This window comes from Marmota flaviventris, chromosome 11 (genome assembly GCF_047511675.1).
Source record: "Marmota flaviventris isolate mMarFla1 chromosome 11, mMarFla1.hap1, whole genome shotgun sequence".
Taxonomy (NCBI): domain Eukaryota; kingdom Metazoa; phylum Chordata; class Mammalia; order Rodentia; family Sciuridae; genus Marmota; species Marmota flaviventris.
The window spans coordinates 73,355,991-73,492,167 of record NC_092508.1 but is presented as its reverse complement, the minus strand read 5'-3'; the positions used below and the strand labels follow the sequence as shown (position 1 = coordinate 73,492,167).

The window sequence follows — 136,177 nt, the reverse complement described above, 5'->3', positions numbered from 1 at the left end:
ACCATGCACATGACTGGGGCTGATTGATAAGGACCCTGACCTGACACACTTAAGTTCTTTGGGCTTGATTCAACCATCAAAGGGTATTACCAATATTTTATTTTTAAGCAGAGGCATAAATTAACTAATTTTAGGAAAATTGACTTGGCAGTGGGTTTATAAAATAATTGAGGGGGAGAGAGTTGAAACCAGTTCATCTTGTGCCATAATCTATCTTAGAAATAGATAACAAAGGCTTGAACTAGCACAGTGTCTGAAGGGAAGGAAAAGGAAAAACCAGAAGGAAGGAGCATAGCAGAGAGATAAGGCAAGAGGACCTTGTGGGGCAACAGGCTTGAGGGGCAATGGGAGGGGACTCAAGGACTCTGCACCATTCCTAGGGACAGGGAGGATGATGCCATTGTGAACAGTGGTGGTAATAACCCTAAGTGTTTTGCTCAGTTATCTGACCCTAATTTCATTTTCAGCACTGCAGTTAAGCTCCAGCACATAGTAGCAAAACTTTGAAGTCCAAAAATCAAGTCCCTTGTTATAAAGCCTCGCTACATTGGAAAATCTAGTTTTCTCTTTTTCCTACTCTACGAAAGTCACAGACAATGGAAAAATCAACAAGTACCAAGGTTCTACGGCTTTTCAAAAGCAGTAATTCCCAAGGATTTGCCATTTTGCTATATCTGCTCTCTTGAACCCTAGCCCAGCTCTATCCCCCTTCCTCTTCACAATCAAAATGGAACTCCTCAGAAGCCTACTGGAGAGACGTTCACCATTTACCCAAAAGAATCATTTCCTAAGCATCTTCTCTAGCAATTCCTTATAATCATCCCTGGTGGGATTTTATACCCCAAATCCCAATTTTGTGTGAGCTATCTCCTCTCTCCCATGTTAGTTTGGCTCAATACAGAAAGCTGCTTCTCCTAAATTTGATTCAACAATTCCATGTTCTGGACATTAATTGAGCACCCACTGTGTACAAAACTGTGAAACAGGTCTGGAAAGTGGATGAACAAGTCTGAAACTAAAATATATATGTGGCATATTGTATCTTTCAAAGATGGGCTCAGGTTATATCCACTGCACATGCTCTCTTTATGATGTGGGTTTTAAGAGAAAAGATGGACATTCTCTTCCCTGGAATCTGGGTAAACCTGTAGGCACTGCAGAAATGATGCTAGAAACTGTATTGCCTGGGTAATACAGTTTTTACCCAGTTCTCTAAGAATCCTGGGAACCTAATACCATGCTCTGAGGAAACCAGGGTGCACCTCCTTAGGAATTCCACATGTGTGTGCTCCAGCCATGGGTTCTCCCCTAGGTCCCGACAGCTGAGAGCCAGCATCAAACACTGCACATGTGAGCCATGGAGCCTTCATAGAATTCCAGCCCAACCTCCAAGCTGCTTCAGCTAATCCCCAGCGGGAGCAAAGACAGGTATTCTCACTGAACCCTGCCGGAATTCAGATCTTTGGGCAAAATAAACGTTGGTGTAAGCCATTAAGCCTTGGGATTATTTGTTTCTTCACAGTAGAGAACCAGAACAGATACAGAGCATGACTTCAAAAAGCTTACAGTCAATTCATGGAGACAAGCTTGTTCACAAATGACAACAGTAGTAGCAAAATTATGTTAAGTGAGCCACAAGCAAAAATGAATGTGTATGCAAAAGTGGGCATATACTGGTTTACGCATAGAAAACATTTAAATGCATAAAAATTTAGTAATAATTACATCTGTGGAGCCACCCTGGGATGTAAGAGAAGGAAGTCTTCTTTGGCCTATCTCTTGGTATGCATTACTCCTTACCTTACACATGGACTTACTTCTCTGACTTGACTTCTACAGTGGTACAATAGTGGGAGGGAGGGGAAGGGCCAAACACGTGCTGTAGGTTCCCTATAAAGACAATTTGCAGCCAGTCTCTTGGAACAGCTGCATCTTATCTCTGTGTGCTTCAGTTTCACATCTATACAAAAATAGTACTAATCTCATAGAGGCTTTTGTGAAAATCAAAGTTATGTAAACGTAGAGAACACAATAGCAAGTACTGAATAAACATTAGTAAAATGTCTCAGAATACCTGAGCTACAGAGCACTGGCATGGCATGTGGACAGAGAGTCCAAGTGGCCGAATAGGACTTGCTTTAGGAAGAAAGATATTCTTACTCCGCTTTAGATCAAAGGATAAAAGGGAAGCAGCATTCTTAGGTGTGATTGCATGGGAAGGTATATGATGGCTTTGATAACAAGCAATAACTTCTGCAAATGCCACACTGACTTACATTTTCCAAAATGCTAAAAGACCACTGAATTTATACCTCCCATCCCACTTCCCCATTTTGTTTCCCCTTCTTCATGGTTTTCATTGGGTGTGACAAGTTGACTGAGTATTACAGATGACTAGTCCACCAAAAGAGGCCAAAGAGATCTGTGCTTACAATATTTTTGCACCTAATGTTTGGCCTTTCCCTGTATTTAGAGAAACTGAACATTGTCTCAGTTATGTCAAAGGAGAACTGATCTTTCCATCTGTTCTTTTTTTTTTTCTTAAATATTTTTAGTTGTAGTTGGACATAACAACTTTATTTTATTTATTTATTTTTCTATGTGGTGCTGAGAATCAAACTCAGTGCCTTACACATGCTAGGCAAGCACTCTACCACAGAGCCACAGCCACAGCCTTCCATTTGTTCTTGTATGTACTTTTTCCATTCAAATTATATAGGGTGGTGTAAGTTATTCACAAGAGTAAGTAGAGTAATTTATCTTCTTCTTGCTCAAAGTACCTTATGTCATACACAGTTTGCAAAAAAACATGCTCTATCTATAAGTATGAAGCATTTTAGTAGCATAGGAAAATAGACAAGGCAGAATCATCCATAAAATTACATGATAATGAGCATATAACCATAGTACTTTCATAACTGACAATATATTGTCTCAAGGTTTATAGATTTCAGGGTAATGGCCTCATCATTCTGCTTGTAAACTCTAATGAGTAATTAGTAGTTCCTCTCTGACTCAGGATTTCGATTGTTGTTTCCTGTTTAGTTGAACTTACCCAAGTATCTTAGAAACAGATGAAATATTTTATCAGTTCCTCAAGGGTAGCTGGGGTTGTCTTTTTTCCTTATGAACTAGATGTTTCACCTCATGAAAATTTCTGGCATTTCAGGAAAAATTGTATATCTGTTTTTTCTTTAACATAGAGATGATACCAGCTACTCAAAGTATGAGAGGATGTTCTATATCCACAATGATTTAAAGAAAGAAAAAGAAGAAAAAGCTCTCTGAAGAATAGAGAAATTGAAATTAAAAAGTAGAGAAATTATGCTAAGTATGGTCAAGAGACAATTTAACTGAATTTCATTAATTTAGCCATTTTAAATCCCTTTGGTATTAAACTAGGGTGAGATTAAATAAATCAAGAGATTGATTAAGGAACAAAATCTCACTGATTCCATCTCTGCTTTGTGAATGTGAATCAAAGTGTGTGTGAATTGTAATGACTATGAAGAGCAGGCTGTACAGACTGCATACTCAAAATTCTCAATGATACACTGTGTTGAGTCACATAGGGGCATGAAGAGTTCCTAATGAGCTCTCCACAAAGTTCTTGAAGGGGGAAAAATCATCTGCAAGTATTTTGTGACAACACTTACTCAGTGCTTCCGAAAGCTGGTTCAAATCACCAGCCAACAAATTGTACACAGGTTCTATGCAATACAATACAATCAGCCTCAGGTTCTCCAGACTATTTACCCCTTATTTTGGAAAAGGAAGCTATCATAGGATACAAGTCTATGACTCTCTGATATCTTGGAATTACTATTCCATCATAGGTCATCAGCACAAGGGCTGCTTCAATAGGAAGATCACTGAAGTCAAAACAGCAGGAAATACAGCCCCACTAGCCCATAGCCAGGGGCTAACTACTTTCTCTCTGAGACAAAGGCCATGCATACTTCCAGCACTGAAAGTGCCTTCTCTATGCTCTGATCAGAAACAATAGGGCACCTGCTCTAACTTCATCCCCTCTAGGCAAGGAATGTCTACACTTTCCTACTCACCTGCCAAAGCACGCACACTTACACACATGGCCCCTTACCTCATGTAAAGAGTAAGTTTAAACCTGTTTCTTATATGTTCATTCTTACTCCTCTGTATGGGCAACATATGTTTTCCAGTTTGATGTTGCATCTAGAGCTTGAGGTGTAACTAGAGAACTTGAAAAGTCTCTAACTTGCTTTTGATAATCTGCCTGTACAATAGAAGCTTATTAGTACTTGAAAATACTGCTTATGTACAATCTAAACAATTGGGGCCTGATAATAAGCACTTCAAATTTTGTGACAAAAAAAAAGTAAGTAGAAAAACTTTTGTTATCATAAGAAATGATTCATTCTTCTAAAAACAACACTTCTAGAGCATGTTAAAAGGTCAATATATTTGCAGGGCTATGTAGGGATTGCTGATGTTAGTGGTATTTATTCTGATCCAAGTTCCTTTTTCCCTTTCTCTGAGTGGGATGGTTTCAATTACAGTATTTCAAGATCATATTTTTACTAAGCATTAACAGTACTAAGTCCATAACAATCAACATCCAGCAGAGTCTATCAACCAACAAACAAAAAATCAAGATAAACAGAAAACCAGAACCTACTGACTATTCTGCTCTCAGGCAGAAAGACAAGTGTCTGGGCTTCTGGCTGACTCTGGAGTCCCATGTACTTTCTTCTCCAGGTCATGCTTGCCCCCCAGAAGACTCTTTGCTAGCCTTGAAACCTGCAGGAGCCATCAACAACACCATACACACCTGACTGTTCTAGTCATGTGGCTGCCCATGGTCCCTGTACCAGGAAACACTGCCAGCACCTGTAGGCTCTATGACTCAATGGAATTGTAAAAAGTGCTGAATGTCAGTTTGGTGTCAAAGATGGTCCATAAACCTGTAAACGTGCTCTATATCCTGAGGACAATATTTGATGAATCGAAATTTCTTAAATTTTTTTAGCCTTGGTAACCATGACTATGAAATAAAAGCATTTACTTTTTCAGAGTTGTTCGGAAGATATGAAAATATGCCTAGCACAGTGCCTAGCATGTAGTCACTAAAAATTTTTTAAAAGACTTTATTAGTAGTACTAATAGTCATAAAAATAACAGTAGCATTCATAAAGATATTTGGAATGCTATTTGAATAATAATGAGAAGGGGTAAACAAGCTGAGACCCAGGACATTACAGATGGATCGAGCTACAGAACAACTGTGGCAAGCATGAGGATGATAAAGTTTAAGAAATCCAAGTCAGTGAAGTCAGTATTCAAGCAGAGCAGAGATAAACCTACAGAAGGTATCCTGAAGAAGGGGCAGCTTCACTTCTACCTTGTCTGCACAGATCTTTCTAATTAGACCATTCAAAAGGGTAGTCCATCCTAGGAGGTCACTCTGCTAGCTCAAACCAATATCCTGAGAAGGCAGACCAGTATCAGACCCCAGGAAGAGTACTTGGATCCAGAGAGGCACCTTCAAAATTTTGGTGGAGTGCTTGCCTACTATGCACAAGGCACTGGGAATGGAACCCAGCGAATCAACCAAAAGAAAACCAAGTTTTTAATTGAAAAGAAATCACTGTTTATATATTTTTGTTTTTCAGATGTATTAAAAAGCATTGAGAAATCACTCCCCAAAATTCAGTGATGAAGGACAAACAAACAAAAAAAATGATCTTTCCTATCACTTTCCAGAGCCTGGTCAAGCTTGGCTTTGGCTGATTTCTGCTTTGTCCTCCTGAAGCTTCTGGAATTGCAGTGCATCCATGGATCTTCTCCTTCAAGTTCTAGATTACGTCTCCAAAAGTCAATATGAGCGTCTCTCTTTTTACTATGTTTTAACTACAGCATAGGAGATTTTTTTTGTTTTTTACCATGCCATATTAACTCTCTCTTATCTCTATTTCCACTATATTCTAAGATTTTTAAGGCAAAGTCTCTTTCCTCTTTTAGGCTTAACATCTCCAGCATCTCACAGACTGGCAGTTGTTACTTCTCCCCCCATCCCCAGCCCAGTCTCTCTTAGGTGAATGGGAGATTGTTTAGAGCTAGAGAAAACACTGGCAGGACATACATCAGAGGTTAATGTCAACTGAAATGCCAAGAAGGAACAGAAGGGCTTATGTGACATGAAAACAAACAAACAAACAAATACCTCTCAGACTGATAGAGTTCCATGCCTCTAAACAGACTTAATGACTCCAGAGGCATCTGAGCCTACCTAACCATATCCTAGTTTTAAATTAGCATTTTTACAATTCTAGTTGTAACTTGGATGCATAGCTGCAACAAAATCACAGTTACAATACCAGTAGGCATATACCCACTGAGAGGGGACTGGCCCAAATGATGAGATGTTCCTATGAATACACACAACACCATTTGCATTTTAAAAAATTGACACTTTGGGTGCAGTATTTGGTGGCAGCCAAAACTGCCTTCAGAGAGCAAATGGAGATAGAAGAGGAAAGAAGGTGACAGTGGAGGAGTGTGAATTCATATGCATCATCTCCCTGGCTCAGCAGAGCAAAGCAGTGAAATAATACATATGCCATGATGATTAATGCCCTGAGACTCAATGACATCATGCTTTGGAGATCTAACAACCTGCTTCTCATATCCTGAGCTGATGAAGAGCCCCATGTGATCTTACTGAGTAGAAAGAAAATAGTTTAGCGGTGAGTCAGTTGAAGATTTCAATCTTAAATACACTTTGTTTCTGTAAAAATTTATTTGACATAATTATGTTCATGTTTTAACCATATACATTTATCTATTGATATAAACATATATATATATGTGTGTATATATATATATATAATATGTATATCAGTACAAAAAATATACATATTCTTTTTACCATGCCTATATAAGTCGTCACTCAAAATTGAGACATGGGACTAGGTGGTTGTACTCAAGCTGGTAGTGAAAAGGACGACAAGACTGAGACCCCAAAGTAATTTGAAGACAAGTAGAAACAAAAAGCACAGGTGTGAGTATGTGGACCAAGCAGGGATCCATTATTCTGAGAACAAAAGTGAGAGGGCTTGCTTAGAACCAAGAAATCTGGGTAAGAACTAGAAACAAGGAACGTAAATTCATAACCACGGAGTAGAGGCTCTAAGCAAAAATGAGGTAAATATACCCATCCTGGGGGACAAAGGTGTTTAAAGGAAATAACTAGAGCTTCACATTATTCTAATTCATTGAGGGCAAGGAATGTTGAAAACTTCCAAATATTTAGACTATAGAAAAGACAAACAACATTGACTAAACCAAGTACATTTACTTCCTGCTGTCCACACCCCCTCCCCAACTTGTAATGTAGCATGCATTGGAGAGTGTGTGGACACAAGAAAAATAAAATGTTAAAATGTAGAGACTGAAAACATCTTAACCTGAACGTTTTAGAGATAAAGTTGAAAAGCTGTGTGACATTGATAAATATGTAAAGTTGGGCAGAGAATCGGTTTGTTTTAGAAAAACACTGGCTTTTATCAGCATTCTCAAAAAGAGAAGCACAGGGCTTTCCTTGCAGTTGTCCTCTATGCTCCAGTGCTCTGAAAGAGGTAGCCAACAACATTACGTGTTCTGATATTTTTGTTTTTTCTAAGCTCCGTTTCTACATTGCCACCGACATTTCAGATTTGAAATCACATTCATCACTGTTTCCAGTGATCTGCCCTTTTTTCTTCATCTCCCTCTTTCCCACTGTGTTTCTCTTTTCCCTACTCTAAGGAAGTTTCCCCTGTTATTATCTCTGTGTTTGTTGCAGACAACTTTAAAATAGAGAGGATCCTGTCACCACCACGTGTACCTTGCCAGCTTCGTTTTTGTCTTTTTTTCTGGTTAGCACAGCCTTTCTCGAAAACCAACTAAAGTTGTGAACACAGAAAAGAGGCTTCTAAGAAAACAGAATCCCAATTTCTAGGGACTATTGTCTTTCCAGGTAATAAAGAGTCACTATAGAGTTGCATCATTCAGAACAATAGCTGTGATGTGTGTTCCCTGCAGCATCAGAAGTACAGTAGACTCACTGTCCAGCACAGTTTCCAGGAAGAGGTGGTGCTCCCTAGTCATCTCGGGATCAGTTTCTATGAATATAAAACACAGAGAGAAGACAGAAGTCTGAACTGTGCTTCTGATTAGCTAGACATTCTCTGTTCAAGATGGAGTCATATAACAAAACATTGCTCTGGACCATATGAAAGTAAAGAAATCTATGATCTATTTGGAAAGCAGATCTTTCAGTGTAGGTTATCTGATACTCTTTGTGACAACATGGTTACTAGCGGCTGATTTTGAATATATTTTAATTTTTAAAGCAAAAATTAAAAATAATAAATTCATAGCAAAATTAACTGGAAAGTGCGTTGACGTCTCATACGCCCTCTACCCATGATTGGAATCCTGCACCACAGTGGTAAATATGATAAAATTGTGAACCCACACTCATATGTCCTAATCACTCAAAGACCATAGCTTACATTAGTGTTCACTCTTAGAGTTTGAAATTCTATAGATTTTGACAAAAGTATAATTATATATTTTAAACATTATGGCATCATACAGAATAGCTTTATTGCCCTATGAATCTTCTGTGCTCCATGAATCAGTCTCCTCTCTCCCATCCCCCATTCATTATCTTTTATTGTCTCAACAGTTTTGCCTCTAACACAATGTCATATAGCTGGAATCATATAGTACATGGCCTTTTCAGGTTAGCTTCTTTCACTTAGTAATATGCATATAATGTTCCTCCAAGTCTTGATATAGCTTGATAGCTCCTTTCTTTTTAGCTCTTAATAATATTCCATTGCATGAATGTACCACAGTTTGTTTATCCTTTCACCTACTGAAGGACATCTTGGCCAATTCAACATTTTGGCGATTATGAATAAAGCAGGCATACACACATGTGTGTAGAGTTTTGTGTGGACGTAAGTTTACAACTTATTTGGGAAAATTCCAAACAATGCAACTGCTAGATTCTATGGCAAGAGTTTCTAGCTTCTGTAAAAAAAAAACTGCCTGTCTTCCAAAGCAACTGTGCCATTTTGTTTTTTCACCAACAATTGATGACAGTCTCTGTTGTTCCACATTCTTACCAACATTTGAGTACATTTTAGATCCGTGGGTTGGATTTTTATCATTCTGATAGGTGCATAGTGGTATGTCCCTATTTTAATTTGCAATTCCTAATGACATGAGGTTGATATTTTTTCATGTGCTTATATGCCACCTTTTAATCTTCTTTAGTGAGATGTCTGTTCAGATCTATTGCACATTAATCAAGTTGTTTGTGTTCTTATCATTGAGATTCATGAGTTCTTTGTATATTTTGGATTACAGCCCTTTATCAGATATACTTGTAAGTATTTTCATATTGTTCCTTGACAGTATCTCTTGCAGATGAGAAATTTTCAATTTTTGTCAATTAATCTTTGCTCCACAAAGCACACAAACATTATAGCCTATTTAGGGCATACTTCCCAGTTATCCAAGATATGGCAATTAGGGCCCCAATATCCAAGAGGGAGAGGTGTAGGGGAAATCATCAAAGTGCAAGGCAGGCTTTGTAGGAAAGGGAAGGGAGAGATGCTAAAATTTTCCCAACCTTTCCATCACAGAGCCAAGTATAAGGGCAGACAAGAGAAACATTCTTAAAGCTTGGGAGCGTTGCGTATAGGAAGGGAAAATGAACATTTTATTTCTAACTTTGACATGTGCACCTGCAGTGGCCTTGTCAATCCACCTCCTGAACTAATTTGAACTGAAGGACAAGGAGACATAGAAAAGACAGAGGTCCCAGCCTTAACACAACCCACGTGCATGTGTACTTAGGCAAGTGAACTTGGGAGAAGTAGCTAGGTTTATGTTATCATGACATATTCTGTTCACCCAGGCTGGCCACTGAACTAGCAGACCCCCACAGCAGGATGCTGGGTGGGTGTTTGTGAGATCTAACTGATGCTGGAGCTGCCATGTGTACAGTTGCATAGACCCCCAAAGGCCAGAGAACTCCCACCCATACAATTGCCACATGAAGGGCCTCAGCCTGTCAGGCCACATTATCCAGAGACACAGTAAAAACATTCACAGAGGACAGCCTACACTATAATATGTGACAGAAAGGTCCTTCAGTTTGGATCATCCCAAACTGAAGAAACCTAGAAAAGGGACAGGGGAAGAGAGACCATATCCCAAAGGCAGACCACACTGCTGTCTTCCATCTGGAAATTTTGTACTTCTCTGATGATGTTGGAAGAGATAATTTTAAATTGGTGGAATAGAAACTTTCAAAAGACTGAATTGTTAGGGTTTTGTTTTTAATAGAAAAAAAAATGACCAAAATATCATGATATTTGCCCAAGGAAAAGATAAATTTGACAAAGCTTAAGTAATTACAGAAAAAAAAATCACTTTCATATATATGCTCCAGGCAAGTTTACATTAATCAAAGTAAACAAAATAATACAATATTGCTGTTAGAAAGAAAAGTGTCAATTAAAGTGGTCACAAGTGAAAAATGAAAACATAGGACATTAAAAATAAACTCCATGCTTAAAAAATAATTATTAGGAGAATATGAATCAAATAACAAACTATACAGGATTAATAATGGTATTACAGAGAATAATAGAATTCAGTATATCACAGGAGTAGAAGCATGGTTATAGAACAGATTCAAACCCTCATACTGTATACTGGTGAAATATTTTGCTGATTCATCAAAATATAGTTTTATGTAAAGTTTTTTTTCATAATTAAATTTATTTGTAAATTATTGGGAAGCCCATCACAAAGATATAGCTTATTATAGTTATACATTCTACTGTCACGTATAACTAAAAATAACAAGTAAAATAATTTTTAAAATGTTATGTCATACATTTCTATCCGTATCAGTAGCAATTTTCATGGTTATTATTTTCTTATCTGAAATAATTAGAGGGAGATAATAAGTAGATTATATGTCTCTCTCTCTCTCACACACACACACACACACACACACACACACACTCACACACATAAACTAATACCACAATGTGATGGCATGGTTTGGATAATAGAAGATGCCATCACAAATCATGATGATATCTAATATCATCAAGAAAGACTAATTTGGTAAGCAATATTTGACATAGGCTTTGCAAGGTAGAGAAAATATTGCTAACCAGGGATGTCAAAACTTTATCTATGAAGCAAAGGGCCTGCAGCAGAAATATAGTGGGAATAAGCATATATAGGATGGCGTGAAGGTGCTACAGAGACATCACCCTACAGATTTTTAAATCCTTTTACAAATATCTATATTCTAAAATCATAATTATGAAATACTTGTGGTAATCTTATTTTCACTAATAAAACTAATTGAGGTATAAATAAATCAAATGGTTTTTACTAGACCACTCACTGTAAGAAAAGAAAGTAAATTCCAGATTATTTGGATTTCTAATTTTATTGTCTTTCTATTTTATTTTTAGGGTTCTCTATCAATAACTTGGAATAAATTGATGATATGATAAAAATATTATTTCATCTAAAAAAAATCCTGACTAGCTGCTGTATCCATGGTATATCAGAATCCACATGGAAAATGTTTAGATGATACCTTCTAACACTGTTACCATAAAGATTAATGATAAAATGTTTTTAAAAAGTGGCTATTATTATCAGCATTTTTCTCTTCATCGTTTCATTCATCATTACTCTCTGTTATTGTGATTATGAACTGAGATGATACCAGTAACATCCGCAGATAAAACAGTGCTGATAAAAATAGATTTAATTTGAAATTTTGGTTTATGAAAAAAAAACTAAAAAATATATAGTTCAGGGTAAACAAAATTCCTCAAAATAGCTAGATTTGGTGATAAGTTAGTTGTGCCAGTTTAGGAACTACTCTGCAAGTGAAAAAAATATATAAAGTAAATGTCGGGCTTTGGTCCACTGTGTATGCCTTATTACCACTTAAAAGGGAACTTAGGAGATGAAGGTCCCAAAAGGCTAAATGACCAGAGGCTAAATGACAGTCTGCTCACACATCACCCCACTCATCCTTCATATTTCCCATCTATTTACTTATTGATTGTTACTATCATAGCATACTTTATTTGGGTCTATCTTGCAAAAAGCATTCAAAAGCAACATGCCCCCCAAATTCACCTTCATCTTTTAAGAAAGGCAGCTGGGGTGCCAGGAGTTTCCTCTACTCTTGGTGCTTCATTTGAGGAAAGCTCTTGACATCAGCCACATGTGCCCCAGTCAGCTGTTCAGTACCCCCAGACATTGCACTGAATTATCAGATAAGTATTTGATTTACCTGCAGTCTATTTGATCTGTGATCCCTGTATCTTTTCTCTCTTTGATCATTTTTCTCTTCACTCACTATTCCTTCCATGCAGGATGGGTGGTGGGTATGAACAATTCCAAAAGTTAATGCATTTTGCTTTGTTCTCCTAATGTGTTGTTGTTGGTGGTGGTGGTGGTAGTGGTGCGTGTGTATGTGTGCTGCTGGGGATTGAACCCAGGGCTTTGTGCTTATGAGGAAAGCATTCTACCAACTGAGCTATATCCCCAGCCCCTCTCTTAATGGTTTTACTGAGGAAAATCAATTAAACTGTTGACTTAAATACCATTGTGGGATCAATTATAATTCCAATTAACTGGGCCATCTGGGTTGCTCACCACTAGCCTTGGAAAAAAACTCATGATGGTGAGATAAAAATGTTTCCTATTCTTTTTATTCATCACTCACTCTAGGATTTTCCTGTAGGCACTGGTGCTGGACTCTTGAGATCCCAGAACTGTTCTCTGGGTTGGTAAGATCTTACCTCTGTCTGTGACCACAAAGGACATCAATGACATTCCCTTCTCTCCCCACCAAAAGAGCTAACATAAACTAATTGCTTTACTATGCACCAATATCTCTGCCAATGAACATTGCATGCCTTATTTATTCAATTCCTTTGAGGTAGACAATATTGTTCTCTTCTTTTAAAAAGCAGGAAACTGAATCTTAGAAAAAGCATTGTGCCTAAAGCCACAAGGGATTCAAACTTAGGTACATTAACACAGGTGCTACTTCTCCATCTAGGCTGCCCTGCATCTCCCTCAGAGCCAGGCTCCTGCTGTGTGCCACACGGACAAGCCTCTACTGACATAAACAAGCCAGAGAAAACCCATATTTTTTTCTTAAGGTTGAGGTCCTCTAACACCTGCATCCTTTATAAAATAAGTATTCCCAGAGACACATATCCCCTACCTCCAATTTGTTGAATCAGAATCACCAAAGGTGAAACCCAGGACTAGTGTTTGAACATTCTCCAGAGGGATACATACATCAAAGTTTGAGCTCCACTGTGTTGTCTTTCTTCTTAGACTCTAAAAGTATACTTAACAAAGGTTTCCTGGAGACAGTGCCCTGACCCCTGGTGGTGTAGCCCCAAACTGTAACTCCAACACAATGGAGATTTGATAAAATACTTTTGATCCCACCCAAAACTCACCTTTTAACTGGCAACTTGTTTAAGTTTTGGTTGGCTCTAAGTGAGCTCTGATCACTTTATTTAGGTCTATCTTGCAGAAAGCATTCAAAAGCAACTAGTTTTGCTAAACTTCCTGTAGCAGTCACAAAAAGAGACACCTCGTTCAATCAAAATGTTTATTGATTATCTATTCCTTGCAGATGATGCAGAGCTTAAAGTGCATATGCAGTAGTGATGGTTGGTATGGATCATACCCCATGGAGGACAAGTGGCCATCTGAACATTTAATGTCAGGGTCCACTGTAAATGGCAGACTCTACCCCAAACATCCCCACCTGTATAGGCCTTCATATGTGTGTGTTATCGAACAAAAGTCTTTCACAGGTTGTGTTTTGTTTGGGGAGAGCTTAAATCTGGCAGATACCCTGTGTAATAAGCATCTGCAACTCTTGTCCCCTACCTGTGAGGATCTTATGCCTGGTAGATAAGTTATAAAATCTTTGTTTTCTATGTGCTTTTATTTGTTTGTGTACATGTGTATCGTATGTTGTGGCAACATGGTACTAAATTGGCTTATAGATGACTGAGTGCTCATAAATTTGAAAAGACAAGTCAAATGTCTTTAAGCTCACATGAATTAAATAAATATGTGACAAAGAAGTTAATCGAAATTTGTTGGGAAGAACAAGAGCTCCTGTCCTTAGAAAAGCTAGAGTAGATGCAGTTAAAAAAAATAATGAATTCCTTCTCATGTGCATTCTCTCTCTCTCTCTCTCTCTCTCTCTCTCTCTCTCACACACACACACACACACACACACACATACACACACAGTAAATTCCCATGAGCAGCCTTACCCTGTCTTCATCACTGGACTATTGTTTGAGTTCTTAGTAAGTTTAAACTTGGTTTCTACTGGCTCCCTCCTTTCTTTTCTTTTAATAAGAACTTTTAACTTTCTAGATGAGTTTCTTTTCTTTGCTATTCTCCCTGCCATGATGTCATGTTCCTGTGTTTATTAAAACTTTCTATTATCAAATATTATCTACATGTCACAAACTCAGCATCTGGCTTGACAGAAGATATCCACCCCCAGCAAGTCCCCTCACCATATGTTATGAGAAAAAAACAGAAGCAACCTGGTTCAACAAGTAGAAGTCAAAAATATTTGATAAAACTCCTAAACATCAGCCCACTTATTCATTAAACACTTGAATAAAGAACCTCCCCAAAAAAGAATTACCAGCAATAATCCCCTTTATTTTAATATTGATACTTCATTAGTATTTGTTTACTTTCTCCCCTTCTCGAGAACAAAGAAAAAAAAATGTATAATTCAGAGTCGTCCCATACATTTCAAACTCAAACTCACCATAGGACTGTAACTCGAAAACCTCCGAGTGATTCTCCTGGTCTCCAAGCCAGATTTTGTCTCCTCTGTTCTACATGAATTCACAACCCCTGCAACACAACAGGACAATCAAATACTGAGACTGAAACACAGTCTTGCCCTGGCATCTTTCCTATCTAGTTATTTTAGGACATGGACAGTTACAAATAGAAAGAAAAATAAAAAAATACACAACAGCAAAACTTGAATGATGTTTCTGTGATTCCAAGCCCTGTATGGATGGAAAATGTATTCTATAATGAATCAAGTGGAGAATGCAACCATTTCTAATCTGGAGTCACCCCTAAGTGTTTTACATGTAGCTTCCATGTGAACTGTGAGATTTCAGAGTCTCAAATGCTGGTTCCTATAATCTAACTACAAATTTTACTTCATTTGCCTTTGTTTTCAGGTAATTAATGAGTGCATCTTAGTCAGAAGGAAGTTTTCTTCTACAATTTTGGTTTTTAAGCAAAACCTAAAGCCCTACTTTTGGTCAATTCTATGCTGTTCTATTAAAACCAGACTTACCTGAGCTTTTTCTTTGAAGCAGAACAGACATCATTTTGTGATCTATTTTTTAAATAGAATACCATGTTGGTTTCTGCTCACATGACATTCATTTCCAGTCCCAAGAAACAATTTATAGAGAGAGCAAATGTGCCACATGGACAGCAACTATCATATAAATATGTATTGTGGAAAATTTTCCACCCACATGGAAAACCTCATGGTCTGGTTTGGAAAACAAGCACTTCAAAGTTGTGGAAAATAGGAGCTGTCCCTGCCTTTAAGGCAGATCTGGCACTGAGAGTCATTCTATTTATTTTGAGCTTGTAACTGGCTCTCCCTTAATTTGAGATATTTATTGTGCATGATCAGCTGAAAGTTAATATGATGTTACCTAAAAAAAAAAAAAGAAAGAAAGAAAAAAAAAAAAAAACCTCTTTTGCTTGTATTTTCAAATCAAGTAAATCCATCCTCCATTGAAAACACAGCTTTTGTTCTCCAAATCAAATTTGAACTGCTTGAGTTTCTAAAAATAAAGGCAATATTTAATATAGCAACAAATACATTGGAAACCATTGCAGCCTTGACCAACCATATGTGAAATAGTGCCCCTCTCTTTATTTGTCTCCATAATATAGAGAAATTATGGAGAAGGAAACCAAAATAGTTGGCTTTTTTATGGATTCCTTTTAATGAACTATAATATTTTGCTGCCAGCTACTAGTAGAGATTTAGAATTGTTTGTATAATACACATGAAATTGAGAAACCAGCAGCTCTGGCTCATGCTCCTGATGGCCTGACACCTCTATCTCCCCTTCGGGATCTAGCTGGATGTTTCCTCATAGAGCAATCTGTCCCGGGGCTTCTTCTGTGATTGAACAAGCAGCTGCACCTGTCTATACACTAATCCATCCCTTTAAGAGTCATTAGTAAAGACCCAAGTTTCATTGCCCCAGAATCTCCTTAGAGACTTCAAAAACTGTTTCTGAGGTTTGCTGCGTCCCTACCTGTGCTGTAGTGCTGGAGCTGGCCGGAGGAAAGCAGGAAAAGCTGCCCTGTTGGAGATCCCAGCTCAGCATGAAGTGGGGGGAGGGCACAATGTGGGCAGCTGGAGGAAGAGAAGGCGGAGGGAGGAATTCATGTGCCACTGCAAACATGATACAGTGCCAACGAAAACACCATTCTTTTTTCCAAGAAGTTCAAGGCACTTTGTAAACATTAACTCATGAGGCCAAGTAGTCATGGAGCAATTATTACTTTAATATATCCTTAAGATAACTATTGCCGTCAAAATCATTAGAAAAGGGATTCTCTTCATCATTTCATTATTTCTCAAGTATTTATTGAGCACCTACTGTGTACAGAGCACTGGCACCTGAGGGATCCTATGGGGCTCTTATAGTACTCTTCACTGTCATACTGGGCTACACTCCTGATTACACTTATTTACGTTTTAGTTTCGCCAAACTGTTTAATGGAATATGCTCCGTTCTTCAGAATGCCCATAATGTGCTAAGTGCAGAGCAAACACACCAAAAGAAAAAATTTAAACTACCTATAAATCTCTTTATAATTATAGGAATTGAGGAATATAAATTCAAAGTGCTTTATTTTAAGATGCCATAAACAAAGCTTCAGTGTAAGCAATTCTTGTCTCTGTTAATATCTGTGGAATTGCTAGATGAGATAAGGAGAGTTAAGATCAGCAATATCATGCCAAGCAGTTTATATAAATAATATATATTTATGATTAATCAAATGATCAAGCATGTTTGGTGAAGCAGAGAGCCTTTATCCACGGGCCTTTTTCTGGCCTTTTTATTTTATGTGACAAAAATGGCAAGTCAGATATAAAAAATGATGGTAGCCATTTCTAAATCCTTATCCTTAGGCAATGAACTCCAGAATATATGGTTAGTCTAAGACTAACTGGACTGAAGAGGCTGGTGGTGGCTTTTTTAAAATGCATGACATTCTGATGGACTCAAAAGGAATTCAGTCTGTTGTCTTTTAAAGAAACAGGATAAAGATTCTAGTCTGGCTAGGGAGTCACTAATCCAGCCCAGTTTGGATCAAACCTAGGGACTGTTACAAATCTCACTTAGAAACTTACACATATTTTAAAAGTCATAGGGAATTATACCAGTTACAACCCAACTTCCTTCCCTAAGAAATATTTCCTTGACTGAATAAAGTACAACAGAGGTATAAAATTGACCTGCCACTCAAAACACACATAGCCAAAAATTCAAGCTCCACATCTCAGCAGTTGGCCTCAAATTACCCTTCCAGCCTTAACATCACCTTCCTTATCGCTGTAACCACAGCATGCATTCCCATGATACCATATCTTGCTTTTCTGGGGTCGTCTGCCTTGAAGTCTGCCCTTCCCCAAGCTACACACCACACGCCCATGCGCATACACACTCTCACACTTTGTCCACATGGAAAACTTCATTCTTCAAGATCAGATGACATAGCAAAAAGATTTTTAAAATAAATGCTGGTAAGGGTGAGGAGAAAGGGGAACTTTCATATGTTGACGGTGGGAATGTAAATTAGTATAGTCATTATGGAAAACAGCATGGAGGTTTCTCAAAAAACTAGAAATAGAACTACCATATGATTCAGCAATTCCACAACTAGGTATATATCCAAAGGAAGTGAAATCAGTATGTTGAGGAGACATCTGCACTTGCATGTTTATTGCAGCACTATTTGCAAAAGACAAAATAAGAAATCAACTTAGGTATCCATCATGAACGATTGAATAAAGCAAATGTGGTATATATACATAATAGAATATTATTCAGCCATAAAAAGAATAAAATTCGGTCATTTGCAGCCAGAGGGTGGAAGTGTAGAACACTATGTTACATTATATAAGTCAGGGACAGAGGACAAATACCATATGTTATCACTTATGTGATAGGTAAAAGTGATCTCAAAAAAGTGGAGAATATAATAATGATTGTCAGAGCCTGGGAAGGGGACAGGGAGATGGACAGAGAGTAGCTAACCAGTGTTGGGTACAGTTGTCTAGGAAGAATAACATCTGATTTTCTATAGCACTGTAGAATAACTGTGGTTGATAGTGATTAAATAGTTCTGGTATTGTCTGATACTCCCCCTACTCCTTTGAAAGGTTCTTATGTCTTCTTTCCCTGCCACAAACTTTTCTTTAAATAGTTCAAAATAGATGATGAAGAGCATTTTGTATGATCCCAACATAAGGAAATGATATATATTGTATATGATAGATATGGCAATTACCTTAATCTGATCATTACACATTGTGTACATTTATTGAAATGTCACATTGTACCTCATGAATGTGTACAATTACAATGTGTCAATTAAAGTAAATATTAGCAAAAAGAAGAGTTCAGAAAAAAATCAAATGACATTTCTGGTTATTTCTTCCCCAATTTCCTAGTAGCCAGCTTATAATTTATTTATATATTTATATAGGTATCTAACTGAAGCCTGAGTATCTCATGTATACAGGCCATGTCTTATTTCTTTATGTCTTCAGCAACTAGTCTTAAAATTTTGTTGAACATGAATTTTCCAGAATAGATCAATATAATACTTGCTGAGGGTAGCAAAGTAATCAGTTACACTTGGATTTACTCTTCAACTGGATGCTCAATTGGGATTTAAAAAAACCAAACTTTTTATTAAGCAGAGCTGCTAATGAAGAGAATAAAATTGATTAAATAAACAAGTTAAAAATAGAACTATTATTTTTGATAAAAGAACTAGTACTTTAACACAGGCATGGTAGTGCATGTCTATAATCCCAGCAACTCAGGAGGCTGAGACAGGAGGATCACAAGTTCAAGGCCAGCCTGGCTAGCACATTAACATCAACACTATTGTCATTCAGCTTGTCATCCCTTAGATGGCCAATAATCTGAGAGCTGGGCTATGTTCTATCTACTCCAATTATAATAAGAGCACTGAAGAGAACAATATACCTGTGGAATTGCTGTGTAAGGGCAAGAAATAGCTAAGCCCAACAGCAGTGACAATACTAGCTGGAAACTGCTTCTTTCTAGCTTCAAATTAAACAGGAGGTAAACAGAGAGGAGGGATAGAGAAGGACCCAGAGCAAAGAGCAAAGAAAGAGTGGAAAGGGAGATATTTGCTGCTGTGAAATATTATTCTGATAATTAATTTTTGCTATTTTTCTCTTAATGAAAGCAAAAATATAGACATTTATACAGGCAGTGTAGAACAAAATGAAGGGCAATTAAAGATAAACACTACCAAGTAAAGAAGTTGTTCTGTCTCCAGAACCTCTTGGAAAAAATTATTTTTAGGACATCCTGCTTTCTTTCAACATGTTTAGAAAGATGTGTTTCATTTTCTTTTTGCCAGTTTTAAACGAGCTGAATTTCCGGAAATCAATAATTTAACAATGTTGCTAATGTAGATCACTTTGTACTACAGTGTAAGCTGTACATGGTATGTATATTTAAAACCCCACACTTGCAGGGGGTACAGTAACGTACTCTCACCTGCATTATTAATTTACTTGATCCTCACACGAACATTTTGATGTAAGTCATGCATCTTACTGATAGACTGAGCTTCAAACTGTTTTAGTATCCTGCTGAATTAATATACAAACCAAACCAGTCTACTGATACTCCCAGTGTTCTTCCTATCACATCACACTATATTAATACTTCAAAAAAATTATAAATGCAACTTTGATTCTTTACATTTCTTTAAAAATTCTGGCACTGTATATTTTGCATGCCAATTTACTCAGCAAGAGGTTTGCTTACGATGATAAACAATGAATATTTTTCCTGGGCACTCAGAAATCCCCTGAGAATTCAGATATTATGCAAGGAATGCACTCTCTGCTAAGTAAATCTCTGCAACATGCAAGCAAATATTAATTTTCAGCTTTCAACTTTACTTCTTTAGCCAGTAATGTAGATTCAGTTTTTCTAGCCAAATCCAGCAGAGGGCAGGATACTCCCATCAACGCCAGCTGGCTGCAGCCTCCTACCAAAGCAATGAGACTTCAACTCCCAGAGAGTTTTCTGCCATTACAGCAATCATTATTTACTCACCTGGATCTGGAAAAGGGTGAAGTTTAAACTAAAAATAGGAGTTACAGGACATGGCCTTGGAAATGTCACAGAAAGTTTTGCTTCCCAGGCTGCCCACTTTTTCTTTGGGAATTGGTCTTTAAGGAACCTGGAAACTAGCCATTTCCTATTATATTTGTGGAATATCTTGTAGAAGAGACTGCATAGTGAACTAATTTAACATAAACCATAATGATTTCTGTTCGTGGCATTAGATGGCATGAGTCTCAAGGAGGCCACTGCTTTCACACATCCTGCACCTTCCCCTGAGCCGACCGTCCCTCCCTGTCCTTGGAAGCTCTTAAGAGCTGCCCATTATGTGGTCTCTGTTATAATTACTTCACAGCTCCCACTAACTTAAATTCTTTCTCTCTCCCTGAGCTTGACTCAGGGGTAACTCCATTGGGAAGTTTCTGGAAGTCAATAGTCATTATCTACAAAATGTTTGCAAAGTGAACTACAAGATGGGAGTTTTATACCAAGCCTTGTATCTAAAAAAAAATTTCCCATTCTTTCTAGTCCAGATAGCAGTATAATAAGTGCAGAATGGAAGAAGACGAGGACAAATGCCACATTTCATAGGACAGATTAATGCTGAAGAAAAATTGCAGCCATCATCTATGCTAGAGTGTCAAATGACTAGCTAGAAGCTTGTCATCAGTACCTGAAAGTCTTCCCAGGTGGGGTGGTAGCTGAAGGAGGCTGGGTGCTTGGGCAGGCTTTGTGTCACTCTCCAACCCCCACCCCACTTCCTTACTACCTCCCAGCCCAGTGAGACAAAATCAGTTTTACCTGTTTTGTTAGTGTACACCTGTGGGTACTAAAACCTCCTTTAAAGAAAGGGTAACTGCAATAATAAGCAAATAGTCAATCCACTGATAATCAAAACAACAGGGCTGAGGGTGTAGCTCAGTGGTAGAGTGATTGCCTAGCATGTGTGAGTTCCTGGTTTTGATTCCCTACACCATAAAAACAAACAAATAAATGTAGTCAGAGCAACAACAAAAGAATTTTAAAACACAGAAATAATTGCTCTAGAATGTAAAGGTTTGACTTTACTATTGAGGAAACCAAACCCAGAAAGGTAGAAAGATCAGTCCAGGGTAAAGGCTGGCACGTAGGGAAACTGGACTTGAAATCCCGTCTAGCCTCTAAAATTCAAGGCTTTTGAGCCTTGCACTCAAAGACTGACTTACATTGAGCCTGAAGGAGACTGAGGCATAGAATAAAGGGACTGAGCTCTCAGTCACCTGTGGATGGCTGTCAACCAGAAAAGGGTAGGTACAAAGTTGCTTAAGCTTCACCAGCAAAAGATTAAGGTCATATTTCTCAACCACATTTACAAAATGCTACCCTGTGTAAGGCAATGTGCAGGACACTTGGACAGAGTGGTAAATGACATAGACATGGCACTGATCTTCCAGACAAAGAACCAGACATTATAACTTGATGAATGCTACACCAGGTAAGTACAGAGTACTAGAAGAGATTAAACTCTGTGGTCTGCAGGACCTCCTAGATTATTCACTTGTCAGTGTCTGATTGCTAACTCAAATAATCAGTTGTTCCAACAGCATAAAGTCCAGCCAGGTTCTCTTCACTCTAGGTGCAGGATCTAATCCAGGACTTGGCATTGCATTCAGTGAGCATGACTTCTCACTCTTTCCATCTGGGAGAGCAAAATAAATAATGATAATATTAGATTATCATCTATAGATTATAATTGATATGACTGGCAATTTTGAACAGTACAGTCAGTTGTTTTGTAGAGTAGTCAGTTTGGGTTTGTCATGATTAGAGGAAAGCTATGGGCTTGGGCAAGAATTCTACAGAAATGATGCCAGACCCTTCTCAGTGCATCATTATCGGGAAGCACAAGGTGTCAATACGTCACATATTTGATGATATTACCTTTGATCACTTAGTTAAATGTGTGTTTGTCAAGTTTCTCCACAATCGATACTACTTTCTCTATTGGAATTAGTGAGATAAGATAATTTGAAAAATATGCAAATATCTTATTTCTAGTTACATTTTTGCTCACTAGTTTTTCCATACATTGAGTCATCCCTAAAGCAATTATCACTGTGGTGTTCCCCGAATGGTGACCTTGACTTTCTATTTCTGCCATTCCTTCTCCACTTACTCTTTGGAATTCTACTGTAAGGATGACATGTCCTTTCTCCTTCATTTACCTATTCAATTATCTGTTTTTGTAAATATGAACTCATGCATATTTAGTTTATTCTGTGGACTATAATCCAACATTATCAGTATTTATTTTGTTGCCGGTCATCTCTGGCCATCAGGGGCTACTTCAGGTTGGTTTCCAGTCCTTTTAGTATGTCACCATTTTTTGCTAAAAAAAAAAAAATGGTATTTAGAAACCATGCTTTGGGCATGCTCATTGTTGCTGGGACATCATTCTAGGTGAAGAGAGCTAGGAAATATATGCACACACACACACACAAATGCACATCCATCTGAATCTATTTCTGTTTCTCTCTCTCTCTCTCTCACACACACACACACACACACACACACACATACACACACTCACACTCACACACATACACCCAGAACCAGTATATATAGAACCAGTAGTTCACACTGATACTTCGTATTCTAATTCATGGGGTTCCTTCCAGTCTTCCACCTCTCCTCCTTAGTAACTCCTTTCTCTGACAGTGAGAAACTGGCTCTCATTATCCACAATTTATTTACTCATTTGCTCAACTTAGAATACATATAAATTATCTTCACATTCACTAACATAGCCCCATAAAAAACAAATTTACAAAAGACATTATAATATGTGTGTGCTGTGCAATTCTTTATTCTTTGGTCTTGTAAAATACACGAAAAATACTATTATTCACTATTATTTATGTTTATTTTTTCTTTTTTATTCCAGTTGTTATAGTTGTAATATTCATTTACTGTGCAGTTAGATTTCTTGGTTACAGTTCACATGTCATTTGAGTTCTCCACTAATCACAGTTATATTAATTTTTGTGATATTGGAGATTCAATCCAAAGTCACTCTAACACTGAGCTACATGCCCAACTATTTTTTTGAGATAATTTTTATTTTATTTTATTTTTGTTTTTGGTCTCTAACTTGCAATCCTTCTGTTTCTGTTTCTCTAGTTGCTGGGATTACAGCATCGCTATGCTGGCTTTATTATTAATTTTTTTTAAATATGTGAGACGACATTACTTGATTCTAGAAGTCAGAAATATACACAAAAGTATTCTTAGAGAAAACTCCCCATTTATCCCTTCTACATATTCTCTACTCTTTGCATTCATTGCCACTCATCCCTGAAAATAACCAATCATATTGGTTGTTTATCCTTCTTATATTTCTTTTTGCACAAATGAGCAAACATATGTATATTTTTTATATCCTTCTTTCTAAGCCAAGGATATCATGCTATAGATGTATTGCACACTTTGCTTTTTTGACTTAAAGTATATCCCACATATCTCTATATCAGCCCAGAGTGGTATTTCTCATTCTTTCTATAGTAGCATAATGCCATCAGTTATAGAGATGCTTTACCACTTATTCAACCATTCTTTCATGTATGACCATTTAGGTGGTTTCTCATATTTTATATTTATAAACAATGCTCCAATCAATCACATCATGCCCATATGTTTGCTTTTAGAATAACTTCCTAGAAATAGGATTATTTTGAAAGATGTGCTGGTTATTCTTGTTTATCAACTTGACTGGACTGAGAAATACTAGAAAATTGGTAAAGCACACTTCTGGGTGTGTCTCTAAGACTATTGTATGGGTAAGCAAACTGAGTGGGGAAATCTCATCCCGAATATGGGTGGCACAGTCCCATACACTGGGAACGCAGATGGAACAAAAAATACAAAGGGGACTCTTACATGTGCTTGCAGCTGGACTTCTTAAGCAGATGGAGGTTTTTTGCTGCTGCCCTTAACCATGAACATCAGACTCCAAATTTCTCTAAGGGCAGACCTGCACCAACAACTCTCCAGCAGTTTCCAGGCCTTCAACTTTGGACGGGAGCTCCATCATTAGTCACTCTTATCCTGAAACTTCCTGTTTCTTGAACTGAGCAGTTACTTATTTCCCTTGAGCTCCAGCCTGCATATAGCTCATTGTGGGACCATTTAATCTCTGATCATTTAAGCTAACCTAATAGATGCTCTCATAACTAGGTAGGTAGGTATGTAGGTAGATTATTTTATATATATAATCAATTATATATATATATATATAATCAATTGATTCAGTACCTCTGACAGATCCTAATGCAAAAGGTAAATGCACATGTACCATTTTTAAATATTGCTAAATTTTCCTGGGAGGACTGTAATACCTATCAACATTTAAATCCCACTCCCAGAGGTTTTAATGTAATTGGCCAAGAGTGGGGATCAAGCACTGCTATCATTTAAAAATTTTGACCTCTTTACTGAGATTCAATTTAGATACTATAAATTCATGTACCCTAAGTGTACAACTTAATAATTTTAATGTAAATGTATACACATGACAATATAATTTACCTTAACATAATTATAAAAGCATGAAATATAATTTGTTTTAATTATAATTATTGTTATCTTCAAAATTCCCTAAATGATTTTAATGACAAAAGTTTAAGATCACTAAACTGGTACATAACTTTCAGTGGTTTTTACTACTACATGGTGTCGCTATTAAAGACACATTTAGATACTTGGGCTTTTCTTACACTGTAGTATCCTTGTTGGTTTAAGTCCAGTGGAACCGGTTGTACATTAAACAAAAGCCTGCAGCTCAATCAGTTCTCATTCTTCAAAGTCACATCATAATCCATGGGCTATAAATGCTAGATCTAAGGAGTTTTCAGCACAAGTTTTACACTTGTCCACCAGAGCCTTGGACTGGAATCATGTCTTTAAACCAGGTTTTGTTTGTGACTTAAGGAGATTCTTTTATTCATGCCCATTGGTTCTTTCAGTCCCAGTGATCAGTTGAACATAACTCTAGAAAAGAAGTCAACAGAAAAAGGCCCAGTGGCCCGCGGCGGGACAGAGCTTCCAATCACTCCTGCAAGGTAGGCGGGCCTGCGACCCACCGGCAGAAGAGGAGCAGCCGCCTGCTGAGAGGCTGAGCCGCCCCCTCCCCCCCGCGCCTGCAAGGTAGTCGGAACTGTGACCACTATCAGAACAGGTCAGACCTGCAACCGAGAGACAGAACAGGCCCAGTGGCCTGAGGAAGGGTAGAGCCGCCCCCCCCCCACGCCTGCAAAGTAGGCGGACCTGCGACCCACTGGCAGTACAGCCCCAGAGGCCTGCAGAGGGGCAGTGCCGCTGCCTGCGCCTGCAAAGTAGGCAGAACTGCGACCACCGACAGAACAAGCCTAGCGGCCCGCAGAGGGACAGAGCCGCCGCCCGCGCCTGCAAGGTTGGCGGACCTGCTACCGACTGGCAGAGCAGGCCCAGCGGCCTGCCGGCGTGGTAGGCACATTGCCCCAATTGGAGGAGGGGCAGAGCCGCCGCCCGCGCCTGCGAGGGAGACTTTGCAACTATACAAGACCAATATAAATATATAGGGGGAAAATTCAATAGCACAACAGTTTCACCAAGTAGAAAGGAACGCGAACAGTATGAAGAGACAAGGAAAGAAAGGACCACAAGCATTGCAGGTCAACTCAACGTTAGAAGAGGTAATAGCTGCAGCTGATGGAATGTCAGATAAAGAATTCAGGATATAAATGCTTCAGATGATCTGGAGTCTCAAGGAAGACATCAGACAGCAAAATCAGACAATGAAAGATCACTTCAACAATGAATTACATAAACAAATCCAAGAAGCAAAAGATCAACTATACAGGGAAATAGAGGTTATAAAAAACAAACAAACAGAAATCCTAGAAATGCAGGAAGCAATAAGCCAACTTAAAAACTCAATTGAGAATACTACCAGCAGAGTAGAACACTTAGAAGACAGAACATCAGACAATGAAGATAAAGTATTTCAACTTGAAAAGAACATAGACAGCTCAGCAAGACTGTTAAGAAACCATGAGCAGAACATCCAAGAAATATGGGATAACATCAAGAGACCAAATTTAAGAGTCATTGGGATACAGGAAGGAACAGAGTTTCAAACCAAAGGAATGAGCAATCTATTCAATGAAATAATACGAGAAAACTTCCCAGACTTGAAGAATGAGACAGAACCCCAAATCCTAGAAGCCTACAGGACGCCGAATGTGCAAAATCATAAGAGACCCACACCTAGACACATTATAATGAAGATGCCCAACATACAGAATAAGGAGAGAATTTTAAAAGCTACAAGAGAAAGGAAGCAGATCACATTTAGGGGTAAGCCAATCAGGATAACAGCTGATCTTTCAACACAGACTCTGAAAGCTAGAAGATCCTGGAATAACATATTTCAAACACTGAAAGAAAATGGGTTCCAACCAAGAATTGTGTTTCCAGCGAAATTAAGCTTCAGGATGGAAGATGAAATTAAAACCTTCCACGATAAACAAAAGTTAAAAGAATTTGCAGCTAGAAAACCATCTCTTCAAAACATCCTTGGCAAAACATTACAGGAAGAGGAAATGGAAAATAACAATGAAAACCAACAGTGGGAGGTAGGACACTAAAGGGGGGAAAATAATCAAAGTGGAAAACAAACCATGTTTAGTAACATAAATAAACAAATATGGCTGGAAGAACAACCCATATCTCAATAATAACCCTAAATGTTAATGGCTTAAACTCACCAATCAAGAGACACAGGCTAGTAGAATGGATCACAAAACAAGACCCAACAATATGCTGCCTACAGGAGACGCATTTGATAGGAAAAGACATACATAGGCTGAAGGTGAAAGGTTGGGAAAAATCATATCACTCATATGGACTTCGGAAACAAGCAGGAGTATCCATACTCATATCAAATAAAATAGATTTTAAGCCAAAGTTAATCAAAAGGGATAAAGAGGGACACTACATACTGCTTAAGGGAACCATACACCAACAAGACATAACAATCATAAATATATATGCCTCAAACAATGGTGCAGCTATGTTCATCAAACAAACTCTTCTCAAGTTCAAGAGTCTAATAGACCACCATACAATAATCATGGGAGACTTCAACACACCTCTATCCCCACTGGACAGATCTTCCAAACAAAAGTTGAATAAGGAAACTATAGAACTCAATAACACAATTAATAACCTAGACTTAATTGACATATATAGAATATACCACCCAACATCAAGCAGTTACACTTTTTTCTCAGCAGCACATGGATCCTTCTCAAAAATAGATCATATATTATGTCACAGGGAAACTCTTAGACAATACAAAGGAGTAGAGATAATACCATGCATCCTATCTGATCATAATGGAATGGAACTGAAAATCAACGATAAAAGAAGGAAGGAAAAAGAATACATCACTTGGAGAATGAACAATAGGTTACTGAATGATCAATGGGTTATAGAAGACATCAAGGAGGAAATTAAAAAATTCTTAGAGATTAATGAAAACACAGACACAACATATCGGAATCTATGGGACACATTGAAAGCAGTTCTAAGAGGAAAATTCATTGCTTGGAGTTCATTCCTTAAAAAAAGAAAAAACCAACAAATAAATGATCTCATACTTCATCTCAAAATCCTAGAAAAAGAAGAGCAAAACAACAGCAAAAAAGTAGAAGGCAAGAAATAATTAAAATCAGAGCTGAAATTAATGAAATCGAAACAAAAGAAACAATTGAAAAAATTGACAAAACTAAAAGTTGGTTCTTTGAAAAAATAAACAAAATCGACAGACCCTTAGCCATGCTAGCGAAGAGAAGAAGAGAGAGAACTCAAATCACTAACATACGGGATGAAAGAGGCAATATCACAACAGACACTTCAGAAATACAGAAGATAATCAAAAATTATTTTGAATCCTTATACTCCAATAAATTAGAAGATAGTGAAGGCATAGATAAATTTCTTAAGTCATATGATCTGCCCAGATTGAGTCAGGAGGATATAGACAACCTAAACAGACCAATATCAATTGAGGAAATAGAAGAAACCATCAAAAGACTACCAACTAAGAAAAGCCCAGGACCGGATGGGTATACAGCAGAGTTTTACAAAACCTTTAAAGAGGAACTAATACCAATACTTTTCAAGCTACTTCGGGAAATAGAAAAAGAGGGAGAACTTCCAAATTCATTCTACGAGGCCAACATCACCCTGATACCTAAACCAGACAAAGACACTTCAAAGAAAGAAAACTACAGACCAATATCTGTAATGAACCTAGATGCAAAAATCCTCAATAAAATTCTGGCGAATCGGATACAAAAACATATCAAAAAAATTGTGCACCATGATCAAGTAGGATTCATCCCTGGGATGCAAGGCTGGTTCAATATACGGAAACCAATAAATGTTATTCACCACATCAATAGACTTAAAAATAAGAACCATATGATCATCTCGATAGATGCGGAAAAAGCATTCGACAAAGTACAGCATCCCTTTATGTTCAAAACTCTAGAAAAACTAGGGATAACAGGAACATACCTCAATATTGTAAAAGCAATCTATGCTAAGCCTCAGGCTAGCATCATTCTGAATGGAGAAAAATTGAAGGCATTCCCTCTAAAATCTGGAACAAGACAGGGATGCCCTCTCTCACCACTTCTGTTCAACATAGTTCTCGAAACACTGGCCAGAGCAATTAGACAGACGAAAGAAATTAAAGGCATAAAAATAAGAAAAGAAGAACTTAAATTATCACTATTTGCAGATGACATGATTCTATACCTAGCAGACCCAAAAGGGTCTACAAAGAAACTATTAGAGCTAATAAATGAATTCAGCAAAGTGGCAGGATATAAAATCAACACGCATAAATCAAAGGCATTCCTGTATATCAGCGACAAATCCTCTGAAATGGAAATGAGGACAACTACTCCATTCACAATATCTTCAAAAAAAATAAAATACTTGGGAATCAACCTAACAAAAGAGGTGAAAGACTTATACAATGAAAACTACAGAACCCTAAAGAGAGAAATAGAAGAAGATCTTAGAAGATGGAAAAATATACCCTGTTCATGGATAGGCAGAACTAACATCATCAAAATGGCGATATTACCAAAAGTTCTCTATAGGTTTAATGCAATGCCAATCAAAATCCCAACGGCATTTCTTGTAGAAATAGAGAAAGCAATCATGAAATTCATATGGAAAAATAAAAGACCCAGAATAGCAAAAACAATGCTAAGCAGGAAGTGTGAATCAGGCGGTATAGCGATACCAGACTTCAAACTATATTACAGAGCAATAGTAACAAAAACAGCATGGTACTGGTACCAAAACAGGCGGGTGGACCAATGGTACAGAATAGAGGACACAGAAACCAATCCACAAAACTACAACTATCTTATATTTGATAAAGGGTCTAAAAGCATGCAATGGAGGAAGGATAGCATCTTCAACAAATGGTGCTGGGAAAACTGGAAATCCATATGCAACAAAATGAAACTGAATCCCTTTCTCTCGCCATGCACAAAAGTTAATTCAAAATGGATCAAGGAGCTTGATATCAAATCAGAGACACGGCGTCTGATAGAAGAAAAAGTTGGCTATGATCTACATACTGTGGGGTCGGGCTCCAAATTCCTCAATAGGACACCCATAGCACAAAAGTTAATAACTAGAATCAACAAATGGGACTTACTCAAACTAAAAAGTTTTTTCTCAGCAAAAGATACAATAAGAGAGGTAAATAGAGAGCCTACATCCTGGGAACAAATCTTTACTCCTCACACTTCAGATAGAGCCCTAATATCCAGAGTATACAAAGAACTCAAAAAATTAGACAATAAGAGAACAAACAACCCAATCAACAAATGGGCCAAGGACCTGAACAGACACTTCTCAGAGGAGGACATACAATCAATCAACAAGTACATGAAAAAATGCTCACCATCTCTAGCAGTCAGAGAAATGCAAATCAAAACCACCCTAAGATACCATCTCACTCCAGTTAGATTGGCAGCCATTATGAAGTCAAACAACAACAAGTGCTGGCGAGGATGTGGGGAAAAGGGTACACTTGTACATTGCTGGTGGGACTGCAAATTGGTGCAGCCAATTTGGAAAGCAGTATGGAGATTTCTTGGAAAGCTGGGAATGGAGCCACCATTTGACCCAGCTATTCCCCTTCTTGGTCTATTCCCTAAAGACCTAAATAGAGCATGCTACAGGGACACTGCTACATCGATGTTCATAGCAGCACAATTCACAATAGCTAGACTGTGGAACCAACCTAGATGCCCTTCAATGGATGAATGGATAAAAAAAAATGTGGCATTTATACACAATGGAGTATTACTCTGCATTAAAAAATGACAAAATCATAGAATTTACAGGGAAATGGATGGCATTGGAGCAGATTATGCTAAGTGAAGCTAGCCAATCCCTAAAAAACAAATGCCAAATGTCTTCTTTGATATAAGGAGAGTAACTAAGAACAGAGTAGGGTCGAAGAGCATGAGAAGAAGATTAACTTTAAACAGGGATGAGAGGTGGGAGGGAAAGGGAGAGAGAAGGGAAAATGCATGGAAATGGAAGGAGACCCTCAGAGTTATACAAAAGTACATACAAGAGGAAGTGAGGGGAAGGGGAAAAATAATACAAGGGGGACAAACGAATGTCAGTAGAGGGGGCAGAGAGAGAAGAGGGGAGGGGAGGGGAGGGGGGATAGTAGAGGATAGGAAAGGCAGCAGAATACAACAGACACTAGTATGGCAATATGTAAATCAATGGATGTGTAACTGATGTGATTCTGCAATCTGTATATGGGGTAAAAATGGGAGCTCATAACCCACTTGAATCAAATTGTGAAATATGATATATCAAGAACTATGTAATGTTTTGAACAGCCAAGAATAAAAAATTAAAAAAAAAAAAGAAAAGAAGTCAACACAAATTTTAAATAGACCCCACATGAGATAGTCCTTTGAATGACTCTTCGAAGAAGCACTCCATGTATACAAAGTCTGCCCAGGCTGGGAAGTATTAGGTCAGTGATATTTGAAATGAACTTTAACTGAAGACTGTAAATTAACCTGGAGAAGCACAGGGACATAAATGGGAGCACAATTCCAAGCAAAGCAAGCTGCACAGGCAAAGGCCCTGAAGGAGAAGGCTGGTGTGCCCGAGGCAGAGACATGAGAGTGAAAAATGCCACTCGAAAAGACGAGAAAGGTTGATCTGAGACCTGATATCACTCTGGCCCTCTTAAGCTTTAAGTATTTGGGTTCTGATCTTAAAAGCAGTGAAAACAATATTTTCAAAAGCTAGATTAAAGGATGGTTAGTGGGCTTGTAAAGTATGATCAAATTTATTGAGAAAAGTTTGGTGACTGTAGCAAGGAAAATAGGCTCCCCAGGGTGGCTACTGGGAGACCCATTAGAAAGATAATGTGCTGAAACAGGAAGAAATGATATTTTAAAATTGAAGTGGTGCTATTATGAAGAAAAGCAATATATCGACAGGACCCAATAATTGGTTGACTCTAGAGGTTGAAAGAGATAAAGATAATCAAGAATGACTCAAGTTAAAGGAGCACCCACTTCTCTTTACAGAGTCCTCTCCTCTAGTCCTCTTTATTCTTTGGAAGATTTTAGCATCTAACCCTCTCATTCTCTGTATCCTGCCTTAATTCTTGATGGTTTCAGTATATTTGCAGACAGTCATTCCATTACCATTGTTGTTCAGTTCCTTGATTTCCTCTCCTTTAATCATTTTGAATCTGATATTACCTTAGCTACTGATTCCCACGGACACAACTTTTCTATCACTTCCCAAAGTATTCTCATTCTCCTTTCTGTTTAATATATTCTTTACCAAGGCAAGTACTATTCTGATTCTATTATCATGAATTATTTTTTACCCATTTTATGTGCCTGTGAATTAAATCACATAGTTTTTATTCTTTTATGTCTTACTTTTGCTTTCAACATCATGTCTGTGAGATTCATAATACAGGATATAGTTCTATTCACAGTATGTCTTCTTTCATTATAATATCCAATTATATAGTGTAGCATTATTTGTTCTCATGACCATAGGTATTGGATGGTTTCTAGTTATCACTTTTAAACATAAAGATGTTCTGAGTGATCTTGTAAAACCTTTCTGAGGGAGTATATTTTCATTTTTTCTTGGATAATTAAAGGTGAGTAGAATTGATGTGCCATAGGGGGAAATACACACAGAGTATTGTAAGAAACTGGTAAATAATTTTCAAAATGAAAAATTTCATATTCCACAAACAATGCATGACAGAACCAATTTTTCAACATTTTTTGCCAACATTTGGGGTTGTTATATTGGCTTTGCAATTTATTATCCTACTGAATGCGTAGTAGAATCTCATTATGGTTTTAACTTGCATTTCCATTGACTACCTTTTCAGATACTTATCAACCAATTGTCAGTCTTTCTTGAGGTGTCACAGTCTTTGGCCCGATTGATAGGAGACACTTATCTACATATAATTGAATTATAAGAGTTATTTTATGTTCTTAATGCAAGGCCTTTGCATATGTATATTTGGCTAGCATTTTCTCCCATTTGATGTCTTGCCTTTCTATATTCTGTAGACTAGATGACAATATGATATCAATGTTAATTACCTGTTTGATTTGTAGTTTCCTATTTGTACTGTATTATCTAACAGAATTAGGAGATACATATGGAAGTAGGTAGAAATAAAGAAAAATTAAGAAAGAAATGGAGACAAAGAGAGTGCAGGCATAGTAAAATGTTAACACATGAGAAATCTGAGTAAAAGGTAATCAGAAATTATACTAACAACTTTTTTGTAAGTATGAAATTATTTCAACATATTTTTAAAAGAATATATGATATCAGATAAATCACAGTAAGAAAGCATTTTATTCTGAAAAAAAAAAGGTGTTATGGACTGAATGTTTTCCCCCAAAATTCATAGGTTGAAGCCCTAGCCCCCAACATAACATTGGGAAATGGGGTTCCTGGAAGGTGACTAAGTTCAGATGAAATCATGAGGATGAAGCCCCCATGATAGGTTTTGTCCCTTCACAAAAAGAAGAGGAGAAACCAGAACTTCCTCTCTGCAATGTGAAGATATAGCAAGAAGGAAGTTGTCTATAACTCAGGAACAGGATCCTCACCAAATACTGAATATTCTGGTATCTTAATCTTGGACTTCCGAGGCTCCAGAACTGTGAAAAATAAATGTTTGTTGTTTAAGTCACCCAGTCTATGATATTTTGTTATGGCAACCAGAGCTGACTAAGACGGAAGGGTTTATCAGATGTTATGTATTGGCATGAAGTTAAATCAAATAAGAACTAAAATATGTTGAAAAACTGTGTAGCAGCTAAATTGTATAATTTTAGACTCTAGACTAAAGATAATTGATTGTATTCCTGAGGGCAGTGGAGATACATTAACAGCTACTGAACACTGGAAAAAATGTATGACATACTATTTCAGAAAAATTAATCTGGAAAAGGCATGTTGGGAAGATGAGACTGGTTGGATGTACCAATTAATATATAAGTGTAACAATTCAGCAAATAAAATTCTAGACTTGGGCAGGAGTAATAAGGATGGAAAGGAAGTGACAGACAGGAGAAACATTATGGTGCAGTAGCTTTGTATGGGCCTTAGAAATTTGTTATTTTAAAAGCCCCCCAGTACATATTCCAATACATACCCAAATATGGGAACACTGAGATTACAGAAGTACTGATACCATACAGTGACATTAATAAGAATGTGCCCCCTGGACAGAGATTATCAGTCAAATGGAACCAGATTGAACCTAAAGATAGTGAGCGGTTACTATGATAAAATTGTGAGTTTGTTATAAGACAGGGAATTTGAACAAAGCAAAAATTCCAATGTAATAAGTTCAAAAGAAAGCTGATGAAATGGAGAAGTGTATATTGACAAAAAAATGGAGCCAGAGATTTGGGTAGAGGCCGTTCAATAATAAGTAGTACAAATATGTTTAGAATTTTATTAAATTACAATATATTTCAAAATTTGTTCCATGCATTTTGGAGACAGTATCAACACAAACTGTTTCTACTATGGTACCCTCTAGTCATCACCCTTAATATTCTGAGCTTTAAAAATTTCCCATGCATGTTTCTTAAAGAGTGAATCAAACGCTGTTTCAAAGATCTTCCAGTTATATACTTTATGCAGAGTCCCTCACAGAACAGCCTAAATGCTTTGTGCTTTGGTTTCAGACAAACTGAAATCATTGGAGGTAGTCAAAAGAACAACCCAATTATCCTCTCCCCCACACACACACACATATCAGATATAAGCCAAATAATCATTTACTTGCAAATATCATTTTAAAAAGATACATTGAATCATGCAGAAGATAAATACATAGTCAGATGATAGGATAAAATGAGAGTTACATCAAGTCAAGGTGGTCAATAAATAGTAGGTCCTCCCCACAACACCACCCACTATTTGAGAAGAAGGAAAGGTACGAAAGAAAGTGCCACAATTTTAAAACAAAGTAAATTTGTCATTTGCTGTCAACCTCAGTTCTCTCCACAGGTAACAAATTCATTTCTGTTGGTTTCTACTGGGGTAGAGAGTATTTTGCAAAAGAGGTACAGAGAGGTTACAAAGTAACTTTCTGAAATATTTTTTGCTTATTGTGGGAGGTGAGAGAGTGGGCAAAGTACAAAATTATCTCTCCCACTAATACTACCAATTAGATATTCAAAGCAGTTAATGAGCCGTTCTTTTAAAGTGCAAAGGTCTCATAGGGTTGCACCTCATTTGCACCCGAATGTCATTAAACAAATAATTAGATTGAGTTAAATTTCAAGACAGAAACTTTGTGGCAGGGAAAGGAGTTGTGAGAGTTGAAAGGAGTAGTGAGAGTGGCAGACAATTCCTGAGTCCCTGAGGACACAGAATTTGGGAAGGTCAGCAGGAAAAGCCAGTAGCAACAGGATTTCAAAAGAGAAACTGGGGATGGCCAAGTGTAGAGTTGCCATTTTGTTCAGGGACCATAGATCAATGGGTATAAATCACTCATCTTCCAGAATAACTTTCAGATGACTACATTAAGATGTTCAGATACTCATTATTAATTAATACTAATTTCCTTTATTTCCATACAAAAATTGTAATCCTTATAACAATCTTGCAAGAGACTTAAGTCCTTATCTCCCAAATGAGGAAATTTGCACACAGAGAATTTCGCATGGCTTACTCGAGGACTTAAGATAACTCATAAATACTAGGAAAGAATTTGAATATATATCTATATAATATCTATATAATATATTGTATATATTATGTGTGTATATATGTATATATATATGCATATATATATATATATATATATTTTTTTTTTTTTTTTAAACCACAAAGATATCTTTTTTTTCAAGGCAGGCCTCTACATTTGGCAGGCTACAAATCTCATCTTTGTTCTACTGGGCTTCATCTTCTCAGGCTAGAGCCTGATGGACTTTCTAGCTCAACTTAATGTCTTGCTGGTCAACCTATGCCTTCTTAAAGGTGTGGCCCAAAAAATGGAAGAAACTCAAACTTTGGATTTAGACACATTGGAGTTCTCAGCTTAACTCTGCCATATACATGTTATGTGACCATCAGCACATTTCCTCATTAGTAAAATAGATGATCATATTCTCTTATAGTTGATCATAATTCTTGGTGGGCTATATGTTGCTGCATAAAAAAAATCAACTCATAATTTAGTAGCTTAAAAGTAATAATTACAATGCTCATATCTATAATCACATACCTGTTCAGGATAGTTTGTCTCTGGTCCACTCAGTGTCTGGGTCAGCTTAAAGCCTGAATCACCTGAAGGCTCCATTACTTACAAGACAGGTAATTGATTCTGGCTCTTGTATGAGACGTTACCTGGTGCCATCAGCTAAAATATCTACACCTGGCCTCTCCCTATAGCTTGATTTTCTTAACAATATGGTACCTGGATTACAAATGGAAGCATTCCAAGAGAAAGAGCAGTTAGGTGGCACTTCAGTGTAAGCTCTGTTTCTTTCTGTGATCTAGCCTCAGAAGTCACAGCATCACTTTAGCAAGATTTTACTCTTTGAGGTAGACTCCAAGTCCAAGATTTAGGGGATGGGATATATAGTTCATGAATGGGAGAACTGCAAGATTCTAGAAGAGCATTTGTCACCAAAAGTATGATGCAGGTCATTATTGGAAACTAAAATCTGCTACAACACACTCCATATCTCTGCCACATGCCAAATACACTCATCCCTTGGCCCTGGGATGACTCTCCCAAGCTTATCAAGCTAAGGCTTGCGGAACAAAATCTTTTCATCCTAATCAAATAAAGTTCATTGACCGTGGTTCCTTGGGTTTACCATATTGCGTATCAGTCCTTTTGTGTCATCCTTGGAGACAAGGAAAACAATGAAACAATATGTCCCTGAAGTGTCTCTCTCTCCTACCAGAAACATAGCCAAGTTAAGGGAACAAAAAGAGCAAGTCTGGGCCAGAATATCCAGACAAATGTTATCTTCAAAGACACTGGCTTTCTCATGTATGCTGGGAATTAGGGCAAGTTGCTGTTATCTGTAGAAAGTGGCTTTCTTGAATGCATGCCAACTTCCTTGGCATGGCGGTCATACAATGGGACAAAGCAAATTAAGTCAGTGACATCACTGCTTCTGTAGCCCAGCTTATAAAACCATTCTCCCAGTGGTAACTGGTGTGAATCAGAGCACTGTGGAGAGGGAAGTGCTCATCCAGCCAGCCACCACTGGGTAACTGCCATGGGAAATGGAGATATTCTTTTCCTGAGTATCACCAGAGGCACTGTGTGAAACAAAGGTGCACCTGTCCAGTCCATCACCATTGAACTTTCTGATGAAGAATCTACATAGCTCATTGCCACTGGATCTTCCCTGTAAGCATTTCTGAATAAATTTTATATCTTATTTCCTGTCTCCAGGTGTCTTCTTGGTATCTCAACAGCCTATCTCACTGGCCTACCACAATTGGCCCATGGATGGTATTTCTCCAGATTTTAAGACCTGTGAACTAAATAGATGATTTCTGTATTGCATACATATCTGACATACAAAGATGGGATAGATAAAGAAAAAACGTTAAATATACTCACATTCAAAAAGGATAAATCAGTGCAGTCACTTGGCCTTAAATTGTAAAATAGAGTCAGACACATGTTACCTGTACTTTCATTAGGGCTCATACCTACTACCAGTATGAGCCCAGAGTTCTCCAGGGTTCTTACCTCTACACTGGGGAACTATCAACACACAATCTATCTTTCCTATTCCATAAAAATGTAGGTCATTTTTTTTTGGTTGAGTCATTTCCTTGTTCTGCTTCCTTCTCAAAGATATTTCATGATTGAGAGACTTCTTTTAATTATATAGTCTCTATCATTTTCAATTACAAGGTTATAAAATTCCTTTAAACACTTTGTGGGTTTCTTATGAATCAATTTATAATCCACTCCATTAGACAAAAGCCGCATGCTCAAATCTCACTGAAATCTTCTTTTCTTTTAAACTTGGATTCTGTTAAAGAGTACCACTGTTAAGATTCTCAGAAATTATATTGTTTTATGGAAAGAATCTTAAAGGCACACAATAAGATCCTTATATGGCCTTTTGTCTGCTCAAAATGGTCTATAAGGCACTATCTCAAAACTTTATGAGGCATTAACAAAAGGTTTTTATCTTTAGATCATGTTTTCCTGACAGCACCCTGGATTTGATCTCTGCTCAGAAGCCATATCTTAATTTAGCATCATTTGCCATCTGGAGAGGCTGGGAATGAGAAACAGTTTTCTTTTCCAACCCAGCAAGTCCTGGAGACTTATATATAACAGTTCTTTCTTTAGCTCATCTCTCTTCCTTGCATTTTACTACAGGCAGCTAGAAACAGAAGGCAAAGCACTTTCAACCCTCTTTCTGCAAAACTCCTTAACTAGAATATAGGTATATTTCCTATTTTTCACCTCACTGCAGGAGACATTGTTGCTAAACTTTCTACCAGTACATAACAAGAGTTCCCTTTCCTCCAGCTTGCAATAATATTTTCCTCTTTTTCCTTTAATTCCTCACCAGCAGTCTTTTTAAGATCCCTTATGTTTCCTCTAACCAATTCCTTGAACTCCTTTAAACTTTCACTAACACTGTTTCACTTCCCATCCCCACTTGCCCCTGATCCTTTTTCTCTTTTTCTTCTGTCTTTCCTTTCTTTCTTTCTTTTCTTTTCTTTTCTTTTCTTTTTTTTTTGTACTAGGGATTAAACTCAGAGGCAATTTGCCACTAAGCTAGATCCCCAGTGCTTTTTATTTTGAAATAAGGTCTTGCTTAGTTGCCTTGCACTTACAACCCTCCTGACTCAGCCTCCCAAGTTGCTAGAATTACAGGGGAGCACCACCACACCCAGTCTTGCCCCTTAGCCCAAACCTACTGCCTCATGTATTTGGTTGGATTTTGGCTGTAATCCAAAATATGTGTTCTACTACTGCCAATAAATCCACCTGAAACTTAATGTTCTGAAAAAACGACATTTATTTTGCTTAAAAATATACAACTTGAGAAAGATGCTGTGGAGATTGCTCATCTCTGCTCAACTCAGCTTTAGTAGGGAAAACTCAAAAGCTGAGGACTGAATTCACACTTTGTCTCTGCTCCAGGGTGCTTGAGTCCTCAACTGGTAAACTTAAACCTATATAAAACTTGTTGGCAAGGACCCGGAATCATCTGAAGTCTTATTCAGGTTCATGTCCGATAACTGATACTGGATGTTGGATGAGACCTTTTCTGAGGATGTTGGCTAGAACATCCACATGTAATAGTTTCCTGTATCCTGGGCCTCCTAACAACATGGTGGCTGAGTTCCAAGAGGGAGCATTTGAGGGAAATAATGAGCCAGGAAGATGTACTGCCTTTTATGCCTTATTCTCAGTAATCATGTTTGTCATTTTGCTGTTTTTCATCTAGAAGGTCACACAGGCACAATAAATTCAAGTAGAGGGTAAGTGGATGTTACAGATAGGGGAATGGCAAGGTTTTGGAAGAACATGCGAGACCCAAACTACGAATGTTACCATTTTTGGAAATACTCCACTACCATCAAGAGAGTCACATGAAATAATTTACATTTAAAAATAGGTGTTCAACACATATCTATTCCCTTCTTCAAGCAAAATGTGCAGTTCTTTTCCACATTTTTTTCCAAATATTACTTTTACATAGAATGTATGGATGGTCTTTAAAACCCCTTGGGTTGAACGTAAACAGCCATGGGTATATACATGTGTATATAATTTCAAAAAATATTGAAAACACAGGTAGGTCCAAAAGAAAAAGACATGAAAACAGCTCTTATAAATATGTTCAAGTATTAAAATATAAATATGTTCAAGTACTAAAATAAATATACAAATGATGGGAAAACAAGTGGAAAGTATGAAAAATACAAATGAAACTTTCAGAACTCATCAATTCTTAAAGTATCAATGATCAGGGTAATAGATATGATTATAGTCTCCACTATTGTAAATAATATTTTTAAAATATATTTTTGGAAAATGGAACTAATTTCTATAATGCTAAATGTCAAATTTACAGCTACTTCCTTCAGGAAAAAAAATAGGAGGAAAAGGGGATCAATATTCACAAGTTAAATTTTAAAGTTTAAATCATCTTTAACATTCTAGTAGATAACCACAGCATATATGCAAGCAAGCACACGTTGTCTCTGTGCTCAATCCTGCCCTTAAGTAACATCTCAATTGAAACCGAAATCAACTTGAGTTATTCAAAACTACTATTAGAGAGAGCACTAAAAAAGGTACACTATGATAAAAGCCACTGGAGACTATGTCAACCTGCCCTTAGAGTTGTTCTTTCTCAAATTTTATTAAACAAGGTCTGGTTTCATGAAGCCAGACTCAAAATAGTTTCTGTTAGATTTTATATGGATCATGATTCAGAAGTGGCCAGCCCATGTGAAGGGGTAAGCAACACATCAAAGCTTTTTCCCCTTCTAGAACAGGCATAGCAACTAAAATCCTTCTTCCATTATAATACTTTTTGAGTAGCAAGAACTGGGGAAATGAAAGAACACACAAAATCAGGAAGAAAAAAAGAAAAAGTGGGAGTAAGAAAGGGGAGTGAAAGTATCACATTAAGGGGCATGTCAGGCACCTGCCACTCCAACCCCCAACCTTCCAGAAGAGGAAATATTGTAACTGTCAGAAATAAGATAGACGTGTGAAAAGTATATGCAATTCTCTACATTCATTTAGAATAATAATCAATGCTTTTGTTCTAGAATTCCATAAAATGGCAAAATTTATAGAGAACTTATGCTAAGATTCAAAAGTAGAGGCACAATACAAAATATTATGTTCCATTTATGCCTACAATAAGACGTAACAATGTAGGAAATTTTGAAACTGTTTTCACTGCTCACAAGTAGACAATCCCTTAATGTGATGATCATCATTATCCAAAGTACATGTATGAAGACATGAATTGTTGTGAATATACTTTGTATACAACCGGGGGGGAGATTTCAAATGTACTCATTAATATATTTTAATACATAGGATCCAATCTACTCAGATTATTGGATAAATAAATAATACTTTGAAAGCAAAAAAAATATCATTCTTCACTTTCCAATATCTATTCCCACTCATCAATATAAACAGATGATTATGAAGCTTTTGTGATCTTTTTCTAATTTTCATCCCCCACCTCTCAGTATTATAAACATATTTTAATCAGTTGGACATGTTCAAAAAAATTTTAGGTACTTGTCATTCTGTTGCACTTGACTTGATTCAGTCTCAAAAGACGTAATTCACAGAATAAATAGAAAAGCATTCAAATAAATAATTGGAGAAACAAATATAGCATGTTAAGAACTTTAAAAATAAAAACAGGGATTTCTGTTCCCACCAGTAGCAGACTAACTATTTGGCACTATAATTGCCCTCCTGCTATAAACAGCCAAATATATATTTAATATGAATTAAACACATATGCAACATGTATGTAAAAAATAAAAGTAAATACACACACACATATATATCCACACATATATTGTATATATATTTACAATATCAAACTACTTCAGGCATTCAACAAAAGGTGGAAGAACAGGATTATAATTCCTAAAATAAGGAAAACACAAGAAACAAGCCATATCATTACTCAGGATCCTTCTTTTCCTAGGATACTTTTTAGAGAATTGTGAGAAAAAAGGCAGAATCAAACTGCCCATAGCATCTTGCTGAGTTGAGGAGACAGATGCTACAAGGGTGAAGATAACTGGTGCTTCAAGACCATGAGAGTCCTTCACAGAGAAACCGTTTCAAAGAGCTTTGAAAGTCTTCATTATGGTACCCAGAGTCTTTTTTGAAATGCTTCATGGTACATGTTTAGTTAATCTTCAAGAAACAAAGCAAAGAAAAATTACTGAGGTGATATAAATGGAACAATTCTTAGAGTTCACACTAAGCTGGAAGGTGTATGTGTACTGACCAGGCAGAGTATAGAGAGCTTGGGGCATTCAGTTGAAACCCTGGAGGATCACAGGATTAAGCTAACCCTGGAGTTAAGGTTACTCTAGACCTTCAGTAACAAAACTTAAATGTAAAATGCAAAAAAAAAAAAAAAATGAACTAGTCTTCAACCCCCTTAAATGTCTTCAAAGTCAAAATTCGACTCTTCAGAAAAAAAATGACAATAAAATCTATACACTCAATAGCATAACCTTTACAATGTCCAGCATCTAGCAAGAAATTATTAGACATGCAAAAAAAAAAAGTTAGAAAATGCTCATCCATAAGCAAAAGAAAAAGTGGTTAAAACAGACCAGAGAAAGATAAAGACATTTACAACAGCTATTATAACTATGCTCAATCATTAAAATAAATATACAAATAATGGGAAAACAAGTGAAAGGAAACTTTCAAAGCTGAAAAGTACAATGTTTGAAAATCTCACTGGAAACTTATTTCAGGAAATCAGAGAATGCAAATAAAAGAAAGAATGAACTTAGACGAAATAAGTGGTAGAAGTGAGTCATGTGTAAGTACATAGAAAAGAAGCTATAGAAAAATAAATAGAATCTCAGTTACCTAAGGAACAGTAGTATCAAGTTGTCAAATATGCATGTATTTGAAGCACTTTTCTCTGAAAGAGAAAAGATTAGTATGGGACAGGGCGAGGGGGTGGGGACCTGAAAACACTGTGAGGTCCAAACATTTTTCAGAATTGGATGAAAATTGTAAACACACAGTCCAGGAAGTTCAATGAACCAAAGTTGAATAAAAACAAAGCAATCTAAAAACCATCACAATCTCATTGCTGAAAACTCATGGAGAAAAATTTTAAGATGAAAAGAAAGGGTCACAATAGAGGAAAACATAATTACCACTGACCTTGTCAGAAATAGTGAGACTTAGGAGGCAATGAAACAATACAATGTCTTTAAATGCTGACAGATAAACAAAACTGCTAACTTAGAATTCAATGTCCATTGAAAATATCCTTCAAAAATGAAGACATTTTCAGGTTAAGGAAGCTGAGAATTCAAGGCTCCATAAAGAATGTTAAAAAGAAATTGAAGAAAATAATATCAGATCAAAACTCAGATCTAAAGAAAGAAATGACAAGCATCAGGGAGAAACAGTCCTTATTTTTAAAACTTTCAAATTTAATTATTTAAACTATAACCATGTAAATCAAAAATTATATCAATATATTATGAAATGTATAATATGTATAGAAGCAAAAGTTATGACAATAATAATAAAAAGGATAAGAGTGAGAAAATAAAACATATTTGATAAGGTTCTTACTTTTTATGTAAACTGCTTTAGCAGTGTTTCAAGATAGATTCTTATAAGTTAAAGATACTTGTGAATCCTAGAATAACATCTAAAATTTTAAATAGATATTACTTATAAGTTATAGATAAAATAAATTGGAAAACTAAAAATATTGAACTAATTCAAAATATGAAGGAAGAAAGTAAAAATAGAGTAGATGAGAAATAACAAAGTAATAAAGTTAAAATCAATCATATTGAAAATTATGTTAAATATAAGTGGTCTACACATTTCAATTTTAAAAGTGAGAGGTTGTCAGACTAAATAAAAATGTAAGATCTAAATATATACACTGTCTCCAAGTTTGATATATAAAGTCCTAGATATATAAAGAAAAAGTTGGAAAAATACAGGCCATTCAAATACTCATTATAAAAAAGTTTTAGTGGCTATATTAATAGCAGACAAATAGATTCAGATCAAGGAATATAATCAGGCATAAAAAGGGATGTCTCATAATAAAAGGATTTATTCAAGAAGACACAATAATCTAAATGTATAATAACTAAATATAGAGCTTCAAAATACCAGAAACAAAAACTGACAAAATGCAAGGAGAAATCAACAACTCCACTATTACAGTTGGAGATTTCAACAACTGTCTTTTAGTACATAATGGAATAAGTAAAAGGGAATCAGGTTAAAAGATTGAACACAATCAGCTAAACATTATATTTATAGAAGATTATTCACAAAACTATAGAATACATATATTTTTTTAAGGGCACACAGAACACACACCATATTCTTGGCCATAAAAAAATCTCAGTAACCTGGAGAGGATAGAAACCATTCAGAGTATGGAGGACTCAAGATAAAACTGTCAGTAAGCAAAAGAACGGGATTTGGCTCAGAAAACTGGTTTCAGTAGCCAGGCCTACTACAACATGCTACTGGCCAAGGAAAATACTGCCAACTTCTGAAAAGATGTCCTTTTTTCTGGTGAATTATTGGTCAAAGTATATATAAAACAGAATCTAGACATTCAAAAATAGTCCTTTTTAGGAGTTTTTCACATTTTGTTTATCCATCCCTGCATTACTCATCTTTTTTTTTTTCTAAGTAGAAAGGAGGAGAATGAGCTTTTACTTACATCCACGCTCATATCCTATTTTTGTCCACCAACGTTTTCCAGGTAGAATAGTGTGTCCAGTTTTAAATTTCATCCCTGCATTATTTAGCAATTGAGGGCAAACATCTTATTTTGAAATTCAAAGTATAACATGTCACTTTTCTCCATACTAGTCAGGTTTCTGTGCTCACAACTACCATGATTACCAAGATTGCTAGTTATTTAATGTTTAGGCACCAATTCTCTCAGCCTGTAAATGAAAAGCTTTTGTTAATTTCACTGTTCTATCACTTGTCCATAAAGTGCCCTCAAGATTCTCAAAGCTTATAAGGATTATATGGGATCCCTATTATAAATTTTGAAGGACTAAGACTTTCAATTCTTTGCTGATTAAATTTAGATTCTGATGTAAAAATGAGCAATTGTATTTGCAGATATTAACACAGTAGAAAAGCTAAGAAATGGAAGATTTTCCAATATCATCAACTTTTCCAATACCATCCCCAAAGCATGTAAAACTTTGGGATAAATTAAACAAAATAAGTGCAATAGAAATAGAGAAAAAAATCCTCAAAATGTTGCTGAAAGAAATTAAAGAAAACATAAACAAATGAAGAAATATATTCCTGAATTGAAGGCCTGATATTTTTCAAGGAAGGCATTTTCTCCAAATTGATCTATGACATCAATGCAATCTCAATCAAAATTGAGGATTTTTTGGTAGAAAATTAAAACCTGGTTCTAAAACGTGCCTAGAAATTAGACAGAATAGCATACAACAACCTCAAAACAGAACAATAAAATTAGAAGACTTACACAGTTTCATTTAAAGATTTACTATAAAGTGTGAATAATCCAGATAATATGCTATCGATGTACATGTGGACATACTGATGAAAGAAACAGAACCACAAATACATGACAAATCAAACTTTGACAGAGGTTATAATATATTAAAATGTTAAAAATATTCTTCAAAACAAATATAGAACAATCAGAAATCCTTACAGCTGTGACCCTTACCTTACACAATACACATGTAATAAGAATTGTAATGCATTCCGCTGTTATTTATTTTTTAAAAAATCAATGTTAAAAAAAAATCTTCTGCTCTTTGAGAAACATCATTAACTTAAAAACATATCACCAACTGGAAGAAAACATTTGCAACGCAGACACTTGACAAAAAGGTGCATCCTGAGTAATTATACTCATATTAAATTGATTTTTGCCCATTAATCTTCTGGTAGTATTTTAATAGATTTGTTAGGATTTTTGTATGTACACAATCATTTCAAATGATCATTTGTTTCTTTCTTTCTAATCTGCATTTATTTTCTTTCCTTCTCTTACCTTATTTTATGAATTAGCTTGCCAATACAATGTTGAAGAGAAGTTTCAAGAATGAACATTGTTAACATATTCCTGGTCTTAAAGGAAAATCATTCAGTCCTTAACAATGAAGTATGATAGTAGCAGGCTTTTCATAGAATTGCTGTGATTTACAGAACACAATGTGAGGATTCAAACACACGTGCATATCTATTTACTTTTTCTATTCACTCTCATTTATACTTAAAAGTGATAGCCACACTGTGCGTCCTCATTTTGACAGCACAAGCTTTGCATCTCCCAAATAAGCACCCTTCCTCTGGCTCTCTTATAAGATTAGGATGGGTACCTAGCTTAAGAATGCATTTGGGGAGAAATATCCAGAATCATATGATACTTCAACTAAGTCTGACCAGAAAAATAGAAGTCAATCATGTGAGTTAGATAGAAACAGGAAGTTCCAGAAAGACAGAAAAATAATCACATGAAATTTCAGAATCCTAGGTAAACATGTAGTATTTATATCACTCTCAGTAGTTGTGGTTGATAGACCAATTGAAGAAAGAAATAAGACATCAGCCTATAGAAGACAAAAGAAGGGAACTGAGTTATATGAAATTCTAATTTCATCCTAAAGTAAACAGAAAGCTGGTAAATAAGATTTCTTAAAATAAGAGTATGTGAGGATACTTATAATTTAGATCATTCTGCTCACTATTTAGTATACCCACTAATTATAGGAGCAGAAATGGAGAAATATATAAGAAAAACCCATGGCATATGCCAAAGAAACAACTGGAAGGTCATAAACTAAAACAATAGTAGTAGCCTACAGAGTAATGACATAAAGAGAGGAGTGACAGAGTTTGGAGAGAGGAACAATAACATTGTTGTTAGGTGAAAGAACAGGGACCACAGACAGTTTTGTCATGAAAGAAAATGAGTTCATTTTTGACAAAATATTCTAATGTACTTCACAATATATGATGTCAATATTTGCAGGAAAAGAATATAAATATAGTTAGTACAATTTGAAATAATAATGAGTCATAAAAGTTCAATTTGTACTAACAATAAGATATCACTACATTATCACTGGAAAGGTTAAAATGAAAAAAATCTGGAGCAACTATTATTCTCACATGCTGGTAGAAAAAGACTCTGTAAAATGGTATAGAAACCTTGGCCATAGTTTCTATTTACACCAGTAGGGATTTACCCAATTACATTCCTAGATATTTATCCAAAGGAAATGAAAATTTATATTCTTTAAAATCTTATACATGAATGTTCATAACAGATTTATTCATAATAACTCCAAACTGGGAGCAATCCAGACGTTCAACAAGTGAATGAATAAACAAAGTGTGGTGTGTTCGTGGAATAGAATTGTACCCAGCAATATAAAAGAACAAGCTGCTGACATATCTAACAACATGGCTGAATCTCAAAAACAGCATGCTAAGCCAAAGAAGTCTGGCACAAAGAAGCACACTTTGACATTTGTGTCTCAAGTGACAGTGTCACATCCGAGTGGATGCATCAGGAAGCAGCTGGACCTTAGGGCCTGGATCTTGGAAGAGAAGTCTAGAACAAACATGTAGGCTTGGAAGTCACCAAGATTGTCAAAGATAAGAATAGATGAGATCTCCAGAAAGGAGTGTTTACGATGAAGAGCAACAAAATCAGAATCCTGGATAAATGTTAGCATTTTAGGGACACAGAAAAAGGAAAATATCTGAACACACCAAAAAAAAAAAAAAAAAAAAAAAAAAGGGAAAGGCAGAAAGAAGAATCATAAGAATTAAATGAAGAAAGAAATAACTCTGGGAGGTGACATTTTGTAATAAAGGAGAGACCGGAAGAAAAGGATGAGTATTCTTTGCCCTGGGCTGCTGTATCAGTGAGCATAGAGAAGACAGATTTAGAGGATGAGTGAGCATAGAAGTTCTAATACTGCAGTGGGTAGAGAAATGAATGGGCAGAGATGGTGGGGACAGAGAATGCACCCAGCTCCCACAACAGCTTGCTTCAGAAAGGAAAGAACACAGGGGATGCATTTCTGAATGTCATCTTCCCACCTGATTATAATTTTTACTATTTAATAAATGCCTCATGCTGATGGATTCTCAGTTGGATGTTTATGATATCACGCATGTATTTCTGGTAAAGGAAAGCAGACATAGAGAAAAGTACATTTTATGAACTAGTTCATGTATTTTATAAAAGCAAAGATCCAGATTGTGGTACAGAATTAAAATGTGTTTTGCAAAGCTTTGCTTTTACTCTATGCAGAAACCTCAGCTATATTCCCCCCCTGTTCCAGTTCACTTATATCTTATATGATTGTGTCACCTTGTGTTTCTCCATTTAAAAATAAAAGGCAAACTCAGCAATTCTTTTTTTCTTAAACTGCTTCAGTAACCAGCAGTTGCCACATTAAAAGCTTTAGCTGAAAGACTATAAAAATAGTCTAATGCCCCTTAGCAGGTAACTACTTTTGAGCCAATTCTTTCAGGGATGTAGCAAGGTCAAATCAAATGACCAGGGAAGGACAGGATATAAGAGGGGCGGGGGCGGGGCGGGGGGTGGTGGTGGGGAGGCAGTTGACTTTCGAAGGGCGAAAGTACATTGTGCTTGGAATGTTTTGTGTAAATGTTAAACAGCACCCACATTTAACCACCTGTGCTTCTTGTTTAGAAGGGTTCGAATGAACAATTTCAAGCACAATTGAGTAACACTCAAAAGAAAATCAAGTGTAATTTCCTAAGTTGCTGAAGCAAGTGTTCTTCTATGAAATCGCCATTAGTATTTCTAAACCTGATTTGATTATATTTGAAATTTAATGCACACAGTTCAGTGGCACCTGGAAATTTCTTCATGCAGAGATGGAATTATGAGGTAGACCTTTTTCAATGATTGTTTTTCTGTATGTATGAGTGTTTGAAGCTTTTAAAAAATGCCATGGGTCATATTTGTAGTAACACTAAATTATTAAAGATGAAATCTTCATTTCTTTTTTCTCTTTCTTATTATAGTATTTTTCTTTGCTTTGACAATACATTAAATTGATTCAGGGGAAAAAAATCACATAAATCACATCATATCATTGTAGAGCTCATCTTGAAGTTCTTCACCTACGTAGTGTCTCTAAACACTTACTAGTTAATGGAGAAAAGTATTGTGGAATCTTCAGGTTAGCTTGATAAATCTCTTAAGAAGGTAATTCTTTTACTGCCTTTATTAAATATCAATTTCACATAATTATTGCTACTTAAAAGCTTCAGCATGTTCCTCAATGACCAGATGAATTTTAAATGCTGTGATCTAATCCTTTCCCAAACCCTTCATTCCAATCTTCAGGTTCCTCATTGCCTTGAACACTCCTGCCTTTGTTTTGGATATTTTTCCTACTGAGGAACTCTCACTTGTTTTGTACTTAGACAAATCTTCCCCATCCTTATAAGCTTCACCTTGTCAATTTTCTTGACTCTTTCAACTGAATTGATACTTGATTTCCATGTTTTTATGAACCTTTCCAATTAAAAAAAATGTAGTTGTAGATGGACAGAATAACTTTATTTTGTTTATTTTTATGTGGTGCTGAGGATCAAACCCAGTGTCTTATGCATGCTAGACAAGCTCTCTGCTGCTAAGCTACAGCCCCAGCCCAAACCTTTCCTATTTTTACCCACATGAGACCTTAATAATTTTCTACCTATGACAGCTCTTGTGTTACTACCTTCCAAGGTTAGATAGCTGTTCATGTACATGCCTTGTCTTCCTAAATAGATTGTTATTCTCAAATGCAGAAGCTTACTAGTTTTTTTTTTTTCACATCTCTTGCAATGACTATCATGTTACTATGTACTTACCAGCAATGTTTGATAAAAAAAAATTGTTGACTAATATTTGAAGGGAAAAGAATATGATTCTATTTTTATTATAGAAGTGATTATAATTAAAATTTGGTTAGGTATAGAATTTTAAAAAATCTCTGTAAAGGGAAATGTTTCTAAAATCGATTTTAAAGAAACTACTGAAGTCAAAGTTTTTAATAACTCTCCTGAACCACAACATATGTTTATTTCATATAAGAGTCGTGGGTGGATCATTTCTTGAAAATCTCACTTCCAGAATGTCCCACAATAAGCTTACATTTAGTGACTCCCCCAAGTCTCCAATAATTTATTCTAAATGAAAAAAATAACTATCCAATTTTAAGTTCACACTTTAAGTAAACTATTTCATCAGTGTGAGGACTCCCCAAATTTTGTACACATTAGTGTTTAAAAAACAAAGAGGCTGAAATTTCAAATGACAAATGAAAAAAGTAAAGCTAGTGGTAATACTGCTGAAACTAATGTATTTGCTTTATTGCATGCTTGTTTCACACTTGATACTGATATAAAATGAATAATATGCCTTTCTCTACAACCCTAAGAAGTAGCTGATTAACAAAGCCAGCTGAGACAACACAAGTGTTTGCCTCTCTTATAGTAAGTCCCAGAAAACATGAATTTTGTAGGGTTAGAGATGTAAGTCAAATACCTCCTGTTCTTATAATGTCATTTTGGAACACCTACCATGAATTAGTCTAACAGATTACTGACTGGGTTTTTATAGATATCTTAAGGTTTATTACAGACATTTCAGAATAGTAACTTCCATAAAAGTATGTCTCATTGTGCAAAATAGTATATTACTCAATGTTTTAAAACTATTTTCAAATGAAATGACCTCTAATTCCAATGCTGGAATCATAAAGGAAAATTTAGCCATTATGATACTATATGCTCTCAGATCTAGAATATAAAATGAAGTCAACTAATATTAAGTACAATGAAGAAAACTAAAACAGACAGTATATTAAATGAATAAAGGTGCCTCTGTAGAAAGGGTGGTATTCTGCCAGAATATTTTACAGTATACAATGTAAAAATATCTGGAAGAATAACATTCCAGGCAGAGAAAATGGTCAAGACAAAGTCCCTGGGAAAGGCAAGTGCTCAGCCAAGTTCAAGAAACATAAAGAAACTAGAGTCTGGAGAAGAGCTGGGGATAAAGGTGGTAGATACCAGAAGTGAAAGCTGAGAAGTAGTTGCGTATCTTGAAAAGACCTGTGGAATGGGTGGGTCTGTGTAATTTTAAGTGTGATGGAAGTTATTTTCAGCTTAAGAGTGAGTCAATCCACTAATCTTCCAATATATGTTGAAAAAGTGCAAAAATGCCAAGAAAAAATTTTAAGCCTATTGTCTTAAGTGTCATGTAGAGAAATGGCTATTAAATTTAAGTGTCTCTTCCAGCTCTGAAATTCTAGAATTCTATAGCTCCCTAGGTAGGAAGGAAGGAAACCAAATTCCAGTACTGCTGGAGCCAGCATTTAAGTTTCCAACAATCTCTCCATACTCTGCACAAAAAGTATAAAATGAAACTTTAAAATAATAGAACTATAAGGAAACCAAAATATGACACATTTTCTTTTATTTAAAATAGAGCTCTATGTGCTTCACAGAAACAAGTGCAAGGAGTGCTTAATTTATTATTTTTGCCACTTTACAAAACAATACATTTTCAGAAACGCATACATAAAAATATAACATTTAGGCAGATAAGTATTTACATCAAGAGGCAGCTGAAAGTTATGCAATAATATTAAAAAGCTTTAAAATAAATACTTTTATGACTTGCTGTTGGTACAGTTAAACATTTTGGTATGAAGCCTATCACTGAGTTCTTACTAAACTCTAAAATACTATGATTTCTAAATAAAATAAGTAATATTACTAGAAATTAATGAAACATGTGAATCCCATTCATTTCTCTTTGAAATTTGGAATTCTCTTTACCTTCAACAATTTAATTGCAACTATGTACTAAAATTCCCAACTGTACATTTTTTTTGATACAATTTGTAGTACAGTTCTCATTTTGAAACCCAATTTATTTTTCATACTCCTTATATACATCCATTTGGGCCTCTTTTTCAAAAGGCAGTATCTTTTTTACATACTTAAGAATCTCAGCTAGCTTACAAAAAGTCTTTACAACAGTGATTCTTTTCACAGTAGTTCAAGAGTTCAAGGCATGTTTTGCAATGTCAAAATGCAATGGTTTTGACATTTGTAATATGTTCTTAGGTATAAGAAGAGTCACACTACCAAAAGAAAAGTATAATTAGTATTAGTACTTTGAAAGTCAATCCAAAATTCCCTTTTTGAGATCTGAATCTCATTTTCTGTTTTTAGGGCATTTTAAAAACGTGAAATACAGACCAATTTGGAATTATCCTATCCAGTCTAGGATCACAAGAGTACATGAGTTTGACATCAGTCATTGTGGAAGTGAACTAAAATTTAATATTTTAGCTCAGAGATCCTTATTTTATATAAAGAATGGCGCTGGATCTTTAAAATTGCTTAGATACATTACTTATACTATGGAAAAATGGAAATATTGGTTAATGTTATTCTATGCTTGATTTTTTTAGTCAGAATTTAGACACGCAGTTCTGTCTTTTAGGCAAATTCATTGAATAGGTTCATGTATGAAAGGAAAACTCAATAGAGATATCAAAACAGGATCTATGCACTTGGCTATAGAAAATTAAATAAACAGTAAAAACATACAATGAAGAGCCAATGAATTAATCTTATAAGTTCTCTGTTCAGTTTACAGATGTCAAGAAACATTTTGAATTTTTAAGTCCTCATATCTAAAAATGTATAAGCAGGTCCACTTTCTGAAGATATGTTAGTACATTAAGATGCTTTTCTGAAAATAATTACATTTTCTGTGGGTTGAAAAGTCTAATTTTAGTTCCCACTTGCCTCTCAGCTGGAAGTATTTGTGAGGATCCCAACATGCACAATGGGATGTGGAGACAGAGGGCAGAGGCTAACTTCATCCTTCACTCAGATTCTTTGTGGCCTAATTATTAACAATCAAATGCATATAGCCCAGGGAAAAACTCTTGTCGTTAAAACTTTCAGATCTGTGGAGAAACCTTGTAGTCTGATATGGACAAATGATGAGAAAATATGGTCATATTTGACAATATTAAATTAGGAAGAGATAGAAATCACATTCTCTCAAATGTTGTATTTGCCTACAACTGAAATGGATGTTCTGGCAGTTCTTAGTAGGTGCATTTTTAAAAGGGTACCAATACCTATTTTAAATATAATAGTATCTTCTAAACTATACAGCATAATGGCTTAGTTTTAAAAGATAGCAAAAGCAAAACAAAGTAATGCTATTAAACACAACAGAAATAAATTCAGCAATCACATTATGGGACATATATTTCATGTTCTCTTTTCAAGTCACTGCCTCCACTGGAATTTAGCATTAAAGCAAATGTAGGGGTCCTTTGTGTTAGCTTAAAGGCTGGACTATAACTAGGCAATCTTTTTTAAAATGTAAAGGAAAGTCATCTCTGTCATTAACAAAATCCTCTTTATAGTGCCAAGAGAATAATAACTGGTAAAGTTATGAGGTGAAACCTCTCATACACGGGTGCGAAAATTAAAATCTTGTTAAGTTCAGCATGTAACTGTGGACGGGGCTAGAACACAACTAAAAAAGGACTGGAATTATGAAGTGATTTAGGGTAGATGAAATCCAGCAGATTTTTTTTTAATGCACTGTGTCCTTTTTTTAAAGGACAAATATGAAACTAATAAAAAACCAAGAAGAAAAAAAGAGAAGTCAGATAATTTGCCAATACACATAGACGCAAATCATTTGATCTATCAAATCATCTTTCACCTCATTGCAATGCATAAAGAGAGAGAGAAATCCTGACATAAAGTGAGGCAGGGGACAGGACACCTCTCTGATCACCACTTGCACTAAGAACATCTATACTGTTGCCATTCTTAAATTGTGTTCATTAATTTTATCAGCCCAGTAATTGCCTACCTGGCCTGGCAACAATTTTATAGCTCTTCCTTTGCCTATTTTGGTTTTTGTCACTAATCTCACCCTGAGCAAATTATTTTAATAGAAATACAAAGGGAAATGGAATTTTTAAGAATCCTCATTAAATGGCACATTATGATAGTGCACATTCAAGGTAGGTTTAGATATATGTTCATTCATTTTTTAATTAGTAGAAATTGGGTAGGGCACAGTGGTAGGTGTCACCACTGGAGTTCTGCAATAACTAGTAGTCATTTAATCTCTGATCCTTAGTCCCCTCAACTATAAAATATTGGGATCAAATTATGAAATCTCTTAGATTCTTTTTCAATTCCAAATTCACTTTTGGCCGTGACATATCTGAAACAATTTAGACCACAAAGGGATTCCTTTTTGTGAAAAGGCTAAAATTCGAGAATTATTGTTAAATAGTAGTTATGCTTTAAATATAGGAACTATTGATAATTTTGGAATACAGTGAGGGAATATTTAAAATGAAGTGAGGAAAAACATTTTAAAAGCTAGTTGGAAAAAAGAAAATCAAATATTTGCATTAAATTGTTTTGAAAAATTGCCCATTATAGACATTCTGCTTATTATTAAAATTTTGACTAAAGTTTTCATTCTAGCTGGATTATTTTTTTCCTGTTCAGAAGAGGCCCTCTCAATGAAACTCTTAATCAAAGGGATTACTGTGTTCACTGAAATAGTGAATAAAATCCAAGAAGGTATTAACATACGGAGCCAGAACAAAGTATTATCAAACGTGCAAGTGTCCTGTTTCACAAAAGATTCTTAGGACATCTCCAAAACACACAATGACACCATTTTAAGATACTAAGATGAAACATTCCTAAGTAGCTTATGAGGTTCTATTTGTGAGTTTATTTAAAAGAAAAAATTATTGAAGACACCAATGGTCAAATTTTATTTGTTTGCTACCATTATTTAATTTCTTGATGGGAAAATAAAATGCCTGCATTTTAAACACATTGAATAATGAAATCTATTTTCACATTTGCTTTAGATAATCGATCAAAAAGCTATTCTCTGACAAACAACTAAGTTGTTCACTTGAACTTTGTGTGATGGTGAACATCAGCTCCCTGCTTTCCATTGACTGGCTCTTAAGTTCCCTGGTATTTTTGCATCAACTCCAAGATAGCCCTGAGCTTGTTCTGTCCCAGTAAGTCACATGACAGCAAAATGCCAGGATAGTAGAAGCAGCTTTGTTTTCTTTGTCTAATAATTCTACAATAGTAGAAGTATTACAAATAATAAATTGTTGTGGAACTTCTAGTGAATCTGTTGTAGATTTTCATTTTAAAATAAAAGCTGATTTTGAATTCTTCAGACATTGCAACCAGGTTACTATTTTCATACAATCATGGAAATTTAAAATGCAAAGTTAATTGAAAGTATAAAGATGAAAAGCAAGTGCTATGCCTAAAATAGTGCACGACAGTCATGTTTCACTTAACTCTCAAGTCAGAACATAAATTAAGAATTCTAGATATGACATGCCAAATATTTTAGACACAGAAGAATGCATACAACAGAATCTGCACCAATTACAAACTTAAACGCATAACTTACAAGCAGCAAGTCCATGCTTAAATATTGACAACAAATAATGTTTCTCTTATTTTCGGGAAGTGATGCTGCATAGAAGTCACATCACCTCTTTGTACAGTACTGAAAATTCATAATAGCATTTCCCTAAGGTTTGTATTATATCCCAAAGTCAAAATATCTGAAAGGAGCAAAAGAACAGTGATACTCTGAGCCTAACATAAGAAGAATATATTTTTTTTGCTCAGAATAAAATTTAAAAGAAACAAATATTACACAGTGGGACTCCATTAAAAACAAATATACAAAATTTAACAGCATTAAATATATACAGTAAATCTGCCTTCTGCTCTAAATTTTATCCTATTTTTCATAAGTGAGCATTTTCTACATAAAATCATGTTGAAAACGAAGGAAAATTTTACAACTTTTAATGTTTTCTTTATCACTTTATTGTTTGGCCTCTTTCTTTTAAAAAAATGCATTTTGAAATTGAACTATGATTCTGTTAGGAGCTTTAGCTGACCAATACAAGAACAAACAAAATATGTCAAAATGTGCCAACATACAGATTAATCCAGAGTGAAATATGAATCAATAAAATGTGGGATTATATTTAGATACCCTCAAATGAATATTAAAACATAAAGACAAAGAAAATACAGATGTTAAGATATCCTCTCTTAAAAAATTCAATAAGTATGTTTACCCAAGACATGTGACTAAGATAGGAAATATTATCCTTATTTGAGACTATAGTACAATCATAGTAAATAATTTCATTCTCCTATATACCAAAACATTCTATGAGAAATAAGGTAACAAGCACAAGCAAGATTACCCCTTCATATAAGCTCTTTTTAAAATCCCTTCACATAGGCACTTTTAAAAACTGATGATATATTTAGACTGTAATATCCAAATAAAGATACTTTCTAAATGTGTAGCAAATTGAAAGCGATTTTCAGACCTATTCTAGAAACCCACTGTCATACAGAACTCAAGACATCCCACTTTATATTTTATCTGTCAATTTACTTTCTTCCCCCACACACTCACATCCCTTTTCCCATTCCCAAATTAGACTTTAAAATCCCTGAGGGCAGGAGCTATCTATCTGTTTAATTCCCTCTTGCACCCAATATTGTGGCAAGCGAGATATGGGGTGCTCCATGATTATTAAATAAATGGATGAATGCATGAATGAGAATGAAAATATATGCAAGCCCCATAGCTGTCAGTTTTTTGTCTTTCTTATCTCAACTGAGTCAAATGAAGATGGATTTAGGAACATATTTCCATAGTGAACTAAATTGTGTTCTATGGGAACTAAATTGTGTTCTATGGGAAAATATAGCTGCATGTCCTTCAGAACACTGTTACCCAAGTTGTGCTCTGTACAACATCTACGAAATAGTAAAAGGTTTCCCCTGCTCTTAATAAAATGTTTCCATTGTGGTCAAATAAAATGACAAATCCAGTTTCTAAGAAAAATTCAGGGAACATGTCTTTACTGATAGACTCTTCAGAGTACATGATATGCTAATGTTCAGTATCACTCTGTAAGAAGCTATCAAAGAACACTTTTGTTCTTGGATCATCTTAGCAGAAGAATGTTCTAAGAAAAAGAGCTTAGGAAGCAATGTTTTGGAACAAAAAATATACCACATTACATCTCCTTCATCAAAGAAGATGTATAGATTTGAAGGAACTATGTAGCATCCTATTAAATACCTATTATTCTGTCTCCACAGAAAGAAAAACGAAGGCAACGCTCTGATGAGCATTCTTCTGCACTCACCTGTCCATTTTGACAAGGTAGGTAAATATACATTTACTTCTGCTAATACTTTCTGTAGGGTTTAATTGTTATACTTTTTGAAAATTTTTTCTAAATTTCTTTCAATATGTTTCCTTATTTACTCTTCTTTTTCTGTCCTTTTCTTCCAAAATAAGTATGTATAAAAATAATAAGAACCATTGAATTGTATCTTAAGTCATCTTCAGACAATGGATTCTTGTTTAGTTATCTTTGAAGTGTCTGAAAAACACTAGTAATCATTAACAAGCAGGGTAACTATAATTTTTCTGAGGAAAATGTTAATAAACATGGGTCTGAGATTTCCTGCAGGTCCATTATAATTCTGAAAAATAACTCAACACACTTTCTCTATGACTAAACTCAAATATCACAATGAATAATGTTATTGCATAGGGAGAAAAGCACTACAGAAATTCAAGGAAATGTAGGATGCACCCTACCTCTCCTGTGTTGACTGTCACAAGATTTGGACCTACTGCCTCAGTGTCTGGCTTTGGAACATTTCTCAGTGTTTCAATATGTCAACCTATTTGCTTAGGGGCTGCTGTAGTAGTGAATTATGAAGAGTAGGAAGGAGGGGAATAAGGAGGAGAGATCATGTGAATGGGACTCTGACCTCACTTACATATTCCACCAGAAGATCTGTATTTGCAAGTTTTATATATTAAAAATAAGAGCATTATTTATTTTCAGAAAGCATTCTAATAATTTAAAAAGGGAAAACTATAGATTGCATGATCTAAAGTTCTGTTTCACTATAACATGCTTAAGTTCACATTTTTAATAAGTTTTCATTGCAGGAAAAAAATGTGACTTTACATTTTTTTCTAGTCATTCACATGCTCTTGGTTCAAGTAAAACAAAAATCTTAATGATATTTATTACTGTTATATAGCTTATTTTACACTTTTATAATATCTTTCTCATTAAATAAAAAGATAAGTTGATGTGTTGCTTTTTAAAATAAAATTAAAGACAACATGGAGAGTGGATAAAGTCAACTCTTGCTCATGCTTAACTTTAGAGTTATCCTTTCCTGCTGCCTTTGGGCATTTAAATACTGTACTGCATCATCTTTGAGGTAGAACCAAAAATGAAAAAAAAAAAATTCACATACAAAGGAAAACTGGGAAAGAAAGAAAGCTATTTCCTTTTGACACAATTATCATCTTTAGGCTTTGCAGTCTTCTTTGACACAAAGTTGAGAAATAGTCTTCTTAATTCGAAGGGCAGTTAGGCGGGCTGCCCCATTGGCATACCAACACTCCCGCATTATTCTTCCCATGACTCGGAGTGCCTGCAAGAGATTTAAAAAAAAATGTCAAAGACTTCAGCTACTTACCAAAACAGTACAAAAGAAGCAAAATCACAAACCCAGGAATTAATGCTAAGCTTACAACAATACAAGAAGGAGATCAGAGCCAAACTTCTTCAAAATATTATCAAAACACAAATATTAACCTGGTAGAAATTAACTTAATTGATTTATGGGAATGTGGCAGAATCTTCTAAGAGGAACCTAAAAGACTGTAAGGGACATGAAAAGGGTTGGAATTTCCTTTTCTTTCTTTTTAAATATTAGACACAATATATTTATTTTATTTACATATTTTTTTTAAATGTGGTGCTGAGAATCAAATCCAGTGCCTCACACATGCTATGTGAGCACTCCACCACTAAGCCACAACCCCAACCCTGGAAATTCCTTTTCTTGATCCAAGAGTTAAGTATGTATGAAAAATTTCATCAGGCTGTATGCTAAAATTTGTGCTTTTTACCATATGTAAATTATACCATATTAAAAATAATAATTCTAACACAAATTTAAAAATATTTGAAAATCAGTATAAATCCCTGTCAAAGAAAGAAGACAAGCACTCAGAGGGTAAAACAATGAGAAGGCATGAAACCAGAGCAAGAGGGATCACTGAAGCAGGTGGCTGCTTTGGTGGCTTCGGCCCATCTCAGGCTGTACAACTTTATGTGAAAGACAAGAAACCCAGCCTGAAGCATGCAGAAAGTGTCAAAATGCTTACAAACCCTAAATTTAATGATGCATTTGTCCCAGAAAGGAAGCTTATAAATGAAATTGCTTACGTCTTGGCTTTGATGAAGAAAAAAATCAAGCCCATACTTCTAAACATTGTAGTAAACCTGAGCTCACAATGAAAATCCACAAAAATAGGAGAAAACAAGGTACCATAAATAAGAGTGAACTGGAGCAATACCAGCAGCATTGGATCCGTAAAAATATCAGATGTTAGAATTAAATGATATCAAGTATACAAAATATGCTTTGAAAAGAAAGAAAATTCAAAACATGAGTAAAATGAACATTTTTCAAGTACCAAAAAAAGTCTCAATATGAAAAATATAACAATCAAAATAAAGAACTCAATGAATGAATTAGATGGCAGAATAGAATAACTTCAGAATTCTGAAGACAGAATTAATGAGCTGGAAGACAGTCTGAGAGATACAGCATAAAAATACATATATAAAAAATAAGAGAACATTTTTTAAAAGTAGGAAAAAAGTTTAATATGCTTCCAATTATTTTTTTCAAAAAAAATGAGTAATAGAGACAATGAGAAAAAAAGAACAACTATTTGAAGAGATAATACCTTAAAATGATCTATTAAATTCTTCCAGACTGAGGAATGTTACAAATCTTTCAAATTAGAAAGGACAAAAATTCCAAGCAAGATTAACCAAGCTACATCATAAAGAATTTAAAGAACACTGAAGAGGCAGTGAAGTTCTTTAAAAAATTATCAGAAAAAAAAGATAAATTAAGTCAAATGACACATGATTTTGGTATTTGCTGACCTCTCAACAACAATAATGGAAGCCAAATGACAGTGGAATAATAACTTGAAGGTGCTTAGAGAAAATTAGTATTAATCTCAATTTGTATGACTAGATAAACTATTTCAAGACTAAGGACAAAATACACATTTTGGTCAACCCAAACTAAATATTCTTAAAACAAATAGGCTTATAATGAACAAACAAACTTTTAAAGGATGCATATCAGGAAATAAGAAAATTACTTAAGAAGGAAGTTCTGAGAGGCTAGAAGGAAATGTTGAAGCAAAAAAATAGTAATAAATAAACCATGGTTAAAAAATCAATATCTGAGACACAGAATTAACATAAAATTTGCATGTAGAACTGATATTCAAATTTGATCACATATAAAATAACTATGTTGAATCCATTTCAATAATACATGATTGGCACTTGCCCAACATGCACAAGACCTTGAGTTCAATCCTTAGTACTGCAACAAAACAATACAAAACAAACAAAAACCATGACATCCACAACAAAAAGCACCATTACAAAAGACAAAAGCAGAAGTGCCATATCATTACCTCACAGACTGGGAACAGTGAAACCAATGTCAGCTTTTATTAAACCTTATTTTTAACAAAAAGCAATATCGTAGGTATCATAGTCAAGGGTGAAAAACAAAAAGTTTTAAGAAGCAAACAAGAATACCCACTGTCTTCACTTTCAAGTGATGGTATACTAGAGATCCCAAAAATTGCAATAAAAAAGAAAAAGCAGAAAAACTGGTCTCAGAATTCCCATTATTTGGAGCTTTGACGGTCTATATGGACACCTCAAAAGAACAACTAGTTTTGTACTCCCCCAAAAACTTTTCCTCACTATGTATTGCAGCATCATTTGTTTAAAACTAAATATGAATTACATGTGCAATAATCAATAGTACATGAATAAAAAAATTCTGTTCATTTCATACAATGGAATGTTACACAGCAATGAAAATGATCAGATTTTATTATATATAATATATATACATATATATACATACACACATAATACTGAAATTTTTTGAAAAGAATACTTACTGTAAGTTTTAATCATATTTTATCAATATATAAAACAAATAATATGACTTTTAGGATATATGTGTATACATAAATATATATGTGACAAATTGTAAAGAAAAGAAAACCAATGATAAAGAAATAATTACAGGGCTGTGGATGTGGCTCAAGTAGTAGCGCGCTCGCCTGGCATGCGTGCGGCCCGGGTTCGATCCTCAGCACCACATACAAACAAAGATGTTGTGTCCACCGAGAACTAAAAAATAAATATTAAAAAATTCTCTCTCTCTCTCTCTCTTTCTCTCTCTCTCTCTTAAAAAAAAAAGAAATAATTACAATAGCAACCCCTCAGCAGGGCAAAAACATCTTCAAAGTATTGGAAATGTTTGAGTCTTCAAACTTGGTATTCACTAATTTTCATTTAATCATGAGATTTCCAACAATACAGATTTGTAGTCTTTAATATGTAAGAGATTATTAATATTGGACAATGTTTTATTTAATTTCAATTAGAAAAAATGTTTATCAAATAAGTAAGTAGAGGATCTGGGGTTGTGGCTCAGTGGTAGAGTGCTCACCTAGCACATGCAAGGCACTGGGTTCAATCCTCAGCACCACACAAAAATACATAAATAAATGTCCAACTACAAGAGCAAATAAAATATTTAAGTATGTAGGTAAGAAAACTACACAAAACATAAAAATACCAAGACTTATCTTAGTTAAAAAGAGTGGAGGTACATGAAAAAGAAAAAAAAAAAAAACATGAGGCAAAAATGCAACTGCGTAAAGCAATCTCTATAACAAAGACAAGCTAAAATATGTCAGCCAAAAAGGACCTTGGTCGTTATACTTAAATGTGGTATAAATAGCAGCAAATGGAATAGGGGAGATCAGAGCCTTAGAATAGCTTTGGAACTATTTAGATGGTTTATAGTTTTTCCACCTTCCCTTCTTTTTCCCTGTAGAAGCTGGAAACATCTTTATCTTCCTGTTAAGTCAGAGAAAGCACTGCAATCACCATTTATTGTATCTGCTTTGTAAGGTTCCAATATTGGGATGCTTGGAGTGACAGGATAAATAACAATGGCCTCATCCATAAGGATGTTTTCCCATGAGGAAGATTACTGTAAATTCAAACTTCAGCAGCATAGGTATTAGAAATAATTTATCAATCATAAAGATGAATGATGAGAACTGTAGTTTTCTATGTGCTAAAGACATTGAGGACCAATTGAATTTGCCCACGTTCCCCTCAGTTCCTAACCTTCTTGCTTAGGTGGGACCATGGGACTTGTTCTTGTATCATCAACAGGTGGAAATTATAGGTGCCAAAGCATTAAAGAGCCAGTGTGTGCTCATCCATCTTTTTTGCTACTGACCTAGAGACCTGGAAAGTATGCACTGAGATGGCAGCATACAAGGATCAATCACCAGGTCTACACAGCCACCTTAGTGACAACAGGTGTTATAGACAGATGTGTGTGGACCAAGACATGAAGCCTTGTAGTATAAAGCCCCAGGACTTCGGGATTTGTTTGTCATGGACACATGAAAATCCTCTGAGATATAAAAAGATATGTACCTACATATATGAAATGAACTAGATGCCTGTGTTAAGAAAGAAAAACGATATGGTCTCTAAAAATTCTCTAATACTTTCCAGAAAAGAAAAATACTAGAAAGATGATTCTTGAGAACATAGCTGGGGTTTGATCTCCAGCACTAACACACACACACACACAAAAAAAAAAAAAAAAAAAAAAAAACAGCAACACAGCCTTACTTCACAGCTTTGCCACTGGTTTGGGATACTTGGCCGGAACTTCTGGTCACAAACAACCTTCCTCATTTCCTCTATCGAGGGATCTGAAGGCACCATGTCATAATAAGGCAACTGGTATTCCTCAACAATTCCTACAAGAAATTTGTATAATAAATTTCCCTTTAAATAATCAATAAAAGTATTTATTTAACATTAATATCATTTAGGTCTTATAGGCATAAGTAACACCCTCGGAAGCTGGAAAGTCAGATTTATTAAAATAATGTAGAATAATATAGCATGATTAAACAAAGGATTAAGTTTAAAGCACTCAGTTGAATAGCTATGTGAAGTTACAGAATTTTATATTATGAAAACATAAAAATTTATGTAATTAAATGCTATATGTCATACATAAAATATTATGTAATAATTATATTGTTTTTTTATTTCTATAAAATGTCATTATGCAATTCAAAAATAGTACATTATTTATCCTAATCATGAAATTTTATAACACATCTTATTGCTCTGTGAATAAAGTATATTTTTCTATCAAATGATTTTTTTTTCAAAGAAAGTTTTCTTTCTTTAAAAATTTTTAGACAATCTTTTAAAGGTGAACCCCTCACATTTATATTTTAAACTACTATACCTAAGAATGTTCTGGAGAAGCAACCAGAAGAAGTTGAATATGGATATGTCCACATGAAGGATGATGTTTACAAGTCTCAAATCCAAAGACAAAGGTGACCTTAATTATCAGAATATTACTCTCATAAAGTTTTAAATTAACTATAGCTCTATTATTTAAAATATTTAATGACAAAACCATAAAATCAAATCTCAAAAATATGAAAATTTCATAAAAATAATGAATATCCAAGATATCTTGATATGTACCAAGCATTGTCTTAACCACTTTATATATTTTAATGTATCCCTCAAAACTACTAACTAAAAAGCATACTGTATCACTGCTAGTCTACAGAAGAAGAAACTGTGGCAAGGTATTGTGGGTTTGTTCAAGAACACACAGGGATAGCAAGCAACAGATGTGGAATTTTTTAATTCAAATTAGGTTTTTATGTTCTGCACCACTGTAATTCTACTCTTTCTATAAATAGTTTCATACTCCTGAATATTTTATTATCTCATCTATGAATAAAAAAGTGTGTTTTCTCATTTAAATATAATTTTAACCTTAGAAGATTTTCATAAATCTTATTTTAAAAATGAGATTGATATAATACAAAATGACATCAATACAACATGCAAAAAAATGAATGTAGTTTAATAATGACAGTTTTTATTGAAATTTTACTATAACTAGGTTACATACAAGAAGCTTGCACATGAATCAGTTCATTAAGTCCTCAAAGCCCAAGGGTCACTTTCATTCTTCTCATTTTATAGATGAGGAAAGTGAGACTAACAAACTTGCTAGTCTGACATTCAGGGAGTTGTTAAACCAAGGCTTATGCTATGTCTGTCTCACATGAAAGTGAAAACTCTAAACCATTGCTATAAGCATTTAATTTTTCTCCACTGATAAAATAATTCCATCAGACTGCACTTGTAGGGCTTCATACACACAATTTCTTCCTCTCATTATTAATTTCTAAACTCTTGAGAACAGTAGAGGCAGGAAGTTTGTCTTTCTCTACCTCCCACCTTTATCTTCACCTTGCTACATTCTTTGTATCAGAGGAAACAGAGAACAAGAAAAGTCTAATGTCAAGTCATTTAACCTCCTTGAGACATAAAGTAAAGATAGCAACTCACTACACACAAAACTATATAACTTTCAACTGTCTTGCAAAGCATCATTATAGAAATCATTATAGAAATCAGAGTTATCAGAACTGTTTGCATCGTAAGAAGGACTTACAATGTAAAGTATTATATTCAACGTGCTTCATTTTTCTTACTGGAAAGGAATCACCAGATGTTATTCTCTTAATTATTTAGAAATGACTCAATATAGTGCTTAGGAAGTCACACCTTATACTCAGAGTATTGAGGATTGGCAAACATAGAGAATATTATCGATATCTTACCTCCAACTGAACACCTTCGGGCTATTTCCCAGTAAACTAGACCAACCGAGTAGATGTCAGCTCTTTTGAAGGACTCGAAGATATTCACATTCATTGTGTCATCAAGCATTTCTGGAGCCATATACCTTAAAAAACATACACATTTCAAATTTTGTGTATGACTTTGTAGCGGTCCAATAAAACACAGTTTTAATAAACCCTGATACACAATATAAATTAAGATAGCTTACATCAATGTTAAAGGTAGATCTGAGGTACTATATAGGATAAATGTAAATAATACAGTTATTAGCTTAGCCAACAATTAAAAAACACTTTGAATAGGACTGGAGGTCATTTAATTTGGTCTTATTGCAACTGTGCCAGGTATCTAGTACCTGGAAAATACAAGTTTCAGGGAAATTCTGTGAGCAAGAGAGATAGGGCTCAGTCTCCACCAATGGCTTGCTGCCTCGGGCAGCTCTCAGAGGGCGGAGAGTGTTTTACCATCACTCTGAGCCCAAGCCTTCCATACAGAGGCAAGCAGCATGCCACAGACACCTCTCTGAATGAACAATTTCACTATATTGTGCCCAGAAAACTGTAGCCTTCTATAAACAGGACTGAATGGAAGCAATCACTAGTCCATGGGACCTAAGTCTGGTTGTCTTAGGGACATTTTGGAGATTTCCCAGAACATTGAAGTCAGGATACAACAACTCCTAGCTCTTTTAAAAGTGCAGTGAAGTTTGTTAACATTCTCTAGACTTGCATTAAGAAGGAGAAGGAGAAGGAGAAGAAGAAGAAGAAGAAGAAGTAGTAGTAGTAGTAATAGTACTAGAGGAGTAGAAGAAAAGAAAGAAATTCCCACTAATAAGCCAAATTGCAAAGGAAATTAAAAAAAAAAAAAAGTTAGATTCCCCTGAAGGAATCCACCATCCAAGCTTCCCCTTAGGTCCCTATTGTGAGGGCAGTCTAATGAGAAAGTTAAGGCTTTCTTTTTATGGGGAAAAGAAAAGAGGTCCCTTAGGGCTGCTCTGAATAAAGTGCACTGAAGTGTTCCCGCAACCTTATTAAAGCATCCCAGGAAACCAAGGGAAGGACTCACAGGTGCCACCCTGAAATCTCAAATATGGCTAAGAGGCCAGTTATACCAGTTTAGGAATCCTCAACTCTGAAGGGCCTTGAATAACTCCAGGAATATATCTTGATTGTTGCTGTTTTCAAGTTCAAGAACCCTGAAATTATGTCAAAGTAGCATAAGGCCTGAAACTCATAAAGGAAATGGAAGTAGTCTGGCCACATAGCCACCTGCTGGCCATAGCAAGAAAACCACTGGAAATCCCATTACTCTTGAGCCTGTCCTAATCCATAGGAGGTATTTCACACATTTACAAAATGTTTGTTCTTAATTTCAGGGACTCTGTCCCTTAAAAGTGGGAAGTTTTTCCAAGCTTATTATCTTAACACACATCACTTTGGGAGAATTAAGGGTAAGTACCCTATAGGCAATACATAAATTGTTACATAGTATCTTTAAATATTAAGGGAATAAAATAGCACATAAAATTATGCACTATATAGAGTTCCTACCTATGTTTCAATATATTGATTTTCTATCTGCTTTTTAGAACCTGAGCAGGTAGAACTAGCCTTGAATTTTGGTTTATTTATGAAGGATAAAGCTTTGGAGGGACCTTGCACGTTGTTAAGGGGCACTGTTTTCTTATCTGTAGGAAAACGCATCCTTGGAAGGTGAAACATGAAAAATAATATACCTGTATGTCTTTCACCATTTCTCTTCACTGGCTGACTGCACCCAAATGGCTATTGTCGATATAGCCAAAAAAGCCAACTTGTGTTTTCTCTGACTTCTCAATGACTCAGCTTACTTTCTTGGGCCTAATGTTTCCCCAGCAGTTTTTGTGCCTTCTATACATGTATTTTAAGTTTTCAGGTTTTTTGTAGGCTTTCAGGTTTGGTTTTTTGTTTGTTTGTTTGTTTGTTTTGTTTTGTTTTGTTTTGATCAATCATAAGTCTTAGTATGCTTTGGAAATCATCTTACCTCTTGGTTCCCACTTTTGGATTCTGGGGTATGTCTAAAGTGTTCAGTATTGAATCATGCTTCACAGCCAACCCTAAGTCTGCTATGGCACAAGTCTCACTTTTTTTCACTAAGATATTCTTTGATTTTATATCTCGATGCGCAATAGCAGGTTTACCTAGGAAGCATAAGAAAAGCATATTCATTTTTTTCTTTACTGAAAACTGAGTCCCTCCAAGAAGAATTATTTTGAAGACTTAACTCAAATATTGCCTCCTCAGATAGGTCTTCCTTGGCCACCCATTCTGCACTCCAAGTTCTTCTTCATCAGAGCACCCCATTTTGCTTCCTTCCTAGATCTTAGTACCTGAATTATCCTGTCTGTTTATGTGTATGCTTAGCGTCTGTCTCTCTCAGACAGTTCTCACCTGAACTGTGAGCTGAATGAGGGCAGTGGCTTTGTCGTGTTCATCACCAGGCTTCATTACTTAGAACACTAAGTGACATTGTAGGCACTAATATTTTTTGAAAAAATTGGGGAAGAATTACTATTACTGTGTGAACATAAGAACATGGAAAATATTTTCTTAAAAAACAAATTTAAGCTTTATTCTATACCAACTGTTCCCAAAGGTAACCCAAAGATCCCTGGAGGTACTTGAGACTCTTTTCTAACTACATATCTTGTGTGATGCTACCTTCTCTTTACTCTGACAAAATAACACATGAGGACAGACTTTAACAAAGAACAGCTATAAAAATCTAGACATTGAGGAGATTTGCAAATATGTAAAACCATTATTTTCACTAGTTTTTTGCAATAGAAAAAATGATGTAACATTTAAAAACTGTTATTTATGTCAACATTTAATTGATTAATAACTGCTACTTTGAGCAAATAAATGTTTGAATTTCTCATTTTTAATTTTTATTATGATAATATTAATACATATAACTTAAATACAAAAAATTTGGGGGTTTTCAATAATTTTAAGAGCATGAAGAGATCATGAGTCCAAATTTGAGAACATTGCCTGTTTAGATGAATGACTTTCTAAACTAAATACTAAAATACAACATACAACTTAGCTGTCTATCCTCATATTCAAGGACAGAAAAAAATTTGAAAGGAAATACATACCTTGTGTACCAACAATCTCCATATGAAGGTGGGCCAGACCACTAGCTATTGAAAGGGCCAGCTTGATCATTCCAGCCACTGTTACTATGTTTCTATTCAAATAGTCATATAAGGAGCCCTGTTCATGATACTCAGATACAAGCCAAAGTTGAGTCCACGTTCCATTATCTAACAAGAAGACATAATTTGTTGCTGTAAATATATATCAAGAAAGAAGACAAAAGCCTCTACCAAATGTCAGTATTTAAAATTGTTAACAAAGCAAAGCTAATTCCTTTCAGTAGGGCTGCTCGTAGTCCAAGTTACTAAAGTTTCTCAATAAATTACTGAAGATGCTGATATCAGACCCACCATAGAAACAGGAAGTTGTGACACAGTGAATCTAACAACTGAACAACTCCTTTATTATTCCCTCTGATCAAAACCTGCAGGCAACAATAACCACATCACAGCAGAGACCATTGAGAGGAACATTTAGGCTCTGTGTTGTGTTTATAAGTTACTCAAAGCTTTTAAGAAATATTGTAACAATAAAGATCAGAATTACAACAAATTTACACAAAGTATTACTGCTATCATAAAAGCTCTAACATTTTAAGACTGTCCATGTTATTTACCTTTCAAAATATGAAGTTGATGGCTTCCCCCAAAAGCCTATGTAAATGCAATTTCAAGGCATTTTAAAATAATTGATTTCATTTAAGCAAAAGCTAGTACTGGTTATTTTAAAAAGACTTATAGCATATGAGAAACTAACCTAACGTTTCCTTAAGTATTAGAGTTCCTTGAATTAGCTTTACTTTTTAAATAGTGTCTGTAATAACTTAGGCAATCCTGACCAGTTCTGACACTCAGGAATCTATAATGAACACTTGCTAAGAACCTCTCTTGCTTGGTGCTTTACATACAGAAGCTGCTTTTTTCCCCAAAATATTTCATTTTCAAGCCCAGATAGTAATAAATTTCCTAAGAACACAAAAATTCAATGTTACATGATAAAGCTCACTAATGAACTGGCCACATACAAAATCACCCTTACTCACACTCTCCTTCTTACCTCAATGACTTTGCCAGACACTTGACTAAAAAGTGAATGAAACTGTAAAATGTAGCAAAGCTAAAGGAATTTATAAAGATTAAAGTGATATTAGAGACCATCTGGTATTGGGTACAAAGTGATTAACAAGAAAGGTATGACAGACCAGATAAATAAGAAAATAAGGATGATCTCTCTTGTGCATATTATTTCATAATCCAGTAAACATCATGATTAAAATTCAAAATGAACCATATAACGACAGTCACTACTGAACGGATACCACTCTAATTCATCTAACCAACAGTTCAACTCAAGTGAGAGAAAAGTGTTCTTAATAGATGAACAAGAAATGTTTCATTTTCAAAAACCTGGATATAATTTCAAAGTATATGTAGTTAAGAACTTGAAAAGAACTTTTTTTTAATCTCATCTTGGCTTTTCTGTCTCTCCCTAGCAAATCAGAAGACAAATCATCTGCAAACTCATTTTAGCCAAAATACACAATAAATGCTAAGCCTCTCTTTTGATATGTAATTAAAAGAATACTTTCATGATCAGGTTTATATTAGGTCAAAATAATCATAGGTTTTTAATGTTCACAGGCAATGGTGGATGCCTGACATCCAGAGATAATTTGTTTTAACCCTTTTTTTATGTGATTATAACTGTGAGTCAAAAGCCTTCATGAGTACTACTCATTAGAGTTATAACTTAAACATGAACTGAATCAAGTTTTGCTCAGTTTTGTTTCCCATTTTCCCTTGTTGAATAGTTAAATGAGTCAGAGCTTTGCAGAAAGAAGAAAGACAGGCTAGGTAATCCATAAACTTTATACCCTGCCACTGATTAATCACACATATATGCAATATTTTAAAGTACTGTTTTTAAATATTAGAAAACTGATGCTATATTTTGTTCGGGTGAATTCAAAAAATAAAAACTGTCATTTGTAAATGTTAAACTTCAAGATATAAATCATGTTCAATATAGTACTACCAGATTTCACTAAACGTGTCTTGCTTGCCTCCATTCTAACACAAACCTACAGGTACTGTTCACTGAAAACTTGAGTCCTGAAGACAAAGTCTTTTATACAGAAGAATACAGTCCTAGCAAAGGTAAATATTCAGCTAGCATTCACTGGTATGTCTAGACCTGTTATTGAAATATTTCCATCCTGGTTGATAAATAACTGTTATTCATAACTCCTAAAGATATTCCTTTGCTCTATATACCTAAATGCTCACACCTTCTGAGATACCTCCATAAGCTAGCAAACACAAAAGAAATGAAACTTAGCAAGGCAGGGATCCCCAGGACTGGGCTCCAGTTGAGGTTTCTGCTGTGGATGGTTAGTTCCTCCCCAACATCAGACAACAAATATTTGCAACATTGACCTGGCTATTGCAGCATCATGATTGCATATCACTCCTTTGTCCTACTATATTGTATGGTTATATACATTTATTTATAAAAAATAAGAAAGATTTATTTTCCTCAATAAATAAACCAGATTTTCACCTATATTTCATTTAAACAGAAAGATTATTTATTCCCACCTGATAGTAGATTTAATATTTTTACTTGCTAAACCCAATTAGATTGAAAATACCTTTGTTGTCCGCAGCAATAAAACCAAGGATGTTTTCGTGCCGTAGCATAACTGTCTGATAAATTTCCGCCTCACGAAACCAAGATCTTTCATCTCTGGAGGAGAATATTTTCACAGCCACATCTTCCCCACACCATCGTCCATGCCACACCTCTCCAAATCTTCCTTTTCCTACTATTTCCTGAAGTACAATGGTCCTTGCTATTGTTCTTTGAACCAAAAGAGGCAAACCTAACCAAAAAAAAAAAAAAAAGGTGGAATCCATCATTAAAAACAAATATCAAAAAAGAACTGCCTGGTAACCACCATTTTCACACAAAAAGCAAATATTTCAGCACTTTAATAATTTTACAAATTTTGAAGAAATAAGCACCATTATATCAAACTTGTCAAGGCAAGCTCAAAAATGTACTCTAAATTATACATATGAATCTCTCTTCCATTTACAAATATAGTTTTGAACATAGCTTGATGCTGCAAATAATATGATTTCCAAGAATTGCTGCAAATCTCCCTGAATTGTCCATCAAAGCCAGTCAGGTTACTTATTACCCAAAGGGAAAAAAATATTTTGTTACATCTAAAATAAAATACATGATTCCTGGCACAACTGGGCAAACAAAATAATTCTTTATGAATTTTTTCAAACCAAACTAAAATTAGTAAATAAATTGAGATAGTCAAGTGAGATAATGATGTTACACTAAAAATATATTTTCTATGGAATACAAAATTTTCAAGAAAATATATTCTGACTGTGTGTATCATAGTTATATTCTTTGAACCAATAACTCCACCTCTACAATTTTATCTTAGAGTTTAATTCAACATGCATTAAAATGTTGAATACATTTTATTATTTCTAGGAAACAATAAGGAAAAATATCAGGTAATAGAAAAAAAAATTGTGAAATATAATGCAGGCAGTATAAGCACAGATCAGAAAGACCTGGATTCAAACTTTAACTGCAATACCTGGCTACCATGGGCTGGGCAAGTTATTGAGCCTCTGGGAACTTCAGCTTCTTTCTCTAAAAAATGGCACATAACAATATTATCTATTTGATGGGGCTAATATAAGAATTTTTAAGAATGTTAAGACCTAGAACAGTATTTGGCATATTACATGCTCAATAATGGCTAGCCATTATTATATTCATCTTAGCATGGATTTCTTAGAACCCATAATACTGATGCTGCTTATTAAGAGGTATTCCTAATGATATGGGAAGCTACTTTTGCTACACTGTTAAATGAAAACAACATATTAAATTGTGTCCATATAAATGCATGTATCTAGCTTTTAAAAAATATGCATGGAAGGGCGACTGAAAAGGAAATATGCTAGATGCTAAGATTGTTGTTTATATTTGATGGAATCAGATTGAATTGTGATAGTCTTCTTTCTTATTTTTTACATTTTAATAATTTCTACAATGCATATTTATTACTTTTATAATCATGGGAGAGATAGTTTAAAAGGCTAGAAGATGAATGCCGTCTGGAGAGTCAGTTTAGTCATTATCACTTTCCTTGGATCTCTGGGGTACAAGAACCGTGCAGCTCCTGGGGGACTTCAGCCCCTGCTCCAAAAATTAACCTCTCTGTATTCAGATGTTCTCATCTTCATGAGAACCACCCACTGTGGGGATAACTAGGCACAAAACAAGAAATTCACTGTCATGAGTCTCAACAATTAGTCACAAAGCCCCAAAGTCAGAAAGTTGTTTTGAAATTATCTGGTTCAAACTTATTATTTGGAGATGAGAAAACAAGGGCCCAACTGTAATCACACAGCTGCCCAGGACTCAGTTGCTGAGGGGGCAGACCTGGAACTAAACACTGGTCTCCGCCCATGCTGCTGTCTTGTCATCCAGTGGACACGGCTGGCTGCAGTCCTTCTCCTTGGAAAGACATCTAGCAGCAAATGCTAAGGGCTGGTTTTGTAGGTTGCAGTCAGTTTTACTATTTGAACACCCACTAAAAGTGAAAGTAACAATTATGAGAGAAATCCTAACCTCAATACCTGCTTCCCCTCACTGTCACACACTGAATCACCACTAACACCACAATAACAAATGGATGGGGAATTTGATAAGCCAGTGCTTTCATATTGTGATTGATAAAACACATGATTCGTGGTGCAGACCAGAGACAAAGACAACATAATATAAGGTGTTCAGCAGGGCAATGAGTTTGAGATAGTAAAAACTATAGTTGACTCCCTATCTTTCAAAACAGCTACTAAAATGTATCTTAGCAGTTCTCGTATTACGCACCTAGAAATATCCCTTGAAGAACCTAGGCTCTCACTGTAAATTCATTTTAATCTTCTTAGGAGAGACTGTAGAAGGTGATGCCTGCCTATGTCACCATCCTTCAGAATTGTTACACCAAAAGAGAAGAAGCAACCTACCTAGTTTCTTAGAATCCACCTGAGACATAATCTACTCTCAAAGATGATTCAATAAAACATCACTACATTTTTCTGTCTTGAAGATATTATATACCTCTTCAAAATTTGTCTATCAGGTCAGAGACAAGATGCACAATTTTTGTTTCTTAACAGCTGACGAAGCTGCCTTGCATTTAAAATCACTGATCAATTAAGAAAAGCAGAGATGAAGCAGAACTGCCGAATCTCCCTATGAAGCAGGGGCCTCTAATGGCAGAAGTTTTGCAGTGGGTAGACCCAGTCTCTGATTATCAAAGGCAGAGACACTATCAACTACTTTTAGCCAGTGGTCACTGCCAAACATATGCAACTGGCTTTGGTTAAAAATTTTTTTTAAAAAATGCCTAAAACTTCTTCAATTGGCTTTTAAAGAAATCATCTGTGCTTGGGTATATTCACTTCCTTTATTTGCACAAGATATCTTAAAGTATCTAAAAGGAGAAAGTCCGGAAGTCAATAAATAGAGATCTAGATTTAAAGACACCACAAAAAAAAAATGATTTTTTTTTTAAATTTTATGCCCTGGCTCATGACTACTTTCTTAAACTAGATATCCAATCTCCAGTTTTTAATTATATATTATTTTTATTTGAAAGAAAATATTTCAGTCATGGTTAAAGAGTAGCTCCAAAACGAAATTTCTACCCAACATCTTCAGATAAACTGAAATGTTTGAGTGCAGATTAAATAGATGACTATCTAATCATTTGTATTTTACTAAGAAATTGCTAAAGTTTTGAGACATTGGGCACAAATCAGACTGCTCTGCTTAAAATATTGCCAGTTTCATAAAACTGAACATAGTGGGCCTCAAAATAAATGTAATATTGACAGAAGGAAAGAATATAGAATTCTAACGAGTGTTCCTTTTAAAGAAAGAATGTCAGCCTTTCTATCCAATAATTTCATTTGGATTCCAGTTTAATAAACTTTCCATTTTCAAGATTTTCTTTCAAAATTTCCTCCCTTGAAAACATGCTACTTAATTTGTACAGTGATAATGTAAACATTTAGACCTTGGTCAGGTGTGGGCAGGTAATCTTATTCCCAGAATCAGTAAAAATATCCTTGCTCTCTGGATGCCATAATCATGCTTTTTTTTTTCCGATAAATCTAAGGCACCTCTGTAAATATGGATGCTCACATGGATGTTGTCACCTGCTTCCATTAATTATACCTGCCTAGATGCTCCAAAAGGCCATTGGCAGTGAGTTCCTTAAAATCTGCTGGGGTAGTAATCTTAATGATCCTCCCAAAGTTAGAAGGGATGTAGAGGCTTCCGGTCATCTGGCTCTTCTGGGTTCACCCTTGCTCATATTTCTGTAAGATGAATACTGACAGGATTTCTTAAACTAAATGTGAAAGGTGGAAAAGCCCTATGATTTTAGGGAGTTTGTTACTATGGGGAAAATCTGCTACATCACCCTCAAATGCTTTGTGCAATGAGAAAGACTCATTTAGACGATAAGACCATCTAGCACTTTAAATTGTTTCACCAGGGGTTCTGGAGTCCATTTAAGAGGAAAAGAGTTGTCATATAACCTGAAGCATCAAAAGCCAGCACAGGAATCCTGTGTCGCTCCCTTTAATCTCCCATTACTATGCTTTCAGAACATACTGCTGATTTAACTCCAGGTGAGCTCCCTGTTAACTTCACACACACGTTCCAGGGGGTGCCTACAGATTCTGAAGACCTTCCTATCCATAAGCAGAAGTCTCAAAGAACACTACTGTGCATAACTAACTTCTTTTTCCCAGGACTCCTTTGCCTTAAATATGATAACCATAACTCTCCTGTGTCCATAAGACAGTACCAGGAAAGCAGTAGTGATTATTATTCACCATATGGGAAGAGGGTAGAAAAGAGAGAAGAGAGATTGATTTCTTGCTTTAGAAATGAATTCTGAAAGAACATGAAAATGAGAATCTGAACACATAAAGCACAAAAGGCAATTGGGAAGGCTTTGGGGCCAGGACAGATTTTTTTCTTCATTTAATGCCAAAAAGCTCTTTTATACCAGAGCTCATCATGTACCTCATCAAGCATTTTAGATGATGGAATTCATATTTGGGCATTTTTTTGTTTAAAAATCTTTTATTTCTAAATAAGAGTTTTCTTATAAAATATGGACAATGGACACATACCAGAGCCAGATCCAGAAGCAGTCACATCATAAATCAGATCTTTAAGGGTTTTTCCAGCATTTACCAGATTGCACTCAGAGAGTGGCTCCTCCACGTTCTGTCTCTTTGTCTTTCTGTACGTGCACGGTCGCCCTTGGCATGCCCATACTGTCAGCATGGCAGCTATGGACAGGAGGCAAATGGGTATAGTAATAACAACGGTCAGCTCCATGGGTCCAAGTCTTGGGGCATTTGGTGATGCTGCAGTTAAAAATAACAATAATAATAATAAAAGAGAGAGAGAATACCACAATGAGGCAACCCATTTTAAATATTTTAGAAGCTGAAAAGGCAAACACCAAAATTTCATACATAGGGTATGCAGCTACACAGCATGCACTTATGTTTGTTATCAAAGATTTTTTGATACAAGCAAAGACCTGGAAAGGGAGTTAAGATTAGGCTGCTGCAGGGAATAGTTGTCAGTAATGATGGGCGGCAGAATTGGGACCAGGGAAAACCATTAGCATTTAAGTTTAAAACTTCAAAGCCTTTGACACCTTTATGTTTATCATTCCCTCCCTATTATTCAGCAGCCCATTCTTAGAGCACATTCATTTATTCATGCAGGCCACAAATAATAAGCCAGCTCTTGCAAATGTGTTGCCACTATTCCAGGTGCTGCAGATACAATGGTGAGTAAAGAGCCAAATCTCTGCTCTCCTGTGCATATGTTCTTCTCATACACACAACTAAGCACAGAGAGATGTAACACAAAGGTAAGAAGGGATAAGTGCAATGAAGATGAATAAGAAGGGAAGAGACAAAGATGTCAAGATGCCATTTTAGACTGAGTAGTCATAGAAGGCTTCTCTGGGGAGGTGAACGAAACAATGAAGCAGCAACCAAAGGGGTTGCAGAGACCCAGAAGCTAGAGAATTGGGCCTGAGATGGAGAGCCTTTGTGCTGTGTTCAGGAATAATATGTGCCTAGAGTACAGTAAATGAGAGAAAGAGAGAAAGGGATCAGGGAGGTAAGACAGGGAAACTTCATGTAGGGCCTTATATGCTAAAAGAAGGGCTGTGAATTCTATTTTAAGCAGAAGCTATTGCAGGGTTTTGAGCAATAATAGATATGATCCAACTTTCACCCTGAGTAGTTACTATTTGAATGAACAACTGAAAACCAGTAAGGTAGGCACTGGTGTCTTGGGTGAGAATCCTTCCTGAAATAGCATCTTCTTCCTATTCCTCCACTCACTCTCTAGACCTACTTTACTTTGTGGCTCAGGTCACCACCTGGCGAGCTGTATACTTGTTTATTTATTATCTGATTTTCTGTAAACAATATAAGCTTTGTGAAAGGAAGAAGTTTGCCTGCATTGTTCCACCACATGCCCAGTGTTTACAACAGGACTTGACACATAGTAGATGATCAAGAAATATTTCTTAAAGGACAGAATGGTTCCTTATAAGGAAGGGATGAAACTTTGTTTTAGAAAAATGAATGTGAGGGCTGGGATTGTAGCTCAGTGGTAGAACACTTGCTTAGCATGTGTGAAGTACCCAGTTCGATCCTCAGAACCACATAAAAATAAATACATAAAGTTATTATGCCCATCTACAACTAAAAATATTTTTGAAAAATGAATGTGATCATTGAAACCAAATAACATAAGGATATACTTAAATTTACAACGCTAATTTTAAAACACATATAGCCAATTTTCTACTTAAACTTCATCTCGTACTGAAATCTTTTTTCAATTTAGAAAAAGATCCATGAAAAAAATCTATGATGTCAGATATTTCCAGTGTTTTTCAAAAGTTATTTTGACACTTTAAACTGGCTCACTTTCATTTCCTTTTTATTCACTAAAGACAGACTCAGCATTAGTTTTTCTAACCCCACATACTACCATGAGAGGTATTGGTTTTTGTTTTTAATGAGCCATGAGATGTATTCAATAGAACATGGGATCAAATTGAGGATATTTAAGTTCTCAAACATCAGGAGGAGAATGCAGTCTCTGGGAGAGAAAAGCATGTCTAGATTGTGGGCTGCCTCCTTCTCCCTCTGAACTGCTCCCCACCCTCAGTTGACTCTCTATAGGCCAGAGAGGGTCAATCTCATGACCATATCTGGAAAGTAGCAGCATAACCCCTGTACCTTAGAATCTAAACAAATGACTGTGGTCATGGGCCTTGAGGATTACACAGTTTCTCAGACTTCCTTTTTTTCATTGACAAGGCTATACAGCTTATTGCATTAAGTACTTGGAGTTTACTTACAATGTGTCCAAAAAATACATAAATATGGCCAGGCACAGTGGCACATTCTTGTAGTCCCAGGGGCTTGGGAGGCTGAGGCAGGAGGATCATGAGTTCAAAGCCAGCCTCAGCAACCTTGAGAAACTAAGCAACTCAGTGAGGCCCCATCTCTAAATAAAATTTAAAATAGGGCTGGGGATGTGGATCAGTAGCCAAGTGCCCCTGAGTTCAATCCCCAGCACTCACCCCCCCAAAAAAAAACCTATAAATATGAAAATATATAATTCTAGGGGGAAAAGTTTTAAATTCCTCAAAAACATGTTCATAGACTTTTCATCATGATGCTAAAAATTGTTAGTGTATATATTATCAGTAAGTCAAAGATTTAAAACTGTGAGGTAAACTTTAGAAACATAATCCAGGTTCTTCTACTCAGTGAACTTGATTGCCACCTCTCCTCCTGGGGTTTCAGTGTTCCTCTGGAAGCATTAGAAGTTGGACAGATGCATAGGAGGAGAGTTGGCCTTGAGAGTTTTTTGGTAGGTGCTGAAAGTGTTCTCTCACGGCTTTGCAAATCATTAACCATGGTTCTTGCAACTTCTAAAGTTTTCTGCTTATTTTTATGTGGTGCTAAGGATCGAACCCAGTGCCTCAAACATGCTAGGCAAGTGCTCTGCCACTGAGCTACAACCCCAGCCATTAGCTTTATTTTAAAAACATCTATTGGGACATGTTTTTAAGAATGAAATTTCACTATTGTACACATTTAAATAGGTCAATTTTATTTTGATATGTGTAATTAGAAAATACCAATATAAACATTAGCCTGGAAAAGCTTATCGATTGTCTTCAATTTACTAAAGTGCTATTAAGCAGAGCTAAGATCATCACTATAGCAACTAATAAAGAGGTAAAGATCAGCAACCCTCAGAATAGAATTATCTTCATGAAAGTTCACTGCTTTGGTGATGCCCACTGCTCTCAGGGATGTTTATTACAGATGGGCATTGTTTCTACTTTTGTGAACAAATTTACTGATCAGTTAGTCAGGGAGAAAAATAAAGATTAATCTGCTATAAAAAGGCTAGTAACACTATCCAGAAAGAACCCCTCAAACACCTGGCAGTTTTAAAAGCAAACATTATAAAACTATGCTTTAAACCAAATGTTGATTGTAATCTCCAAAGAAGAGAAATGAAGAGAAAGTAGAGTCCACACCCAATGAATTATGGCAGAAGAAGACAATCATGCAGCAAGAAATACTTTTAATAATAGTTACCTTTCATGGATATATTAATTTTTCTAGCAGTTTCTACAATTTTGATCATGGAACTCTTTCTATTAGATCAGTTCTAATTTGGGAGATTTCCTGTGCCCACTGAGATGCGTTTTCCATGGAATAAGAGCACCATGAGAGAGTTTGAATTCTTGAAGCGAAGTATGGAGAGTGCTGCATTGCTAATTCAAGTTACTTCACTCCATAGTAAATGGGGAAATGAGGGAAAAAGCATCAACTTAGATATGTGAGAAATTAGCTCTCAAATATCTCCCCCAGAATATGTTGAACCAAGAAATCACAAATAAAGGAAATATAGTCATCCCTTGGTATCCGCAGGGGGTTAAAAATCCAAGGATGCTCAAGTCCTTTATATACTATAGATAGTATTTGCATAAAAATAGTATTTGCATAAAACCTATGCACAACCTCCCATATACTTTAATTCCTCTCTAGATTACTTATAGTACCTAATACAGTGCAAACGCTCTGTAATAGTTGTGCTGCTTAGAGAATAGCAATAAGAAAGAATCTGGACATGTACAGTAAGGATGCAATTTTTTTTCCCTGAATATCTTCAATCTGTAGTTGATTAAATCTGTGTGTGTGGAACTCATGGACACAGAAGGCTGACAATTAGCAAAGTAGAAAACAGGAAGAAAGAAACAAGGAAGGAAGGAGGGAGGGAGAGTAAGAAGGAGGTAGGAAGGAAAAAATAAATTGATTGTTGTGGATTTTGCAACTTTCCCTAGAGCCGTGGGTGGAGGTGGTGGTGGGGAAAGCCCCTGGTGGTGGCTGCTGCCCACGTGAAGTTCAGAATTAGTTCAGTACATGGGCTGCTCCCAGGAGCTCATTCTCATTCCTCCTTGCCACTTCTTATTTCACGCTCCAGGGAGGCAAACTCATCCAGATGAAAGGAGAAAGATGAGATGATGTAGGCAGGATTCTCATACTTCCTCCCTGCTGACCTCTTATCCTTTTTATATCAAAAATATGAAAAAGTACTGATGCCTAAGAGACTTAAATGACATTCAGCTTAATAAATTTACATTTCCTTAGCATATGTTATTATGAGGAGAAGGCTTATAATTGAGTGGAAGTATTGCTTAATTAATTGCTTCAAATAATTAATACACTGGATTCTCACTGGCTTGAAAATCTCTTAGTACAATATTCAATTTACAGACATTTTCCCCTATCATATTTGAATGACTTTCAACTGAGTAAAAACTGAGGCATCACAATAGAGCACTGTGTTGAAATCCCTCCTAAAAGTTTCTGTAGCAAGTAGTTACAGAAACTCACAGGGGCCCAAAACTCTCCTAAAACCCACTATACACTAATTTAGCTCTAAAACCACTCCTTCTCCTCCTTTTATTAAAGGTTTTTCCTAAGTGAAAATATTGATTTTGCTAGTTTCAGTTCATGAATGTGTAAATATCACATCTTCAACTATGAACATTCACAGCTTCAACTAGTTGCCTTCTCACCCAATTCTACAGCTACAAATGGAACATTTATTTTTTTTTTTCCAGTTCATGGCTTTGGAGTATTCTCAGGTAATACATCAACCAAAAGACAATATTGCTAGAGATGCTTTCTGAAGGTTCTGTTCCTGTTCTGTCACCTGGAAAACACCACCATGATCAATTGAATGACATGATAATGTCTGTCCATCCACTTTCCTTATAAACCTTCTGTGATACAAGCCTGTGACATAGGAGCATTGTTTACTTCTCAGGCTTCTGAGGCAAAATAGTAAAAATAATATGTGCAACTGCAACTGAAGAATCTATTACCCCTAAGATAGTAAAAGGTGCCTCATTAACTCAAAAGGAATACTTTCTTTTGTCAAAGACAGAGTGACATGCTAAGCAATGAGAAATCATTAACATGTTACATGTTTGTAAAGAAGTTAGAAATTGTTCACAGAATAATTTAGATGTGAGGGGAGGGAGGTTATACTAGCATAGACTTTTTGGACTTCTCCCCTGTTATCAATATTTTAAGAACTTCACTGAACAAGGCTGGAGCTAAGTCACAAATGCTGGTTTTACCTGTCACCGTCCCATGCAATTTTGTGCTCACAGATTACAGGCAGATACCCCACCTACACTGGCCTGCCTCCCACTTGTCTAGCCTACTTTTTTACAGTGACCATTGTAAGATTCCTCAGGTATAATCCAGTTATGAGTTGATTTGGGTAGATCCCTTCAAGGTTCTCCACTGTAGGTAACAGCAAAAGGTCTTCATTCTACACAAATTGAGAATAACCAGGTCAAAAGTGGTGTGATCAACACTTACCTCATGTACTAAATAAGAGCAGAAGATTTTCTAACCTAGAGATACAACTAAACCATGACAGGAACAGAAATAAAATAACAATTATTTTGACATTTTAAATGAATCTGATGAACTATTGATGGGCCATTCCATTGTTCAGTGCTCAGTCTGTGAGTGATTATTTGCACACCGTCTTCATCTGGTCAGATTTACTAATGTTATAGCACACAGGGGGCATTGCATGTAAAAATATTTCCAGGACAGTTTTTACCCTGTGGTATGTTTTCTGGGAGTATGTGAAGAACATCTAAAGACTGCAAATCTTTTACCCATCAGCATCTGAACTTAAGAATAATGCTTTTTAAAAACATTTTAAGAAAATAAGAATATTGGATTGAAGAATATCATCATTGACTTAAAAGTATGAAGAACTTTCACTCAGAGCTGGGTACAGTGGCATACGCCTATCATCTCAATGACTTGGGAGGCTGACAAAGGAAGAGTACAAGTTCAAAGCCAGCCTCAGCAAAAATCGAGGCACTAAGAAACTCAGCCAGACTCTGTCTCTAAGTTAACAACAAAACATGGCTGAGCATGTGGCTCAGTGGCCAAGTACCCCTGAGTTCAATCCCCCAGTACAAAAAAAACCTTTTACTCAGGAGAAATTAGATTAATAAAATGTAGGAAGGAGAATTTAAATAGGTTCCACTATTAGTTTTCTTTACTTGCAAGGCAGTTAAATTGATCATCTTTTCATCTCTGCCATCGAAACACATATTCTCAAATGATACATGTTTGTAAAGAAATCAGAAGGTAATTATTCAAGGGATATTTTAGGTTCTTTCCTTAAATCAATGCTTTATATGGGAAAAATGAAAGTTCCTTGGAAGCCACACTCATATCTCACACCTTTCTCTTCCCAGCTCATGGCAGAGGGCCTTGTTCAGTGAAGGTACTTAAAATATTGATGACAAAGGAAAAGTCACACTTCCCTGTCCTAAAGTCTATACTAGTATAACAGCTAATATATTCACACAAAGCAGCTTGTTCGCTTGGAAAAGATTGATGTGGGATAATCACATTTTGACCTAGCTCAATGTCCTGCATATAATAATCACCCAAAACATATTTGAGTTAAAATATAATGGCACTTACATGACTGAGAGAGTACAGCCTTACATAATGCATAATCCTCAATTTAAATTTTGTTATAAATTTCACTTTCAATTTCCAATTACATCGTTATGAACAAAATCTCCTAACCTAAATCAGTGTACTTGTTTCCGAAGACAAGAAATGCTTCCTGTATTAAACTTTTAAAGCACAAGTTCCGACTTCTTTGTTTGCTTATACTTCAGAGAATTTTCCAAAATATAAAATCATAGCACCTTTCACTTTACAGGGAAAGAAAAGCCTGTCTGGCACACCTGTCAGGTGTGCACTGAATCCTCAGAGAGTGAGCTATAAATGGATTTGTTCATGTGATGGCAGAACAATTCCACAAGGGGTCCCATGAGCATTTCTCAGCGTGCACATGTCACCTTATCCTGACTACAGCAAAGAATTTGTGTCTCAAATAGAAGCCATAAGAATGTTAAAAACAACAATTGATATTTTTTAAAGGAATGGAGATAACAGGACTTAAACTCCCCAAAGAATAACACTCACTTCCTGAGTCTGCATTTTTTAAAATTACTAATTTTTGATAAATTTGATTTTGTTTTGGCTGTTTGTCTTCTTCAGAAGCAAAACTGTGGTTTGGTTGAAACTGAAGGCTAATTTAGAAATACACCTAATCAATATACACTATCCACTAACACAAAATAATAAATAATTAATCTTCCTTTCTCTTTTTACACAATGAAAGACAGAACAGGAAGGTGAGAATTATACTTAAGTTAACAAAGCACCCACATTTAAACATTGTGCTTATATTCTTTTTACTGAAACTAATTTTTTAAATTAGTTATAATATAATAGTCTTACTTTATTATTTTTTCTTTTTTTGGTACTGGGGACTGAACCCAAGGGAGCTTTTTGACTGAGTTACATTGCCAGTCCCTTTTTATTTTTTATTTTGAGACAAGGTCTTGCTAAGTTCCTGAGGCTGGCCTTGATATTATAATCCTCCTGCTTCCGCCTCCCAAGTCATTAGGATTATAGACATGAATCACCACCTGGCAATATAATAGTATTATTAAAATAATTGAAATCTAAAGGAAAAAATCAGAAATTATCACTACACTTACACTATCAAGTACTGAATTTTTAGGAGAAAAAATGGGAACAAAGATGCCTGTAACTTGAAAGTTTTTTTGAATAGTCTAATTCCCTATGAAGGATTGCAATTAGTGTAAGCATGAACTAAATAGCAATTCCTATCAAAATTAACCCTATAAATAACCAGCTTCTCTGCCCAGACTTCCTAACCTCATGCTGGAAAATTTCCATGAACAATTATAGAGTGTTCTTGATGCAATTTGACATCAGCTATTTCTATTTCTCGCGATCCTCCTGCCTCAGTCTCCTGAGCTGTTGGGATTACAGGTGTACACCTCTGCACCCAGCTTATAATCATATCTTTGATGTCACCTAAAATCACAAGAAATCCTTCATTATAAACTGAAGTGTAACTCAGCCATGAAAGAATAAGCTACAAAATGTTTCCTTCACATAGAAAAAAAAAATTGTTTTTAATGTTAAGGAGAAAAAAGGTATGGTATAAAATTATATCAAACAGAAAAACCCAACAATATTAAAATAGAGAATAAACTAAACTCTTGATAGTGGGAAGTCTACAATAGTTAACATAAGCTCCATACATACTGAGTGAACACAAAGAATAGGAAACTCTTGTGCCCCAAAAGGAAAAGTCAGTTACTATTCCTTTTGGGGCAACTGATACCACAAGGGACACTTCAGGGATGCCAAATATTTTGATTTTTCAAGGCGAGTTAAGAATCAGGATTAGGAAGCTATTTTTTAAAAAATAAACAATACAAATTTGTTTCTCACACTTGTAAAAGCTAAGAAGTTCAAGGACAAGGCACAAATAAATTCCATGTTTGATGAGCTCCCACTTTCTAGTACATAGGTGGGAACTTCTTGCTGTGACCTGGTAGAAGGAGCTCCCTTAGGCCTCTATTATAAAGACACTAATCCCATTCATGAAAACTCCACCCTCATGACTAATCTCTTCTCCAAAGGCTCCAAATCCTAATACCATCACCTTAGGGATTAGGATTCCAATACGTGAATGAAGGAAAGGCACAACTATTCAACTATAGCAGCCTCTAAATGTTTTTAACATTATAAACGCATTCATTTTTCTTTTCCAGAAACTGCATAGATCAAATAAAACTTGTCTTCAGGCCACACACATCCCCCAGGCAGGCAGAACTCTGGTTGAGTTGTTTTGCCATTTGTGTGTTAATTAGAATTGGATTTAACTGCTAGTAGCAGAAAAAGACAAGTAGGAATTTTCTATTTTCTCCCATTGACAAAGAATTGGAAGACGGGTAGTTCTATTAGCCAGGTGTCTCCATGAAGTTGTCAGTCAGACTCCTCTCAGCTCTCCTGTTGTCATCTCTATAGTGCAGCATCACCCTTGTGGTCCAAGTCAGAAGTCCAACCATTACATCCAGGCAACACGGAGGAGAATGGCACATCAACGTGCCAGTTCTGTTTTAATGGACTTTCTCAGAAGTTCTCCAAAACACTACCACTCGCCTTGTCAGCCAGAATTCAAGTCTCTTGGCCATACTTAGTTGCAAGAGCAGCTGAAATATTTCTATTAAGTGGACAGTTGTCAGACCAGTTAAAAATCTAGGATCTACTAAATAGTTGTTGAAGGCTGCCAGATGTCTTTTAAACAATTATTGATAGCCATTTTTAACCTTAACTTAATTTGGTTTTCATTAGGAAAAAAAATAATAATTCAAACAGCATTGGAATTTGCAAGGAAAGAGTTAAATAATGTCCTCTGCCAATTCTCTCCCATCCCAACTCCAAAGGTTAATAGAATATATAAATATAACTTTGAAATTTGATGTTTTATTCATTTTTTGTGAAATATAGTGAGTATACAGAAAAGTGCATATAACATCTAGGTAGAATAAAACAAGTAATTATAAACTGCAATTCACAACCTACGCATTCCCCACTCCTCTCTAAAATACCTCCACATGATCACAACCTTATCCCTTCCCCAAGGCAGCCATTATCCTGATTTGAGGAATAGTTATTTCCTTGTCTTTAAACAACAGTTTTATTATTATATTTGATCATCTTCTTATTAACTTTGGTTAATTTCAACTATGGTTCCCATACTCCCTATAGGATCTCAGCATCCTATATGGTTCCTATTCAAATTTTAGATACCTGCATATATGTTCATGAGTGAGCAGGACATAATTTTCCTTTTTTTCTACTTCCTTTGTTGGGCTTTGATATTAAGATTATGCATAAATGAATTATGGAATATTTTATACTTACACATGCTTTGGAAGAGTTTATGTAAAAATTATCTGTTCCTGGAAGTTTAGCGTAATTTTCTAGTAGCTCCTCTTGGGCTTTGAAATTTTCTTTAAGGGAATATGTTTTTACTGCCTGCTTTAAGATCCTGATTTAAGTTCTTTAATGTCCTAAGATTTTGGGGGGTCTGGGAATCATTTTCTAGGAAAATATCTATCAAGTACCAGGTCAGTGCTACTTTTAAATCTCCCTCTGAGATTATGGACTTCCATTTCTCCTTATTGTTTCATAACATTTTATTTATTTTTTAGGCTGTGTTCTTACATGCACATAAAATGAACTTTTTTGGTGCTGGGGAATGAACACGGGGACTCATGCACACTAAAAACACACTCCACCACTGAGCTACACACCCCCAGCCCTGATCATTTTCAGCTCTAGTAATTTTTTTGCATTAAAGTTTATTTTGTCTGCTCTTAATAGGAGTCACCCAATACTATTTTTTGTTTTTGTTTTTGTTTTTTTGAAGTATAAAGCATATCTTCTCTATCACAATAATTAAAATATTTCTTTAAAATTTCATCTTATATACATACATTTAAACAACAGGTAATTGAATTAGTTCTTTTCCAATTTGATAATCTTTGCATAGTATATTTACATTAATGTATTTACACTTAATTATTAATGACATACGTTGGTTGCTTTCTTTTTGTCATATCTGGTATATGTGTCCTTTTCTCTTTTTGACTTCTGTTGGATTGATTCCATCATTCCATTCTTTTTTCTGTTGTAGATTACAGAGAACATTCTCACTTCCTATTATTTTATAGGTGTGGAGAAATGACCTCAGGCCATTTCAAAGAACATTTGAAATAATGCTTAATGATATCTTTACTTTCCTCCTAAAGTAGGCCCTATGAACATTTTAACTCCATTTGCCTCTCCTGACATATATAGTGTGTTATTTTTATATTCAATGATCACTTAGTATAATTTTTTAAAGAGCCACAGACTTTATTATTGATGGAGATTCTTTAGAATCAGCCACATGTTTTTCATTTTCTTTACTCTTCACTCCTCCTTAATGTCTCCTTAAGTTTTTATACTTGAAGGGCATCCTATGGAATTTCCTCTACTCTTGGATAACTATACTCCTTTATTTTCTGCATAATGTAATCCTATATTAATTAAAAATGTCTTTGCCTTACATATATGCTTTAAAGATAATTTGGCTGTATACAGAATTTTGTTATTTGCTTTTCAAACATGGAAGATACAATTCCACTGTTTCTCCTTTTATTTTTTGCTATTAAGAAGATGTCAGCCTACTGTAGCTCTTTTGAATTTGATTTACCTTTGTTCTCTGTAACTTTTAGAATCTCTCTTTGCTTTGGTATTCTGTAGCTTTACAATGATGTGGCAAGTTTTGGATTTCTTTGTATTTGTCCTCTTGATTTTTGTTAAATTTCTGAGATTTCTGGACTGGCATACTTGATCAGTTCTGGGAAATTCTGAATTGTTATCTCTGCACATAAACATTTTTGCCCAATTTTTGTCTCCTCTTTCTGACTTCATAAGAGCAGATGATATAGCTCCTTACATTTTCCTGTTTGTTATCTTCTTCATGTTTTCCATTATGTCTTCTCTACATACTGCACATAAAATAATTTCATCTGACTTGTATTTCAGATCCCTGATTCTCTCTTCAATTGTTATTATACCAGTTGTTGTCAAATCCATTCCTTTGTTGTTGTTTTAATTTGAAGGAGTTTTTTTTTTTCTGCTACTGTTCACATCTGCTAGTTCACTTTTTCATGGTTTCCTATTCTCCAAAAACTATTTTCAAGTTTGCCTTTTATTCCTTTAAACTTAAAAACATAGGTAGTCTGTAAATTTTGTCTGTTAACCATCATATATGAAACCATTTCTTCTGGTGTGTGGTCTTCTCTGCTGGCTCTGACTCAGCTGCCTTGCTGAGTGCGTGGTGAGTCTGCACCACAGATCATGTCCTTCAAAGTATGGTTGCTGTGTCTCTTTGAGGTCCAATCTTAAAGTATCTTCCACCAGAGAGAGTTTGTACTTTTTCTGACAGGCAATTATGGTCCCTTTAGTGACTCTAACTAAATTAAAGGAAGTATTTATCTGGAAAGTCCTGTACCACCCAAGCAGCAGGGAAAAAAAAAAAAAAAAAAAAACCTTAAAGTATGCATGATAGGTTCATTCACAGGTTCTCAAGAACAAATTATTCTACTTACTTATTTATTTGTAATAAGCCAAAAGCCCATATTTGTGGTAGAAGCAGAAGAGTTTATTTGTGGTCTAAATTTGCAATAAGAAACAAGACCTTTGACATCTCAACTAAATAGAGTTTCTAGTACACTAGCTAATTTGGGCAAATCAAATTGAGCTTGCCTTGAAACTTGAGCCCCCAAAGAACAAAACCCCAAACCTACATCAATAATAAAAACAGATCCACATGAGGAAAAAAGAATCAGAGGAAAACTATCAGAGAAGAAAAAAAAAAAGAATCAGAGAAAAACTATCATGCTGTAAACAATGAGGGTATCCACAACTGGCAAAAAGAAATCTGGAAGTAGGATGGTGACACTGAGATTGCTTCCAGATTTCTCACCATGTGATTCAGTGAATTCTTTTATTATTGAAGATGATACTAATTTTTTGATGCTTTTAGTTGAAAACATCCTAACATGTCACTCTTTTTAACCTTTGCCAATCTAATAGTATGTCACCATTTTAATTTCTATCTTCCCAGCTATTCCTGAGGTTGCACATCATTTCAAAACTTGACCACCTCGGATTTTATTTTATACAAAACTTGTGTCCTTTGCTCATTTTTTCACTTAACACCCACCCATTCCCTCCTCTCCTCTGATCCTTCTCTCGTCAGTCTATCTTTTAAAATAGTTACCTTTCCCCAGTTATATATGCTATAAATATTTCTATCCAATATTTAATTTATCTCTTGGTTTTATTTATGTTCTCTTTTATCATCCATTATTATTTTCGTTTTCATGTAGTCAATTTTATCTCTTTTCCTTTTATAGCAGTGAGTTTCCTGTCTTATTTAAGAACAGCTTCCATACTATAAAATCATAAAAATCTTTTTTTCTAAATTTTCCTCTGACATTTAAATTGTTTTATATGTCACAATTAGATATTTAATCAAGCTGCAATTTATTTTTGTATATGGTATGACACTGTGGTACAACCCTGTGTTCTTCCAGATGGATAGATAATTATGCCAGTATCATTTCAAAAATAAACCATCCTAGAATTTACACTTTTGCCAAGTTACACTTTAGATGTCCATAGAAATCCTTTTGGTACACATGAAAATGCTAAATAAAATACAAATGAAAAAAAAATGTTTTTCTATTTTATGATTAAGCGGGTGGAAAAAATAAATGAATTGCTCAGCAGCCACAACCACAGTGCCAATGCAAAGAGGTGCATGAGCATGGATGCCATTTGCCCTGGAGGTATGTGCCAGATCCTGGGGCCAAGTGCATGGTTGACAAAGTCAGGAGATAAAGGATGGTTCCTGAAACAGTGAAGGTCAGGACAGAGATTCTTATCAATTCAAGCAAATATAAATGGTGACTCCTTGAATACAAGACAAAACAAAAGGTGTTCCACAAAGAGACAAGGTGTACCCTCCTATGTCTCAACCTTGACTTTGGGTAGAGCAGAAAAACATTTGTCTCCGAGAGTTCTTCACCACAGTTATGTACCATACTGGCAAGCTTAGAGCCAGGATTCACTCTACATGTTGGCCCCAAAGACCAAATTCTAGAATTGAATGGATTGGAGTTGGTAGCACCCCCAGACACATTTGGCAAAAACTAACAAATATCTTCTCCGAAGCAGCTAATTAAATACAGGCTCCAAAAGTTCCTTCAGATAAGGTTCTCAACAATACAAGCTCACAATGTAAAAAATAAAAAATAAATAAAATAATTTTTTAAAAATCCAAGGAAAGAAACTAGCAAGAATATGAGTCAGCAGAATCTAAAAGAGCAGAATTAAAGTCTCAGAAACTGTAGATATTGAAATTATCAGAGATTCAAAGATTTAAAAATATGAATAAAAGAGTCTGAAATAAATAGAGGATAGAGACAAAAAGCCAAATTAATTCCAAATAAGTAAAAGCAGTGAGAAAAATCGGGGGGGGTGGGGGGGCTCACAGACAGAACCCATGCAGGGACTAACACTGCAAACATCATCCACTGAGTGTCAGACTCTTTCACCTGTTATTATTTGTTCACCCAACCTGATTTTTCCCATAGAACATACTAATTTATGCAAATATCTCTTTTCTTTTTGAAAGGAAAATATTCTTGGATAATTAAGGGATGTATCAATTATTTCTGAAGATGATTTTTTCCCACCAGAATCGCTTCTCTCCTTATCTGAGAGGAAGCTGAGGGAGTACAATCCTGCCTGTGTTGGAACCAGGCAGGAAACAAAGCCTGGGAGTGCTACATCAGAGGGACTAGAGTCACAGTGAAGCATCCTGAGACTGCATGCAGAGCATTGATGCCATTTGCCCTGGAGGTATCTGCCAGATCCTGGAGCCAAGTGCATGGTTGACAAAATCAGGAGATAAGGATGGTTAAATAAAAGCATTTTTATTTAATGAAATAGCACTGATAGAATTGAAGAAAGCTCTTATCTGTCTTAAAATAAAAATGGAGAGGAAATTATGATAAGCTCCAGGAAACATAGAAGTTTCTCTTGTTTAACTGATTTGCATAGTCTATATTTAATTTTAAAATATTCAGTACCATATTCGTTTTATGGAAATAATAGTATATTTGTTGTTTGTAGACATAAACTTTAATTACCAGTCAAATAAAGGACTGTTTTAACATAAAAACAAACTCTATTGGTGATAAGCAGTTGAACTTAGAAGATCATTTCTTTATTGACATCAAAAGTTCAGGGAAGAGGCAAGTTTTCTAATAGTATATTTCTGCCAGAACATAAAATTATTTCCATTAAATAAAATGATTAACGCCTAAAAAATTAAACCCATGTGTAGTATCAAACAAGAAGATATTTTTTTAAGGGCAAATGAATGAATTCATTGTGATCTAAATTAAATATTACTCATAATAATCTGAATTAATTTGACTTAAATTTAATCCATTTTTATATTTAAAATGAATAGTAAGAAGTTTTTTAAAGGTCATTTAAAAAGAAAATGTGTGAAATTAAAATCATAACAAAATTTCAAATAGTTTTTTTATACTAGTGAATTAAAGTAATAAATGTACTTACTCCATTTAAAACTACTACATTTTAAATATCAATTAAAGTACTGTTTCTTGAACTGTGAACAAACCTATTAGTGGGATCTGACTAGCATTTTTATTTAATGAAATAGCAAGAATCAAAGCACTGCACACATTTAAAGGTGAGTATGCGTTGTGAAAATCTTGTTTCATTGTACATGTCAGGAAGGGGAAAATTAAATAGAATGCATTTCTTTCTATGTGTCATAATCAAAACCTGTATGAAAGCCACTAAGCTTTTATGAATTAGCATCAAACACTCAAGAGGATTTTCAGGAGGGCAAGGGCAAGTGCCAGCAGTTCCGCAATTGCTGAGTTACTACCGTACAAGCAGCAAGGGTTTGGGGTGGGAGAGGCATGAGCTGTATTTAAGGTAGAAATTTTGTCACAAAGAAACAAGGCAAGGATCATTGCAAACAGCATGTAAGGACAGAAGAGCTAAAACATACCAAGACTGAGAGACTGCACTTATATCAAATTGGTTATTCAGAAATGACCCCATGGTCTGGGGAGATGGATGAATGAGCCAGGGGGGCAAGGACCCACTTGGCTTTCAGCTGGAGCCACAAAGGGAAGCCCCAGATTTTGCTCAACTTCTTCTGATCACCACCCGACTTTTTTTCTTTTACTGATTTGCCCATGAACATGATGCTGACTCTCAAGTACTGCAGAAATATCACACAATTTGTTTTTCGGAGTTCTCTTCCATATTTCACATATAGGTGATCACATCTGAAATTGACAGATCCCTACTAGGCAGAGCAGGGGATATCAATTGCTCTCTCTGATGACATAGAAACTGTGGAGCTGTTGGCACTCATTGTGTGGGTGCTCAGCCTGGAGGTTCCCAACTCTTCTTCAAACAGCTGCTATTCCTAATACAGCTAATAACCATCCATCTCTGCCTCAAAGAGAGAACAGTCCCACACGAGATGACGGCATTGAGCACATGCTCTCCTTGTAGTTTACTGTCAGTTTACCAAAAAAATGTCATTAAACATACAAATTCTTTCTTTAAGTCAAAACATTTGAATTCAATGAAATATCATGTAGCATTTTCTTGTAGACATTAATTAGCAGCTGGACAATACATATCATCCTTATTGTAGAAAATGTTTCCTACTCAATTAATGTAATCCATAACATCAACATACTGAAGAAACAACATGTAAACCTCAATAAATTTATAAAAATCCTTGAAAAAAATTAATCTCCATTTAAGATTTAAGAAAAACTTCACCAACTTAGAAATAACAGCAAATTCCCTCAATTGATAATAGGCATCAACACCCTATAGAAGAGACTGATGCATTCTTCATAGGACCAGGAAAAGGTAAGAACCTTAACTCTCATCACCCCTATTGATCATTATAGGAGGTCTCAGGCAATGCAAAAAATGCAAGAAAGAGAAGCAAAATGAATACAGACCAGAATGGAGATCAAAGACAACCTGTGTTCCCAGATAAGATAATTGCATATTTAGAAAATATCAAAGAATCTTTAAAACAAAAAACTATTAGGACTAATTTATTTTCTCAATCTTGCAGGATATATGGTCAATATACAAAATTAATTATTTCATATAGCAGCAATTAACATTTTGAAATTAAAATATTAAAAATACCATTCACAATAGCATCCCAAAGCTTGACAAATTCAATGAAAAAATAAATAAAATGGCAATTCACAGAGTGGGAGTAAATATTAACAATAAATATATATGATGATAACTTGTATGAGAATATGTATCAAGTTCATATGATTCAACCATAGGAAGATAAATAACCCAATTTCAATAGGCACTTGAATAGATACTTCATAAAGGAAGATACAGAAATGACTTATATACCCATAAAAATAATTCAACATCATTATTCATCAGAAAAACATGAATGAAAACCAAAATAAAATACAACTAGACAACCACATGAATGGCTAATATCAAAAGAACAGATTATACCAAGTGTTAGCAAGAGGATGGACCTAACTGAAGCTATCATACATTTCTATTGGGGATATACAAGCAATTTGAAAATTATTTATGAGATTATACTTATGAAGTTAAACATACACTTTCCATATGATGCCACAATTCTACTCAGGTTATTTTCCAAGAGAAATGAAAACATTCTTCAAAGCCTTGTAAATGAACGTTCGTAACAACTTTGTTAATAACAGTTTGCAAGTGGAAACAACCTGAATACTCACCAACACATGAATGGACTTTAAAAAATTCTTATGTACATATAATTGGTAATTACTGAGCATTTAAAAAATAAAAAAGCTACTAATACAACCAACATGGATTAATTTTGAAAACACTATGTAGAGTGAAGGAAGTCAAACCCCCTAAATGTGTTCCATAATGACTCCTTTCATGTGAAACTCTAAAAGAAAAAAAATTTAATCTACAATGATAGAAAATATATCAGTGATCAATAGATTTACTTAAATCACCATATTTATAAACCACTATAGAATTTTCATAAACTAATTTTTAACTGAAAACATTTATTTTATACAGAAACCTAGTATCATTACCACAAATTTAAAAGTTTGCTTGCCATGAATAGAAGATAACTACGTAAACCATCAATGTTACTGCATTCTAGTTAGATATTTTGTGTTTTCTCTCTGTTTAAAAGAGAAAAGAATGAAGTATTAAAGACACACTATCTGGAAATGAGAAAGCTTGATACAAAAGTCAGTAAAACTAAGAAAATTAGAGAAGATATCATCATGTAATTAATATTATTTAGTGTTTTTTCCAAAAATTTCTAAAAATTTTTAATTAGCAAATATTAATTGTACGTATTAATGGGGTTCAGTGTGGTATTTTAATATACATTTCAGTGTGCACATATAAAATTCAATATCACATGTGTTTGCCATGCCTATTCAGCTTGAAAATTCTTAAAATCTTTTCATATACCACAACTGGTACTTGTCTCACTCTTAGGAAATACTGCTCTAAGACATTATCTTATATATACAACCTCAAAAATTATGCTTGGCCCCTTTCATTCCTTAAATCTACTTGCAATCTTGGTTTTTAGATTGCCGTATTCTCTCTGCCTCACATTCCATATATTTCTTTATTTGGTGGTCCTCTGAGATCTATCTATCATGAACATTTTTCTTTGTTTATGGTTTTTTCCCCAGTTTCTCCTTGGGCCAGAGATTCATTGTTTAGATTGAGATGAATATATAGATTAATTTGAAGAGGATACTCATATTAACAATATTGAATTTTTTAATCCATGAATGTGGAATGTTTTTTTTTTTTCTATTTTTTTTAGTTCTTCTGTACTGATCTTATCCATAACTAAGTACAAAAGATAAGGAAATATGGAGGGAAGTCCTTTCATCAGCTGTGTCAAGAGTCTCTTTAATGTGTCATCTCAATAACAAATTATCCACAAGACCATGTTCTGCCAGTCAGTATGGGTACAAGACAGTACTTTGTAACAAAAGAACAAAAAACTTCCTATGTGGCTGGGAAAATTAAAGGTACTTAGAGCATCTAAAATGCAAGTCCTTCCCAGTCTAACTATGAACTCTGATTAAGTATTTACAATGAATTCTATCTGAGTCCATGTTCTACCCTTAAATTTAGTCAAAAATCAGTCTTTCTTCTTTGAAAATCCACTCAATTGAGGCATAATCTCCATATAATAAAATGCATACATATTATATTTTTCAGTTTGGTGAGTTTTTACACATACATATGACCATATAACCACCACTGCATCTCGATTATCCCAAAATGTTCTCTGTCCATCCTCACTTCCACTAGGGCTAACCTAGTTATCTATTTTCTGTCAGAGATTAGATTTGTGCTCATTGTTTCTTTCCTTTGTCTTTCTTTTATTTATATACATATCAATGTTCCTCAATTATTTTCCTTTAGAAAAATTTATAAAAACTTACATTTCATTTTAGGTCCATTACTCACTTCAAAAAAGACAATTTTTATGTGAACAAATCTTTTCAAAATGGCTATGCCAGTGTCAATGTTTTGACAGTGAGGTGCAATATTTTTTTAAAAAATCAATGTCAACTGGACTCTAGAGAATTTTATGAGTCAAGAACAAAAAGAGAATAGTGAAGCATATTTTCTTATTTAAAAAAATAAGACAGTTTGATTTCCACTATTTATAATTTCCCAAGATTAAAAGGAAATTTGAAATGAATTTTAAAAATAATACCTCTTACCTGTTGGAAGGTGTAGTGTTATATTGTTGCAAAAATCTGTGAAGCAACATTCAGTTTTGGTAACATTGTTGGAACTATGGCAGAAGACTTGAGCATTTAACTCAGGGAGGGAGACACAGGATTTGATCACCTGTTCTTTTCCATTGGTTAGCATGACTGAGGCCCAACATGCTCCTTCTGTTTGGCAGGTAAAATTTGAAGAGTCACACAAAAGACATACACACTTCAATCCTGCAAAGAGTAAGGCAAATAGTTTTAAAATGCAAAAGAGATCATGCAAGTTCTTTAGTTTTACTTGAGAATAGAAAATCAACCTTTATAAAAATTAAAGAAGGGTTTAAATAAGCAATACTTGATAAATACATGCTCTACTTTTACAGTCTCTCAATATTGTATTTTGTTATGTAGGCTATCCAATTATCATTTACTATTGCTAGTGTTTGTGAATTTATTCAGCTGCTACTATATTTTCATTATCTGTGCTCTGAATCTTTCTGAAGCTTCATCAGTTTGTTCCTAAATCAATAGCTCCTATAAAATGCTAGGAAACAGTATCACAGCAACAGGGGAGCTGTCCAGCATCACTCACAGAACATCAAAGTATGGTTGTGGCAGCTGTGTAGCCAAACAAACCAATGTTCTGTTCACTTATCTTTCCCCCTTTAACCATTTAAGTGCATTTGCTACACACAGAACTAACAATAGAAATTTATATCTCAAAAAAATGGTTGTGATTCTCTGTATTCTATGACATTTTAACCTTATTGATGTTGTCAAAGTAGCTTTAAGGCATTGATGAGCCATTATACTTCTCCCTCTTCACTAAGAAATATATACATCTTAGAATGGGAGTCATTTGAACATAGACCATGACCTTCAGGCAATTCTTTCTAAGGCAAATCTCTCCTCCATAAAGAAAAGAACATCAACAGTAGAATTTAATATATCTGTAACAATAAAACTTTCAAAAATTATATTTTTAAAAAATTAATCTGTTCATGTCCACATATACCTCAATATTCCCTTTACACCTCTCTCTCTCTCTCTCTCTCTCTCTCTCATGAAGTGGTACACCATTTCTTTGTTTTGGTGTAAAATGTTTACCAATATGAAGTGTCTAGTGATTGTGGGGAATTTAGTCAAATTTTATCTAAGTAGATTATTCCTAAATACTACAACACTAAATAAGCTTTCTGTATTACTTTGATGAACTTTTTGGTAAATCCTAACTGCCTCTTTACAATTATCTGAATGTCCAAAATTTTTACCATGTAACCACTGTTAATGAAATTAAAGACTTTAAACTGATAATCAATCAATTTAGGGATGATTTCATATTCACAAAATATTTGGTATATAAATGATGACTTTCACTCAACTTCAAATATCAATATGGGAGCAAAATGAGTAATATTCCCATATAACTGGGATGTAAGGGAAAATAATTTATACATTAATCAGCCAAAAATTATTATTATTCTTTTTTGGTAATTTTTCTTGACTTATAAAATACCATTTAGATCATATTTTAGCAAATATTTCCTAAGGGAAACATTATAAATATGTATATTTAAAATATATATATATTTTTTCCTAAGGGAAATGCAAATCCCCAAATAAAATATTTTGTTACCAACATTGGATCCAGCACAACAAGCTCACTACCTTATTAATTGCAGTATTGATCAATGTAAATAAACATACTCTTTCTTCAATAGTTGTATGCTATAGTAGAACTATATATTATATATTGATCTGGATCCCACAGAGCTATAGGTACAAAAGCTTGTGATTTAGAAAATGTGTTAAGGTAGTTTTCTTGCATAAATAAGAGTTCATATAGAGAGCATTCATTAACCCACTGTCTTTTGGCAGTGGAATCTCTCCAGCATTTTCCAACTCCAACCTGAAAAAGGCCTTCAAATGCTGCTTATACTAGCTTTGTAATCATAGGCATTACTTGGTCCCTCTGTGCCTCCATTTCATTTTATGAAAGGTAATAATAAAAATGAAATATGCATCCTTATAGTTCTGCTGTAAAGAATAAATCAGTTAATCTATGTAATGCTCTTAGCCCAATTTCTGGCCTACAGGAAAACCTATAGTGAGCATCTCTCCTATGACTGGAGAGGATAAAGCCAGTTGTCTTACACAAACAATCAAAACATATGTTTAGTCCATAAGGGAATGGCTGAATGATTTAGGATGTAGAGATCATTTTAAAAATCATGATAAAGAAATGCATTTCTCTGCTCTGCCAAGTATTAGTTGAATGTTCTTATTCTGTTGATGGTCCAGACTAGATCCTAGATGGCCACAGAGCAAGTGATGGTTGATGATAGTCTAGACAAAAAATTCAGAGAAAGAGAAAGGTTCTAGCCCTTACCTTGTCACTCAATTGCTGATTGACTCTGGAGAAACTATTTGACTGTACAGAGCCTTTGTGCCTTTCATTGGAAATGGGAAATAAACCAGAGTAGGGACAGTGCATCCAGGAATCTTAAAGTCTCATATATTACCAATATTTTCTAACTCTATAATTTACATTTATGGAAACCTGTTATTACAAAATATAGAAAACATTCAACAATTAAGATACTTCCCCTCCTTCATTGTTCTTCACCCTTATAATTTAAGGTGCTAAAGATGGGAAGAAGAGTAACTCTTGTGATACAACCTCAAATCATCTGTAACAAGATTCATTAGAGTCCTTGAATTTTCTTTTTCTAAGAGAAGCTGAGCCAGAAAATCAAGGCAAGTAACCAAGGAATATGGATCCACTCTCTAAAGACAACCCTGAAGTACTCAACAACTAATCATGTGCTAGTTCATGTACATTCAGCATGGCATATAATTCCCAGTGAAGCTATGGGAGTTGTCACTATCACTATTTGATAGATACTGAATGAGGCTCAAAAAGATCAAGTCATCATCTTAATCGAACAGTCTCTAGACTACACAAGCAACACTATTTCTATCCCATCAAAGCTGCGATTTTCTCAAAAAAAAAAATTCTCCCAGCCCAGTAGTTTCTAGCAACTGTGAATAAAATATAATTGTTATACAATAGAAAGAAATTAATATTTAATTAATAATTGATAACTGACTTTTTATCTGTATTGTTTCAATAAACTTTTAAAAAACTGTTCCTATTTTTAAACAAATTCAACCTGTCCATTTTCCGGTGAGACATATGGTTAAATAAAAGTCAGTAGCATGTGACTTGCATCTAGAATAAGTAATCTTAACTTTCAACTTATCTAAATTTTGTATTAAGTAAATATCTAAATACCTGTCCTGATACTTTCTCTTCCAAGCACTAACTGGTTCTTATAAAAATATTACATAACAGTTCTTATCAAGGAGTAATGTGGATACTCACTGAATGTTTAATAGGTGTTAAAAATTTCCTTCAGCTTAAAGTAAAAGTTACCATCCAGAAAAATATAGACCTAGGTAATAGAGTTAAGACAGAAAATGACAGCTTACTTTAAATCTTGCACAATGGAAAACACTGACAAAATTGAGGATTTGTTAATGATAATGGCTTTCAACATCTGCTAAATGTTCCTATTCATTCCAGGTCAATTAGCAGTACTATTGCATGGACAGAGAACAAACAGAAAACCAAACGGGGCCTATGATCTATAAGTAACATATGACATATTTAGGCTCTCATTTTTCATTTTCCACTAGTCCACTATGTAGTCACATTTGACACATAACTACTTAAACTATCCTCAAAAATTCTATGTTGTATTAAAATTTAAGTGGCCTTGACAATGAGACTTTTGCTTTCATATTGTTTTTTAGAAATCTGATATTAATTGAGTCAATTATATTAGAATATTCCATGACAGGATAAATCTGGTTGTTAGCAGACAGTTGTCCTGCCTTATTATTCTTTATTTTATACTTTCTCATTACAATGTACTTGAGTCATATGGAAAGGGATAGCAAATGAGGTTGAAGAAGAGGCAATTACCCATAATAAAGAGGTCTATTAGATTTTTCCCCACAAGGAAGATTGCACTTTTCTTGTGTCTACTCCCACCCCTTTAATTATCTCCCTTTCACTCCCTCTTTGCCAATTAGTCTGTAAAAGCCAAGACATCTGTTACCCACAAGACATCTGTTACCCACATCCACCAAAAGATGTACACATTCCCAATCAACCAGAAAATAAATTTTCATCCATATTTACAGTGGATGGCTAGCACACCCTGGTGTACAGAGTAATATCCATCAGACAACAATAAAGAACCAAATTTATCAATTCGCACTTATGCCCTATTCTTCTTTAAAAGCCAAATATTTCTTTGACAAATAGTTGTTTTTTTGAATTAGATATTATTTTTAATAAGTTGGCTTTATATTACTTGTTTCCCATATTTTGAGGCTATGTGCTAAAATATCTATTGGCCAAGGCTTAATGTCAACCTCTAATATATATCCTTTCCTCTTTTTCAGACATTATTCTATTCAGTTTTTCTAATTTATGACCAGAGTATCAAACACAATATAGAGTTGTTGTTTTCTTTTTTCAACTGAAAAAGTGTCTCAGATCCTTCTGAATATGTGATCTTTCCATCATTTGCAGGCTTCTGAGCTTGCAAAGGGAACAATTCAAGTTCATCCATGTTCTAAATCTGAAAAGTATGACCATAGCAAAGAAGCCAGGGCAACTAGTACAGTGCACCTAAAGGAAACCAGACAGTCAAACAAACCAGACAAATGTCTGTCTTCCCTTTCTAATCCTTGCTAAAGTTTTTAATTTCATGCCATGTGGTCATTTCAAAGCACATGCCTTTCTTAATTGTAAGGAAAAATAGAAGAGGGGAAGAAAAAAAATTATTATTAAATATGGGCAATACAAACACAATTTTTTTTGCCAAATGGACTTTGAATAAAGTTTCAGATTATAGAAATTCTATTTGCCAGACTGTATCCAAGAAATGTTAGAACTTCCAAAATACGGCAAAGGAAATTTCTCCTTTGTGCAAAGTGAAACTTTGTTCAAGAAGGGCTCATTCTCATAGCTAAGAGTGCCTGGAACCACCATACGAGAAGGTATTCTGCCCAGGAGAAGTGCTTCAACTTCCAGCTTTGGGGCTCAACACTTTGTGAGTTATAATATTAACCACGTGGAACTTCCTCAGTCTAAAGGCAGCTCTGAACAAACCAGAGCATTCAGCTCATCTCTGCCACAGCTACCTAAGAAGACAAATTTCTCAGTATCCCCAGACCTTGAGATTTCTAAAGACACCTCCAGTTTTATTGTCCTTGGTTGCTCTGAACTTGTGACATCCTTCTCAATATAAGTAACTTAAGGACAGAGTTAAAATTAGCTATAATGATGTGTTTTTTTTGTTTACTTATGAACTCAGAATTGTAACTAAATACAGACATTATGGCATAATGTCATAAAGCTTTTACTCCGATTTTAAAAAATTTTAATGGAGAGATATAACCAGTTGAATACTTTTTAATATCAGCCTGGCTATGATCTGAAAGATTCACTTTTTAAAGGCCTTTTTCAAAATTACTATTGTAACGTTATTCCCTCAGCTCCTACAGCCTGGTAGGATTCCATGTAGAGATGTAACCTAATCTAAAATAGGTTGTGGCAAAATTATTTGCCTATGTTCCATTAAAATATCCCTTTCAGAGGATGAAAATGTGGCAGAACCATGAGACAGGGAGATGACAGTCTTCTCCTTTCTACCCGTGGAATTTGAAGCTCAGTGGGCTGGGAAGTGTGGCAGTTGGATAGTACTGCCTTGGGGCACAATGCAGAGAAATCTAAATCTATTTTTGCCTAGAAAGGACACATACTTCCTGGAGTCCCTTGTCCAAATATAGTCCTTGTGGTCACATAATGGAGAAAAGAACCCTATTTGGGATCTCCCGCTGAAAGCACCACAGAAAGAGTGTTCCTATTCAGAGGGCACATTTCCTCTGCCACCATGTGATTCTTAGTTTATCTGAGAGTTTATTTTCTTACACTGACAGCCTAAATGTTCCCTCAGTCTTGGGCATTGACATTTATTGTCTTCTACTTAGGAGAATAGCAATGCTCAATGGATTCCAATGGCATTTAGAATAAAGCAAAAATCCACCATTGTTAATATGACTGAATAGGCCAACAGTTGGAGTTCTTCCCATCCTTGAACCTCATCTCTTAAGACTCAGCCCTCCAGACCACCTATCTTCTTTCCACAGCTCTAATAGAACAACTTCTTTTCTACCTCTGCCTTTCCTGTAGTGCCCTTTACCTGTAACATTTGTTCCTTCTAATTCTCAGTTCAAATGTCTTCACTTCAGAGAAACTTTCCCTGATTCTCCTTGATCAAGTATCTTGATCAAATATTTTCATTCTTCTGGTATTATCATAATCTATAATTAGTCTATTTCTTGCATTAGCCCCACTAAAATGAAAACTTCATGAAGGCAGGGACCTTCTCCGGTTTTGTCTACCATCATATCCCCAACACCTAGAAGGTCTGGTTCCATAACTAGACTAGATGTCTTTGTTTTATTTTGTTTAAATTTTATGATGCATATAGTTATGCATAATAATGGGATTCATTGTGAGAAATTCACATATGCACATAATATCCTTTGGTTGACTTCATTCTCTTGTACCTCCCCTTTTCCTCTTCTCCTCCTTCCCCTTCAAGTCCCCTTTGTCTACTGGACTCCTATTTTTGTGAGATCCCTTTTATTCCTTTTTTATCTCTACTTCTAAATATGAAAAAAAATTGATCCTTGACTTTCTGAGTCTGGCTTATTTCACTTAGCATAATATTCTTTAGTTCCATCCATTTACCAGCAAATGCCATGATTTCATTCTTTTTTTATGTACAAGTAGAACTCCATGGTGAATATATTCTACATTGTCTTTGTCCATTCATCTGTTGACACTTAGACTGGTTCCATAACTTGACTATTGTGAATGTGCTGCTATTTACTTTGGCATTCAATGTAGTATGCTGATTTTTGTTCTCTGTATAAATACCAAGGAGAGAAATATCAAGGTCATATGGTGGTTTCACTCCTAATCTTATAAATCATCTCCATACTGATTTCCATAGTGGTTGTACCAAATTGTAGTCCTACATACAATATGTAAGTGTGCCTTTTCTGGGTATCCTCACCAGTATTTTTTTGTTATTGTTATTTGTATTCTTGATGATTACCATTCTAACTGAAGCAAAATAAAATCTCGTGTAGTTTTGATTTGCATTTCCCTGATTGTTAAAGATGTTGAACATTTTTTCATATATTTGTTGGTCTTTTTTATTTCTTCTTTTGAGAAGCGTCTGCCTTAGTTCATTTGCCCATTACTCAACTGGGTTATTTGTTTTTGAATTCTTGATATATATATACACACTCTGGGTAGTAATGCTCTGTCATAACAGTAACTGGCAAAGATTTTCTCCCATTCTCTATGCTGTCTCTTCACACTCTTCTTTATTGTGTGAAGCTTTTAATTTGATGCCATCTCATTTATTGATTCCTGGTTTTGTTTCTTAAGCTTTAATAATCTTTATAAGGAAGTCAATATCTGAGCCTATATGTTGGATGGTTGACCCTGTATTTTCTTACAGCAGATATTCTTAATAGATATTGTCAAATAACTTTCCAAAGAAGTTGGAATACACCAATTAACTTTCCATTGACTCTGTATGAAGTACCCATTTCCCAATACATTTGTCAGCATTTGCAGTTTTCACTAAAATCTAGGGGCTAGCAATGTAGCTGAGTTGGTAGAATACTTGCCTCGCATGTACAAGGTCCTGGGGTCACACAGACACATGTACAAATTCTCACTAAAATCTTAATTATAAAATAGATCAAAGTTGTATGTGAAGTTATTTTGCATTTCTTTAATAATAGGGTTGAACTTGAAAAAAATCATCTGGATTTCCTCTTTGGTGACCTTTTTATACATGATATTATCTCTTGGATAAATCTTAAAGTTGCTTCTCAATCTGAAAGAGCCTTTTATAAAGTAAAGATGGAAATCCTTGGTCCTTTTCATATTTATTTTCTTTCTATTAAACATTATCCCCATTGGTTTTGGAAAAAGAAATTCTGTGTCAGAAAAAAAAAAAGTCAGATAACACACATAATATGAAGAAGGAAGTAAAATAAAATAAATAGCACTTTATCTGCTCTCTCAAAACTGACCATGGCTAATGGCCTCTCCAAATAGTTTTCTATGGTGTTATCATACAGATATGCTTAGTGATGTTCTCATTAAACTCCTAATAGTATTATAAATATAAAGTGTATCTATCAATCTACCAATTTGTCCTTTTTCCTTTGCCTTAAAATAGTAAATCCTTCATCCAGATGTTTTCTAAATATCCCATATTTTTCTTCCACTTTATGTTTCAATTTTCTTTTTCTTTTTTTCTTTTCTTCTTTTTTTTTTTTTTTTTTTTGTGTGTGTGTGTGTGTGTATGTGTGTGTTTGTGTGTCAGTACTGGGGATTGAACCCCCAGGATCTCATGCTATTTTTAGACATTTCAATCTCAAATTATATGGAATTTTTATGGATTATCTAGATTATGTATAATACACAAATCTTTTTAACAGGTGATAAGTGAATTACTGTAAATCCTTAGATGTTAAAAAAGTTTTTAAGATCATTATTTAAAGAATATGCCAAACACTGTGTTAAGGAAGGGAGGTAGGGAGTACAGAGAAAAGTCGTGCCTAAAAGACCTTTGTCCAGTAGGTTAAAGGACGTTCAGAAAGTGTGGTAAAGCCAGGCATGAGTGCAGGGCACCTGGGGACCCAGAGGTGGGGCACACTTAATCCAGCTGTGGCAGGGGCAGGGTTGGGGATGGTGGCGGAAAGTTTCTTTGAGGTGAGCCTTGGGGAACACACCTGGTCCTCACCATCCCAGCATGTTCATAGTACCAATTCCACCGCACCCTCTCAGCAGTGCTGAAAGACCGTCCAACTCGCACCCACCAGCCTGGGGAAACCTCGCAGTCCTCACCCACTAAGCAGTGTGGAAATATCTCCTGCGGTGAGGCTGAAACGTATGGGCACTAACCTGCCCCCACTTTGTCAACGGCTTCTGTCACACCCACTCGCCAGCTGGAATTCGGTTTCTATCCACAGCCCGCTCCCCACCCCCACAAGCACGTGGGCACCGCGCCACCTCTAAGGGGAGGGAAGCTGGACCGAGCGGCGGCGGCGGCGGCCGGCGGCCGGCGGGCGGGCGGGCGGGGAAGTTGCGCTCGCTTTCCCTGGACTTGCAAGTTGGTGCTAGGATCCCTTCCCTTCGTGGCCAGGGCTGACTCCTCCTATCTGCCCGACAGGCCTGGGGTCACCGGCACGCCCAGGCTTTCCAAGACTGAATTCTGCTGCCAGAAAGCAAAGGCAACCCAGAGGGGGATGATGTTCTCCTGGAATGGTTTCCCGCACACCTGGATACCATCCAGTGGCACAGAGGCAGGATGCAGGCTCCTTTTGACAGAACGACCTCCATTCCAGTTAGCATTTCTCAAGCTTTTTTAAAACCCATGTTTCCTTAAAATAAACATTAAAAGCTCACAAGCTCATTTTCTGTTATTTGAAATATCAAATTAAAACCCCTTGTCTAGAAACTTAGGGATACAATGATGACTTGAATGCACTTTTTCATTAGGAACAGTGCCCCCCAGTCCAACACACATACGCACACAATAACAACCTTGAAGATCACCTCTCTAGCCTAGGAGGATAGTTTTGAAAATGCTCCTTCCTGGATGGCTACTTAAAAGATATCTTGTTTGCAGCCAAAGATCCCAGCTACCCAAGTATTGCTAGTGAAGTCTTTTCAAAGGATATGAAGAAAAGAAAAGGCTGATAATAATACTTTCATTTAGGTCCTATGGGTCACATACTAATGTGTTTATGTGTCCATAAAGTCATACCTGATAGCAGTGGTTACCATCACTGGGGGAAGGTGGGTAATTAACTTGATTTAATCATCCCATATTATGCATATACTGAAACATTACATTGTATCCCACAAATGTATACCATTATGATTTGCCAGTTTAAAATAATAATAATTTTAAAAATCAAAACAAAAGAGCTCTAAAGAAACAGAGGACAGGGAGACAACAAGGAAGGAAAAGGAAGCATTTTAATACCAACCAGGTAAGACAAGTCATATGTCTCAGAATTAAAGTCTTGACTTTACCAAAATCAAGGATATCTGTTTAAATTTTCAAATGTAGAAAAACATAATTATGTTTTAGGATGTTACATTTTTTAAATTATCTTTTTCTAATATAAACTGTTCATCTGGGAGTTGACTGTATATCAGAAAATAGAGAGATTGCGTGTCCAGCCTTTTCTTATCTCAACCTGTGTTTTGTTCACAAGCAATAACCACACTCCACAATGTTGTCTCAAATGGAAGTGGCAATTTCTAAAGTGCAAGTTTTTACTCAATATGGAACATTCTGGAAAATGAGGTGGGGGCTGAATAATAAAATAAGTCACCTACTCTAAGCTATGAAGAAAGCTAACAATAACAGACCAGGTGTCTTGACTAAAAGTGGACTTTCTTGCTCAGAGGGCAAGGCTGTTTGGCCTTCCTGGCTCAAGATCACTCAATGCAAATGTTTACCAGCCAGAAATTTACCTGTAAAACCTCCATCAGAACTGGTGGGCAAATCTTAATACTGTGTTTGATTGGTCTGCACATTTAGATCTATTTTACAGGTCTTAGAGGGTAATACACATTTTTTAAAGTTATTACATTCTTGTGTTCAATATATTGCTCATCAAATCTGATTTAATTGATGATAAACACTTGGAAAGGAACAAACCATACAATTTTAACTTTGTTTCCATGGAAAATAATTACCAAATGGAAACAATACCTAAAGGATACAATTTCAAGCAATATCTTGTGATAAGCAGGAATTGTCACTCTGTTGCATTCAGAAATGAACCTGTGTTTAAAGAACAAATAAGCAAACAAAAAACACTGCATGAGCCCTAATTTATCTCAGGCATTTTGGAGCCAAGTTAGGAAGTCTGGGGTTCTAATCTTAGTTCTAGCAACCATGGCTTTCAGGCTGGGTTCTCAACTGTTGTGTTTAAGAAAGAATTCATTTAGATGATCTCTGACATCACTCCCAGTCCTAAAGTTCTATGGCCCTAAGATACAAATCTATCAATGGCTATCTTGCAGTATGAGAAAGAACAGGATGAGTGACTGCATACCAGAAAATCATGAAGTTGTTGTCCCAGAATAACAGTTCAGATAGTGTTCCAGAGAAGAATTTACTGTGGTAAAGACTAAAGTGAATAATTGGAGCTCATAATTTGGAGGTCTAGTAAGTCATAGAAGTCTAGTTTTGAGTTTTTAAGTCTCCATTACAGTAGAGAAGATACAAATCAATGGGGGAAGACTATAGAGAGTTGGTGAAAATAGGAACTCGAAGAATGTGGCATACTTAATCTATGTGGGAAAGATGGTATAAAATATGAAAGGTTAATGATAAAAACATTAAGGTTTCAAAGGCTAAAAAATCTCTGACTTGTTTAAAGGAAGCAATTAAAAATAGTAGTAAAGAAGAAAATACATAACAAATAATACATAGTTAGAACACAGCTAAAAGAATACACAGAAAAACACAAATTTAGAATAAAAGTAGCAAAGAAAATTCAAATGTTAAAGTTCTCAAGAGTTCTCAGGGGTTCACTTGTCAAAAATTTTTATCACAATCCATGGTTACACATTTATATGATCAGATATGTTAAAGAATAGATGATTCTCTATCTAGAAATAAAAGGGAACTATCCAAAGTAAGAAGTTGATCTAGCTAAAAATAGTGTGGCAAGTGAGGAGTTGAAAGGGGAAAAAAAGGGCAAGAGGCCAAGTGGTTTGTTTTTAAGATTTATCTTAACTGTGCCTCTTTCTAGCACTGACCCCATGGCTCAAAGATTTAACCTGGATAATATTAAGAATTCATAATGTACAAGGGAAAAAGGGCAGCACCACCTGCCCCTTTCATCAAAGAAGATGCGTGGGAGTGGGAGCTGATGAGAAGGAGATGAATTTTTTAAATATATAATTATAAAAAATACATTTTTGAAAAATGTAATTCTCAGACTTCTAGGGATTATCATAGCTACTTTAGGAGACAGTCACATGGCTTCTCCTAGTTCCTTTGTCTATCAAAGTAATATCAAACAGAATAACTGCCTTTTATTTGCAGCTACACAAATATATGTCAAGACATGCAAATGAAGAAATATTAGAAAGAAATTAGAGAAGATCTGAGAAATCTCTTAGCCAGAACAAGAGGAAAGTAGTTTGTCCCGAGTTCCACTGCTTCTCTGTGATAAGCGAGTATAAAACAAAACAAAACTTGAATAAACAAACAAAACCTCTATCTTTGTAGCTCAGTTCATTTGAGTTTACCATTGTAGAATTCAGCAAGGTACAGTGAAAAGATCCTGGACTTTAGAAGGTGCTTTATTCATACCTGAATTCCTGAGCCACACCTTGACCAGTCATGTGGCCTGGGAAGGTCTGACATTTCTGTAATCTGACTATCCCATAATAAAGGGGGGGGGGGGGGGGGGTAATAACAGATATCTCACATGGCTATTACAAAGTTTAAAAGAGATTTTAGATAGCACATTTGACATACCATAGATGTTTAAAAAAAAAAAAAAAAAAAAAAAAACCACTAAAAATTTAGTTCCCAGTATTGAAAGTTAGGAACTATCTACAGCACTACATTTGAGGCACAAACCACACTCCTAAACAGTTGTTTCTAACAACTGTTTCTGGTTTTGATTAACATTTGCTTGGTGGTTCCATACTGCCACACTAAGGTGATAAAATGAGCAGTTCAAGATAGATCTATTTTTTTTTTTTAAAAAAATGGTATTTGAGTACAATCAAAGTATTTGGAAGTCTCACATTGCTTACAATACTCATGTTTTTCCATTTTCACTTGGTCATTTTTTGGGTCTGACAAATATTTCAATTAAAATAAATGAAGTGGGTCAACAGAGGAAAAAATACCAATAAATATTAAAATGTTTAATTGCATTAATATTCAAAACAAAATAAATACAAAAACATAATTTTCATTTGCCAAAGTGGCAACAATTTTATGAATTATAACACTCAGAAATGTGGAGGAAGAGGGGGAGGGACTCTGGAAAATTAAATGAAATTTCATTTTTATACACAGTTGAGTATCAACTGGTATCAAACTTTTAGAAACAATCTGAAATATTTGTCTCAAGAATCCTACAAATATTTATTATCTTTGTGGTTGTATTTCTACTTCCTCTAGGTGAAATAATCACAAACGTTCATTAAAACTCCTGTTGCAGAGTTATTATTCACAAAAGTAAAAAATGAAAATATGCTAAATATTCCCAAATCAAAACATGTAAATAAATCTGACAATATGTATGATTGTATAACATCCTATTTTTTAGTAGTATGTAATTAGAATGGAACTTACTATAAAATTAAATGAAAAATAGAATCATAAACATGTAGGATATAATCTCAATTTACATACATGTATTGAAATAAAGACTAGAAGGAAATGCATCAAAATATGAACTGTAGTTATCTCTGAGGTATGGGACTAAAGATGATTTCTACATTTTTTCAACATTCCTCCCTAATTTCCTACAATAAACACATACTAATCTTCCAATCAGGAGTGGACATTGTTTTGTTATAGTAATTTGTTGCTCTGTCAAAGTATTTAGTTCACAGGCAGTGGTTGAAAATACCATGGGAACACCTTTGGTCAGTGTTCTGCAAAATCCTTTAATAATACTGACAGTATCCTCTAGATGAACACCCACAGGCCCTGTTTCATACCACACCATAGTGACTGCAACTGTTTTGTAGTCCCCAAACTGGATTTTGTGGTCTGAAAATAGGCTAGCATGTCGAAAAGCAGGGCTGTCCCCCACAACTCAAACAGATGCTCATTGCAAAAGGACTTCCATGCTATGCTAAAACTTAACTACTGATCTCTGGGACATAAATGGACATAAATCAAAACCTAACTTAGCCTGATGATCTCCCCATAACTTTTCCTCTTATCTTTTTTTTTTTTAATTTTTTATTGTGGGTTGTTCAAAACATTACAAATTTCTTGACATATCATATTCCACACTTTGATTCAAGTGGGTTATGAACTCCCACCTTCACCCCATACACAGATTGCAGAATCACATCAGTTACACATCCATTGATTTACAAATTGCCATACTAGTGTCTGTTGTGCTCCACTGCCTTTCCCATCCTCCACCCTCCCCCCTCCCCACCTCTCCCCTCCCCTCCCCTCCTCTCTCTCTACCTCCTCCACTGTATAACCCTGAGGGTCTCCTTCCATTACCAGGCAATTATCCTTCTCTCTCCCTTTCCCTCCCACCTCTCATCCCTGTTAAATGTTAATCTTCTTCTCCTGTTCTTCGTCCCTACACTGTTCTTAGTTACTCTCCTTATATCAAAGAAGACATTTGGCATTTGTTTTTTAGGGATTGGCTAGCTTCACTTAGCATAATCTGCTCTAATGCCATCCATTTCCCTGTAAATTCTATGATTTTGTCATTTTTTAATGCAGAGTAATACTCCATTGTGTATAAATGCCACATTTTTTTTATCCATTCGTCTATTGAAGGGCATCTAGGTTGGTTCCACAGTCTTGCTATTGTGAACTGTGCTGCTATGAACATCGATGTAGCAGTGTCCCTGTAGCATGCTCTTTTTAGGTCTTTAGGGAATAGACCAAGAAGGGGAATAGCTGGGTCAAATGGTGGCTCCATTCCCAGCTTTCCAAGAAATCTCCATACTGCTTTCCAAATTGGCTGCACCAATCTGCAGTCCCACCAGCAATGTACAAGTGTACCCTTTTCCCCACATCCTCGCCAGCACTTGTTGTTGTTTGACTTCATAATGGCTGCCAATCTTACTGGAGTGAGATGGTATCTTAGGGTGGTTTTGATTTGCATTTCTCTGACAGCTAGAGATGTTGAGCATTTTTTCATGTACTTGTTGATTGACTGTATGTCCTCCTCTGAGAAGTGTCTGTTCAGGTCCTTGGCCCATTTGTTGATTGGGTTGTTTGTTTTCTTATTGTCAATTTTTTGAGTTCTTTGTATACTCTGGATATTAGGGCTCTATCTGAAGTGTGAGGAGTAAAGATTTGTTCCCAGGGTGTAGGCTCCCTATTTACCTCTCTTATTGTTTCTTTTGCTGAGAAAAAACTTTTTAGTTTGAGTAAGTCCCATTTGTTGATTCTAGTTATTAACTTTTGTGCTATGGGTGAGCAAGGGTTAGAATAGACTTCATGACTTTCGCTGAATGGAGAATATGATCAAGAAAATGCTGACTGCCCACTGTGTGCATGGCATGACACTGAATAAGGTGTACCTCTAATTTGACTCAGCAAAATGAGGTTGGTTAACACATTAATGAGCCTATGCAGAGACTGCAGATGCAAGCAAAATTGTCCATAAGCAAGTTTAATGCTATAGTAAACTGAGAAAAGGAACCCAAGTAGCTCATAAGTGTTCCCTTGTAGGTGATAAATGACCTTTCAAGTTGAACCAAATGCTTTCACCTTTAAAAGGGCAGGTGAGCAATTTTGCATTTACAATGAGCTTTATCTATGTACAGAAAATGTCCCCAAGTTGCAATTCCCTTTGTAGTTGAAGAATTCACTATTCCATGCTAATGAATTAAACAAAACCTAACGTATCCTAATTTGATTTTGTATATATCTACTTCATGCCATTTTACAGAATAAAGGTGAAACACACAAAAAAAGCATTTTGATATATAGATAAACTCCTTACTTACAAAGAAGTTATATAACAAAAGTAAATCAATTATTTTAAATGTTCAATATATTTTACTTTTTAAATCAATATTATAAATGTACATGGCAAACAAGTAGTATAGGGAATATTCAAATGAAAAGCAACCATCTAGTGACCCATATATCCCCAGTAAGTTCTCCCACTTTAAAATATTTTTGTTATTATTTTTAGGACATTAAAAATACACTATGGTGGGGCTAGGGTTGTGGCTCAGCCATAGAGCGCTTGCCTCGCACGAGTTAGGCACTGGGCTGGATCCTCAGCACCACATAAAAATAAATAAACAAAACAAAGGTATTGTGTCCATCCACAACTAAAAAAATTTAAAAATACACTATGGTTCTTGATTAACCATTTGAAACTTCCTTATTTTATACAACATTTTATACACACACCCTTCAATTTGGGGCAGAGAATCTGATTTATTGAGATGTAATTTACACTTGGAACATTCATCCCTTTTAGTGTGAGCTTTTGTGAGGTTGACAATTGCAGTTCAATCATCCCTCCCTCTCAGATTTCCTCTCACTCCTTCTTAGACAACTCCTCTCCCCACCAGCTCCTGGCAAGCTATGTTTTTGTTCCTATACTTTTGCCTTCTGCAGAGTGTCAAATGAATGTAGCCTTTTGAGTCTGGCTTCTTTCATTTGTCTGAAGTCATCTGAGATTCATTCATGTCTTTGCCTACCTCTGTAGTTTTTTGAATGAATGAGTGTGCTTATTCATTCACTAGTTAAAAGACATTGGTTCTTTTTTCCCCCATTTTTATGGATTAGAAATAAACTTAATAAACAATTAATATAGAGGTCCTTATTTGAAACAGATTTCATTTCTCTTTGCCATATATCTACAAGTGGGATTACTATGTGGTGTAGAAAGTGTATGATTAAATTTATATAAAATTGCCAGAGTTTTCCAAGTGGTTGTACCATTTGGCATTTGCATCTGCCATGTATGAAAATTCCATCTATTCACATCACCTGAAAACTTCTTATTGGGTTGTTCTTTCTTTATTATTGAGTGCCAATAATTCTTTGCATATTTTGAATACAAATGCCTTATCAGATAAGGGTTTTGCAAATATTATGTTTCAGCCTGTGGCTTGTCTTTTATTCTCTTAACAGCCTCATTCAAGGAACAAAAAACATTTTTTAGTTAATTTTTTATTTATATATGACAGCAGAATGCATTACAATTCTTATTATACATATAGAGCACAAAAATTTTAATTGTAATGATGTCTAATTTATCAGTATTTTTCTTTTTTGTTTGGAACTTTTCATCTAAGAAGCAAAATCTAACCTAAAATCAAAAGATTATCTTCTGTGTTTTCTTTTAGAATTATTTTTCATAGTTTGAGATTTTATCTCTGAGTTAATACCTTCAAGGATGTAAGGTATGTTTGGAGAGTTTTGTTTGTTTACTGATGTCCAATTATTCCACCATCATTTATTGAAAAGAAATGTCCTTTTTCTATTAAATTGCCTTTTTACCTTTGTTTAAAATCAACAGATGTACATACATAGGTCTATTTCTGGTTTCTTTATTCTATTGCTCTCCTTATCCAATGTCACAATACAGGTTAATAATTCTTGAAATAGGTACTGTGAGCATTCTAACTTTGCTATTCTTTTTTCTTTTTCAAAATGTATTTGTTTATTCTAGTTCCTTTGCATTTTGATATAATATTTTTTAATCAGCATGGTGGATTTACAAAAACTTGTGCTAGGATTTTGATAGAAGCTTTTACTGGGTTTCCTTATGTCTATAGCACATCGGGGATAATTAATGTAATGACAACATGGAGCCTTTGGTTCTGTGAATAGAGTAAATGATCCCGCTAATTCAGATTTTAAGTTCTTTCAATTGTGTACTGTACTTGAGTGTTGTCATTTAGTTTGCATATTTATTGGTAATGTCATTTAGTTTTTATTCTTTAGTATGTTTAAACGATGAATTGTAAAATTGGATTTTTGAATATTGAACCAGCCTTGCACTGTCAGAGTTAATTCCATTTGATCATATCCTATTCTCTTGTTATTAAATTGTGGCTCAATCTGATAATATTGGTCTGTAGTTTTCTTTTATCATGATGTCTTTTCCTAATTTTGGATTTAGGGTAATGCTGATCTTAAAATGTGAGGAAAAAACAAACAAACAAAAAAAAGTGTTCTCTTTCCTTCCCTGTCTTGGAAGAGTTATGTAGGATGGACATTGCCTTCCCAAACTTTTTGATAGATTTCAACAGGAAAGTCCTCTGAGACTGGAGTCTTTCTTAGATGTCAGAAGCATTGAGCCATGAAATGAATGTCTTTAATGTATGTTCAGGGCCATTCATAATTTATAATTTCTGGGGTGGTCTTAAGTAATTTGTGTCTTTCAAGGAATTAGTCCATTCTAATTTAATTTTTGAATTGGATATAATGTTTTCAATGTTCCTTTGTTTTTACTTTTTCTGTCTATATAGTATGTAGCGATGTCACCTCTTTCACTTTCATTTTTTAGATTTCCCCTTTGTATATGATCTTTATTCACAGCATACTCAGCGTATCTTCAAAAACATTATAATATTCCTCATGTAATATAAGGAACTAAATTTATATACCACCAATACTTCCTTCCCATCACTGTACTAAGACTGTCACACATTTTACCTATGGATATGTTACAAATTCACAAAGATTTGCTGCTTTTTATTTTTGCTTAGAGAGTCAATGAATTTTTGGGGTGATTAAAATGAAGTAAAAAGATGTATTTTATATTTATCTTCATGTTAGCCATTTCCAGAGATGGTTATTTCTGTAGGTTATTTCTCTTCTGCATCCAAGATTCTATGTGTTATTGTATTTATTTTATCTTTAAGTTTTTTAAAAAATTCTTACAGCACAGATCTCTGAATAAAAAATTATGTTTTTATTTATCTGTTATTTTTATTTTTCCTTCATTTAAAAAGAAAACTTCATGTTGTATGAAATATTGTGTTGGGTAGATTTTTAATTGCTGTATTTTAGAGATGTCATTTCATTGTTGTCTGTTTTGCATTGTTTCTGATTAGAGTACATATAAATATTAAAATGATTCATCCACATGTAATAGCTCTATTTTATTCAGGATGCCCTCAAGATTTTCTCTTAATTGTTAAATGTCCTCAACTTGAATATCACATATCTTATAAAGTTCAGGAGGATAGGTGTTTATTCTGATTGGTTCTTTAAGCTTCTGTGATTACATTTCATTAAATTTGAAAAATTATTACCCAACATTTCTCCAAATATTCCCTCCATCCTATTCTCTTTCTTTCTCATATGGGATTCCATTCACACACATATTTTGCTACTTCGTGCTCTCCCCCATGTCTTGAATGTTCTGTTTTACTTCTTTTGACTTTCCCTCTTTATCTCCTGATAACTCTCACCTTAGTAAAATAAGAGTAAAATCAGTTTAAAATAGTATAATTTTATGATTATAAGGCAATTTCCATTGGCTCATCTTCAAATTCATGACTCTTTCTTTGGCTGTGTTGAGTCTACTAATGAGTACATCAAATGTATTCCTTTTCTCCTATTTTCATATCTCGTTTTTCCATTTTATACTTTCTCACATTTCTATCTTTCTGCTGAGATGTCACATAGCTTCATGCATATTTTCCCACTGTAGACTTTAATTGTAATCATTTTAAATTTCTATATTATTTTTGTAATATCTGCATCATATTACATCAGGTTTACGGACTGGTGTCTTAAAAATAGGGGTTCTTTCCTTGGTTATTTGTGTGTCTCATAATTTTTGGTTGATGTAAATATATTCTTTATAGACTGAATTATACTATCATAAGGTCTTCACACTTAAATTGGGATATGTCAAAGTAAAGAGGGATGTGTGAAGTAGGAAGATTGAAGTGTTAGGTGTAAAGGGAAAAGTACAAAATAGTACAGTATTGGCTCAAAATGGACAATACATTAGGCTAAGAGTAACCTTTAAAAACAGGTAAAAGGTAGAATTGAGAAATAAAGAAAGAAAAGAAAATGGAACACTAAAAAAACTAGCCAAAAATAAAATAAAATAAAAAGTTAAAAAACAAACAGAGGAACAATAAAGAAGAGAGACAAATAACAAGATGGTAGGCTAAAAAGTATACCAATTATTACACTAAATGTGAATGGGCTAATTAAAAGCAGACTTTTTCATATTATTAAAGCACAATGATCAGGAAACATTTATATATGCCATTTGTGAAGGATGTAGTTCCAATATAACAACATAGATAGGTTATAAATAAAAGTGTGGGGAAAATATTTATATAAATACTAAACGTAAGAGAGTTAGTATGGTTATATTAACATTAAAGTAGACTTTAAGATACAGAATTTTACTAAGACAAAGAATTGCATCTTATAATAATTATATAGTCATTGTCTGAAGAAGACATGACAATTGTAAATGTTTTGCATTTCTTGTATTTTAAAACTATTTTATTCTAGTAATCAAATAGCTTTAAAATACTAGAAATAAAAAAATAACAATTAAAAAAAACAGACAAACCAAAAGGCATTGTTGTAGATTAAAAAAAAAACATACTTAGTAAAAATATACACAATCTGAGGAGCATTATCAACAAATTTGACCTAAATTGGTATTTACAAAACAATACACTTAAACAGCCAAAGCTAATCTATGGAAAAACTAAAAACAGTTCATGCCTTTGGGAGTAGGGCATTGAGGAACAACTGGGGAGGGATTGAGGAAACTCATTGTGGTGACATTAATCTTTAATATCTTGAAAAATATTAGGTGAATGCATTTCTTAAAACTCCATAAATAAACATACAGAACTTGTGAATGTCATATAAATATTTGACTGAATGAAAAAATGTTAGCAAATATTGAACTCTGCAGAAAAATATGTATGTTGAAGTACATAGAAGGAAGTATATTGCTATCTGTAATTTATTTAAAAGTGCATCAATAATAATGTGTATTAATGTCTATAGAGGAGGAAAAATGAAGATACATGTAATAAGGCAAATATAATAAAATGACACTGGTATAATCTAGTTGGTAGTTAGGTGGTAATTGTAAGATTCTTTCAATTTTGATGTATATTTGAAAAGTTTTATGATAAATCTGAGGGGACATTAAAAGTGAAAAAAAACTTTCAAAAACAAAAATAAATTTGAATTCTTTACCATCAGAACTGAAGTACAATAATCAAAGAAAAAATGAACTGGATGTAAACTGGAATCTGTACTAAGTTAACAAGAGCACTGGAAATGACAAATAGGTGGGTAAATAAAAACGATTTCATACATGTTTTAAAATTTGTTTAAATATAATCAAGTATTTAAAGTCAAAATAATAATAATGTATTTTGATGTTTACAAAATATTTTAAAAGTACAATGGATGAGATTCATTGTACAAAGGATAAGAAAGAGGAACTGTAGGTATGATGGTAAGGGTTTTAAATAAACTATGATAATTTACAATAAACCTGCTTCCTGATAATTCCAAAAAAAATTATACCAATTTAAATATGGATATTATAAATTTTGGAACAATCAACTAAAAATAAAAGAGGTGTAGCTTATAACCCAATCAAAAAAATATGTAAGACTAATAACTAGTCAATTAAACCAAATGAAGATAAGAGGAGAAAGTGAAAAGAGATAAAAATAACAAATAAAATTAATGTATTGATAAATACATTAAATGTATATGTTTTAAACACTACAGTGAAAAAGCAAGAATGTAAGATTCAATGAGAAAGCATAACTCAGCCATATGCTCTCTACTAAAAAACAATTTATATCTTTATAAATAAGTAAGGAATAAGAGGAAGGAAAATCTATAAAATGCAGACATTCAGAAATCTAGAGTAATTTAAAAATTTTAAAAATAGATATGAAAATACTCACCATAGGAAAGCTCTGATGACTATATTGACAGAGTAGACTTCAAGGCAAAGAGCATTATCACCAGTGATGAAGAGAGACATGCCATAATAATACTGCCAGGGATAAAGCATATTTCCTAATGACAAATATTCATCAAGGCAACATAACAAACCTACGTAACTATGTACCCAATAGAAAAAAATCTCAAATACATAAAACAAAAATTGTAAAAGGTAAATAGACAAGTGCTGAAGTAAGTTGAAGATGTCAACAATAATCCTTCAATAATTGGCAAAAACCAGGTAACAGAAAACCAGTAAAGATATAGTAGTGTGAATAAAATTGTCAAACAACTTGACTTATAAAACATTGCATTCATCAAAAGCAGAATACACATTATTTTCAAGTATATTCAATAGTTCAGACACAAACTGAGCTACAAAGGAAGTATGAATGAATTCGAAGAACATATATCACACAGGTTATCTTATTTCACCATCACTGAATTTAAACAAGAATATAATCATAAAATGCTGGAAATTGCTAAAATATTTGAAAGTTAAACCACAGACACCTAAATATTACACAGACACCAGAAAGTTAAAAAGAGAATAAGAAAATATTCTCAATGAAAATGAAAACAGAACAGATCACAATGTAGGGAGGAACAGAGACAGTTGCCTAGAGGGAAAATTTAGAGCTTGAAATGCTTATAATTAGAAAAGAATAAAGATCTTAAACAAAAGGTTTCAGAAAAGCTCAGCAAACTGTTGCCCATAGGCTGGCCCATTTATGAATAGTTTTACTGAAATCCAGCAATACCTATGTGCAGATATATTGTCTATGATTGCTTCTGCACTGCAAAGCTGAATTAAGTAGTTGCCACATTAACTACATGGTCCTCGAGTTTGAAATATATCCTAACAAACCCTTTTGGAAAACAACCAACACTAATCTAAGATACCACCAAAAGAAGCTAAAATAAAAATGAATAAATTTAACCCAAAGTAAGTAGAGAAACAAAATAAAATAAAATCAGACAATAAGAAAATAGTATTTATTTGAATCAATAAAATTGATAAACTTCCAGTTAGACTGATAAGGTAAAAAGAGAAAATTCAAATTCCCAGTGTGAAAAACATAACAAGGGACATCACTACAAATCCTATAAGTATTAAAAATATTATAATGAGATAATATGAAAAACTCTAGAGTAATGGCAATATCCAAAGTAGAGCTGGGCAAAAGCAATTGTATAGGAGAATCTTCATCATGATTTAGCCAAACTCTCAATCCGTTTAAAGGGATTGTTTTTAACGTAGTCAATTTTTTTTCACTCTGCAAAAAACAATACCTCTTAATATAGCTAGAGAAACTGGAGAAAAGGACAACTTCTAAAAAGAGAGTTTCATACACTTACATATTTATTATCCTATAAGGAATCCTCTGTTAATTATATAATTATTCTTTCTTCAGTCTTTCAAGCTCAGTGCATTGTCTATTTCCTAGAAATACTGGATTGTAAGTGGAATTCAAGTGAGAATACCATCTCACCATGACTATCAGAGCAGGCAAATGTTCACAGAGTAGAATTTTTACTCTTGGAGAGTGATAATGGGAATGGTAGAAAAGAAAAAAAATACACTTCTAGGGGAGCAGGCCAGGAAAATGTCATCAGATAAAATTGTGAGATGTGATGAGTTAATACTCTTTAATATATTCTGGCTCTGTTTTAAAACAATCTGTTTTTTAAAAACTGTGTTAATCTGGATTACCACTCTCTTAGTTGACATCTCTTGGATAAGCATGCATTTATGAAACTAAACATTTGCATTAAAATTATTGTCCAAGTCTGGATGAAGTGGATTTTTTTTCTAATTCTAGTTTTATCACAGAGTCTTTATTTCAATCAATCTTGAAGTTGCACAAAGAAATTATAAGGCACTTAATCAACATACAGAAATGTGACATTTATCACTGTCCTTATACCTTACCATGAGGTAAAGATGACAAAACAGATTGGGGAAGGAATGTGTTTCACTTTCGAAATTTGAGCATCCTAATGATTTTCTTGATGTGAAAAGTTTAATGAAAAAGTAGATTGATCTAATTTGGGATGTTTAAGTCATTGCAAATTTAAATTGTTCAAAAAAAATAATAAGCAAGCTCTTGAGTCATACTGAATGATTCACCCATGAATTCTTGAGGGGTTTAATTTAAAACAGCTCCAAAGAAACATGCCTACTCTCTAAGACACAGAAGAGAACAACAGAAAAAGGAAGTTACTCTAGAAGAGAAAAAGTGAAGTATCAGGACAAGACAGAGCCTTGTTAGCCTGGCTGGCCAATCAGAGCTAGTGAATTCAAGATGTGCAAGGGAAGTAGCAAGGTGTCTGGCCTCTTTAGAAATAAAGTCTTCCTTCTCTGTTTCATACTCCTACTCACCTCCTCCTCTCTCTTTATTCTGGATCTCTGAGTGAGAGGAGTAGTGATTTGTATTGTTCAGATTTCAGGGGACCAAGTGGCCCACATGCTTTTGGGATCTAACGTTCAAACCACAAGAATGGCACAGGGTGCAGGGTTATGGGGTATCCTACCTCTTTTCCACAGCAAGTGTGGGAAAGGTAAGACCTGTTTCCTTATAGAAGAAACCCAACCATCCTTCTCCACTCTCTCTGCCTTTTCTCACCTGGTAGCCACCCCTGATATTATTGCCTAAAATCCTGCCACAGTTTCTATGAGAACAGGACTAATGCAAAGTGTTGGAAGTAGAGATTCCCTGCTCCACAGCCTCTCTGGCTTCATCTTGACAGGCACTGGATAGCCTTTCAGGATGGAATCACAGTGTCAGGATCCAGAATTCTGGCTTTTCATAGTCCCTGCTTCGTTGCCCTTAAGCTATTCCGTTGTTAAGTATTAAGAAAAGGAAATGTATTGGAATTCTACCATGCAGCTGTGAGCCAAAGGACCAGGTAACAAGAGAATATAACTTTTCCTCACTTCATTCTATTTTTCTAGATATCTCCTTCTGAGTGGGGGAGGCACCTAAAGTCAAAACACTATTAGATATTACTAGGTCCCTCTAATAAGTGTCATTTCTGTATAAGTTAAGAACATACTACAGTTTCTGAACATATTTTTCTTTTCCTTCTTTCCTTCTTGTACTGGGGATTAAATCCAGGGGCTCTCTACCACTGATCTGTGTCTACAGCCCCCTGCCACTTTTTTTTTTTTTGGTAAGTCAAGGACTAAATTCCTGAGGCTGACCTCGAATTTGTGAACTTCTTGCTTTAGCCTCTCTAGTCGCTGGGATGTAAGCATGCACCATAGCACCTTGCCCAATTTCTTAAATAGTATAAGGATAAACCTTGAAAATTTGACCATTGACTAGAAATTTTAACATCTAGAAGGTCAAAGCAATGAAAAATCCAGAAGAAACTTCAGAGATGCAAGTGATAAAGTATGATACATTGTACAATCTATGCACTTCTATTTTTGCTTTTTTTCAATTACTATTAATTCTTTCATTTTATTATTCATTAAAATGAACTCTTTATATACATGTGAACATATCTGCAAGAGATACTTAAGGATGCATACCAACAGGTGTCTACCTGTAGGACACTCTTCACTATAGATCTCAAAATGAAGACCATACTAATCAGCTGGTAGCTGAAATGCTGGTCAAGAATTTGCAAGAACACAGCCTCTGACTGATGTTCATGCATCCTGGACTCTTTGCCATAGGATTGTAATACTCTTAAAAACCTACTCCAAAACCACAAATGGTCTCAGATTAACAGGTTCTGCCTTTAGGGCTCAACAGTCTAACTCCTACTCTGTCCAGTTTCCTCTTCTCTTAACCTCTGAGTTACAATAAGAAATGTAAATACTGGCAAGGAAAAAAAAAAGTTCAGTATCTACTACCTGGAAGCATTTCCTCTAAAAGAGAAACATAAAAGTTTATTCAAAAAGAAAACCACTCTAAAAAATGCATCTGTAAACAATAGTTTTCAAAAGATGGTAAATTTGGGGAGAACTGACAGTTTTCATGTAACCATCACTTCCGGGAGTCTAGAAAGTTATTTCTTTCAGATATACTTTCATGTTAAGATACTCATGTTAGGTTGGGAAAGTGTAGGTACTCTCTCCAGTTCATACAGAAGTTGTAGCACATCGTGTTCAAAGAATTGAGAGTGACCCATCCTGAGACACACATGGGGACGGTAGCAGAGTTAGAACAGAAGTTCTAAGAGACAAGACAAAGAAAATAGGTCTGCACTCCTCTTTTTTATAAATGATCCAGGAATATGTGTACAAGGAACATCTCATCTTACCACAATAACTCTTCTATGTTGGGTTTCCAGATAAAAGTACTGAGTATCCAGTTAAGTTGGAATTAAATAACAATTAATTTTTAATATAGATATGTCACATGAAACAGCAGTGAATTTTCAATATAGGTATGTCACATGTCACATTTTTTACACACTTATACTTAAAAAATTCAATGTTTATCTAAAACGCATTTTAACTGGGTGTTCTATGCTTTATTTACTAAATCTGAGAGTCTATTCAATGTGTCTTCAAAAATTACTTGTAAATGCCCTCGGCTCACAACTTTTTACCTTCAACCCACACATACCCCCTGAATTCCAGACTCACAAAATTAATTGCTCACTGAACACCTCTGTGTCTACTGGGCATTTTAAACTCAACAGATTCCCAACTGAGCTGCTATCTGCCACCATGCCCTTCCTCCCCCCAGACCAGCTTTTCCTGCAGTCTGCCCCACCCCAGTTAAGTTTCCATTCATCCATTACTTGGATCAAAAATTCAATATCATCCTTACCTCCATTTTCTCTTCCATTTCAAACCCTGTATGAGTTTTGCAATTCAGATGAACTCTATATTTCATATGCTTTAAGTTTAAGGCTAAATAATGGGTTTAAGCAGTACAGTCAATGAAGAAATAAATCCCCAAGGGTATTTGCACAGTTTTTTTTTTCTGGGCCTGAGATGTCTTGTCCTTGGAATCAGGGAGTTCTTGCCACATTTGTGCCCATGGACCAAGAAATGACTGTACTTTAAAAAGGGCAAAGGTGGCAACATCTTTTCATTTATAAATTCAGCCCTAGTGTTTCACTTTCACTTCCAAAAGCACCACTGAAAACTTTTCATGAGAACTGTTGTTACAATTTTAGAGTAAGAGCATATAGCTTTCTGGACTCTCAATACATCTTTGCCAACCAGATGACAAAGGAGTTTTATGAAAGTAGAAGAGAATGTACACAGTATATACTGGCATCATATCCAAATCAACACTTCAAGGTACAGATCTCCTGAACATTTATTGCCAGTTCTTTGTTTAATATAAAAAAATGGTTAATCTGAGGCTATGTCAGGTCTGTCTTATCAAACATCAAGAAATATAAAGTTTAGATAATCAGAACAAACTAATTTTCAAAAATCAATTCCAGACCAGTAAGTAGTTTTTCGTAGTTTCCACCAGCTGTTACCCTCTGAGATTCTCAATGAAGAACCAATGGTCTATTCTCTACTTTAATGCATGTTATCTGCAAACATGACAGTAATACCAGAGAAAAGCAACTAAAGCATAAAGAGGTTTATAGTATTTTCAGATATTTATGGGCTGGTGTTCAGCAGAGCCAAATTGAAAGCCAGCACTTTGTGTCATGAAGCTTTGCTACCTACGTCAGCATGTCAAGAGTAACACCTCATACAACATTCTAACAAGGGTGAGTTCATATTCATAAACATCTAGCATGTTAATAATGTAACTTACAAAAGTGGCCAGGTCAAAAATAAGGTAGGTACCCATGTGAGAAAACGAATTGAAAAGATGAAGAGTAAAAACTACCTTGAATTCCTTTACCCAATAACCAAAGATTTGTACAAAATTTAGAATAAATGACAGAGGTAGCAATATATATCGTTTATGTGGAACACAAAAGGATTAGGAATTTCTTAAAGAAATTTAATAATTGCATTTGACAAAAAAGTTCATTGTAAATTTCAATTTTATAATTACCTCTCTAGTATATTGACACATTAGCTCCATATCATGCATTTTTCTTAGATTTCATATTTTGAGGGAACAAATTTGAATGAATGACCTAATTTTTAAAAATTTTTGTTCATTTCAAAGTCAAAAGTTTCCATAACTTTCCATGCCTTGTCAAGAACATAATGGGGCATGTTTTATTCTGTTGGTATGCCCAGGTCTCTAAAACTTTTAAAAGATTCTGTCATATGGTGAAATATTCCTTTCAAGCCTAGATTTTTAAAAAATTGATTGTTTTTTCAGCATGTCTGAAACCTAGTTATTAGTTCCCACAAATAAAAGTTGTATAGTCAGCCTGTAAAAGAAGTTTCATAGATGCCCAGTCAAAGCTGTCATATCTGAAAGACTATCTTTAGGTGTGTGAATGTGTTTGTGTGTGTGTGTGTGTGTGTGTGTTGTGGTGTGTTTATTGTGGTAGGGGGGATAAATTCTATGAAATTGTCAAGAACACTTTCAGTATCCCAATTTAGTAGTATTTTCACCCATTTCTTATAAAGACTTCCCATGGTTGGTTTTCTTCACACTGATGAATTGACTAACTCCAAATGCACATGTGTCACTTTATCCCATCATCTTCCCGTCAGTCTCGTGGTAACTCTGCTTTCCAAAAATACAAATCAAATGCTTTAACCCTCAGATTTTATCAATTAATAATTTCCAATTATCTATTTTTACTTGAATATTTCATGATTTACTTGTATTTACTGATTCTCTCAGGTCATTTGAAACACTGAAATATATACATGACAGCAATCATACTATTCAAAATATTCTCCTGCACATGGCACCGAGAGGAAAACTACCCACCCTAAGTATAGCTATTAATGTCAAACAGATTGTCATCTGGGAAAACAAAAATGCATCAAAATCAGCTTCGGACAAAGTACACTCTATGGAAAAACACCAGGTTTTTATGTGCAAATGTCTTCAATGTCTGATTGAAATGTTTAAAGAATGAGTTAGCAAGGAATCTGTTCCTGGTCTGTGTAATCCAGGACAATGTAATAAAAACAGTTTCAAAGCTAAAAGGTTTTTAGTTACAGCCGACTATGATTTTACCAAAGATGCATTTGCCCCAGTTTCTTGTAAATATTGTAAAGAAACGTTTGGATTCTAGCTTGGGTCGAGGGCTCTATTTAGCCTATCAAGGCACAGACCTGTTATAAACGCTGGGGCGCTTGCCAGAATTTTTTTCCCCAGAAACTCTGAGTAAAGATCGTACCTCGAAAGCAATGTGCGTTGCAAACCCCGCAGATTTAAGCTCCTACTCCTGCCTCCCTAGCTTGGCACCAACGGCTTCTGGGATATCCTTCGCCTCCTAAATTTCAAACCAAATTGCCAAACCCTACCACCATAATGCCACCATCCTTGCACAGCCCTCAGGGGCTCAGCATAGAGTCTCCCAAGGGCACTTGCAGCCTTCCACGTCCTTGCAGGGTAAATTCATAGTGCTACCAGCTCCCAGCTCAGCACCCACCTACAAACGCTCTTGTACTGATTCTGCTACAAACTGCCCCCAAATTAGTCACCCACCTCACCCCTACCCCACGTCCGGGACTTTTTTCCCTTCCTCCTAGTGGCTTTATATTCAACACACCTGTCTACTCCTACGGCTGCCAGACGTCAGGCGCCCACGCTGTGCCCCATCCCGCGCCCCCTCAACCAGACTGGCGCTTCCACCTCCGCCCCGCGGACGGTCAGTTTACTCCGAGCACCCTCTTTTTCTCGCCCGTGTGCTCACCGCCCCCAACTCCCACCCTCAAGAGCGCAGGTGGAAAAACACCCACTGTACCTGCCGAGAGTTCGGCGGCCACTGCAAACAGCAGGAGAGCCTGGAGGAGCGCTGAGCGGAGCGCCGGGGTCATGGCCACTCGGCGGCCGCGCTGGGGCTGCGGGGCCCCAGAGTTGAGCAAGGCAGCTGGGACAGCGCGGGCCTCTTTGAAGTTCCCGGGGCGCGGGAGGGGAACGCAGCCCCGACACCCTTTTGAAGTGTGCTGTTGACTCTAGTCAGTGCGGGCGCCCCCCTCCTCTGCCACCCCCATCCCACGCCCCCTGCGGCTGGCGGTGCGCGGCGCTCCTACCACTGGCCCCAGCAGCCGGCTGGGAGGGGGCGGAGGGGGGGTGCGACAAAGCCCGCCCCTGCCGCGCCTCCACCCCCTACGTCCTCTGGCAGGCACCCGGCCAGGTGCTGAGGGACAGGCGGGCCAAGGCGGCCGGATGGCGGGGCAGTGAGATCGCCCAGAGTCAAGGTGAAGAAAGAGGAGGTGGTGGGAGAGTGGCACTGAGCCCCCAAGGCTACTCGGTGAGTGGAGTCAGGACAGGAGGGAAAATCCCGTCGAGACTTTAGGGAAACTTAAAATTAAGCAGGAGTTGCTTTCTGGTGATCTGCTCTATGGTCTCCCTAGAAGATCCACTCTTCCAGGTCTTTTGACACTCGTTTATTTGTCCAGCTTAACTAGAATGTAACTAGTCTGCGCCTTGAGAATACCCTCTGGTGTTCCTGCGGATTTGTCCCACCAAGTCCTGGATGTTTGTGCGTTAGTGGAAGTGCGCCCTCTCTGTCCATCCCTGGAAATGACCAATTTCCCGACTGCCTTTGGGACCTACAACTTTGTCTGGTGTCTTTCAGAAACCCTCTGCTCTAAGAATGGCGACCAAACTGGGCCACCTACACCAGATGATGTCATCATCTGCAATGTGTAAAAGATTTTTAGGACCCGATCTAGAAAGGTATCTCAGCAGCTATAATTTTAGCAATTGAAGATCTGGGGAAAACATTATACACACCAACAGGGAGAAGAAGTGTTTAAAGTAATATATTACAAGCATTACTTAAAATATTACTTAAACCCCTAGAGGTTTATTGTTGAATAGAGGTGCTTCCCGTCTAAATTGTGACTCAAAACATAAGGGCAACATTATCAATTGAGAGAAATTAGCCTATACTCAATGCAGCTTGAATATAAAAGTGAGTGGAATTATTTTCATGTGAACGGCACGAAAAACCAAGAATACAATACTGATGCTATTACTGCTATTAGAGGGTTCCTTGAAAAGTGATTGAGTCATATAAATTAATTGCTTTAGAGGAAGAGATGACGTGCTTCTTCACTTAGCTCAGCATTAAATAGTGAGTGTTCTTTATGTCTATGAAATACCTATTGTATTTTTAAAAAAAGTCAGGGTGGCTGGGGCTGGGTATGTAACTCAGTGGTAAAGCATCGGTGGGTTCAATCCCCAGTAACTAAAAATATAAATGGCCCTATTGTCAAGGGGCCATTTTGTCATTGTCACAATATTGTAGACAGGATGGTTGTTGAACTTTGAGGCATGAGGGTGACAGTCCCAAGAATATCTACCACCAATAACTTGTGTGAATCAAAACATTCCTAGGTATAAGAAAGACTTATTCTCATTTAATTCTGGATACAAACAAACAAACAAAAAATGGAGTCGTGGGACAAGCCAGGGACCTTCCAAACACCCACAAAGCAGATGCTTTAAAATATACGTATATAAAAGAAGCAAGAAATACTGGGACATATATTTTGACTGCCTTGGTTGCTCATTATTTGGTAACTATACCCTAGATTGTGATAGCCAGTTGGATCATGAGAGTTGGAGCTTGAGGAAAATTTAGTACACTCTCTGGGTCTGCTTCCTTAAATAAAAATAAATGGTACTTAATTCCTCCCTATTTCTCAGAACTACAACTGGATTTAAAAAAGTAGTATATGTGAAAGCACTGTTAAACTATAGGCATTAAGTAATGTCAAGTGTTTACTCCCCACATATTTATTTTGTCTTGAATGCAGTAAGCAATGTCCTCTGCGAGTTGGAAAGCTCTTCTTTTCTAAGAAAGCAAGGTTATTATACCAAGAAATCTGATGCAGAATAACTCAATATTCTGAACAAAAGCATTGCTTTCCTCTTAGTCAAATGGTGCATTGTCAATACAGTATCTACTAACCAATGTGAATATTGAGCACTTGAAATGTAGCAGACCAAATTGACATGTACTGTAAGAGTAAAATACATGCTAGATCTCAAAGAATTAGCAAAAAAAGACCCACAAGACTGTAAAATACATTATTAATGACTTTTACATTGCTTACAAGTTGACATAATATTTTGGACAGATTGAATTAAATAAAATACAGTTGTGTACTTCATAACAACATTTCAATCAATGACAAACCTCATATACAACAGTGTTTCCCTAAGATTGTAATAGAGCTGAAAATTTCTATTGCCTTGTGACACGATAGCTCTCCTTAAACTATAATACATTGCGTTATTCGCATGTTTGTGGTGATGCTGGTGTAAACAAACCTATTGTGCTGCCGGTCACATAAAAGTATAATAGAATTATGTACAATGCATAATATTTTATAATGATAAGTGACTATTACTGGTTTATATATTAACTGTATTATATTTTTATGTTAGAGTGAATTTCAATATATGTTTATTATGTTTATCTTTAGAGTCTGTGTGTATTCATATATAGTACAACAAAATTTTAGATAAAAAGACTTAGGGAGTAGAGATATAAAGAAAGAAAATATTTTTGTACAGCTATAAAATGTGTTTGTGTTTTAAGCTAAGTGATATTATGAGCAAGTCAAAAGTTTTTTAAATTAGAAAGTTTATACAGAAAAAGGTTATAGTAAGCCAAGGTTAATTTATTACTGAAGAAAGAATTTTTTTTTTTTTTACAAATTGAATGTAATCTACATATACAGCAGTGCACAGTGATATCCCAGGCTTTGCATTCACTCACCACTCACTCACAACTCACCAGAACAACTTCTAGTCCTAAAGTTCCATTTGTGGTAAGTGCCCTATATAGTTGTATCACTTTAGTTTATTTCAGTGTGTTTATTATAACTTTTCTTGTTTAGATATATTTAGCTACACAAATACTTACCATTGTATTACATTTGCCTACAGGATTCAGTGCAGTAACATGCTATAGAAGTTTGTAGCCTAGGAACAGGAGGCTATACCTTGCAGCCTAGGTGTATAGTTGGCTAGATTTGTGTAAGTACACTCTATGATGTTTGCCCAAAGATAAAATTGCCTAATAAATACATTACTCAAAACTTATCCCATCATTAAGTGGTGCACAACTATATATTATTAAAATTAATTTTACCCATTCTTTTATCCTTTTTAATGTGTGCTGTAATTTGGATAAGTGTCCCCTAAATGGTACAGATATTAAATACCTGATTCCCCACTACTGGTGGCAGTATTGGAAGGTACTGGAAGCTTTAAGAGGCAGGGACCTAGCAGAAGGTCTTTAGGTCATTGGGGATGTGACCTTGAAGGACATAGGGAGACCCACCCTCTTTTTTTCCCCCTTTTCAATTCCCAGCCATGAGGCAAGCTGTTATGCTCTGCCACTAATTCCCATCCTGAATTGCCACCATAGCCCCAAAGCAACATGGCTAACCAACTAGGGCTGAAATCTGTAAATATGTGAGCCAAAATAAATCTTTTCTTTTTTTAAGTTGATCATCTCAGGTATGTGTCATAGTGACAGAAAACTGAATAATACAATATGACAACTAGACAATTTTAAATTACATATGAGGCTCACATTATATCTCTTTTGGACAGTACTGATCTAATTAAGTCTCATTAGATGGGAAAAATCCTTACCTTGTCTGAAAAACAATATGAAGAAACCAAAAGAGTGGTAGGTGTCTGGCCAGTCAATATGTAGTCAGCCAATAAAGGAATCAGGATCTTTTTGAATTCTTGGTGCAAAGTTCTGGGACACTACAAAAAGATTAATATGCCAAAAATTTAAGCTCTTTATTTGTAAGAGTATTTTAACTTATGTCTTTAAATACCATATTCCCTATCTTATTATGCATGTTCCAGTGTCAGTACTCTGAAACCCTTCAAGCAAGGTATTAACCACTCTCAATGTATTGGATCCCAAAGCTGGAAATTTATATACTTGGCAGTTGTAAATGTTTCTAACAAGTTTGAGTCCTTAATGTCACCTTCATGGCTTACAAGAACTGCATCCTTAAAATGTGTCCTGACTTATACTTTACTTACACACATACATGCACATATACCTACATATCCCTTTATGGCAGTTAACCCAGTCTTATAAAATGAACTACCATTGGGGCTGGGGTTGTGGCTCAGCAGTAGAGCGCTTGCCTCGCCCCTGTGAGGCACTGGGTTCAATCCTCAGCACCACATTAAAAAATAAATAAATAAATAAACAAACAAAATAAGAAGGTATTGTGTTCATCTACAACTAAAAATACATATATATTTTTAAAAAATGAACTACTGTTAAGAAAATACTATGGATCAGGTGTGGTGGGTCATGCCAGTAATCCCAGCAACTCAGGAAGCTGAGGCAGGGGGATCACAAGTTCAAAGCCAGCCTCAACTCAGCAAGACTGTAAGCAACCTAGTGTAGACCCTTTCTCAAAATAAAAAATAAAAAGGACTGGGTGGTTAAGCACCCTTGAGTTCAATCCTTGGCCCCAAACAAACAAAAAACTCGGCTGTAGTGTATTAAGATGTTCCTGTGTTCCTGCTACTTAATATACACAATAGAGATTCATCATTCAAGATGTGTTATAACACACTTCCTTCATATAGTTCTACATAACAGAAAAAAATTTACTTGCAAGATTTTAAAATTTCACTAGAAGGAATTTACATGCAAATATATTTTTCATCATTTAACTTCCCCTCCAAACACCTAGTTGTACATATTCATTTCCATAGCAACATTACATCCTGACTCCTGGATTCTCAACAAAAGAAAACAATAATAAATAACTGAGAGTATATAACTTCTCAGCAAAACAGATTTTATGAGTAAATCCTATATAAGCAAAAAGAAAGTATGTATAAGGACTTTAAACTATAGAGATACGACACATTTGCAGATTATCATTCCAAACTCATAAGGCACATAACGTGTAATAACTGAACTTTGAAAAAGACTGTTTCTTAGCAGCTGGGGTGTGGCTCAGTGGTAGAGCACTTGCCTCCCACCTGTGAGGCACTGGGTTCGATCCTCAGCACCACATAAAAATAAATGAACAAAATAAAGATACTGCGCCCATATATAACTAAAAAATATTTAAAAAAAAAGAAAAAGACTATTTCTTGGGTGTGGTTAAAAATTTTTATCATATAGGTGTATTTTGTTATTATCCTTTTTAAGAATTCCAGTATTACACATTTAATTTTTATTTCATCTTGGAACATAAACTTATCATGGAATGAGCATATGGTGAGGAGGCATACTACAATGATTTGCTATGCACTATCAATGTCTAATCTTTTCTCATTTTCCTGCATTTTTTCTTCTCCAAACTCACATTTACCCTATACAAATACATGGCAAACTCATCTCCACTCATCTCAACTCTTTTTTTAAAGTATATTTTCTTTTAGTTGTAGATGGACACAACGTTTATTTTATTTATTTTTATGTGGTGCCGAGGATCGAACCCAGTGCCTCACGCATGCTAGGCAAGCACTTTACCACTGAGCCATAACCCCAGCCCCTCATCTCAACTCTTAATCCCAGAAATATTTGCATTGGAAAAAACTTGTTTCCACTTCTCTTCTTTTTTAATTATTAATTCACATCTCAAATAGAAATACTCACATCTCTTAAGACTTTTATTAAACGTTTACAACATGTACCCTCAATGAGTCTACTCCATGGGATAGCTCAGGTTTAAAAAATAATAATAATGATCAACCCCTCTGTGGACATGAATAATGAGGATATAGAAGACTTTCTTAGTTCAACTGCCACTGCTAAAGCTCTGATCTATTTTCAGTACTTACATTTTCTGTCTTCCATCTTCTGAAATTGCTACTCTCTTTCATTGATTTTCATATATTTTTAATACTATGGATATGGTCTTTCATATAACTCAAACTTTGCCTGTTTTCTCTTTCACTGACCAGTGTCAGTGTGTTTTGAGCTGATTAGGTACATTCAGCACAGGCCCTTTAAAAAGCAGGTCAGAGATTCAGTTCCAGGTAAGCAAGCTGCCACGACTTAGATCATTTCCTTAGAACAGACCCATAATTACACCCTACACATGTAAGATGTCGAGGAAGTAAAAGGGTTAGATGACTCAGTACAAATCCATCACTTTCTGAGAAAAGAGCTCAGAAAGAACCAAAAACCCAGACAGAAACAGCATTAAGATTCTGATATACTTGACTCAGAAAAAGAGTAATTTAAAGCTGCTATGAAAAAAGTGGCAGCCACTAGCCACTTGGGCTATTGAGTACTTACAATAGGACTGATATGATTTTTCTGTGTACTACATATGCAAAATACACACCAGATTTCAAAGACCTAACACATATACCAAAAGAGAGAAGATTGTAAACTATCTCAATAATTTCATATTAGTTAAATGATCACTGAAATGATAATACTTTTTAAACTGGGTTAAGTAAAATATTAAAATTAATTTCATCTTTTTTACTTCTTAAAACAGCTTACTGAAAATGCATTAGATTACATTTGTGGCTCTCATTCCATTTCTACTGGACAATATTCATTTAAAGAATCCTTCCCGAATATCAGAGATCAAGTGGCACCACCTTTCTTCCAATCACATTGTTTCAAACCCATTTATCTTTTGCTCCTTTCATTCTTTGATGGTAACACATATTCAGTCAATAACCAAGTCACATTTTTGTTTCTTTTCTGTTGTCCAACCTCGTCAGTGGTTGTTTCCACAGTCTGAACCCTTAGTAATTTCATACCTGAGTTGCTGTAATTACCAACTACATCATCTCTGTAACTTCCTGTTTTCCCCATCTTAATGCATACTAGGCTGCCATCAGAATAGCTTTCTGATTATGTTCTTGCCTGCCCTCAGGTCTTCAGTGACCATCCTTGACTATGGAATCAAGGATAAGTTCTCTAGTTTACCAGATCTCAAACTTTTCATTCATTTTGAGGACCCTAAAGCCTTATGTTTAAGTGGGCTATACTTGTCAATATATACTGTGCTAGAAATTAAAACTGAGAATTTTTTAAAACACAGGAATATGTGAAGACACATTCCATTAGCCTTTGAAGCAATGACATTATGACACATCTTGCAACCTCTAAAAAACTTCAGTGTACACTCATAGGAGACCAAGAGTGGAAAAAGTAAATTACATCTTTTTATTAATTATACAAGTTTTCACCTTGTGCTACCCGAAAAGCTCTTAGGCACCCCCAGGTATACCTGGGTCTAGCCCTCCCTAGGTGATCTCATCATTTCCATAAGTTCAACTTTTTACTTCTTCTATGTACCCAAGACTCCCAAATCTCTGTCTCTCACTTTATCTTGCTTCAGAATTCCAATGTATACATCTTACTAAGATCACTACCTATATAGATCAAAGATGCCCCAAACCAATAAGTGTAAACCTGCTCCTCTGGTCTCTATTATCTCAGTAATTGTCACCATACAAGTCACATTTCTTGGGTTCCCCCCCGCCTTATCTCTCCCTGTCTCATTTCCTCTAGTCACATCCAATTAACCAGCATTTCATATAGAGACTAACTTTTGTAAAAATCTCTCAAACTTTTTCACTGCTTTCCACTGCAATGCTACCAGACCTGTTCAGATCATTACCTTCTTCTGGTTTAAGTGTCATGAAAGCCTCCTATCTAGATTTGCTTTCTTGAGACTCTCCTTCCTCCAATCAATTCTAAATTCTTTCAGCCAGAGGAATATTTTTATAGCACAAATGTGGTTAGAGCACTAAAAATTATCTAAGACATAATGCCAGATCAAACATTGGTGTTATTTATTATTTAACCTCTCTAAACTCCAATTGTCTTATCTGTAAAATGAAGGCAATAATTGCAGCTACCGCCATTTATGGTTAGGATGAAATAACAAAAGCATGTTAGTGCTAGGGGGTATCTAGCACATAGTAAGCATCAATAATCTGTGTGTTGGATTATGAGGATGATGTTTATGATCTTGATACCACCATATACTAAATTAAAAACTTTCCAAGACTCAATATTGACTTCATGCTAAATTCAAAACCTCTTTCTTTGGCTTAATGGCCCTTGAAAATCCAACCACTTCCTGTTAGTCCAAATTCATTTTATTTCTGCACCCTTCCCTGCACACTGTTTTATAACTTTTTGTCTTTGAATACATGCCTCGGTTTTTATAAATGGGATAGTCTTCCTGCCACCACCTGCTTTCTCAGAGTCTATTCCATTCCTTAGGTTTTAGTATAGGAGTCACTATCTCAGGAAAATTTTCTCCTATTTCATCCTTCATCAAAAAATTGTATGTCAGGTATTTCTTTCAGTTTGCTACTACAATGCTAATTTAATATCTATCATGTCAACATATTGCTAACTCCTCTCTCCATTTGTCTGCAACCTTAGGCTGTAAACTTCCACATCAGACGTCATGTCTTCTACAATGGCCTGCTCTTGGCATCTGAAATCAGCATGACACACGCTTTGGGTTGATGTGATTTGTTCCCCTTGGGTTCAGGTATTGAAGCCTGCTCCTCAGTGTGGTGATTTTGTGAGTAGGTAGAACCTAAGAGGTAGGCCACTATACATGGTAAATAGGCCACTGAGGATACGTCCCTCTGAATGAATAACTTATTCCTCACGGGATCCTGAATTAGTTCTATGGGGATAAGTTTCATCAAAGAGCTAGCCTCATATCCAGCTTGCTGTATGAGTTCTCCCTCACATACACTCCACTACTAAGCCCTCACCAGAGACTGACATGATGGAACTGTCTAAAGTTGAACTTCCAACCTCCTAAACTATGAAATAAATCTCTTTTCATTATCAGACTCAGGTATTTTGTTATAGCAACATAAAATGGTCAAATACAGCACATATTGAGTTTGGCTCTTGTTTCATAGGTTTCAGTCCATGGATCCATGGGATCCATCATCTTGGGGGCCTGAGGTGAGGAAAAATATCATGGTGGAAGGATGTAGCAGAGGGAAGATTCTTGGTTCACATCAGCCAGGAAGCAGAGACAGAAAGAGGCAGAGAGACAGACAGACAGACAGACACACACACACACACACACACACACACACACACACAGAGAGAGAGAGAGAGAGAGAGAGAGAGATATCCTCTAGGGCATTCCCCCAATGGCCTTCCTCCAACTAGACCCCACCAAAATTTCTACCACTTCCCTTATGCCATCAAATTATGAATCCTTCAGTAGAGTCAGAGCCTCCATGATCCAATCACTGTACAAAAGCCCTACCTCTGAACATTGCAGCATTGGGAAACAAGTCCTCAAATATGAGTCTTTGAAGGACACTTCATATCCAAACCTAAAAGCAAGATTGCTCATTAAGGGAAATTTCTGACTTGAGGGTAAAATTATCCTAGTTGAAAAACAAATAAATGCTGAGAGCCATTGCCAAGTAGGTATGACGCATGGCATGACCCAGGTCATTTGCAGTGACCTTGCATGTAAGGTGACCTTGCTCAAGGACCAGGGCGGATCCAGGTTTAAGGTGTACCCTGCTGGGAATAGGGCGTATCCTGCTGCCTCAGGCACGCCCGCTCCTGGAGTTCCCGTTGAGTTCTTGCGGGATTGAGGGAGTATTTGGGATTCAGAGCCCGGTGGAGAATGTGGATTTTGCCCAGAACGTGGATTTGCCCAGAACGTGTGTGTAAAGTGCCGGTGACAGTTCGAGAATAAAGAGTTGCTGTTTGAATCTACAAGGTGTGTGGTGGCTTGTGATTTTGTGCCCAGCCAGACTGCAGCATTTGGTGGCCCGTACGGGGAACGCCTGAAACTTGGAGGTAAGTGAAATTACTCGCCCCTGAAGGAGAGAGAAGAATGGGTGACCATTTCAAAAAACAATGTGTTCTTGTTTTGATTTATTTTGTTTTTATTTCAAGTTGCCTGTTCCTAGAACTTTCTCAGGCAAACTGGGGAAAGTGGTTGACTCAAGGTTTGAAGTTGTTCGCCTCCGAGCAAGAGAAATTGTTAGAGGAAGGAGGCACCCCAGTAAGACCAAGAACAGTTAGGGCATATGTTGATACAATACAAAAATGTAGCCCATGGCTTTTTAAAGACGAGTTATTAAGTATATCAATGGGACCATCATGGTATCCTGTAGAAGGATTTTTCTTCAACAAGAAAGAGATGGCTAATTCTGTTTACTACATTTGTCTATGATCTTGGTTTTTACAGACATCTGATTAATTTACAAAGCTAAAGTGTTAAAATATCAATCACTAAATATAAAATCAAGTACTCTTTACTTATTAAGTTACATAAGGTAATATATTTAAAAATTATGTGTGTTTTCATAAATTGGTGAATGGAAAAAAGGTTTAATATTGCTTTGGTCTGTGTCTTTGCTGAAACAAGGTTACTAAGTGTTAAGATTCTATCATGTGTAATTTATATACAAAGAGTATAAGAAGTTTCAGTTGGGTTTCAATTATATTATTATAGTACCATAAAAAAATGAAAGTATTTCATCTTATTAAAGTGGAGTAATTTGTCTAAATCAGAAATTTTATAAGAATTGTTTCAGAATGTGAATTTATAAAAAGGGTTAACGGCTAAAAAAGAGATATTAAAAGATTCAAGATGTGGAAATATATTTTAATATGGAAGGTTAAAAAAATGTTTCTAGATGAGATAATCTCTGTGTGGTAAAGTAAAAAGTTGTAAAATGCCATTTAAAAAGATTTTGAGGAAACTAGACTTACTTTATAAGCTTGAGAAAAGAAGAAAAAGGTATTTGTACATGGCAGATTGAGACAAAGCTTCTTAATGGAGTAAAAAAAAAGGCCTTTAGTTGAAGGGCAGCCATGTAAACTAACATTAAAGAGATTTAAACAGAATCTAAGCCTCGTTTAAAAGAGTGAAGCTGTAGGTGGTGAAAAAGTACATTTAAAAGTACAGTATAATCTTTGTGTGGTAAAGTAAAAAGTTATAAAATGTCTAAGTAAGTTGCAAAAGGCTTTAAAAGGTTAAATTGAAGGTGGTTAAGATGCCTTCATGACGGAGGAAAGATTGTGTCATTCGAAGCCTAGTTAATCTTAAAAGCATTACTTAAAAAAAACATGAAAATGGGAAGATAATAGGATAAAAGATAT

The 136,177-nt window shown here is 35.3% G+C and overlaps 1 protein-coding gene across 3 annotated transcripts; it reads right to left on the bottom strand.

Moving 5' to 3' along the window:
* Positions 1-55,854: 55,854 nt before the first annotated feature.
* Acvr1c (activin A receptor type 1C) lies at positions 55,855-125,095 on the bottom strand. 3 transcript variants are annotated; one of them, XM_071619166.1, is made up of 9 exons: positions 124,829-125,095; positions 95,172-95,402; positions 75,358-75,519; positions 70,758-70,988; positions 68,107-68,274; positions 66,987-67,143; positions 64,943-65,067; positions 62,904-63,034; positions 55,855-58,557 (listed from the first exon to the last, which is right to left on the bottom strand). In XM_071619166.1, the coding sequence occupies exons 1-9, from the start codon at positions 124,899-124,901 to the stop codon at positions 58,432-58,434; spliced, it is 1,404 nt and encodes a 467-aa protein (XP_071475267.1). In that variant the 5' UTR covers positions 124,902-125,095; the 3' UTR covers positions 55,855-58,431. The 3 variants fall into 3 exon arrangements, with proteins under 3 accessions (XP_071475267.1, XP_027793804.2, XP_071475268.1); XM_027938003.3 differs by having other exon boundaries at positions 75,358-75,597; positions 124,829-125,094; XM_071619167.1 differs by lacking the exon at positions 124,829-125,095 and adding an exon at positions 116,974-116,996 and having other exon boundaries at positions 75,358-75,597.
* Positions 125,096-136,177: the final 11,082 nt, after the last annotated feature.

What these genes read in the sequence shown, in the direction of transcription:
- Acvr1c (XM_027938003.3), bottom strand. Translation starts at nt 124,901, where the DNA reads ATGACCCCGGCGCTCCGCTCAGCGCTCCTCCAGGCTCTCCTGCTGTTT. An exon ending in AACACTACACCTTCCAACAG is followed by an intron (nt 75,598 to 95,171) that starts GTAAGAGGTATT and finishes TTTTAACTGCAG; the next exon opens with CATCACCAAATGCCCCAAGA. An exon ending in CCAAAAGTGGGAACCAAGAG is followed by an intron (nt 65,068 to 66,986) that starts GTAAGATGATTT and finishes ATGTTTTTTAAG; the next exon opens with GTATATGGCTCCAGAAATGC.